Source organism: Martes martes (assembly GCF_963455335.1).
Source record: "Martes martes genome assembly, chromosome: 16".
In the NCBI taxonomy this organism is placed as follows: domain Eukaryota; kingdom Metazoa; phylum Chordata; class Mammalia; order Carnivora; family Mustelidae; genus Martes; species Martes martes.
This window is the reverse complement of record NC_137904.1, coordinates 11357656-11501834: the sequence shown is the minus strand read 5'-3', so window position 1 is coordinate 11501834 and position 144179 is coordinate 11357656. Positions and strand designations below refer to the sequence as shown.

Below are 144179 nucleotides of genomic sequence, written 5' to 3'. Positions count from 1 at the left end.
TAGAAGAAAATATAGAGGTAAATCCTAACGACCTTAGACTTGGTAAGGAATTCTTCCCAAAATCACAACAAAAATAAAGATAAATTGAACTGCACCACAATTAAACATTTCTCTGTTTAAAAGAACACCATCAAGAATGGGAAAAACCACCTGCAAATCATGTACTGATAAGGATTTAATATCCAGAACATATAAACAACTTCAACAACAACCGCAAGAACAACTCAATTTTAAAATGAGCTAAAGACTTGAATATATCTTTCTCTGAGAAGATACACAAATGGCCAATAAAGACATGAAAAGATACTCAACATCGCTAGTCATCAGAGAAATATAACCCAAAGCCACAATGAGATTCACCCCTCCTGGGCTAGAATTAAAAAGTCAGATAATAACAAATGTTGACAAGGATATGGGAACATCAGAACCTTCATTCATTGCTGCAGAGAATTTAAAATGGTGCAGCCACTTTGTAAAAAAGTCTGGCAGCTACTCAAACGATTAAACATGGAATTACCAAGATGACCCAGCAATTTCACTCCTAGGTACGTATATACCCCCCAAATGAAAACATATGAAACCATAAGAACTTGTGAAAAAGTAAGTAGGCACTAAGCAGCATCATTTATAACAGCAAAGGTGGTAACAATTCAAATGCCTGTCAAATGATGAATGGATGAACGAGCGGTACATCCATACACTAGAATTCTGTTTGCCCAGAGGAGGAATGACACACCGCTACTCGCTACCACGCGAATCTTGAAGACATTACGGCAAGTGAGAGAAGTAAGTCACAAAAGACCACATGTTGTATGATTCCATTCAAGGGGAAACTAAAGTACCATGAAGGAGACTTTGTTTACCAGAGGGTGGGAACTGGAGAGAATGGGAGACCATCCACCTAGGCTCTGACAGAAACCTGGGTTTGGCCTCCCCCAGGACATGCAGAACACTGTGGTGGTTGGTCTCCAGAAAGGGAATGTTGCTTCTCTTGTCAAAGCATGAAGAAGCCAGAAAACTGAATGTGGGAAGCTCACCAAGGGGAAACCACCCATGTCACAAATCGGTCTGTAGTCAATCCCGACAGTGGCTAACTATGCATCCTCCTTCAGAGGGAAATAAAACAAAATAACCTCTGATTACCATCCTTGCTCCTGGGCCTCTACTCTGGGAGAAACAATAGAGAGCTTCTGGTTCGAGGCCAAGCCTGCTCCTACCTTCCCTGCCTTCCCCTCCACTTGAACTCCTTCCTGTCCTTTCCACTGGTTCCCTTCTATCCCAGCTGACCCAGTCCAGTCCCTCAGAATCCTCTTCTTGTTCTTACTTTTTAGGACTGGAGCTTCCCAGGAGTCTAGCCTCGGTTCTCCTCTCTAGTCTACCTCTTTCAGGCAATCTCACCCACTCTCATGGTTTTAACTTCCAAGAACAGACTTGGCCCCCCAAATCTGTATCTACCTTAAACCAGACACCTAGATTTCCAACTTCATAACACACACATCCGTGTGGCTGCCACACTTAATGGATCATTTTCTGCAGACTCTGTCATAGTTTGGGTCCCCTCAAATCTACCTCCTTAAGGTAAAGATTTGAGAGCAAACTGTTTATTTGGGAGGTGACACGAGAAGCCTCGAGCATAGGAGTAAGAAGGGGAAGCAAGGAATGAAAGCGTGTTTCATCAAGAAAGTTACAACAGAGGGCACCTAAAGCTTAATCCCACTGGGGAACTCTGGGACCCAGCATATAACATACACCCAGCAGTGCTATCCCACTGGAGGGGCAGGGAGCTGCTGTAGTCATACACTGTTATCCTTGGTTGAAGGCTTCTCGGGAGTTGGAGGGTGTGGATTTCCCAGCAGTTTCACTCTGGTGTTGTGGGTTGCAAAGTGGGCATCCAAAAACTCTCTGGCAAAGAAATGCAGGTGCTAACAATGAGAAATCATGTCAGCGTTCACAGAAGTGGTGAGGGGAAGGGGATACAGGCAGCGCATCCATGCCTCGGCTACCCACTCAAACCCGGAATTCCTCTCAGATGCCCTATCATAGTTGGTATCACCCAAGCCAGAGAAAAGTGGTGTCAGAACCAGCTCCTCTCTCTCTCTCTCTCTCTCTCCTTCACCTCCACACCCAGGACTCTGAGGTTTCTATGCCCTGAGTGGTACATCCTTTCCTTTTTTGTCATCCCCACTGCCAAAGCCTTGGTTGCTAGCTGGATTTCCTACACTCAGCCTCTTCCACCTCTCATCCATCCGCTAAAAAAACTGCCAGCATGAACATGCTAAAATGCAAATCCATTTAAGCCCTATATTAAAAATACTGCAGTGGTTTATAATGAGGTATCTGGAATAATCAAAATTCATAGAGACAGTCAGCAGAAAGGTGGCTGCCAGGGGCTGGGGAGAGGGAACGGGGAGTCAGTGTTGAACGGGGACAGTCTCAGTCTGGGAAGATGGAAAAGTTCTGGAGGTGGATGGGGGAGATGGTTGCACAATGGTTTGAATGTATTTAATGCCACTGAACTACATACACTGAAAATAGTTAAGGTGGTAAATGTCAAGCCTATTTTACCACATTAAAAAAAAATTTAATACTTCAATGGTTCCCACTGACTAAGGAATAAAGTCCAAGTATCTTCCCATGATGCATTAAGCCCATCCTCTAGACCTCACCTGTCCCTCCGGCCTCATCTCCTACCACCCCAGCTCTGAGTTTCCCCTCCCAGCATTTCACACTACATGTAGTCTCCAGATACATCTTGCTTTTCCATGTCTGTTTCTCACCGGGCTTTCTGGTTTCTCTTCCTAGAGCACCATTCCCACCCTTGTATGTGAGCAATTTCTCTCCATTCCTCCAAAGTCATTCATTCATTTGTTCAACGATTATTTACTGGGTCTGCGATTCCCAGCTTAGGAAACAGAGAGTGGCGGGAAAGGCAGGGCGGGAACAAGCGATTTGAAGTGAACACGAGTATAAGGTCCTTGAGAGGCATCTAAGGAGGGGGTCTCGCCTCACCTGGGAACGTCAAGGTTGCAGAAGCATAAATACCTCTGCATGTCAGGGACCCTCTGATGGTTATCCTCTCTCCTTGGTGCTACTTCTGAGCTTTGTATGTACTTCTAATTTCTGCACATACCACGTTGTTTATAATCATTTTATAAGCTTCTATATTAGTCATGATTCTCTAGGTTGCCAGTGACATTAAGCCAATCTGAACAAAAAGAGAGGGGAGGAGGAATCATCCGCTTCCATAAATAAGCCGTGGAAAGCGCAGAGGTGGTTGGGGCCTGTGGAACAAAGGAATCTGGGAACATCCACTCTCCATGCCTTTCGGCGTGCTACCTTCATCCTCTCGGTGGGAGTTAGGGGTTCAGGCCGCATGAGATTCATGTAGTGAATTAATGTCACAAACACCACAGTTCACCAATTCTAGGACACACATTTTAATGTTCCTGAAGTCAGCATACTTCTCACAGTTGCCATTGGCTGCCAATGCCAATGTCTGGACGTGTGCGAAATCGGGCAGTTAAAGAATGAGCTCACCAAGGGGCACCGGTTAAGCGTCTGCCTTTGGCTCAGGTCATGATCTTGGGGTCCTGGGATCAAGCCCCGCATTGGGCTCCCTCTGCCTCTGCCTCTATCTCCCACTTGTGTTCTCTCTCTCTCTCTCTCTCTCTCAGATAAATAAATTAAATATTTAAGGAAGAAGAAGAAGAGGACAAAAAAGGAGGGAGGAGGAGAAGGAGAAGCAGCAGCAGAAGCTCACCCCAAAGCATAGTGATTTCATTTTCATCCTAGGTGGCCTCACGGGAAACTACAGTCCTACAATATTTTAACCTACAAACTAAGCAAGGATGTTCAAAGAAGGGATGTGAGTCCTGATTGCTTAATCGACCCCTTCTGGTCGATACCTTCAATTAAGTTCAAGGGAAATGTCAGCATCAAATTTGCAGAACAGATGTCACAAGCTCAGAACGAAATCCTGGGGAGAAGTGAGGAACACTTTCACAACCAACACATTACCGATGCACGTGATGGCAGAGGGGATGTTATCTGTGAAACAAATCACAGACATAAATGACCTGGGTGAAAAAGTGACTCAAAAGAGACACTCTGGGGGTGCCTGGGTGGCTCAGCTGGTTAAGCACCCAACTCTTGGTTTCGGCTCAGGTCGTGATCTCAGGGTCATAGGAATCAAGCCCCAAGTTGGGCTTCATGCTTAACACAGAATCTGCTAAAGTTCCCCCCCCCATGTTCTCACTCTCTCTCTCTCTCTCTCTCTCAAATAAATAAATAAATCTTAAAAAGAGAGAGAGAGAAAGAGAGACACTCTCAATGGGAGGAATTTCTAGAATACCTTAACCAATGTATCACACTTGTATTTTCCTTTGTGCACATGTACAAGAATGGAATATGACAGACACAGATGTCTAAACATTCTAAAATATCTCTCAGGAAGTCTAAAAATTTAAAAATGTACCTAATAAGTATCACATCCTGGTTTAATTGACAGTATTTTTTTTCTTTTTCAGTGGAACACAAAATAATTGTTTTAAAATTGCTACCATCTTGGATTTTGCGAAATTATATTTATTGGGCACTTACTGTGCACTGGAGACATATATTAAGCAAAACAAGGGCCAAGCTCCTGTGGAGTTCATGCATCCTTATAACTCCTGAGAACAAAGGGGGGCCTCTTGCTCACTGGCTCCATTTTGAATTATCCAAAGAAAAGCGATTAGCCTGATATGGATGACACGGTCACCCCTGGAAAAGTCTTTGTGAACAGAGAATATGTATGAAGTTCTATGATTGTTTCAATCTGGGTCATGGCCAAACCTTGCACCCAAAGCTAAGACTACTTCCAGAAGAAGGAAAGAAGAAGCATTGAACAGAAAAAAAATTACAATTGTTTTAATGTCCATTTGTCCCATAAGACTGTGGGCACACAGAAATAGGGTTCTTGTCTACACCAGGCAGGGTCCAATCAAGAAACTAGAATTCAAAAGAGGTAGTTCAATGGCGAGAATTTAATATAGGAAGTAGTTACAAGGTTTGGGGAAGGGCTAGGCAGCCAAATGGGATGGTGGGGTGGTGAGCCACCCCCGAGATCAGAAAGAGTAGGACACCCCAGAGATCAGAAAGAGTAGGACCCCTCCATCACACTTAAGGCTAGAGGGGAAAGGAAGAAGGTGGTATCACCAGAGGCCAGTGTCACTCAGCTGGAAGTGGAACCATCCAGAGATATTGTTCAAAACAGAAACAGGGAGAGAAATCCCCACGCTTTTCCCTTCCTCTTACTTTCCAATCTCCCACAAGTGCCTTTTCCTGGCCACCCTTAGCCATCGGCATTTGACAAAAGAGTCTTCAAAGTGAAGTTGGCAGAGTCAGCTCCTTTCAACAGAGAGAACAGGAGAAGGGTAGAGACTGAGTCTGATGGTAAGGAGGCGGGTATCCGGGCAATGTCTGATCTGTCTCTGTATCTCCAGTGCCTAACCTGGCACCTGGTTCCTACAGAAGGAAATCAACCAAGTACAAAGAGAAACTGAGAATGACCATTGAAATGCAAAGGACAGAGATACGGATAGAGCCTTACTGCACGGGAGAGTAGAGGGTAACTTACGCCACGCAGGGTATACAAGAGAAGATTCACAACAAACGTGATGAATGAAGAATCATACAACTAATGGGCAAGGATTTGCCAAAGAAATAGAAAGGTGAGAAGGTCAGCCAGGCAAGGAAGACTGCACACATTGAAGGCAGGGGACACAAAATCTTTTCAAGGAATGACAAGATTCAAGGTCAAATTCTATTAAGTGTACCTCTTAACAGGATTATATAGCTTTCCCTTTTATTATTTACACAATGTATTAAACAGACATATGTCCTTATATCAAACCATTCCTGAATTCCTCTAATAAAAACAATTTGGCCAAAAGGCACCTGGGTGGCTTGGTCAGCTAAGCATCTGATTCTTGTTCTTGGCTGAGGTCTTGATCTCATGGTCATGAGTTTAAGCCCTGTGCTGGGCTCCGCACTGGACATGGAGCTACTTAGGAAAAACAAACAAACAAACAAACAAACAAACAATTTGGGCAAAATGTATTACTTTTTTAATTCTGCTGAATCCATTTTGCCTTTTTTTTTTTAACATAGGCTCCACACCAGCATGGAGCCCAACACAGGGCTTGAACTTACCGCCCTGATCAAGACCTGAGCTGAGACCAAGAGTCACACCCTTAACCGACTGAGCCCCCCAGGCTCCCCAATTGCTATTTTACCTAGGAAATGTGCATATACACCACACGTGACCTTTGGTCTAAGTTTACTTTTGTGGGCTTCCCTTGTTCTCTGTCAGGGTTACTTTCACTTCATGAAATTATTTGGAGAGCTTTCTACGTTTTCATATTTCCTGACATTTTATTTTAAAGATTTTTATTTATTTATTTGACATACAGAGAGAGATCATAAGTAGGCAGAGAGAAAGGGGGAGCAGGCTCCCCACTGAGCAGAGAGTCTGATGTGGGACTTGATCCCAGGACTCTGAAATCATGACCTGAGCCGAAGGCAGAAGCTTAACCTACTGAGCCACCCAGGCACCCCAAAGATTTTTTTTTTAAGATTGTATTTATTTATTTGACAGGATGAGTGAGATCACAAGGAGGCAGAGAAGCAGGCAGAGAGAGAGGAGGAAATAGGCTTCCTGCTGAGTAGAGAGCCCAATGTGGGACTCGGTCCCAGGACCCTGAGATCATGACCTGAGCCGGAGGCAGAGGCTTAACCCACTGATCCACCCAGGTGCCCCATCCTGACATATTTTAATAGCAGTGGGATTGTCATCACTAACCTTTAATCATTTAAGCATTTGTGATTCTGCCTGTGGGTTTTTATTTAACTCAATCTCTTTCTTGCCATTCCTGCTACCCACTTTTTGGCTGCTTGGGACCCCTGCTACATCTGTCCTGACTCCCTCCTTCCTTGAACCACAAAACCCTGATCTTTATCCTCCGGCTATAGTGAATTAAACCCTCAGGGCCCCTGCCTCTGTCCCACCTAATTTCTCTTCCCCCTTTATCTTAGATCTCTCCTCCTTATGCCTGATACGCCCTGTCCTAAGCCCCAGTGCCGGGTTCTGTGCCCGCCTGGTCCTGGCCTGTTGTCTTCCCGGGTAGCTGGCTGCTCACTCATCTGTCTCCCCACCCAGACATTCTGTTGAAAGACTGATTTGCACCTTATCCTGCACCATAATCTTAGCTCTGGCACACAGTAGGTACTCACTATATAGCAATCGAGTGAGTGTTATAAACTTGTGCCTCAAAAACAAGACAAGAAAGAAAAAATTAAGCTGGCAAACCACAGTCTGTGGGCCCAATGAATGGAGTGCATTACTTACTGTCCATGGTTGCTTTCAGCTGTAAAGGGCAGAGTTGAGTTGTTACGAGAGAGACTGTATGACCCTGGAAATCCTAAAATAGTTACTATCTGGCTCTTTACAGAAAAAGTTTTCAGACCCCTGGTTTAGAGTTTCCCCTCAGACGCAGACTCCACTGAGCTGTGGCCTTTTTGTGCATCAGAATAAGAGACAATCCAGAAAGGGTTGAAAAGAAAGAGTTATTACTGCTCTAAGAGGGTGAGCACATTCCGTCTGTTTTCTGTTACCTTACTGACCCCCACTCAACGCCATGAGATACAGCGACCACTGCCATGCTTGCCACTCGGCGTCCACGTGCCCCCAAAGCCATGCTCATCTAACATCTTCATGAATGTCAGCACCAGCTTGTTTATTTCCAAGGTACCGTACATGCAGGCTGGCCATAAACCCAAACAACGACCGGGACCAGGAGGTCAAGAGAATGAGTGGGGCCAGCTGGGTCGGGGAGAGCTTGTGTTATCGCTAAAGGAGGATCCTACCAGTCCGTGACTTCAGCCAACGATGAAATACTATTTATTCCACAGAGGCTAGAGATAATGGATTTTTTGGTGAAATGTCTTGATTATTAAAGTTCTGTTAATTCACGTATCAAAAGGTAAAACCAAAGTCCTGGGCACTACTGGGGAAAGGGAGGTGGTGTAGACATACTGAAGATGACCACACAGTACTCGGTTCTATTAACCACAGGCATACTATGACCAGGAAATGCTGCTCCTGGGTCTGAATCCCAAAGAGATTCTCACGTGGATCATACAGGGACATGCACAAGAGTTCCATTCAGCATTGCTTGAAGTGTCTGGGGGTAGGAATCAATGTCTGTGATGCAATGGGCAAACACACCAGATAATCACACAGCAACAGGGACAGGACGTAAAAACACAGTGGTGCGGGGCGCCTGGGTTGCTCAGTGGGTTAAAGCCTCTGTGTTCGGCTCAGGTCATGATACCAGGGCCCTGAGATCAAGCCCCGTGTTGGGCTCTCTGCTTAGCAGGGAGCCTGCTTCGCCCTCTCTCTCTGCCTGCCTCTCTGCCTACTTGTGATCTCTTTCTGTCAGATAAATAAATAAAATCTTAATAAAAATAAAAATAAAAACATAGTGGTGAATGACAACACTGGGAAAGAGAGTGACAGCTATGAAAAACACATGCACATAAAACACAGTCCGCATTTTTAAGTACACATACAACAAAAGCACGTATATCCAATGCATCTGAATAGTTTACCATGGCGGGGGTAGGAGAATAAGCATGAGGTACACCACAAGATGAGAGAGGGGCTTTGGTGGACCAATGATGATAAAGGGCCAAGAATGAGATTATGATTAGTCATTCCCCACACCTGAGGTCCAAACACATGGGGAGAAGGAGGGAAAAACCAGATACATTCCATAGGGTCAGGAAGAAAAAAAGTGGTTTGGAGATCTAAGCCCCCACGCAGGTTCAGTGACCTCAGAAAACCTCGCAAACAAAAACCTTTAATTATACAATTATACCATCTGCTGCCTGGGGAGATAGACAGAACTCGACAGACAATCCAAGCAGCTAGCTAATGGCAGCTTGGTGCTCTCCATCACCGTCCTCTTCACAGAACAAAAAACCAGCCACATGTTAAACAGGGGACAGAACGAAGCGGACATGGTTTCCTACTTTCCTGTGGTTTTTCCTTCAACAAGCATTAACAGGCACCAACTGTATGCATTTCACCCTACAAAAAGGCCCAGCTAATGTAACTGAGAGGAGTTGCTGTCTGGTCCTCAGGGAATTCTTGATATTCTGGGAGATTAGACTTAGCCCCAAAGGGTGAAGCAACGAAACCATCTAATTCTGGGGAGAAGGTGTATATTAAGCTGCAGATTACTGTGTTCGATGATAAGCACCTGCCATCTTGAAGTGACCAAAGGCAAATAGGGGAAGAAAAGAATTTAAAATAGTTGAATCCCATCCCCCCCCCACCCCGCCCATGCTCCACCACTGACATCCTTTCAAGGCTGCTTGGCATGCGGTACTCTGGCTTCTTCCAAAGTCAGCAAACAATTCTTTACCCATCATTTGTATCTTAATATTAAAAAATGTTGCTCCCTCCTCAGAGAGGGAGCAAAAAACACTTGATGATCCAGCAGAGAGAAGCCATTTCCAGGTATGGTATCCACCTTTTTCTGTGGAAAGTAGGAAGGAAACTTTAACATAATAGGCTGAGACCGCAATTCTCCAGAAGGCCCTGTTTAGAAGGTTCGCCCTTGGCTGACATCAGGGAACTTGGATGTGGGGGATGGGGGTGTGGGTCCTAACATTTGCAGAACTGATAAGAGAGTCCCACTGTCCTAAACTGTTTGTACAATGGTTTACTGTGGTTTACGCTGAACACCTGCTCTCCTGCTGGGAGTCTCAAGTTTTGGAATGTGCTAGGCAGAGGGCGTGTATATGACCAGCCCCTGGTAAAAACTATGGGCCCTGAGTCTCTAGTGAGCTTCCCTGGCAGAAAGCATTACACACATTGCTGTCCCAACTCATCCCGGGGGGAAATCAAACATGTGACTCCCCTGGGAGAGGTTTCTCGGAAGCTGGTATCCTCTGGATTTGGCACTGTGTCCCTCTTCCCTTGGCTGATTTCGCTTCGTGTCCTTTCAATGTTTACGACATCACAGCCACGAATATGGCAATAGGCTGAGTCCTGTCGGACCTAGCGATTCCCCGACCCTGGGGGTAGTCTTGCAGACCTCAGACATACAGATAAGTTCCAAATAAAAGATAATGGAGGTTGGACTAAGATAATGGACTAAACACATCCTTCTGCTTCCGGGTGCCTAAAATTCTATGGAATAGCAAAAACACTTTTTTAAACAATATTAAACCAGCAAGAGACCTTGGAAAAAAAAAAAAAAAAACAGTGCCACTGGGTAACTAGAACATCTAAGAAATTTCTGAAAGGTGGAGGGTAATCAGAATCAGATTGCCTGAGCAAACCACACCTCCATACACACCTGGGAGGGGGCCATCATGCAGTGGAAACTGATCAGGGGCTTGGGGCTCTGAGGCTGCGGAGAGAAAGAGGGGCAGGGACGGAATGTGACAACCGGATGACTGGGGAACTGTGGCCAGAACAGCCCGGACTACTGGATCCTTCCAGCCCACAACAAATGCCTCCCCCCCACCCCCAAAATATACACCTTACTCAGCAGCTCGGAGCAACTCTTCAACAGTCACCGGGGGCCGCCTATGGGGAACAGCACAGGGAGGAAAACAGGAATCAGCAAACTCAAAGATGTGTCTCAGAGAAAGAGTCACTGAGTTTTTATTCAACATCACAGAATGGGGACATCGAGTCAGTAGAACATATATCCAGGGATTAGTGGTATCCAGGGAAAGAGAGTTAGCAGAGCACATAGAAGCACATAGAAGAAATTACCAGACAGCCTTGGGAAGATCTGAGGGACGCTCTATCGAGGAAAGCAAGCAGCTGAGCAGTAAAGATCTCTAGGTGGTGAAACAAAAAAGTGGGGTGAAAGGTAGTGCACGGAATAATGCTATTATTTGTGGGGAAAAAAAAAGAGGAGGGATTAAGAATTGAATTCCTTGGGGTGCCTGGGTGGCTCAGTGGGTTAAGCCTCTGCCTTTAGCTCAGGTCATGGTCTCAGGGTCCTGGGACTGAGCCCCACATCAGGCTCTCTGCTCAGCGGGGAGCCTGCTTCCTCCTCTCTCTGCCTGCCTCTCTGCTTGTTTGTGATCTCTGTCTGTCTAATAAATAAATAAAGTCTTAAAAAAAAAAGAATTGAATTCCTTTTTTAAAAAATTTTTATTCATTTATTGATATAAATAATATATAAATAATATATAAATAATATAATATATAAATAATATAGAGAGAGACAGCTAGAGAGGGAACACAAGTTGGGGGAGCGGGAGGGGGAGAAGCAGGCTCCCCGCTGAGCAGGGAGCCCAACGTGGGGCTCGATCTCAAGACCCTGGGATCATGACCTGAGCCGAAGGCAGATGCTTAACCAACTGAGCCACCCAGGCTCACCAAGAATCAGATTCTTATTTAATTGTATTTGCACGAAGAGACTATGGCGGGATGTATAAGAAACCAATAACATGGCTACTTGTTTGTGGGGTGAGGGAGAAGTGGGCAGATGGGGGAAGGGATGGTGGGAGACCTTTCACTCATAGCTTTCTAATACAGTATGATTTTTTTTTTTACAGTATGATTTTTGAACACTGAGTATCTTATCTATTCCAAAAGCTAAATTTTACAAGGTGGAAACTTTGAAAATTAAATAGATGATAATCAACATTGACAAACACTCAACAGATGGACCGGGAGAGCACACTGGACAAAGTCAAACACTGGATTAGTTAATAGGAAAATCCAAGGCAAGGAATCTCCCAAAATGTGGCTCATAAAGATAAGAAGGCAGATCATCTGAGAAGAACGTCCAGAAACATGACAGACAAATTGTGAAATTCTGGTACCTATTTAATAGTAATTTCAGAAAAAGAAAATAAAGAAATGGAGGTAAGGAAATACTCAGAGAAATTTCTCCTGTGCCACAGAAGTGCATTAATCTTTGGGAAGAAAGGAACCACCAAGCACTGAGCAAGAAGAACAGAAGAGAATGACCCCTGGACAAATAGTGAAGTTTTTGAACACCAAGGAAAAAGAAAAAAATGGTCAAGCTTCAGAGAGAATAAACAGGTTAACTATAAAGAAACAGAAATCAGACTGCAGAAACTTCTCATCAACCACACTAGATACCAGCAGATAATGAAGAATTATCTTCAAAATGTAAAGGTGTTTTGTTTTTTTTTTTAAGATTTTATTTATCTATTTGAGACCCAGAGAGAGAGCACGTGAGCATGAGTTGGAGGCAGACTGAGAAGGAGAAGCAGGCTCCCCACTGAGCAGGGAGCCTGACTAGATGCTGGGCTCAATGCCAGGACCCTGGGATCATGACCTGAGCTAAAGGCAGATGCTTACCCGACTAAGCCACCCAGGTGCCCCAAAATACAGAGAATAGAATCCTACCCGCAGTCAAGTGTACTCAGATAGAAAAGCAAAATTAAAAATATTTTCAACATGCAAGGGCTCAGAAAGTTTACCACCCACAAAGTCTCAGAGGAAAAAAATTCCTCAAGGATTCATTTAAGTAATAATGTAAAGTAAAGTAGAAAAACAAGAAATAAAAGAACCAATGGTGAGCAAATATTTGGCAAAATTGATAACTGATGAGCAAATAATCAGTAAAATATAACTGCTTATGCATAATATACAAAAGCCCCAAATCCCATATGATTTTTTTTTTAAGATTTTATTTATTTATTTGACAGACAGAGATCACAAGCAGGCAGAGAGGCAGGCAGAGAGAGAAGAGGAAGCAGGCTCCCCGCCGAGCAGAGAGCCCAACGTGGGGCTCGATCCCAGGACCCTGGGATCATGACCTGAGACGAAGGCAGAGGCTTTAACCCACTGAGCCACCCAGGTGCCCCCATATGATCTTAATATGAGACAAAATTAAAGTCATGTTAAGGTTCATTCTTGCTTTACTCATTTGTATATACAGATTATCTTTAAACATCAAGAGAAAAAAAAATGTTTAGACCCATGTGAAAATTTAAGGGTAACAAAAGAGTTCAATTTTATTTATCATCAGGAAAATACAAATCTGAACCACAATGTGATACCCACCAGGCTGACTAAAATGGAAAAGAGAGAAGTTTTCAGGAGATGACAAGGATGTGAAACAACCACATATACTTCTCAGGTACATAGTTGGTACAATCACTTTTGGAAACTGTCAATATTTACTTAAAGCCTATGCTCATGCCATGACCAAGCAATTCCCCTCCTAGATATACACTCAACGAGAAATGCAGACATCCATTCCACAAAAGACATGTACTAGAATGTTCACAGCAGCACTATTTGTGATATCCTCAAACTGCAAACAACCCAAATGTCAATCATGTAAAATGGGTATCCACATTGTGGATATACACACGATGGAACAGATACGGCAACAAGAGTGGACAAACCACAGCTACACTCGGGAATATAGACAAACCACACAACTGTAATGTTGATGGAAAGAAGTTGGATATAAAAGAGTACATACTATATGATTCTATTGATAGAAAGTACAAAAACAGGTAAAACGAATCTACTGTGTTAGAAATCAAGATAGTGGTTATCCTTGGTGGTGGGCCACATGAGGGCAGATTCTGGAGTGTTGGAAAGGTGGTTTCCTGTTTGGAGTGCTGAGTATATGTGTGTTCAGCCTGTCAAAATTCATGGAGTTATAAAGTTAACATGGGTGTACCTTTACACATTAATGTTGTACCTCCATAAAAAAACTGCCTCCAAATTTAAAGGTACCTGCCACAGACTAGAAATAATATCTGTAATTTCCGTGTCTTGAGAGGAAAAACATAGAGTAAGAAAAACTCGGTCAGTCCAAAAAAAGTAGGAAAGGGAGAGTGGCTGGCAGGAATAAACAGAAGAAATAGAAAGCATAAAATAAGATGGCAGGAAGCAGTTTCCAAGTAGAAATAAGAAGTAATTGAAATAATGAAATCTTTTGTAGTAATTGAAATAAATATAAATGGGTTAAAGCTGCTTACTGAAAGGCAAAGATTTCACACCCATTATGACAGATGCTGTCAAAAAAACCCAGAAAATAACAAGTGTTGGAGAGAATGTGGAGACATTGGAACGCTTATGCCCTGTTGGTTGGGAATACAAAATGGTGCAATTGTTATGAGAAATAGTTTGGCACTTTCTTGAAAAGTTGAATATAGAATTACAATATGACTCACAACTCCACTTCTGGGTATATGCCCAAAAGCATTGAGAGTGGGGTCTTGAAGACATATCTGTACACCCATATTCATAGCAGCGTTATTCACAACAGCTAAAATATGGAAGCAACCGAGAAATGAAATCATAAGCAAAATGTGGTATATATATATGCAATGGAGGATTATTCAGCCTGAAAAAGGAAGGAAATGCAGACACATGCTATGACACCAAGTGACCTGAGGACATTACACTAAGTGGAATAACCAAGTCACAAAAAGACAAAAACTACATGAGGTACTTATGAGTTTCCTAGAACAGGAAAATTCATAAAGACAGAAAGTAGAGGGCTGGTTACCAGGAGCTGGGGGGAGGAGGGAATGGGTAGTTGTTGTTTAATGGGTATAGAGTTTCAATTCTGCAAGATGAAAAAGTTCTGGAGATTTGTTGCACAGTAATGTGAATACACTTAATACTAGTGAACTATACACTTATAAATTTTAAGACAGTAAATTTTATATTATGTGTATTTCACCGTAATTGTTTAAAAACACAAAATGGGGGGAGGGGGACCGGGAGAGGGGGGTGGGGTTATGGAATTGGGGAGGGTATGTGCTATGGTGAGTGCTGTGAAGTGTGTAAACATGGCAATTCACAGACATGTACCCCTGGGGATAAAAATACAGTATATGTTTATAAAAAATTTTTAAAAATTAATTAAAAAAACATTAAAAAATAAAAAAAAAAACACAAACGTAAAAAAATTGAAAATAAATAAATAAAAACACAAACATTAAGTAATAAAACAAAATGTAGCTATAAGCTAATTGTAAGAGTAAGAGCTAAAACACAGAAAATTGAAAATAAATGAATATAAAAAGATAAGCCGGATAAAAAATAAAGCAGATGTACCAATATTAATATCCAACAAAACAGAATCAAAAGCAAAAACAATGAAATAAAATAGATGACTATTTATTCTCCAAAAGTACAAGAAAATATAAGAATCATAAAGCTCTAACGTATCTAAAAATATAGCCTCAAAAATACATATAAATATATAAACAACGTTTATGGGTGACCTGTAAACATATCTATTACAAAACTAATAGAAATGGGACAAAAGAAACCCACTGGGAATTATAGTGGAAATCTTTAATGCAAGTCTCAGAATCAACAAGTCTGAGAAAAAATAAGCTACGGAGACAGAGAACATAATTTGTAATTAATAAATTTGAGATAAATCTATAACTTTGCACAGGGAAATGTCACAAAACTGGCAGGTCACAAGATTACAAATTAATTTCTGTTTTTTAAAAAAAGTCTCCACCTTTCTTTCAACAATGTGGTAGAACAGAGATCCCAAAGCCTTCCAACACAAAACATCTTTAAAAACTGCTCGAAAAACAACGACAACAACACCTTTGAAATCAATGGCCTAGAGAAACCTGGTGAAGCCAAAATTCAAGCGTGTAGGCAAAATAAAGGTATTTTCAGATATTAAGAAAACAGAGGATGCATCATCAATGCAGGAATTTCTAAAGAGTGTACTTCAGGGAAAAGGAAAATGAGGGGCGCCTGGGTGGCTTGGTGTGTTAAAGCCTCTACCTTCAGCTCAGATCATGATCCCAGGGTCCTGGGACCGAGCCCCGCATCGGGCTCTCTGCTCAGTGGGGAGCCTGCTTCCTCCTCTCTCTCTGCCTGTCTCTCTGCCTCCTTGTGGTCTCTGCCTGTCAAATAAATAAATAAATAATCTTTAAAAAAAAAAAAAAGAAAAGGAAAATGATCCAAAGAGGAATATCATGATCTAAAAAGGAATGAAGACTGAAGAAAGTAGGTAAACAGTAGGTAAGTAGGTAAAGTAGGTAAAAAGTAGGTAAGTCTAATAAATATTGACCTGGAAAATTAGTATAATAGTAACATCAGCAATAATGTCTGATTGAAAGGGTTAAACCAAAAACAGATCTTAGAATTAAATGGCATGAAAATACTCATGTCCTTGCCTTGTTCAGGAGGACTGATTACACCAATGATGGAAGCCATCAAATTCAAAAGGCTAGAACTTGCAGACATAAACTGAAATTAAGTAGCAAGAAAGATCAAGAACATAAGTGGATGACACAGAAAAATAAAATGAACAGAATTTTTTTTTTTAAGATTTTATGTATTTATTTGAGAGGGAGTGAGAGAGCGAGCCCAAACAGAAAGAGGGGCAGAGGGAGAAGGAGAGGTAGATTCCTGGCTGAGCTGGGAGTATGATGTGGAGCTCGATAACCAGGACTTTGAGATCATGACCTGAGCCGAAGGCAGACAGACGCTTAACCGACTGAGCCACCCAGGCGCCCCTAAAATTAACAGGATTAATCAGTTAAGCCAGAAACTGGTGCTTTGAAAAGATAATAAAATAAGCAAGCCTCAATCAAGCCTGACCAATTAAAAAAAAGGAGAAAAGGCACGCACACAAAACTGTGAACAAGACAGACAACATACCATAGATGTAGAAGAGCTATTTTCTTACAACAGAAGACTATAAACAACATTATGCTAACACATATTAAATTTCAATAGCATTAATGATTTCCTGGGAAGATGTAAAGTATTAGACTGACTTTGAAGAAACAGAAAATCTGAGAAGAATCAATGATCATGGAAAAAATAGAAAAGATAGTGAAGTATTGATACCAACTTCTTAAAAAATATCACCAGCAGCCCAGGTAGCCTGCAGTCAGATTCTGCCAAACTTCAACAGATAATTATTCTGCTCCAGAGCACAGAACGTGGTGGAAAGTTTCCCACCGGAATCAGTGAGGACAGCTTAACGCTAATTATGAGCTCAGATACAAAAAAGGGGGCAGGTGAGGGGTGGATATACCAATTTCACTTATAAATATAAATACATGGGGGCACCTGGGTGGCTCAGTGGATTAAGCCTCTGCCTTCGGCTCAGATCATGGTCTCAGGATCCTGGGATCGAGTCCTGCATCAGGCTCTAGATTCAGTGGGGAGCCTGCTTCTCCCCTCTCTCTGCCTGGCTCTCTGCCTACTTGTGATCTCTCTCTCCGTGTCAAATAAATAAATAAAATCTTTAAAATCGTTAAAAATAAATAAATAAATATAATTATCCCAGTATTTTAGACACAGAAAATCTAGCAGCAGCATCACCTATGTTATCAATTTTAAGAAGAAATCTACATGGGCATATCAATATACACTACACAAAAGCACTTGGGGGAAAAAAATCAATATTCACCCCTAACTTTTTAAACTCTTAGTAATCAGACATAAATGAAAACTTACTTAATAAGATAAAAATATATTTAGTGAAGCTCCCAGGGGAGCATTCCCCTAAAATCAAGCCCAAAATAGTCAACACTGTAGAGAGGATGGTCAATGGAAAAAAAAGAAAGAAAAAGTTCAAACATTCGTAAGAGACAGCTGCTGCTTCTTAACAGATGATGAAATTATTTACCTAGAACAGCCAAACAAATCAACTGGAAAACTCTTAAAACTGATAGGGTTTGGTCTGGAGGCTCAGCTTCGGATCTAGTCTCAGCTACCAAAATTAAATGTGCTTGCTTTGAGAATTACTCATGCAAAGCTATTTTCTGTAGCGTAAGAAATTAGGGTTGACAAACTTCTGCTCCTTCTCTCCTCTCCTATCTCAAACGGTGGAATACCATCGAGTCTGGAACTGGATAGCAAAAATCTTCTCAAACCAAAACTGGTCCTGAAGGGTTGGGTTGTGACTCGACTCAAAAACACTCTATCTCCTGGCCCCAGCTACCGCAGTTACTAATGGATAAGCATGTCAACCAGTCCAGCATAATTCTTCCGATAGAGGGCAAGGAAGAGCACCTTCAGAGGAATTTTTTTTTTCTCCAAACCTTACACTGCTTATTATATAAACTTGCGTGCTGGCAAAGGCAGCAGCGCCCACAAAATAAACATAAGATATTCAGGGTCAAGCTTGCGTTAAAAAAAAAAAAATGACATAAAATTAATTTTCTTTCTAAGATATTCGGTAAAGAGGTTGTTCCTGTTGCACTCCTGGTAGGCTCCGCATCACCGGCCACCCCTGAGCATCCAAACGGTCCCCCAGGGCTCCCCAGGTACACTACGCGGTGGCACCGCCAGCTGACCCGGGAGACTCGGGACCAGAGCCTTCCCGGGTCACCCCAGGCCAAAAGGGGCCGGAGCTCTGTGGACGCGGAGGACGGCCAAGGGTTACTCGGTCCCCGATACACAGAGCATCCTCAGGACAGCATCAGGGAGGGTGCGGGAGGCTCCGGGGTCCCCGGGGGCCCCAGTCGGGCGTGCCCACGCACCTGTCCCACCCCGGCGAGGGTTAGGGGCGCCTCTCAGGGCCGCAGTCCCCGGGAATCACCTGGCCCTCCGTCCGGGGCTCCTGCGCCAAGCCCCCGGGGCCCGGAGGGGAAGGGGGCGGCCCCGTGCCGCTGCCACCTGCGGCGCCGGTCCCGCAGCTCCCGGGCTGGGTGGGCAGGACGGGGTAGGACGTCCGTCCCGGGCTGGGGGCGGCAACCGCCGGGCGGAGGGGGACCGGGGCCACCGCGGCGACAGCGGCAGCACTTCCCTCTCAGACGGACCGTCCTGCGTCCCCGCTCTCGGACCCTCGGACCCCAGCGCTTGCCCGCTGGACCCGGGAAGACGACGCAGCTGAGGCGCAAAGGAGCCGGCGACCAGCGCCGCTCCTACTCACCCGCCCGGCTCGCTCCAGCCGCGCCGCCGCCGCAGCCCGCAGACGCCGCGGCTCCCAGAGCTCACGGATGCTCGGCGAAAGGTCCCTGGGATCCTACCCGCGCCTCCGGGAGCCGCCTCCAGGGGGCGGGCGCGAGCCTGCGCGGGGCATCCTGGGAGTTGTAGTCCTGGGGCCTCTTTGCCCTGTACCAACCTCCATCCAAAAACTGGTGGTGGTCCCTTCTTCCCCGGTCCTTCTTGTTGTCTCTCTTGGGCTCATCTCCGCTTCTGACTGATAAATGCTGGAGCGCCCGGTCGAGCCCTGGGCCTCCTCTGCTCACTCTAAATCAGTAATTTGCAAAGTATGGTACCTGGACCAAGAGCTTCAGCATCAATCATTTGGGAACCTGATAGAAACGCAAATTCTCCATCACAGGGAAGCTATTCCATTTTAATTGTATTTAAAACTGGGGGTGGGTCCCAGGAATCTGCATTTTGCAAACGCTTCAAGTGATTCTCATTGCTCTACACACCACCGCCCCTTGTCAAGATACTTAACATTACACCTAAGGCACTAGTTACCCCACTCATACACACATACCCTTAAGTCCCTAGGTACACTGCACGACACCCAGGCAGTTTATGTCCCAGCCTCGACCTCTCCCCTGGCTCCAGCCCTCACTGTCTCAGTGTCCAGCCAAGGTCTCTTCTTGAGACACCGGAAATCCAACAGGGTCAAGACCAAATTCATGATCTTTACTTCCTTCAGTCTGGTTCTCCTTCATTGTGCCTATGACCACAGGCTGAAAACTGTCCGTTGCGTTTATATACACGGAAGTCACTTAAAACTGTAGTGAAAGCTCCAGGGGTGAAATGCCAGGAACCTGAATCATATTTGAAGGAGAGAGGATCAAATGGGGGAATAATGGAGGCAGGAAAAGTAGCCAACTCTTGCAAGATGTGGTGGGGAGGGGAGGGAGAGTACTCGTGATTGGAGATGGAAATGTGGCTGACGATTTTTTTTTTTTAAGATGTTTAAGTATTTCTGAAAAGAATCCTGTTGAGAGGGGCGCCTGAGTGGCTCAGTCGGTTAAGCGGCTGCCTTCCGCTGGGGTCATGATCGAGTCCCGCATGGGGCTCCCCCCTCCGCGGGGAGCCTGCTTTTCCCTCTCCCATTCCCCCTGCTTGTGTTTCCTCTCTCGTTGTGTCTCTCTGTGTCAAATAAATAAATAAAATCTTTTTTAAAAAAAGAATCCTGTTGAAAGAGCTTCCGACTCTATAGGAGTGGGAAAAGTATTTCCTACTGTAGGATTCCTGAAAAGATTGTATATATGTGAGGAGGGAGGTAGAGTCCCAGGCATAAGTTAGAGAGATGAGTCTAGACTAGGGGTTCTCAGTCTGGGGTGATTCATGCCCCTCACCCCGACCCAGGAAACTATGGTGATGTCTGCAGACATTTTTGGCTGTCATGACTACGGGTGGTACGGGCATCTAATACGTAGAGGCTGGGGAGTCTGATAAATATTTTGCAATGCACAGGACAGTCTCCCACGGCAAAGAATGTTCCAGCCTCAAATGTCCATAGTGCTGAAGTTGAGAAACTCTAGCTTGGACAGTAGCGCCTTCTGCTGGAAGAGATGGGAAGAAAGGAAGAAGAGAAAAACCAGAGTTTTCTCCGGAAAGGAAGAGAGGAAGCTGTCTATGAGGACAGATAGGTGTGTGGGTGGGTGGCTGGGTATGTGTGTGTGTGTGTGTGTGTGTGTGTGTGTGTGTGTGTGTGTGTGTGAAATGCTGAATCATGGGATCCAAGCGGAGTAATAAGAGAAGTAGAGGAAGGAGATCACTGAATACTGGGGAAGAAGTAGTGGTTTCAACAGACTGGGAGTTTTTGATGGGGGTCAGAGATTTATTTGTCTTATTGGAGTAATGTGAGGCTGGATTGCTAAGGTGGCGTGGAGGCAGGACCACGGAGCATCCGTGTGTACTTCGTGCAGTGAGCAAGGCAGCCCCCCCCCCCCGGAAGCAGTGGGGTGAACAGAGGAGCTAAGGTCATGCACGCGGATGTGGAAATATCCATACGAATGGCGGGACACCTTTTTGCATCGCGAGTGACCTCTTCAGTGAATAAGTGGAAAGATATCAGCAAGGGGAGAGGGTGGTAATGTCACATGATTGAAATCCTAAAGAAACGGGACTTTGGACAAGCCTGCAGGGAGCAGGGTCTTAGAGAGCAACAGGCTGGAGGGTTCTCAGGAGTTGTGTTTCAGTGAGGACAGAGCTGGGGACACAGTGTTTGAGGACACAGCAGAATGTACAGGATGTGGGGCAGAAGTTCCAGACGACTCTAGGTCAGTATGGGAAGGGCTTCGATTGTGGGTTCCCAAGAGGAGGAGGCAGCAGTGAGGGGGAGCCGGGCATGGTGGGGCAGAGAGGTGGGATAGCCTCTATATTTTGGAGGTTGACTGATGAAAACAGGAATGAAACACAAAGACTGAGCCTCAAGGCCAGACAGTTTGCCTCATTGCACAGGGTGGGGGCTGAGAAGACATCCATCCCCCCACTGCATTCTTTGAGAGACCCGGGACCACAGTTTCCTAATATGGAAATAGTAAGTCTTAGTTATGACAAGTTTCTAATACAAAATTTTTTTTAATTTTTAATTTATTTATTTGACTGACAGAGATCACAAGCAGGCAGAGAGGCAGGCAGAGAGAGAGGAGGAGGCAGGCTCCCCGCTGAGCAGAGAGCCCGGTGTGGGGCTCTATCCCAGGGGTATGGGGCTCTATCCCAGGGCTCTGGGAACATGACCTGAGCCAAAGGCAGAGCCTTTAACCCACTGAGCCACCCAGGCGCCCCTCAAATACAAATTTTTAAAAGATGTATTTATTTATTTATTTGAGAGAGAGAGAGAGAGAGATGAGCTGGGGGAGGGGCAGAGGGAGAGGGAGAGAGAGACTCTCAAGCAGACTCTGCATTGAGCATAGAGACCCAAGCAGGGCTCCATCTCACAACCCTGAGATCATGACTTGAGCTGAGACGAAGAGTCAGACGTTTGACCAACTGAGCCACCCAGGCACCCTCCCACCCCCCCAATAATAAAATTTTTTAATTTATTTAGGGAATAAGCTTACATGCCCTCCTTTTTTTTTTTTCTTTAGCACGTGTCTGATTCTGTTTGCTTAGACTTTACTAAGGATTTCTACACTGATATTCAAAAGTGAGCATGAGCCATCATTTCCTTCTGAATGTCTAATGAAGTTGTTTTTCAGAACCAATGTTATGCTCACATCATTAAAAAAAAAAATGTTCAAAGTTTTTGTTCTTTGTTTTTATCCTGGAACAGTTCAAGTAGCTTTAAAACGTTCCGTTCTTTGAGGTTTGATCATTGTCTGGTTGAACATTTCTGGGCCTGATGCTTTCGTTGGGAAGAGTGAGCCTCTGATAATCTTCTTTATTTCCTCTGCGGTAATGTCACAATTTAGATTTTTAACTCTCTTTTAGAGTCAATTTTGAAAAATTGTATTTTCCTGACAATCAATTATCCAATTCATCCAGGTTTTCAAGTGTCTTTGCATTAAATGGAGCGAAGCAGTCTTTTGCTGAACCTGTTCATTTCCCCATAATTTCTTGTTTTGCATATGTTTACTTTCTTGATTATGTTACCATTTCAAATTATATTTTTCATTTCAGCTTGTAGATACATTTTTTTCATTCTACCCTTTTTGCTCTTGTTTCCTAATTCATTCATCTCTCCTTTATCTTTATTACTTTCTTTTTTTCTGCTTTCTTTGGTAAAGATTTTATTTATTTATTTATTTGACAGAGAGAGAGAGAGAGAGATCACAAGTAGGCAGAGAGACAGGCAGAGAGAGAGGAGGAAGCAGGCTCCCCGCTGAGTGGAGAGCCTGATGCGGGGCTCGATCCCAGGACCCTGAGATCATGATCTGAGCTGAAGGCAGAAGCTTAACCCACCGAGCCACCCTATTTATTTATTTGACAGAGAGAGACACAGCGAGAGGGGGAACACAAGCAGGAGGAGTGGGAGAGGGAGAAGCAGTCTCCAAACCCAGGATGCTGGGATCATGACCTCAGCCATGACAATTAACAACTGAGCCACCCAGGCTCCCCTTTTCTTGCTTTCTTTGACAGGTATTTTTGTCACTCTCTCGCTTCTTGAGTTGGGTACTTAGTTTTTCAATTTTTACCTGTAAATATAAGTATTAAGGGTGAGAGCAGGGCTTCAGATATAAATAGGTATTACTTTCAATATATCCCCAAACTTCTGATGTATCGTATCTGTTGCTATTTTGTGGAGATTCTAAAATTTTGGTGTTTGACTTGCCTTGATACAGAGTTTTTGGATTTCAAGAGAGAGTGGCAGAGTTTTAAAGCTTCCAGCCTTTAGTTTTTGATTGGGTCACTAATGTTCAGTTTTAACTCCTTGTGATTGGAAATCGGAGATCAATGTTACCTGTACTACTTTGTATCTTTGAAATACCTGAGTTTTCTTTGTGGTCTAAAAGAGGGTAGATTTTTGTGACTGCTTTAAGCGCCCTGGAGAAGAATGCATATTCCCTGTTTTTCGCATACAGATTTTGACGCGTAACAATGAGATATAACTTCTTACGTCGTGTAAGCCTTCCATATCCTTACATGTAGTTTGGCCTGATATTGACGTGGTTTGGGGGTATCGGTGAGATTAGGTCCAGAGCCAACGACCAAGAAGGAATTCTTGCGACGTCTTTGGTGCAAAAAGTTGATTTTATTAAAGCATGGGGACAGGACCTTGGGCAGAAAGAGCTGCTGTAGTGGGATTGAGAAGGGTAGCTGATTATATACTGTGGGATTGGCGGAGGTAAGGAAAAAAGGACATTTCAAAAGAACTTTCATATGCTAATGAGGACCTACCGGATACTGGAGGCCTTGCCACTCTCACGTAAAGCTTGTCTCCACCCCCCCCCATGAGGCATTAACATTCAGACAGTTGATCGAGCCCCCCATTGGGCTCCCTACTAGACGGGAAGCCTGCTTTCCCTCTCCTAGTCCCCCTGCTTGTGTTCCCTCTCTCACTGTCTCTCTCTCTCAAATAAATAAATAAAATCTTCAAAAATAAATAAATAAATAAATAAAAGACAGCCGGGAGAGTTCTGGAAGAACGTCACACTTGTCCCACCCAGGAGTGGGGCCCGGTGGAAGGTTGCATGTGTCAACTTCTGCTTTGTCTGCAGCCAGCCTTCTGCTCCCTCATCAATATAATCAGAGAGAAGTAAATAAACACCTTTCTACTATTGTATTTTTATTTCTCCTTATTTCTCTGGAGTCCTGCTTTATAAATGATGATGCTATGTTATCTGTGCACAAATATCTTTATATTCATGTGAATTGTTCCTTTTAATTATAAAATAACCTTTGTCTCCCTTGATGTTTTTGACCTTTGCCCTTGAATGCAACCTTGTCTGATATTGTGACAGGCCTGATAAATTTTGTTTACATTAGCCCAATACAGCTTCGCCTTTCGTTTTTAGCTTTTCTGAAGCCTTTGTTTTAGGCAAATTCCTTGAATTTAACACCAAGGACAACCCTCTTGGGTACCCTCCTTCTTCGGGAGCTTTGTACTATCACTCAATAAACATTGCTTTGCTGGGGCGCCTGGGTGGCTCAGTGGGTTAAAGCCTCTCCCTTCGGCTCAGGTCATGATCTCAGGGTCCTGGGATCGAGAACCGCATCAGGCTCTCTGCTTGGCATGGAGCCTACTTCCTCCCCCCTCTCTGCCTACTTGTGATCTCTCTGTCAAATAAATAAACAAAATCTTTAAAAAGTATATATAAAATAAACATTGCTTTGCTGACCACCAAAAAAAGAAAGAAAGAGAGAGAGAGAGGGGAAGGAAGGAAGGAAGAAAGAAAAGAACACCAGGTTTTGTTTTGTGATTTAATCTGAAAGTCTTTTTTCTTGGAATCGTTGGAATCGTAACCATGTGATGGTTACGTTATTTTATGCTGTGTTTTCTTAGCCTTTCAAGTTCATCTTCACTCTTTTATTATGTGCTTTGTGTTTGCTTTTGCTGTTTTAGGTGTGTTTCTCCTAATCATGCGGAAGGTTAGAGTTGTATTCGAGTGGTTGCCTTTATTACCGTGACTGTAAATAATACCCTCGGTCCTCTACGCCCTCAGACTGTTTCTGCTATTCCCTCCCCAACAACGACAACACAGTACATCTCCTTCTTCATTATTCTGCCTCCTCCACACCCAGTATCAAACCATTTTATCTTTCTTTAGTGCTCACTTTTTTCTTAAAATTAAATATGTTTACGCATACTTCTATTACTTGTTTTAAAATGAGCTTTAAATAAGATATTTTGGGGTGCTCGGGTGGCTCAGTCGGTTAAGCTTCTGCCTTTGGCTCAGATCATGCCCGCAGCTTCGGGCTCGCTGCTCAGCCGGGGAGTCTGCTTCTCCCTCTCCCTCTTCCTGCTGATGAGGGAGCAGGAGGCCGGCTGAGGACAAAGCAAAAGCTGGCACCTTGCACCCCCTCTCCACCTGCTCCCCTCCCCTCTGTAATATGTGTGACATTCTTCAGGCACCCCTGACTGCCATAAAAGAGAAACAAATAGTTAACTTGCAGAGATCACAATCCTGCAAGACAGGAATCTCCCAACTCTCTTGATGTTAATGGCTTGCCAAAAGACAACATTGATCAAGCCCCAAGGCCTCTGGTATCCCTGCACCTTGTAGGCCCTCTTTAGCATATGAAAGCTCCGTTGAAACCTCCCTTTCCCTCACCATCCCCCAACCGCAGGGTACACAACCTGCCATCCCTCACAACCCTGGGCAGCAGCTCTTCCTGCCCACAGGTCCTGTCCCCGTGCTTCAATAAACCACCATTTTGCACCAAAGATGTCTCAAGAATTCTTTCTTGGTCATCGGCTCCGGACCTCAGCCCACCGAACCTCACCTATGTTCTAGAACTTCATCACTGCTGCGCCCCCTGCTCATGCACGCTCTCTCTCTCTCTGTCAAATAAATAAATAAAATCCTTAAAAATAAATAAACAAATAAATAAATAAATAAATGAGATATTTCTATTCCTGGCTATAAAAAATGGGAGGAAATCAGTGTGCTTTAAACACCCCGTCCTTTACTTTCCCTTCTTGCCCCAATTTTTGTTAGACCACTTCTACATTCTGGGGTCTATAATATGATCCATTCTGCTGTGTAAATATCAGTCCTGTTATCTGTTTCCATCCTGGTCCTCCTGGGAAACAGATTCAGAATTCCCACCAGTTATTTCACTGGCTATATTTCTGGGCCATTTGTTCATTCATTCCCCCCCCCCGAGATTTTATTTATTTATTTGACAGAGAAAGACACAGCAAGAGAAGGAACACAGACAGGGGGAGTGGGAGAGGGAGAAGCAAACTTCCCGCTGAACAGGGGGCCCGATGCAGGATTCGATCCCAGGACCCTGGGATCATGACCTGAGCCAAAGGCAGACACTCAACCGACTGAGCCACCCAGGCACCCCCCCCCATTCCCCCATTCTGTGGTAATCTCATCTCATGATCCCATTTTATGAAAATCTTGCTTCCGCAGTTTCTTCAAGAACAATGTATGGAAATGATATTCTCTGAATTTTTCGTAATCAATGTTTACTGCCTTTATCCTGAAAAGAGTTGGGGGATGAGTGCAAAATTCCTGGGCAGTACTTTATTTCTTGAGAAATGGGTAGGTCTTGCTTCCTTGCAAACCAGCCTGATTTCCTTGTTTTTTAGAAGTGATGTAATTGCCTCGTCGCCCCAAGAATTATTTCTTTGTTTATGAAATCCATAAACCTCACTGTTACACATTTTCGAATTATCATTCTGGGCTCACAGTTCCTAGAACACAGTGGCTTCGCCGTACTGACTCCACGTGCCTTTTTGATTTGGTCAATTTTCTTAAATCCTTTTTTTTTTTTAAAGCAGTGTCAAAACCCAACGTGGGGCTCGAACTCAGCACCCCAAGATCAAGAGTCACATGCTCCACCAACTGAGCCAGCCAGGCGCCTCATTTTTCTTAAATCTTTAAATATTTGTTCCAATATATTATTTTCATGTATCCTAATTCTAGGGTAAACTCTGCAGGTGAATAAGCACCCTGTTCTCATCGTTCTTAGGACGATGAATATGCTCTGCATATTCAACTCCCCCATCTGTTAGGATGATCACGGATCAACCAAACCAGGACACTGGGAGTGAGAGACGGTGACATCACCGTGACGCTGTGACTCCCTCGTAAACGGAGGTTATCTCTGGGAAAGCGGGAGGTGTGGTCACCCTGCCTGTGGGGTGCTTACCATTTGATGGTGGACTTTGGAGTTTCTATTTGCAGATTTATTTCAGCAGGACCGCCTCGTTCCCTCCCTGTCCCGCAGTGTTAAGAGTTCCCTCCACGGACTTTCAGGAAACCCCCATCCACCCATCCTCATTCCGGACCCATGTTAGGTGGGGGCAGCTCAGGGGCCCCACCCTGCAGCATCTCGAAGATACTGCAGGTCCAGTCACTAAACCAGAGGCTGGCTTCCATGGGTTCCTGTGTCCTGTCACCTCCCCGCCAGGGCTGCTGCGTATAAATTGTAACCCTGGGAGGAGACTGGCAGCTCTTCCTACTCTTTCCAGAGCCAGGAATCCCACCTCAGGTTCTCCAGCCCCAGCTCTGATGAGGCAGCTTTAGTTCCTGGTACCTGCAGAATTGAGCTCCTCCCGGCCTTTTATGCCGTCCTCCAGACCCGGGTCCAGCAAGCCAGCTTCAGACCAGGGCCCTACTTGGGACTTCTGCCCCTCCTCCCATCCATGGAAATACCTACGTTCAGTGTCTTTGAGTCTGATCTTATATTTAATTTTTGTTCGTTCTTTCTTTGCTATAGTTAGGGGATGAGTTTACAGTGCCCCATTAAACAGAGAAATCTGTGTGATTTCTACCTTGGAGAATGTTCCATTCGTAAATGTTAGGTCAAGAAGAAAAAAAATCTCAAAAACTTCCCCAAATCAACCATCGCACTGACCCAATGCAATAAAATTATATAGTCATCACAATGTGATGTTATGAATTCCTCACGTCGGGGAAGAAAGAGGAAATAAAGACCAAAATCACAAACTCTCTAGAAATAAAATTTCAACGTGAGAGTTATCTATCGAATGACATTAGTTGACAGCATCTATCAGGCTCTGACATACTTAACATTTTACATTTTTACATTTTACATTTTACAGTCCCTGCAGCTAGAATGTATGCTCCGTGCAGGAAGGTACTCTGTTTCTCTTTTATTCTTTGCTGTTCTGTTCATTCTGTTCGTCCCCAGCACTGGGAACACAGCTTGTTATAGTCAGCACTCAATAAATATTCGTCAAATAAATGAAGTGTTGAACAAATTAATCTCACAAGTGCAAGACTGATTTGACATTAGAAAATGTGTTAGTGCCCTTCTCTGTAGCAACATGTTAAAGGAAGAAAACTTTGTATCCATGAATCACTTGATAAAATTCAACACTGATATCTGTTTTCTTTTCTTTTTTTTTTAAAGATTTTATTTATTTATTTGACACAGAGAGAGAGAGACTGCAAGAGAGGGAACACAGCAGAGGAAGTGAGAGAGGGACACGCAGGCTTCCTGCAGAGCAGGGAGCCCAGTTCGGGGCTCGATCCCAGGACCTGATCATGACCTGAGCCTAAGGCAGATGCTTAAGGACTGAGCCACACAGGTTCCCCTGATATCTGTTTTCAAAAAACTCTTAGTAAGCTGAGAATACAAGGAAAATTCCTAACCCAGAGAGAAGATCTAACTACCAGAAGCTTCCGGTAAACCTAACACTCCATCGTGAAATGTTAAAAGTGTTCCCATCAAAAGACAGGACCATTGATGGACACTTGGTCTACTTCCATATCTTGGCTATTGTAGATAATACTGCTATAAACATAGGGGTGCATCCCTTTGAATATGTGTTCTCGTATTCTTTGCGTAAATGCCCAGCAGTGTGATTGCTAGATGGTAGGGTAGTTCTATTTTTAACTTTTTGAGGAACCTCCACACTGTTTTCCACAATGGCCACAGTAGTTTGCCTTCCCAATGACAGTACAAGAAGGTTCCTTTTTCTCCACATCCTCGCCAACACTTGCTTCTTGTGTTGGAGATTTTAGCCATTCGGACAGGTGGGAGATGTTATCTCATTGCAGTTTTGGTTTGCATGTTTCTGATGATGAGTGATGTTGCACATCTTTTTATATGTCTGTTGGCCATCTGGATGTCTTTGCAGAAATGTCTGTTCATGCCCTCTGCCCCTTTTTTAATGGGATTATTTGGTTTTTTGGGTGTTGAGCTGTATAAGTTCTTTATATATTTTGGATACTAACCCTTTATCAGATAGGCTATTTGCAAATATCTTCTATTCTGTAGATTGCCTTTTAGTTTTATTGATTATTTCCTTTGCTCTGCAGAAGCCCGATTTATGGAGGCAGCCCAAGTGTCCATTGACAGATGAATAGATAAAGGAGATGTGGTATACACACACACACACACATGCGCGCGTGTGCACATGCGCGCAATGAGATATTACTCAGCCATAAAAAAGAACAGTCTCTTGCTGTTTGCAAAGACATGGATGGAGCTAGAGAGTATAATGCTAAGCAAAATAAGCCAATCAGAGAGAGACAAATACCATGTGATTTCACTCATATATGGAACTTTAGAAATAAAACAAATGAGCAAAGGGGGGAAACAGAGAGAGAGAGAAAGAGAAATCAAGACACAGACTCTTAATTAGAAGGAACAACCTGATGGTTAGCAGAGGGGAAGGAAGTGGAGTGGGGGAATGGGTGAAATAGATGATGGGGTGAGAGGAGGGCACTTGTCATGATGAGCAGAGGGCGAGGTATGGAATTGTTGAGTCCCTCTGCTGTATGCCTGGAACTAATACAACATAATGTTAACTGCCTGAAACTAAAATGAAAACTTAAATATACGTTTCATATAAATATGTATAAATTTTATATAAAATTATACAAATAAAAAAATAGAAATATGTTTATACATGCAATGTGTATGCATCTATAAAACATATACCCTTGTTTAAAAATATACCTTGTATAAAAATAAAGTCAAGACGAGAATGTCTGCAGTCTTCACAACAATCCCAAAAAGTCAAGAAGATGAGATGAATGGTAACAAAAACCCAGTGATGAGACTGAGGCTAGAGAAGACCCCTGACATGTTCCAGTAAAGCCCGCCCAGAGGGCTGGGGGACACGGGTGTTGTGCGGTATGGAGGACGTAGACATTACCTCACCCTCAGGGAAGTGGCATCCAGGCCATCCTCCTTCTCTCTTCAGTCTTGGGGGCCCTGGAGTATGAATGACTTGGGCTCTGTCAAAGGCTCCACCCACGAGCCTGGAACACAAGATGCACAGTAAGGGAACAACCCAATGTTTGAACCCTTCCTCATGATTCTAGAATCTACTCCCGTATTGTCCCCCAAATTCCTTTTTCGTTTAAGACAGCTAGAGTGGATTTCAGTTGCTTGCAATCAAGAACATTGGATGGGGGGGAATGCCTGGGTGGCTCAGTCAGTTAAGCGTCTGCCTTTAGCTCAGGTCATGATCCCAGGGCTCTGGGTTTGAGCCCTGCATTGGACTCCCTGCCCAACAGGGAGTCTGCTTCTCCCACTCATGCTCGCACACATGTGTGAGCTCTCACGTGCCCTCTCTCTTTTTCTCAAATAAATAAAAAAAAATTAAAAAAAAAAAGACTGTTGGCTGGTACACTGGGGTTTCGTCATATATGACCATTTGAATTGAAGCCTCAAACTAATGAGTTAACTGACTAACCCAAGTGATGCCTAATGTTGTGCATTCCTCGTGGTAATCCACTCGTTCATTTGTTCAACCAACTCTGCTCCAGGGACTGAGAATTCAACAATTCACATGAAAATATCTCCCGCGTTCTTCTAGTTTATTGGGGGGGAAAGTCTGTACTACCTGGGCCCTGACTGAAACTGGTCCAGCAGTTAAACCGTGGAACTGACCATCACAGCAGTAAGCATCCTACCATATTAAGTCATGCTGAGGCAAATCATTGAAAGATCTGGAAGGACCTCTGGGTCTGGGTTCAAGGCTCTGTATAAAAAAATGTGGCAAGAAAATGCAGATGGAAGGGAATTATGTTTCTATTAATGGTTTTGCTGCCATCTAGAGGATTTGGTACTGAACAGTGTGTTTGCGGAAATTTGGAGCCCCCAGCTGGAGACTGCTTTCAACTGAATAAAGTTAAAGACATCAAAGAATTTTTCTCGAAGAACTATTTGGAATTTTGAACAAGAACTTTAATTTGGGGCGGGGGGGTCCCTGGGTGGCTCAGTCGTTAAGTATGTGCCTTTGGCTCAGGCCCTGATCCCAGGGTCCTGAGATCCGACCCAGCATCAGGCTTCCTGCTCCATTGGGAAGCCTGCTTCTCCCTCTCCTGCTCCCCCTGCTTGTGTTCCCTCTCTCGCTGTGTCTCTCTCTGTCAAATAAATAAACAAAATCTTTAAAAACAAGAACTTTAATGTTTTAAATGATTTATTTATTTATTTAGGAGAGAGAGCACTTGTGTTCAGGGTGTGGGGAAGCAGAGAGAGAGGGAGGAGAGAGGCAGACCCCGGGCTGAACACAGAGCCCATGGTTGGGGGAGTGGTGGTCCCACAACCCCGTGATCATGACCTGAGCCAAAACCAAAAGTCGGACACCCAACCGACTGGACCACCCAGGTACCTCACACATGAACTTTTAGATGTTTTAGATGATTAAGAACACTTTGGGTCATGGACCCATTTGAAGATGTGACGGTGGACACTCTCTTGGAGAAATGCACCAATCCAACACATTTCCAGGGATCCTGGGACCGCTGGAGTTCATATACAAGTTTAGTCCCCTGTTAAGAACCTCTTTTTTATATGGAATTAACTAAAACCTCAAAATTCAAATTCAATTCAATTTCAAATCCAATTCAAAGACAGATTCAAAATGCGTCTATTTCCAAACTATCCCTAAACTGCTTGTTTCACTTCCCAGTGAGACATTGGCCCACAGAGAGACACTCATAATGTGAGAAAGTAAGGGGGAATTCAGAGCAGAGCATCAGGCCAAGTCAAATCTTCCTTGATCTCTAGTACAACTCTGAAAGACCCCTCCATTTGTTTCGGGGCAGTGGATAGCGGCGGGCTGTGGGCAGATCCCGTTAGAACACAGCTGTATCATTTACTAGGAGTGTGACTTTGGATCTCAGTTTCCCCAGATACAAAATGGGTATGATGGCCTTGAACTCAAAGGGCCGGGGTGAGGTTTAAATGAGATCATGAATATAAAGGGTACTTCCAGTGGGTGATATAGAATAAACGTTTCGTGAATGTTAACAGTTCACACCTATAGATATATTTCCTGGTCAGGTCTTGGTAGGACATTACACAAGCCTATTGTCCTTGCAGTGCACCTTTAATGGTCGTGTAAGAGAAGATTCCAGCTAAACTGAAGCAGGGCTCCAGAACCTTCCCTATCTGAAATATAATAAAAGTTACAAAATATAGGAAGAAAACAATCAAAAACTCACAGGGGCAACCAAACAAAGGGGACATAATCTTATGCAATAAATTTCAAAGAGTGGCAGCCAGGAAGGAAACCAGAGATCCTGGTTCTGCATCAGGCAAAATTCCAAACTCCAACCTGACCCCCAGTGACGCTGTAGGATGAGCCGCCTAAGGAAGTATGTGGGCAGAGGTGGCGGTCATTACAGCTGTTCACAAACATACCGTTTCTTCTTTCTCCAGGATCATGGTAGGATAACAGTTCCCTGCTTATTTAAAATGTGCCTTTGGAGTTTCCTTTGAAGTTAGGCATAGCCATATGATTCGCTTTGGCAAATGTAATGTGAGCAGAGGCTCTGAGACATAGCACACACGTTAGCACGCTCCCTTTGCAATGATGCTATAACAGTGGAAGAATGCATGATGATGAAGCCACTGTCATTTTGTGTCCCTGAGTACCACAGTAAAGCAGAGCCCCCCTGTACACCTGTGTGAGACATGTAAGATAAGTGGAGAATAAACTTTGTTGTTTCAGCCCCTGGATATTAGAGTCGTTTCTTACTGCAGCATAACCTAGCCTATACTGACTGATACAGCAGGCCTAGAGAAAGTACGAAATCCGCTCTTATGAGTAAGAAAGGACTTGAATAGGGCTTCTGGGTGGCTCAGTCGGCTAAGTGTCTGCCTTCAGCTCAGATCATGTTCCCAGGGTCCTGGGATCGAGCCTCACATCAGGCTCTCTGCTCAGAAGGGAGTCTCTTTCTCTCTCTCCCTCTGCCTGCCATTCCCCCTGCTTATTCTCTCTTTGTCTCTATCTGTCAAATAAATTAATAAAATCTTAAAAAAGAAAAAAAAAGAAACCACTTCTAATAGCTATTAGGATGGCTACTGTTTAAAAAATAATAATAAAATAAGACCAAAGCCAGAAAATGACAAGTGTTGATAAGAAATTGAAACCCTTGTGCATTGCTGGCAGGGATGTAAACTGCTGGAGCCCTGTGGGAAATAGGTTGGCATTTCCTTAAAAAATTTAACATAGAATTACCATACAGTTCAGCAACTCCACTCATGGATATATACTCCAAAAAACTGAAAGTAAAAACTCAACCACTGTTATATACCAATGTTCATAGCAGTATTATTACCCACAGCCAAAAGAGAGAAATAATCCAGATGTCCGTCAACAGATGAATGGATGAACAAAATGTGGATTTTATTATTATTATTCAGCCCTAAAAAGGAATAAAATTCTGGCTTCTACAACATGAATGAATCACCAAGTGAAATAAGCCAGTCACAAAAGGACGAATATTATGTAATTCCATTTATATGAAATACCTAAAAGAGTCAAAATCAGAGAGGCAGAAAGTGGAATGGTGGTTGTCAAGGGTGAGAGGGTGGGGGGATGGGAAGTTAGAGTTTAATGGATACAGAGTGTCAGTTTGGGAAGATGAGAAAGTTCTAGAGATGGATGGCGGTATTGGTTGCACACCACCGTGAATGTACTAAATGCCGCTGAATCGTACACTGAAAAATGGTTAAGATGGTAAATTCTATGATATGTATGTTTTACCACACACAAAAAAGAGTAACAGACTCAGCCTCCACATACTGTTCTATTCCCACAGATGGAGAAGAAACCACTAGAGTTCTTCAACACTGGGACTCTGTGTTGAGTTGGGAGAAGTAACCCACTCCCACAAAAGTGGGGTCCTCTTCGTCGTGATGAACTACATTGTGTATTCTGGTCTTGAACCACCAGAGACAGAAATTTCTGAGGAGGTATGACTGTGGTAGAAGCCACTCTCAGACTTGAGATTTCAAAGGAAACCCAAGGAACAGAAGGACCCTCGGAAGTCAGGTGACTCGGGCTTCTCGTGTTGCAAACGTGAGATACAGTGAGAGGAAAGGAATCTGCTTAGTCACAGGGCTTCCGGACCACCCGAAATACAAATATATCTGTATTTCTTGACTACTGAACACTGACTATAAACAATAAAAGAAAGGCGAAGCTTTCCTATTTACAACTTTCCTTCCAAATCTCCCCTTATATTTAACTGTTAGCTGGTGATGAAATTGAGGAACAAGTAGGAGGAACACGTGAATAGAAAACCTGACGAGCAAACCCCAGGTCTAAGTGGACAGCTGTGGGTGTGGGCTTTTTCACGTGGAGGAACATTCATGGGCGTGACTTTAGATGTGTATATAGAATAGAGCCATTGCAAGAGTAAGAACCTTTCTAGATCTACAGATGGAATCAAATGAACAATGTAACGAGCCCACGATGAAGGGACACACACGGCGTTGTGTCTTTCCACAATGTTAGTTTTGTTCAGCGTTAGAGCGCGGTGAACATAGTGATCAAGCAGGTTCAGGAGTCCAAAGTCAATGACATTTCACCACGTGATTCACTTGGCTTCTCAGCCGGCACAGAGAGCAGAACCTAAGGCAAGTCACGCAATGAACAGGATAACAGAGGGGTTTAACAGACCGAACGTGAAGTCAGTCTACGGTCGTGCAGTTGAGATAAGGTTTCAGTCCAGTCCCGGTCGGGTCTTGGCACTTACTGATTATTTTGTTCAAACAGTGAAGGATCTCGGTTCTGTTTGGAGATCAATGGTGCAGAGCCTTCAGCAGTGGCTACCTTTTTTTTTCTTTTTAAGATTTTATTTTACTTATTTGAGAGAGAGAGAGCTTGAGCAGGGGGGAGAGGCAGAGAAAGAGGGAGAAGCAGACTCCCCACTGGGCAGGACCCCAGGATCATGACCTGAAGAGTCTGACAGTTTGCTGCAAAATTCCTCCCTTTTTAGGGGGATTTCATCCGTCTTGGGCCCCTGCAGAGCTCCTCTGGGGTGTCAGCTGAGGCTCATGTCCGCGATATCTTGTGGCTGCGGTACCCTTGCTTGACACGAGTGACTCTATCTTGCGCTCTACAAATGGGCGCAGTTGAGAGTCCTGGTTTGGGGGTCAGACAGATGCATTTTAAATCTGAGCTCTGCCACTGAGGCAGAAACTGTTAGTTGCCCCTGAAGATCCATCCTTACCTTCTGACGCGGAACTAGAACCCCTAATTCTAGTACATTTACTTTTTTCCAGGAAGCAAGACTCCGGGTCATGTCACAGTTCAACACAGAACCCTGCGTCGTCCTGAGCCCACCAAAACACGGCTTCGTCTAAATGTCGGCGCAGCTTTACCCTTCCCTCAAATCCCAGGAAAACTCTATTCTACCCTTCGTTCGCATCGTCACCCCCATGGGTGTGCAGGTGTGCGGTCGTGGGAGACGACTGCCTGATTTGGTTGAACTGCAGGTTCATCCTCGGTGGCTTGGGATGTCTGCACCACAATGGTATGTTCTGACACTTCCCTGCCCAGGGGCGTTGTCCCCTGCCAACCTTGCAATGCTTATGTTTCCCGCTTTCGAGAGGGTGTGGGTTTGCACTCCGTTCTCGCAGCCGTCCCCTGAAACTCTCGCCCGGCTTTCCTCCTCTCTTTCCCCAAGTTCTCCCGCTCTGCAGGGACTGAAAGCTGCAGGGTGCCCAGCTTCCTCCCTCCCACCACCAGACCCTGGGCTCCACTCTCCGAAGGCTTAGAACAGAGTCTCTTAGCACAGACCCCAAGAGCTGCCGTGTCTCTCTCTCCCACCCCTCCAGACTCCTACCTAGGTGATCACGGCACACAGGGGGCACATAGGGAAATGAACTCCCTAGAGCAGGAGGATGGCTCCCTCTGGAGTTGGGCAATTGGCTCTCTACCGGCACCTGCAGAGAACAGGGGGATGTTCTGTGAGTCAGAGCAGGAGCCTCCCGGAGGTGGGATGGTGCTCAAGCAAGCCACCGGAGGTCGGGGGTTGGTAGAGCGAAGCCACCAGACCTTCCTCCAAACCATGTGCCCCTGTATTAACGGTCCCTGAGCTGATGGGCCTAGGCGCCTTGGGGTCTGCCCTCAGTTGCCCTGAATTCCTGTAGGGGTGCTGCTGAGGTCCTTTTCTTGCAAAGCACTGCATCCTTCGACCGGCTGGGAGCCGGTGCGGGCAGCTGTAGATGCCGTAACAGCAACGGTAGAGGGAGAAGCGAGATGGAGGCGTAAAAAAACGGGCCTCTGGGCAGGGGTTGGCGAACTTTTTCTGCAGACGGCCCGGCAGCAAATATCTTGGGCTTTGAGGGCCATCTGGGCGCTTTTGCAACTACTCAGCTTTGCTCTTACCAAGTGAAAGCAGCCTTAGCGAAATGCAAATAATGAGCTTGGCTCATTATTTACTTACTTACTTACTAAAACATTATTTACCGAAATAAGCAATGGATGGACTGGATTTGGCCCAGGCTCCCGAGTTGGCCAAATCCACCTTGGAATCATCCAGATCTGAGTTTGAATTCTGGTTCTGCTGCGGATTGTCTATAGAGCCCAGGCGAGGCTTTCCTGAGCCCTAACTGCCCCATCTGTAAAATTAGGATGATGATGCGTGAAACGGTTGTGAGATAGCGCCTAAAGGATGTCTTGCCCATAATAGGTATTCAATAACAGGTATATGTATTACTGCGAGTATGACAATTTAGAAGCAATTAAGTCTGCAAGGGCTGGATCAGTCAGGGAGGACTTCCTGGAGGAGGAGAATCTGGAGCTGAGTCCTGAAGCAAAAGTTGGAGATGGATAGAAGAGCTGGAAAGGCACTCTAGGATGCTTATTTTGTGCAAGTGGGGTCCCAGTCACACTTAACTCCCCTCTCCCTCTGACTCTGCGAACACAGAATCTCAGATCCCTGACTCCTCAGCTACAGCGTCCTTCTCAAGGGCAACAACAGGATCTAATCTTCCATGCACCTGCCCCAGGGCCTAGAACAGGGGCTAGACCTTCAATATAAATAAACGACAAAAGCTTTGGAATGACGGCGGCAACACGGAATGATTTCTACAGGCCTGACTCTGTTCTACGCACCTCAAATATATTATTTATTTAATTTTTTTTATTTTTAAAGATTTTTATTTATTTATTTATTTGAGAGAGAGAAAGAATGAGAGAGAGAGAGCATGAGAGGAAAGAGGTCAGCAGGAGAAGCAGACTCCCTGCCAAACAGGCAGCCCAATGCGGGACTCGATCCTGGGACTCCAGGATCATGACCTGAGCCAAAGGCAGTTGCTTGACCAACTGAGCCACCCGGGCACCCCTCAAATATATTATTTTTTAAACGTACAACCATCCTTTGAGATGGGTGACATTTTCATTTTACAGATGCCCCTCATTGAGGGCAAATATTTTACCCAAGGACAAAGACTGGGTTGGGGTAGGAATCCAGATTACTAATGTTCTCAAACCTACATTCTTCCCGGTATGACGTGTCATCTTTTGTTAAGATTTTATTTATTTGTTAGGGAGATGGAGAAAGAACGCAAGTAGGCAGAGCAGCAGGCAGAGGGAGAGGGAGAAGCAGGCTTCCTGCTGAGCAGGGAGCCTGACGTGGGGCTTGATCCCAGGACGCTGGGATCATGACCTGAGCCGAAGGCAGCTGCTTACCCAACTGAGCCACCCAGGCACCCCGAGGTGCTATTTTTTATCTTTCATTTTTAGATTTTTAAAAAAGATTTTATTTATTTATTTGACACAGATAGAGAGAGAGACAGTGAGAGAGGGGATACAAACAGAGGTAGTGGGAGAGGGAGGAGCAGGCTCCCTGCTGAGCAGGGAGCCCGATGCAGGGATCGATCCCTGTGCCCCGGGATCATGACCTGAGCTGAAGGCAGCCGCTTAATGACTGAGCCCCCCGGTACCCCAAGGTGCCATCTTTTAAGAACAGACATGTAGGGGCGCCTGGGTGGCTCAGCAAGTTAAGCCTCTGCCTTCGACTCAGGTCATGATCTCAGGTTCCTGGGATTGAGCCCCGCATCAGGCTCTCTGCTCAGCGGGGAGCCTGCTTCTCCCTCTCCCTCTGCCTGCCTCCCTGCCTGCTTGTGATCTCTCTCTCTCTCTCTCAAATAAATAAATAAAATATTAAAAAAAAAAAAAGAACAGACATATAATGGACACTCAGAAAATGTTCAAGAAACAGTGACTGGATTCTGTCTTCCGTGCCAATGCAAAGGCTGTCACTATAAAGAGATGAACTCACCTGGGGACCCTGGGTGGCACAGTGTCTGACTCTTGGTTTCTGCTCAGGCCATGATCTTGAGGTTGTGATCTAGAGGTCGTGAGATTGAGCCCCACCTCGGGCTCCACACTCAGGGCAGAGTGTGCTTGGGATTCTCTCCCCGTCCGTCTGCCCCTTCCCCCAGAATAAATAAATACATCCAAAAAGGAGAGAGACAGACTCTCTTTGCTCTGCAGTTGCCAGTGAGGAAAGACCAGACAAGAAATCCCTTTTGATCCCTTTATACACTGACCCCACCCCTTGTCCCAAACAAGACCCCCTTCTTTCTAGAACGTGGGCTTCACCATCCCTCTTCTCACCTTGCCTCAGGAGTGGTGCAGCTGTGGTCTTTCCAGCCCCCTGGTGGTCTGGTTCCAGCAGCCTGTGCAAAGTGGGGTTGCACAAGTCGGGGGTGCTAATTACTGTTATATCTGCCTGTCTCCATAGTTGAGTGCTGCCTGATTCAGTGAAGGCAAGGTTTCCCTTCTCTGAACAGTCAGCTGTTACCCACACCCCCAAAAAGGTCTTACAAACATTTGTACCAAAAAGCAATCATAGGCTTGGATAGACTCCTGGATAGAAAGTTCATCCTTGAACATCTCGGTTTGATGAACCGCACTTCAGGTGGGGCCTGTCCTCTGCCTTCTGTCTCTTTTGTGGCTTTGCCTGACTCAAAAACTAAAGCTTTCTGGAGATGCCCACACTTGTGTGTGCAGACCCATGTCTCATACTTGGTCTGTGACTCTCCTAAGTCAGGACTGGGAGTTGAAACCTCTCAGTCACTTCCATGTGAAATGTGGTTATCATTTTCAAATGAAATGAACCATTAAATTAACCACACCAAACTATTATGCATCGTGGTATAAAGAAAAGGGGCTTTGGATGCCCACAGAACCATGTTCCAATCCTCATCTCTGCTTTTTATTAGCTGAAAGATCTTAGGCGATTCATTTAATCTCTCCAGTGGCTCGTTTCCTCATTTGCAAAATGAGGCAAATAATAACACGCAACATCCCAGGCTGTCGTGAGGCTGAAACGCTATGTTACTTAAGCAAATGTGAAGTCCCTTGCACAGTATCCAGAATACAGCATACACTCAACAGATGTGAGTCTTTTATCGCTATCTTTTTATCTAGATACTGAGCATGAAGGAATAGATGCTCATAATAACAGAATATGGGGAAGACATCATCCAAATTTATTTCATGATTGTGGGCAGATAGGCGATCCAAGATGGGGGGATAAGAGGACTGATTATAAATGCTGAGGCTCACTAGTCTCCTTTTGAGTGGGGAGGGGGAGACCAAACAATGTTCTTTTTTTTTTTTTTTTAAGGATTTTATTTATTTATTTGTCAGAGAAATCAATTGGGAGAGAGAACAAACAGGGGGAGCAGCAAGGAGAGGGAGAAGCAGGCTCCCCGCTGAGCAAGGAGCCTGATGCGGGACTTGATCCCAGGACCCTGAGATCATGACCTGAGCCGAAGACAGACGCATAACAGACTGAGCCACCCAGGCGTCCCAAGACCAAACAATTTTAAGTTAAACATCAGTCTCTACATTCTCTTCATTAGAATCATGCAGGCTGGTGTTATTTCAGAGCCTATGTGAGGTTTTTTCATCTGCAAAATGAGAGCCTCTATGGGGATTAAGTTTTCCAGAAAGTATATCTAGTAGGTGCTCAAAAATGCTAGCTGAAATTATCACCACGGTGGTCATGATCATTGCTCTTTTCACACAGTGAGAGACTTCAGTTTTCTGATCCACAGAGCATGGGGACTTGTAGGAGGCCATTGCCAGGATCCCGTCTAGCTTTGACCATTGCTGATAGTAGGGTGCTTTGTGAAATACACTTGAGACATCCTGGATAAAGGACCACACCAGGACTTGTGGTGGCATAACTGATATGGCTTATCAGCCACTCCTGATGCTTTGGACACAACTCAACTGTCCTTGTGCTCAGGAAACAAGGGCAACCCAAACCCAAGCCAAAACAGGTTATTCTAGTATTCCGTTTATCTGGTTTCTTTACAGTCCTTACTCCCAGCAGCACATTAGGAACATGGGCAGTTAAGCCTTGGGCCCTCCAGATATCTAGAATCTGTGCACTTTTGTGACTCGTACAAACACATTCCCTTGGCTTCCCTCCAGGCTACTCAGGACTTTCAGGTTTGGAGTTGGGGTGGAGCATGTGTGGTCACCCACTGTTTCCCACCCCTGTCTTGGGTCACTCCAGACCCTCTTGGTCTCCCGTGGCTCTGGTTCCAGCTCTGCATGGGCTCTGGACATAATCACACAAAGGGAATCTGATAGTACCTCATTTCCTGCCCCAACTCTGCCTCTCTCCCCTGCTCTGAGGCTTCCATACTGACAATGCCCTGGAATTTGTATGCACAGCCCTGAGGTGCAAGTGAATGCCCTGTGGGGTGAGTGTTGATCAACGGGAGATAAGAGCTGGTGGGTGCATGCACACAGGTTACTGGGGGCACAACCCTACAGACCGGCAATCCTTCCCACTCGGTGGCAGCCCACTCAATAACACTGCCTCACACTGGCTCCTGGCTGTCCTGCTTCATTCCCCTTATTCTTCACTTCTGCTCCCCGGAAATGTGCTCCTGGACATAGCCCTGCAGTGAGCCCTCTGCCACCGGCTCTGCTTTCTCGGGTACCCAGGCTAAGCCTAACCGAGTGATCGAGATTTGGGAGTTAGATTATTCACCAGTATGATAGCCATAAAAATATGTTGCAGGGTGGTGGGTGGAGAAGCAGAGAACCCCATGCAAACATGTCTCAATTACTCAGGCTTTCAGCTATGACTCATTGAAATGGAGTTTGGTGAGAAGTCCAGCTTCTGGCTGAACACAAAACAGCAGGCTCGGAGTAGCCAATTGCCAATTCCAGCCACTCTGTGAAAAGCCACCAGACCCTTCTGGCAGCTTTCAAGAAGCAACTGTAGAACGGACTTTGCTGAAGAGCGGGTCCAGGATCTAACTGTGAAAATGGCAGAGTTGTTGGAAACAAACTGAGGGTTGCTGGAGGGGAGTGGGGTGGAGGGATGGGGTGGCTGCGTGTTGGGCATTGGGGAGGGTATGTGTTGTGGTGAGTGCTGGGTGTTGTGTGACACTGATGAACCACAGACCTGTACCCCTGAGACAAATAATATAGCACATGCTAATTAAAAACAAACAAACAAACAAAAAGTGGCTGAGTTGAAAAAGAAAATGTACCGTCTTGACAGGTGTCCCAGTCAAAGTCAGCACAAAGCAGAAGACTGCAATCTGGGCTGTGAAATGGGGACCTTTGAGTCGATAAGCCTGAGCAGCTTGACCCAGGAGACTTCTCGAGCCCCGTTCTCACCAGAGGAGAATGTACCATGACTTATGCTAAAGCAGAAACTTTGCAAAATGTTCTTTTTCTCCTGAAGATCCACCCCTCCACTCTTGACTATTTTAAAGCAAGTAATCAAAGTCAGGTGCCTGCATCTCCTGGACAAGTAAGTCAGTCACTACTCTGGGAGAGAATAACACACGTGTCATAGTACTTGCGGGCCATGCTACTGTGATGGGAAGAACGGGGTGGTGGGGGGTGGGGGAGGGGACGTGTGGGAGAGTGGGTTCTGAAACTATTGGATTGGGGGAGGGATGAAAGATGAGCCCGCGTAAGGGGATTTTCCTCGCTTGGGGGCTTTCATTCACAAGTCAACACCCAGCACTATGCCGGTCCTAATTGCCTATTGGGATGGAACTCGGTCTAGAGAAATGAGGAGGATATTGGCAGAACTTCCTGGACACAGTATCAAGGAAAGATCAGAAGGATTAAAGTATGGGGACGCCTGGGTGGCTCAGTTGGTTGAGCGGCTGCCTTCGGCTCAGGTCGTGATCGCAGGGTCCTGGGATCGAGTCCCGCATCGGGCTCCTTGCTCAGCAGGGAGCCCGCTTCTCCCTCTGCCTCTGCCTGCCTCTCTGTCTGCCTGTGCTCACTCTCTCTGACAAATTAATAAATAAAAAATCTTTAAAAAAAAAAAAAGAAGGATTAAAGTATGGACATTGGAACTGATTTACTGCATAAGACCCAAGAACCCATCAGAGGAGACTCTATCTTTATGAAGGCCACCAGCATCTCCGAGACGCTCAGGGATGATACACCTCTGTTGGCCTGGTGTGGACGGTGAGAAAGGTGCTATTATCAATGGGAATGACAAGATTCCAGAATGCCAGAGGCCAGGCAACTGCATTTAATTATCAAAGGAAGGTGAGTGTAATTAATGGGTTGCAAGCGAGGCTGAACCATCCATCAAGGTTCCTTGACCCACAGGAATCTGTCTGGAGAAATGGCCACTGGATCATAGTGTTACCAGTGGGGAAAAGATGAGGATAACTGAGTAGGGCACACTTATTTATATAATTAAAAGAGAATTCACGATCTCATGAGCAGAAGTCTAATGCCAGCTGTCATCATGGAAACCACATTCCTTCTCAAGTTCCCAGGGGAATGTCGGCTCTCAGGCCCAGAGCTCATTGTTTGAAAGGGAAGACGGGTCCCCTTAAGGAAGGACTTTGCAATACACCCTAATTCTATATAGTAAATTTTTCCCCAGTCATTCCCCCAGGTAGACTTGAGATCATATTCCAGAGTAACTATGCATCAAGATAGAAGAAAGACCCAGAATTTCCAAGGACTGTGTGACATGGGATCTCAGATAAGGCTGATTGAAACCAGAGGACATCACACCCTCCTCTGCCTAGAATGAAGGCTTATGGCAGCCAAATGATAATCAAGTCCAGGCTCAAATCTAGCGGATGATGGGCCCTGTGAGTTTTCAGACTGACTCTGTGGCCATGAAGGGGGGGACTGTGATAATGCAACAGATACTGTAGACACCTGGGCACACCCTTTACTACCTGTGCACTCTAACCAGATAGCTTCCTACTGCAAACATCAGTGAGTTTGTGTCTATGTTCTTTCTTTAGCAGCTGGCCTATGCATGGACAAGTTTGGATTTGCTAAAGAGATAATTCCGGGTCAGAGGAATGGGAATATCAGAATGTATTATGTCATGTCAGAGGCTCCATCAGCAGAACTATGTTTCCTAAGAGGTCCCAGAAGTCACCCCCTCTGTAAAACATGGAATGGAATGAATTAGTGAGAAGGCCACTGGATTATTGAGAATTTGAATGGTGGCCCAGGATTTGTGATAGGAGATGCTGTTATGGAATTGGGCTCCCTAGTGTTAATGGTGATAACAGGATTCTAGAAGAGCAGAGCCCTTGGGACAGCCCTAAATTGTCAGAGACATGATAGATAATAATTAACGCATTGGTGGGAAAGGTACCAAGAGTGCTTTGACCCATAGGTATATGTAGGAATGGCTAATGATGATTATGTTCTTAGAGTGAGATAGGTGGACAATGTTGTGGACTGAATGTTTATGTCTGCCCAAAATTCATATACTGGAATCCTACCCCCCAGTGTGACGACGTTATTAGGAAGTAGGGCCTTTGGGAGGTGATTAGGTCATCACAGAGCCCTCATGAGTGGGACTAATGCCCTTATAAAAGAGACCCCATAGAGCTCTCTTGCCTCTTCTGCCTTGTGTGGACACAGAGATAATGTAGCCATCTATGAACAGGAATTAGGCCCTCAGCAGACACAGACTCTGCCGGTACCCCTGATCTTGCACTTTCCTGTCTCCAGAACTGTGAGAAATAAGGTTTTTTTGGGGGGGGCGTGTTCAAGTCATCAATTCTATGGTGTTTTTGTTATAGCAGCCTAAAGAGACTAAGACAGGCAGAAAACAAGGTATTATTTGACTCACATAATCAAAAGATCAAGATCAGATATCAGAAGGCTGATGTCACTACCATAATAGAAAAGTCATGACCTTTCATCCGTTTCCAAACCTGAGAGAGTTCTAAGATCTGAGCCTAGCAATTGAAAAGGAGGCCAAATCTTGAGAAACCTTGAAATGCCACAACAAATACATATAGCGGCTGTTCTCCCAATCCTTTCTCCAAATAGGCCTTTAGTCATTGATGAGGCATCATCAATATGGATTTCCCTAGAATATGGCAGAACCTTCACATTGGCTCCCTGACCTGTTGAGTAAGAGTCATTAATTTTAAAAGGGGGGGGGGGCGCGGAGAAAGAAAGGCCAACTGGAAGTTTCTGAAACTACTCCCAACCCTTGGCTGAGAAAATAAATCAAGCCATAGTACATCCTGGGTGGAATGACAGATTACTACCTCCCTTAGAGATTTAAAGAATGGGTCGTGGTTCCCATTCTACTTTCCATTTCGCTCATGGGCATATGACCCTGCAGAACCCAGATGGATCATGTTGAATGATGGTGGACTACTATGTATTTAACTAAGATGTAGTCCTAATTTTAGTTGCCCTTCCAGATTAACACAATCTCTGACAATTGGTATGTGGCTATAGATTTAGCAAATGCATTGTTTCTGAATTCCATTAGAATGAGGCTCAAGGCCTGTGGCTCAGTGGGTTAAAGCCTCTGCCTTCGGCTCAGGTCATGATCTCGGGGTCCTGGGATCGAGCCCCACATTGGGCTCTCTGCTTGGCACGGAGCCTGCTTCACCCCCTCTCTCTCTGCCTGCCTCTCTGCCTACTTGTGATTTCTCTCTTTGTCAAATAAATAAATAAAAATCTTTTTAAAAAAATAAAGCATGAGGCTCAAAAGCAGTCTGCATTCATCTGGGATGGAGAACAGCACAAACTCAGTCTTGTCCAGTCCTTGTTAATTCTATTGCTGTCGGTCCCTTGGCCACAGTTCCCCAGTAAAACAGAACTGAGAGAGAGAGAGAGAGATTTTTTATAAAGGACTGGCTCATGTGATGTAGGAGGCCGTTGGCAAGCTGGAGACCCAGGAAAGCCAGGGTGTCATTCAGTCCAAAGGCTTGAGATCCAGAACTGATCGTACAAATCCCAGTCTGAGAGCAGGAGACCATTAGATGAGAGGTCCAAGCTTGAGCGGTGAGGCAGAAAAAAGGGGGTAAAAATTCCTCCTTCCCCCACCTTTTGTTGTCTTCACACCCTCAACAATTGTATGGTCCCCACTCACACTGGAACAGGCAATCTACTTTGCTGAGTCCACCAATTCAAGTACGAATCTCATCCAGAAACACTCTCACAGACACACCCGGAAAGAATGCCTACTATGGGCACCTCATGGCCAGTCAAGTTGACCCAGAAAACTAACCATCACACTCAGTATCAAAATAGTCCAAGCAATGCTGTCCAACAGAAATATAAAAATGCGTGATTTTAGTAACCACACTGAAAAAAAGTAAAAGAGCAAGGGAAATTAATAATATATGTATTGTGGGCGCCTGGGTGGCTCAGTGGGTTAAAGCCTCTGCCTTCGGCTCAGGTCAGGATCCCAGCATCCTGGGATCGAGTCCCACATAGGGCTCTCTGCTCAGCAGGGAGCCTGCTTCTCCCCTCCCCCCGCCTGCCTGCCTCTCTGCCTACTTGTGATCTCTGTCTGTCAAATAAATAAATAAAATCTTTAAAAAAATAATATATGTATTGCATTATTAAACATATCTAAAATATTATCAATTACCATATATAATCGATATAATGATATTAATGAGATATTTTTACGTTATTTTTTCATAACAAATCTTCAAAATCTGGTGTATATTTTGTGGGTATAGGACATCTTAATTAGCCACATTTCAAGGGCTGAATAGCTATGTGGAGCTAGTGGCTACCATGGACACTGCAGATCTAAAGAACCCTTCATTGTGGGGACATTCTGCAGAACATCGCGCTCAGACACTATATTGATGACATCATATAACCAGACCCAGTGAACAAGAAATGGCAGGTATTCTGGGGCGCCTGGGTGGCTCAGTGGGTTGGGGCCTCTGCCTTTAGCTCAGGTCATGATCCCGGGGTCCTGGGATTGAGCCCCACATCGGGCTCTCTGCTCAGCAGCGAGCCTGCTTCCCTTCCTCTCTCTCTGCCTGCCTCTCTGCCTGCCTGTGATCTCTGTCTGTCAAATTAAATAAAATCTTAAAAAAAAAAAAAAAGAAAAAAGAAATGGCAGGTATTCTAGATGCCCTGGTAAGACACATACCATGCCAGAAGGGGGGATATAAGCTCTACAAAGATTCAGGGGCCTGCCACATCAGTGAAATTTTTAAACCTGTTAGATATTTATTAGAAAATAATTTAACTCACCAAAAGAGAGGTCTGGCCTCAGCTCTTGACTGGTAGGCAGTCGTCTCTAGGCTGTTGGAAAGTCATACCAGATAGACATGTTGTATTATAACTAGGGCCAGCCATATTGTAACAGTGTGATTTGGGGTGGGACCTTTGGGTCACGTGATGTCAGTATGACTTGTCAAGGGGCTGCAGACAGAGGTCAGTTGCAAAGGCAATCAAACATGCTTATGGGGTGGAGTCCCAATCCTTCGAACACTAGCCTAGGGTCAACTTTCCTGGTTGGCAATACTCCATGCATGTTGTCATGTATCAATGTCAGGAGAGTAGACAACTGGAGGCTCTGTGTTTTGTACTTGCCTGGATTCTGCCTTATGCATTTCTTCCCTTGGCTGACCCTAACCTGTATCTTTTAGCATTTAGAAAGTATAGCTGTGAATGTAACAGCTATCTGTGAGTTTTGCAAGTCTTTCTAGCAAATTATTGAAACTAAAGGTGATCTTGGAGACCCCCAAACTGGTATCATAAGTGAGGGTGATCTTGTGCAGACACTGGGGGTGACTTTCATGTTATCATTAAATGTTGATTTATCTTTGTCTACATATTTACCACTTTCTTTGTTCCATATGTCTTATAGCTCAGACTTTCCACCTGATATGACTTTCCGTAAATTCTTTGGCAAATTCAGGTCTGCTAGTGACATTTTTTTCTTCTGTTTTCATCTGAAAATGTCTTATTTTGTGTCATCTTTGAAATATATGGGTACAGGTTTTCAGGTTGCTAGTTATTTTTACCAGCACACTGAGGATTTAATTCCATAGTCATGTGGCTTCCACTGTAGCTGTCGAAAATATCGGATCCCTAAGTGTCACTCCTTGGAAGGTGATCTGTTTCCCCAACCCCCAAGTTTGTTTTTTTTTTAAGATTTATTTATTTGAGAGAGAACTCACACAAGGGGGAGCGGGGGGACAGACAGAGGGAGAAGGAGAAGCAAGCTCCCCACTGAGCAGAGAGCCCAATGTGGGGCTCGATCCCAGGACCCTGGGATCATGATCTGAACTGAAGGCAGATGCCCAGCTGACTGAACCACCCAGGCACCCCGAACTCCAGCTATTTTTAATAATTTTTTGTTGGGCTCCTGGGTGGCTCAGTAGGTTAAGCATCTGCCTTTGGCTCAGGTCATGATCCCAGGATCCTGAAATCGAGTGCTGCATCAGGCTCCCTGCTCAGTGTGGAATCTTCGTCTCCCTTTCCCTCTGCCCCTCTCCTCCCACTCATGTACACACACTCTCTCTCAAATAAAATCTTTTTTTAAAAAAATAATTTTTTGTTTATTTTATTTCCTGGAGTTTCATTGTAATAGTCTTTTTAAAAAAGATTTTATCTATTTATTTGACAGACAGAGATCACAAGTAGGCAGAGAGAGAGGGGGAAGCAGGCTCCTTGCTGAGCAGAGAGCCCGATGTGGGACTCGATCCCAAGACCCTGAGATCATGACCTGAGCGGAAGGCAGAGGCTTAACCCACTGAGTCACCCAGGTGCCCTCATTGTAATAGTCTTGGTGTGTATTTCCTTTTGTTTGGAGTTCATAGTGATTTTTTTTTAAGAGAAAGTGTGTGAGCAGGGGTGGGAGAGGAGAAGCAGAGGGAGAGGGAGAGAGAAAATCTTAAGCAGGCTCCATATCCAGTGTGGAGCCCAATGAGGGTCTTGGTCTCACAACCCTGAGATCACGATCTGAGCTGAAATCAAGAGTAGGACACTTAACCGACCAAGCCACCCAGGAACCCCTCATAGTGATGCTTGAATTCGTAGGCTGTTTTCTGTCTTCACTTCAGGAAAATTGTCAGCCACTAATGTTTCAAATATTTCCTCTGCTACATTCTCTCCTCTCCCCTTCTGGGACTCTGACCAACATACGGTAGACCTTCTCACTGTTTTCTTCTCTATGATTCTCACCTTCACCGCATGCTTCCTTCTGGATATTTTCTTCCGACCTGTCTTCCATTTTACAAATTCTCTCTGTTATAAGTCTGCCTACAGATCCAACGATTTAGTTCTTAGTTTCAGTTATTTTGCTTTTTCAGTTCTAGAATTTCTAGTTGCTTCTTTTTCATATACATTCTGTCAGTTTTTATAATTTTCAGTTCTCTTCCCAAATTTCCAGTGTTCTTTTTTATAACCTTGATTGTAATAGGCATAATTATGTTCAAATCTATGATCAATAAGTCCACGATCTAGAGCTCCCGTGTCACTCTTTCTATTGTTTATCATTTTTCTTGGCTTTTGTTCCCAGCGTCTTATCTCCTCACGCACCTGATATCTGTGATCCTGTGCCAGACATTATGTTTGAACAATCGTTTGTGGAAATAATTTGAGACGTTGGGTGGTATTAGCTCGTTCCATGTGTATTTTCATTTGCTTCCACCAGGCACCCAGGGCACCAGGAATCAGGATTTGCTTGATGTATTGCTGGGGTTAGGATTTCCTGAGTCATACAGAGGACTGGAAGCTGGATTGCAATCCCTGTAAAGAGTTGGTTTACTGAAGAAGCTACTTCTGGATGTAGCTTCTCCAGAATCCTGATCCAAAGCAAGCCTGGGGCTCCAACTTTTGTCCTAATGTCTGTGACCTTATCAGAAGCCTCACTCAGCTAGCTTCTCCGTCTCTTTTCCCTGAACAGGGACGCTCCCAGAAAAGAGGCCCTAATCGGGGACTTAATTCACTGGATTTTGTTTCCCTTCTCTCTCTCCATCTGATAATTCTTCCTTAGCTTCTTATTGCCTCAATGGCTTGCAGTTTGGTTTTAGCTTTTCTTTTTCCGTTTTCCACAGCAGGTGGCTAGTCCAAATGACCTGCTTTACTGTTATTAGAAGTTGGTTCATGAGAGGGAGGTATATGCAAGGGGACCACCAAAGGCCATAAGACTGAAGGAAAAGACCGACTAGTCTAGCTTGACAGAAATGGTTTATTAAGGGGACTTAGGGAGAGAAGGTGTGTCTTGGGCAGCTATAAGACAAGTGGATTTCCACAACCCCATCTCCAGTGAAAACCGCTTTTATAGTTTTAGAGGCTGGGAAGTACATGCTTGTAGACCACCTGGGAAGAAATATTTGAGAATAGTTGTGTCATAGTCTTACCTCCAGAGCAGATCAAAGATGTTACGCCCCAGGGGTGTATGTAAGGAAGTCTCTGTTATGCATTTTTAAGAGATTATTGTCATATCTCCTACTCGTTTGGGGTTCCTTTGATGGGAAAAATGTGCACTAAGCTCCCATTTATCTGGCCTGATTAGAGACTATAGAAGAAATAAATTACATTAAGCCCAAATTGCTTTTAGCTTTAATTAAAACTAAACTCAGAGCCCACAATTTTTCTTAGAGATAAATTTTACGAAGCTATGGATGCAAATGCTTTTGAGAATGTGAAACAGTGGTTTAAAAATTAACCTTTGAGCGTTGATGAGAATTCGAAGTTACAGCAATACACATTCTGAGACTTGTCATAAATCTGAGTTTGTTTTTGGCTGCTTACTAATAAGATACAGGGAGCTTTTTTTCCCTATAGTGTCAAAAGATTTATTTGAATAATTTCCTTGAGGTTATGAATGTTTGATATAGACAACCACATTTGTTAGAATGTTTGTTACAGAATTCTTTGTTCAATTTGTAAAAAGTGTTTGTTACAGGAAGTTGCTTTTATTCACTGGCTTTGTGATAATTACCTGGCTGATTTTATCTCACTGATTTGTTGTAATTGATACAACTGGTATGAAAAGACCATGAGGGGGGCCCCTGGGTGGCATAGCCAGTTAAGTGTCTAACTCCTGGTTTCGCTCAGGTGGGGATCTCCTGGTGCGTGAGATCAAGCCCCATGTCTGGCTTGGCGCTTTATGTGGAGTCTGCTTGAGACTCTCCCTCTCTCCCTTTGCTCCGTCCGCCCTAAAATAAATAAATCTTAAAAAAAAAAAAAAAGACTGTGAGGATTCCCTTAAAATTAGGAATATAATGGGTACATGGGTGGATCAGTCAGTTAAGCATCTGCCTTTGGCTCAGGTCACCATCCCAGGGCGGTGGGACTGAGTCCTGCATTGGGCTCCCTGCTCTGCGGGGAGTCCGCTTCTCCCTCTGCCCCTCCCCCACCCCAGTTTGTGCACGTGTTCCATCTCTTTCAAAAACAAACGAACAAATAAAAATAAATAAACTAACTTAAAAAAATTGAGATTATCATTAAAGGCATTCCTTCTGGTGAAATTCATTTTGTTCTATGCGTATATTAAAGTGGCTTTAACAAATTAATTTAGAAATGCAATGCAGAATAACCGGTTTGCCACAACTGCGTATTCAGGCGAATGGAATACTCTCGCTTATTTTTATATTCTTGTTTTATTTTAATTTTATTCATCTGTGGATCATCAAATTCCTACAGATTAAATGGCAGTGTAGTAGTACACTTAAGGCTTCCCTAAGCATATAAACACTTTAATGGGTGATGATTCAGAAGGCGTCTGCACTGCTAGATATCATGCATCACCTTCTATTCTCCCAATAAATAGACACCCCACGCTGGAATCAGCTGACTAGGTATTAGCTGCAGGTGGAGAGAAAGACAGGAGCAAGTAGTATAAGCAAATAGCTTGGAGTCAGACTGACTGTGGTTGAAATCTTGTCTCTATCCCTTATTAGCCTTGTGCTCCCGGGGTAACTTACTCTGAGCCTCAATGTCATCACCTGTAAACTGGGGGTAATGACATTAGCCATCTCATGGGGTCTTTTGGTGGGGGGAGAGAACGTCAGGGATGAAGTGAGAGTGTGATAGTAGGGGCGCCTGGGTGGCTCAGTCAGTTAAGCATCTGCCTTCGGCTCAGGTCATGATCCCAGGGTCCTGAGATCGAGCCCTGCATCGGGTCCCCTGCTTGGTGGGAGGCGTACTCCTTCTCCCACTCCCCCTGCTTATATTCCCTCTCTCGCTGCCTCTGTCAAATAAATAAATAAAACCTTTAGGAAAAAAGAAAAGACAAAAGACTTAGTATACGGAGAGCACAGGAGTACCTAAGAAATAATGACAGGTATTACCACCTGAGAATACATATTCTGCTGCCTGCAGGAGTAAAGGCAGCTCCAGAATTTCTGCTACGAGGCACTCAAGAGCAGTAATCACAGTGGAAGGCAGGGCTGGTCCTGCTTTTACATGGATTCTACGCTGAGTTAGAGAAAATGAGAAAGGGTTTAAGATTTACAGGGACTAGAGCACTACCCCTGGCTCCTGTTCAGTGATGATATTCAGGGGATTTCTTGCATTTCCCCCTCAGTCCCAGGCCACTAGCCAGTCAACAAATACAAGAAGGCGCTGCCAAGGGACTGGACTCCAGGGGGGAAAAGAGAGAGAAGGGCCCCGTGCTTACCCTTCTGCTAGATTCCCACTTAATTCCATTTTATCAACTGCACATCAGCTACACTCTTCCTGGACTTCAGCCAATCTCATTGAAGGGCAAGACCTTTGGTTTTATTGGTCACAGACAGCAGAGTGGTCCTCCTGAGTGCAGGCTGGTTTACAACAGCCCCTCATCGCGGGAGGACACTGCCCAAATTCCCCTGCGGCCTCTGCAGAGGCCCCCAGGAGATGAACAGACATCCATTCTCAACACCAACTCCGGTCCAGGATACACTCAGGCATCCAGAGCCTCGGCCAGTCTCTCTTGCTTCTACCTGGCCACACTCCCTTTACCCAGGCAGCAAGAGGTTTGATCTTAGGCTCTGGAGGTGACTAAGTTTGAAATCCAGGGTTCACCCCTAGTTAGCTTGTGACCTTGGACAAGATACTTTTTTTTAAAAAATATTTTATTTATTTGACAGACAGAGATCACAAGCAGGCAGAGAGAGAGGAGGAAGCAGGCTCCCTACTGAACAGAGAGCCCAATGCGTGGCTCTATCCCAGGACCCTGAGATCATGACCTGAGCCTTTGGCAGAGGCCTTAACCCACTGAGCCACCCAGGCGCTTTAAGATACTTTAACGTGCCTAGTTTTCCCCACACCAAGACCCAAGGACTATTCTTTTTTTTTTTTAAGATTATTTATTTATTTATTTGACAGAGAGAGAGAGAGATCACAAGTAGGCAGAGAGGCAGGCGGGGGGGGGGGGGGGGGTGGAGGCAGGCTCCCCTCTGAACAGACAGCCCGATGCGGTGCTCCATCCCAGGACACTGAGATCATGACCCGAGCCCAAGGCAGAGGCTTAACCCACTGAGCCACCCAGGTGCCCCCCAAGGACTATTCTTTTTTTTTTTTTTTTAAGATTTTATTTATTTATTTGACAGACAGAGGTCACAAGTAGGCAGAGAGGCAGGCAGAGAGAGGAAGGAAAGCAGGCTCCCTGCTGAGCAGAAAGCCCGATGTGGGGCTCGATCCTAGGACCCTGGGATCATGACCTGAGCTGAAGGCAGCGGCTTAACCCACTGAGCCACCCAGGTGCCCCCCAAGGACTATTCTTAATCTGGAGTCTTTGGCACAGTAACTGCGTAGAAAACTTTCACTAAGTATCAGCTGTGATTACTTTACAGGCCCAGGACCAAAACAAATCTATTAAGTTGCTCTAATTATATGGTGAAAAGACCCCGGGTTTTAGTTACAGTCTCAAACACTGCCACTCCATAATCTTGGACAAGTTGAACTTCTTTTTGGTCCCGTTTCCCCAACCGTCACATGATTTCACTGATTTAAAAAACACTCAGTGGACATTTATTGAGTGCTATCTTCTATATTCCTTCCCCAAAGGAGCACACACAAGGCTACAATTTTTTTCCCAATCAGCGCACTCACCCAGTGGCGAGGAACACTAAGAGGGCAGGGGAGACTTATTTTCCCTCTGCTTTAGGGATGGATGGAGGGCCAGATTTACTGGGGAAAAGCCACTTGAACGGAGCTTGAAGGATAATTCACGAGTCTGCCTTGTAATTACTGGCGATGCTTTTATGCTACTGCCCCTTTCAAACTTGAGCATTCGTAGGGATTTGGTTCTGAAAACAAGTCCACTTCTCCTTTTTTATTGCCGAGGTCACTGTGATTGTGGAAGCCAGTGGAGCCGCATAAAACAGGTTATGCCTCCTCTTCCCTCTTCGAGGAACGCGCGACTGGGGGCGTGTGTTTGGTCTGCTCGCCTGGGCGAGCACGGGCTGCAGGTGCAGGGTGAAGCCGCTGTAGTCGGCCCGTGCCTTTCAGCCTCACTGGAACGGAGAAACGGGAGGGCTAAGCGGGAGCGCGGCAGTGCGGGCCTCGCCTTGTGTACAAGGGCACGCTCTGAGTGCCCACGGCCGGACGCCCCAAACCTGAGGCACCGCGCCATCCACTCCAGGGTCCGGCGGTGGCGGGCCGTGGAGGGGACTCCGGCTCCGGGAGGGTCAGTTTTGCGGGGACCGGATCTGCATCTCTCCAACCCTGGCAGCGACGCCGGACCTGGGAAAGGGCACAAGCCGCACACGCGCAAGGTCACGTGGGCGGGCTGGGCGCGTGCCCCCGCACCCACGAGAGGAGGCGGGGATGGGGGGCGGGGCCGGCGGCTCGGCCTCCCGTGAAGCCTCGCGCGGGGAAGGACCGGAACTCCGGGCGGGCGGCTTGTTGATAATATGGCGGCAGGAGCTGCCTGGGCTTCTCAAGGAGGCGGTGGGGCCCACACCCGGAAGAAGGGTCTCTTTTCAGGCTAGTGCGGCGGCCGCTGCGGACCCGGAAGTCCGGGCCGGTTGCTGAATGAGGGGAGCCGGGCCCTCCCCGCGACAGTCCCCCCGCGCCCTCCGCCCCGACCCGGGCCCCGCCATGTCCTTCTTCCGGCGGAAAGGTAGCAGAGGGGGCTCCGGCTGGGAGCCAGGCCGGGCTTCAGGGGCGGCGGTGGGGTAGGTGGGCCTGCACGGGCTTTCCTCCCGGGTGGCGGCGAGGCCCTCGGCCTCCGCGCAAACGCCCCCTGCGTGCCTTGCTTTGCTCCCGGACTCTGCAGGGAGGGAGAAGGTGGCCTCCTCGCGCGAGGTCAGAGGGGAATTACCTCGCTGGTCCAAAAGTATTTGCCGGAGCCCATACAAGTTAATGCCTGTTTGCGCAAACCCAGTTTTCGCGTTTGTGTGCTTGTGTGTCTAAACGGTGGATCCAGAAAAAGGAAATTCCTTTAGTACCCTGTTACGGAAGTCTCTGACTTTTCAGAATATTGAGGGGTTTATATCTAAAAGCAACATGTGAAAAAGCTCTTTTCTTCAACTGGTGCTATTTTCTAGTTTCCCCTTTTGGGGGTGGGTGGGGAGGGGGATCCTGCAGTTCCTAAATAACATTACTTACTGCTGAAAGTTCCCTAATGAAGACTATTTCTTTTGATGACTTAGCAAGTCAACTTAACTATTGAACGCTCACTTTGCAAACTAAATTTCTGATTTTCAATTGTAATAGCCGCCCAGTTTTAAAGTAGAGGCAGTTTACTTTTGATCCTGGATAAAGTTGTTGTGTTGCATTCAAAGTATATATCCAGAATGAACAAGTGTAAGTCTTTTTGGGTGATAATGGTTCTTTAAGTTCTTGTTATTTAAGAGAAAAGGTATCAGAGGGGGAAAAAAACACCACCACCAAACCTTATCAGAGGCTTGGGTTCGCATGACTGCTCTGCTACTGACTGTCACCTGGGATAGAAAAGTGTTAACCCACTTTTTTCTCCTCTTTTAACCGAGAATTATGTGGTTCCTAAAGGCCCCATTCAGATATGAATTCAAAAATTCTTTTTAAGTACATGCAGAGTTTTAGTAACTGATGTCGTGGGGTGAGTGAATGATACTGAGGAATGAATGAAAGCACTGCTGAATGAAGGAAACCTGTAAAATGGTACAAGGAAGCTTTGTTGATAATGTACCTTGGTGTAGTTTATAGCTCTAATTTGTTTTACAGTGTTGAAGTGGGTTTTTTTTTTAAAGGGGGAAAGAAAGCATTCTGTGTATAATGAGGCAGATTGGATGTTGCATAATAGACTGTTGTCTCTGTCCCACAAATACTTTTGAATGTCTGCTGCTTGGCAGGCACTGTGTTAGGCCCTCATTATTAAGCACTGAACAAGAAAAAGTCCCTGCACCTACAGACCTTATTGTCTGCTGGGGCAGACAGACAATAAATTTCTCTTTTAATACCTGTGTGTATTTACAAATTGATAACATGACAGAGATGAGGCGAGAGGAGAAGCATATTTTGGTTTGATGTTAGAGAGGGGCCTCAGCAGGTGACCTTGGAACTTAGAGCCAAGGGGTCAATAGGAGGTACCAGAGGCTAGGAAAGAGCATGTCCAGAGGTGGTGAGTCAAGAAGGAGTTTGGTGTCCTTCAAGAAAGGAAGGAAGGCCACTGTGATTTGGACTTGGAGAGGTAGACAAGATTCAGAGCTTTGTAGGCCATAGTTAGGTTTTATTTCAAATGCAGAGACATTATTTAAATTTATTATTATTATTATTTTTGAAAGAGAGCGCGGGAGGGGTAGGGGAGAGGGCGAGAATCTTAAGCAGGCTACATGCTCAGTGTGGCGCTACTTTGGGGCTGGATCTCATGACCCTGAGATGATGACCTGAGCTGAAATCCAGAGTGAGGCACTTCACCCACTGAGCTATCCAGGCGCCCCTTAGAATTTTTAAAGAGGAGTGATTTGATCTTATGTTATAAAAAGATCATTGTAGTTGCTTTTTTGCAGGCTGAATGTGGCAAGAGTAGAAGCTGGAGATGCTTCTGTTTAGGGATCCCATCCAGTCTTTAAATACCATTTTTAAATACCACCTATATGCAGACGACTCCTGAATTTACATCTCCAGCTTGAATTCTCTCCCCTGAGTTAGGAATGGTGTATCCAACTGTTGGTCCACTTTATACCTCTACCTAATAGATACAGTATATCTGTTAATAGAAATAATAGGCTGACAGATGGATCTTTCAGTTACTGTATCCACAATTTAACTCCAGATTTTTTGTCACCTCAGTAAATTGCATTTCTGTTCTTTTACTTGCTCAGTCTAAAACTTTAGTACCTTCTTGAACCTTTCTTTCCTACTCTGTATCTACATAAGCAAATCTGCTAAGTCTACTCCAGAACGTAACCAAATTCAACATTTTCTCACCATCCCTGACTATTAACTCCCCGGTCTAGGTGGTCATCCCTGTAGATTGGACAGTTAAGGAAGTCCTCTGAGAGGATGTCACTCAAATCTCAGCTTAAATGTTAAGAGGAAGCTGGTTTTATGAAAGTAGAGAAAAGGGGTGCCTGGGTGGCTCAGTCGGTTAAGCGTCTGACTCTTGATTTTGGCTCACCTCATGATCTCAGGGTCATGAGATGGAGCCCTGTGTTGAGTCCCGAGCTGAGCACAGAGCCTACTTGGGGCTCTCTATCCCTTTCCTTCTGCTTCCCCCCCACCCCCTCCCCCATCCCTGCCAGCACTTGCTTGCTCACTCACTTGCTCTCTCAAATAAATAAAATCTTTAAAGGTAAAAAGGAAATAGAGAAAGCAGAGTTATTTTGCTGTAGGCTTCAGTTTGGTTTCCCTTCTTCCAACCTTGACCCCTGTCTCTTCAAATTTCTCCAGTAGCTTCCTATACACGCCCCCCCCCCTTAATCTTGTTCCCATTTCTTCTCTGTGTTCATCTCCTGCTCTCCTTTTCCTGTTTCCTGTTTCCTTTTCACTGTTCTTTTTATATTGGCCTCTTTGTTGTCAAATACATTCCTGCCTCAGGGCCTTTGCACTTATTTCCTCCCCCCCCTGCCTGGAAACCTCTTCCCACAGACACCCACTATTTTGTTCTCTCATCTCCTTCAGGTTTTTGATCATTTGACATCTTGGTGAGGCTTTGTCTGTCCATCCTACTTTTAACATTGCAGTCTCCAGCCCTTGCACTCCTATCTTAGCTACTTTCTCCACAGCATTTATCACCCTCTACTTTTCTATGTATTTTATTAAGATGGAAGCTGATTTTGTTCACAGCTGTATCCCCCCCCATATGTAGGTCAGGGCCTGGGCATAGTTAGGAATTCAGTATATATTTGTTGAATAAATGAATAAAAACAAAAAATATCTGCTAGTAAAAAGTGCTGAGCAGGGAATTTAAACTGATGTGGGAGTAGATCACAGGACAACAGTATTTGTTCAGATAATAAAGGAAGGCTTGTCTGAGAAGATGGTATTTAGTTTGAGATCTGAGTGAAGGGAGAGAGCCAGCCTCACAAAAGATCAAAGGAACTGCATTCTAACCAGAGAGAACTAGAAGTAAAAATGTCCTGAGGCAGCAATAGCTGGATGCATTTAAGGAACCTAAAGAAGGCTGGAACTTACTGGGTATAGGATATGCTTTGGAGACAGAAATAGCATAACTTGAACAAGTGATTGGAGTGAAGAAAAACTGGAAAAGTTTTGGGCTTAGAGCTTGGGACAGGAAGAATTAAGAACTGTTTTTGTCAATTATGACTTTGTGTAACAGACATCCATGTGGATATGTCAAGGAGGCAGTGGGATGTATGAATCTACAGTTCTGGGAAGAGGTCAGAACTTGAGATATGGTTCTGGCTTTAGAAATATTTTACAGGGGTACCTGGGTGGCTCAGTCAGTTAAGCCACTGCCTTCAGCTTGGGTCATGATCACAGGATCCTGAGATCGAGCCCCCGCATTAGGCTCCTTCCTCAGCAGGGAGCCTGGTTCTCCCTCTCCCTCTGCTTGTGTGCTCTCTGTGTCAAATACATAAATAAAATCTTAAAAAAAAAAATTTTTGCATAACTTGTGATTAATGACATGGGACTAGATGAGCTCACCTAGAGAATATTTAAAATGTGAGAATTAGTTATGTTGAAAGGCTAAGCCTATTATAACAAAGATACACTGAAGTGTAATGCCTCAAAAAAGATAGATTTTTTTTTTTTTATTACTCTCTTGAATGTAACAGTCCAAGTTCATTGGGTGGCTTTGCTTCACAATCATTCAGGGATCTTTCCTCCCATATTGTTACACCTCTTTCCCTTAGGGTATGGTCTGTTGTCAAAGCTGGGTCATAGTCCCTTCTGTCTGTCCTCAGTCCCCTGACCCATGGTAAGGAGGAAAGAGAAACTTTGGCCAGGAAAGTGGCACAAAATTATTTCTATTCATATTCTGTTGGTGAGAAGTTAGTCATATGGTCATAGATAACTGCAAAAGCTTCTGGGAAATGTAGAGTAACTAGCCAGCTAGTAGCTAGCTAGTAGGCTACAGTACTCTTGCTAGAAAGAGGAAAATGAGTTCTGTGGCCAGGTAGCATTTCCTGCCATACTATACACAAGAACAGAGCCTTGGCAAAAGTTCTGGAGTTAAGCCAGCTTTTAGAAGTTAAATTGAGGGGCACCTGGATGGCTCAGATGGTTGGGTGTCTGCCTTTAGCCCAGATCATGATCTCCAGGTCCAGGGATCGAGCCCCATGTCACTTCTGGCTTGACAGAGGCCTGCTTCTCCCTCTTCCTCTGCCTCTTCCGCTTGTGCTTTGTCTGTCTGTTTCTCTCTCTATCTCTCTCAAAAGAATAAATCTTTTTAAAGAAATTTTTTAAAAGTTAAATCGAGGAACATGAGCCATTGGCAAAGGGGAATCAAAAATAAAATACCAAGGGTGCCTGGGTGGCTCAGTGGGTTAAAGCCTCTGCCTTTGGCTTAGGTCATGATCCCAGGGTCCTGGGATCGAGCCCTGCATCAGGCTCTCTGCTCAGCGGGGAGCATGCTTCCCCCTCTCTCTCTGCCTCTCTGCCTACTTGTGATCTCTGTCAAATAAATAAATAAAATCTTTTAAAAAAAGGTAAATGCATGGAAAAAGATATACCTTAAAAAAAAATACCAGTTATATAGGAGTGTGATATCATGGAAGCTAAGAGAAGATAGTGTTTAAAAAAGAAAGGTCTGTTGTGTTGAATGTCACTTGCAGGATCAAGATGAAATAACTACTTAGTTTGATAATGTGGAAGTAATTGATGACTTTTGAGAGAGGTATCAGTATCAGTGGAATGGGTTGGAGGGAGAAGGTGAAGTGTGGAAAGTAGCAAGAATAAAAACACCCTTTTCAAGAAACTGCAGTGAAAAGGAACTAAAAGGGGCTCTTGGGTTAAGGGATTTTTTTTTTTTTTAAGATTAAAAGGTGCTAGAACATGTTTGTATGACAATAGAAATGATCTGGTAAAGAGGGAGAAAATGATACAGAAGAGATAGGTGTTACTTGAGGAAGTAAAGTTCTTGAGTTGAGGAAGTACAGTTCTTGAGAACTCCTGAAGGATGGGATTAAAATCTGACTATACCAAGATTTGGTTAGGGTATGCTGCCATTGGGAATGGCAGTTTGTAGGACTGCTTATATAAAGTTTAAAAACCTTCGATCAATGCTATATGTTGTTTATAGATACAGAAATACGTTAAAGAGTAAAACTGTAGGTGGAGACAATAATCTATTTTATGAAATTATTTCACTAGGGAGAAGGGGGAATCCAATCAGGGAGAGACTTAATTTTCACATGCATGTCTTCTTTTGAAAAAATTTTAGAAGCAAATGTAGCAAAATGTTAAGATTTGATAAACCTGAGTGTTACTCAGATTAAATTCTAGTATTGTCTTTGTTTTAGATGTTTTATAATACAAGGAAATACAGAAATAAGAAAAAAGTATAGTTAGCAGTATAGAATGAGGTAGTTGAAATAAACCTAAATCAGTAGTCACAATAAGTGTAAATAGGCTTAATTCTTCCAAAAGACTGTATGGCTAAAAGACAAAAAGTCAGGCTGGATAATAAACCAAGATCCAGCAATAAACTACTGGGAACACAACTAAACCATAAGGACATAGAGAAATTGAAAATAACTGGATGGAAGGAAATAGCAGACAAATGTCAACCAGAAGGAAGCTGTGTGGCAGATGACATACTTGAAACAACAAAACATTATCAGGTCTAAAAAGGTGACTACATTTTGATAAAATGAACAGGGTAGGAGGAAGATAAAACTCTGAACTGCTTTGTACCTAATATCAGTCTCAGAATACATAAAGCAAAATATACAGAATTACCAGGAGAAATCAACAAATTTATAAAGTTTTAAGAATGATCTTCTTTAGACATCAAGAGCAGTAACCACAATAAACAGAAATGGGCTGTCCCAGTGAAAAGACTAGATTCCTCCTGTATACTGTTTAGTATAAAAAGGATCATAAGAAGGTTAAAAGCAAAAGCATAGGAAAATATATCAGGGATATTAGACAAAAAGAAAGCTAATGTAGTCTTCACTATAGCACATACACAAAATGAAAAAGAAGGGAAATTTAAGTTTTGGGATGGAAAGGTGACAAAGGAATCATTAGTCCCAGATAACATAATTGCATCTATAAAAAAGAACTGAAGAAGATCTACACACATACCATTAGAACTCATAAAAGAGTTCAGCTGGGTTTTAAAAATATATGTGTTTGTATGGAAGTATTTAAAACTCAGTCGTACCAGTGTAGGCCAGTAAAAACAAAACTAAAATCATTATAGAGTTTACAAAACCTAATTTGTCATGAAAGGAGACCCAAATAAATGGAGAGGTATACTATGTTCATGGATAGAAAGACTCAATACCAGAAACATGTGAACTCTCCCCCACATTAATCATTCAGTCAGTGCACTTTAAAAATTCCTATGGAGGTTTTAGGATCAGGACAAGTTGACCCTATAATTAATAGAGCAGATAGTTTTGTAAGAGAATAAGGTAGAGGACTTGGCCCTGTTAAAGACTGATTATATGGTTAGGTAATTAAGACTGGAATTAAATGCCCAGAAACAGACCCATGTATGTATGGGAACTTGGTATATAGAGAGTTCCTGTACAGTTGAGAAAGGTTGGACTGATCATTAAGTGATGTTTGCTATCCCTCTGGCAGAAAAACAATTAGGATTTTTCTGTGTCCTATCATATACGTCAGGGGTCAGCTAACTTTCTGTAAAAGACAAGAAGGTGTCCTTGTAGCCATAGATTATATGTTAACAAATGGACATGGCTGTGTTAAACTAAAACTTTATTTATAGAAAACTAAAGGTGGGCTTGATTTGGCCCGTGGGCTGTAGTTTCCCAATATCTGACAAACAGAAATAAATACAGGTAGATAAGAGCCCAGAATTTTAAAAAGCAAAATTTGAAATCATATGGAAGAAAATAAAGAGGGAAAAAAATCTGATCCAGGGCTAGGAAAGGATATCTTTAAGACATAGGAAAATACAATCCACATAATGTAAATTTGGCTACATTAAAATTTAAAGCTTCCATACAATAAAATACACATATTTTAAAATACACATATCCTTGCAACACCAAGGATTAACATCCAGAATATGTATGGAATTTCTACAAATAAGTAAAGGACAAAGGAATTGAATAGCCAGCCCATAAAAGAAGATACCTAAATACCCAATAAATACAAAAGGATATTCCCTTAAAGGAACTCAAGGAAATGAATTAAAAATACCATCAAATGCCTTTTGAAAAATATTCATTAAATGGCCACTTTCATTAAAAATGCCCATCATTGGTTACCTATTAATTTCATTTATAGTGTTTTATCCTAGAGAAGTCCTTTTTTTTTTTTTTTAAGATTTTATTTATTTATTGGAGAGACAGAGAGAGCACAATTAGGGAGAGGGGCAGAGGGAGAAGGAGAGGCAGACTCCTGGCTGAGCTGGGAGTCTGATGTGGGGCTCAATCCCAGGACCTGGAGATCATGATCTGAGCTGAAGGCAGATGCTCAACCATCTGAGCTACCCAGGCACCCCGCCTAGAGAAATTCTTACATATAGACTACATAGGAAGACATGTACTAAAATGAATAAATAAAGGTGTATTTTAGGAATTAAGCAGCTAAAATGAATGAACTAGAGCTACATGAATGCACCAGTATAGACAAGTCAAATTATGGGATGAATACCAGTTTCAGATGTGTAGAAGAATACTTTTCATGTCATTTTTAAAGATCTAAAGAATAACCGCGTGTTTTACACTCATGTAGTGATAGTCTAAAAACATAAATGGTAGAAAACACATCCAATTTAGGGCAGTATTTATCTCTGGGAAGGGAAGAAGTGCAGTGGGATCAGGTATGTGAGTCATAGTGATATTTAGGGGCAAAAGGAAAGTAAGGCAAAACACTAATAATGTGGTTATTGGATTGTGTGTGTACTTGTCTGTTTCAAATGTTGACTAGAGCTGATTGATGAGAATGTATTAAAGGTGACAAAAGTGGAACTGTGGAGGTATGTTTTAGTGGTAAAATCAGTTGGTCTTAGAAGTGTTTTGGGTGTGGGAAGTAAAGGAGAGACATGTTAAGAGTGACTCCGAGATTTTTGGCCTGAGAAACTGGGGTGGGAGTGTCATTCATGAGAGAAAATGAAAAGTGAAGTAAACCAGGTTTGGGAAGAGATGGTATGTTCCTTTTTGGACCAGTGTAATTATAGAAGAGGATGGGTAGATGGTTAACAAAATGAATCTTAAGGTCAAGAAGGTTTTAGACCTGAATTTATATTCAAGATTCAGGATTCATAGCTTGTCTGTGGTATTGAAAGCCTTCAGAATGGGTAAGTTCAGCCAGGAAATACACATGTGTACATAGTGAAAAGAAAAGGTGCCCAACTGTCTCTGAGAAACTCTCGGGAGGTAGAGAAGTTGATCAGGCGATAAACTGAGAAGGAGAAGCTAGAAACCAGGGAGTCGAGTGCCTTGGAAGTTCAGACAAGTTCATATTTCAAGTGGGAGAAGCAATCAGTTGGCAGATGCAACCCAGTTGCTTCTACTACATTACCGTATTTTTTTTTCTTCCCAACAGCAATGATCAGTACCTGAAATGATCTCATTTTTGTTCATGTTTGTCTCTACATTCTTGTATGTAGACTTCTTGAAGACAGGACTATTCCTTCCTGAGCCGGGACAATGTCTAGCACGTACGAGGCACTCACATACTTGTTGATGGATTAATTTATCTGATACTTTGAGAGCTCGTTATTTCCTGCTACTAGCCTTTCAGTGTTGACTGTTTAAGAGCACATGTTGGGATTTCTTATTTTGATAGGCTTTTCATGGTGGGGTTAAAGAAAATTTAATGTTGGGGAAAAAATACAAGAAAAGTAAGGAAGGTTAAAAATAGTCTTATGTCAGATCCTGTAAGAGTTCACGCTTTGCTTAAGCTGCCATGTACCTTCCTTTCTTGGATATTACATTGTTAGCATATTTGCAGTAGAATTTCTACTGTTTTGTATAATGGAGAAGAGACTGTGTAGCATTTTAAGAGAAGTTGTTAAGCCTTGAGTATTAGATATTTAGATTATAAGTTTAGAATGTTTTTATTTGCTGTTTTGAGAGGAATACACAAAAAGTAAGATACAATACACAAAGAACTCTTTCTTGAAGATGCATCTAGTGGTATATTTTAATAATATTAGTTAACATCCTAAATTAACCTTGTACCTTTTACTCTTCTAAGCTCTTTTTAATTCTTTTTTCACTCATAACCCTCTAAGGTAGATGTTGTTATTACTGTTCTAAAGTTATAAATCAAGGAAATTGAGACCCAGAGAAGTAAACTGGTCCATGGTCACAGGCTGTATAATAAGTTGCAAGCTAGATTTGAACCTAGGTATTCTGACATTGTCTCTCCATTAGCACGCTCAGTGCTCTTGACTGAACGTTGTTCAAGGGTCACTTCCTTAGAGAAACTTCCCCTGACAACTGTCTTGCCCTGTCCCCCTCCAAGGTGTTATTCCATTGTTGTACAGCTGTGAATATTCATCTGTTAGAACAAACCTTGTCTAATTTTTACATCGTACATATGGGATCTTTTTGACTATAGAAGTTGGTCATGATGCTCTTTTATCTTCCAGTGAAAGGCAAAGAACAAGAGAAAACCTCAGATGTCAAGTCAATTAAAGGTGAGTTCAGTGGCTTTCCATTGTATTAAAAAGTGATGTGCTTTGCATGTACAGGCTATTTAATCCTGTTATCTTGCCCCCTTCTTTTGCCATTAATCATCTCTGCCTTCTTTTATAATTATTTGTGATTGTGACTTATTTCCTTGTTCGACCTGTATATTCTTCAGCACCTTGCGTATATGATAGTCTTTTGCTAAGCACTTGTTGGCTGTCCTAGTGATACAGTAAACCAGTGCCCTCCATTAATCACATGTTTGATTGTTCCCTAAAATCATTGAGTTGCCTTTATTATTTTTTAACTTAAAATCAGTGAATTAACATAGAGTGTATTGTTAGTGTCAGAGGTAGAGTTTAGTGGTTCATCAGTTGCATATAACGCCCAGTGCTCATTAGATCGGTGTCCTCCTTAATCTCTATCACCCAGTTATCCCATGCCCCCATACCTCCCTTCCAGCAACCCTCAGTTTCTTTCCTATAGTTGAGCATCTCTTATGGTTTGTAGTTGACTTTATTTTTTTTTATTTTTTTTTTAAGATTTTATTTATTTATTTGACAGATGGAGATCACAAGTAGGCAGAGAGGCAGGCAGAGGGAGAGGAGGAAGCAGGCTCCCTGCTGAGCAGAGAGCCCGATGCGGGGCTCTATCCCAGGACCCTGAGATCATGACCTGAGCTGAAGGCAGAGGCTTTAACCCACTGAGCCACCCAGGCGCCCCGACTTTATTTTTTAAGAAGGCAAAAAAAAGCGAGGGGTACTTGCATGGGTTGAGTGTCTGGCTCTTGGTTTTGGCTCAGGGTCCTGAGATCAAGCTCTGTGTTGGGTTCCCCGCTCAGTGTGGAGTCTGCTGCAGACTCTCTCTCCATCTGCCACTCCCCACTGTGTGCACTCTCTCTCTCTCTCAAATAAATAAATCTTTTTTATTTTTTTAAATTTATTTTATTTGAGGGAGAGAGAGAGCACAAATGGGAGGAGGGCAAGAGCGGGGGAAGCAGACTCCTTGCCAAGGAAGGAGCCCGATGCGGGGCTCGATCTTCGGACCCTGGGATCATGACCTGAGCCGAAGGCAGAGGCTTAACTGACTGAGTCACCCAGGTGCCCCATAAATAAATCTTTAAAAACAAAACAAAAAATGCCACCTGGGTGGCTCAGTGGGTTAAAGCCTCTGCCTTTGGCTCAGGTCATGATCCCAGGGTCCTGGGATCGACCCCCACATCAGGTGCTCTGCTTGGCAGGGAGCCTGCTTCCCCCTCTCTCTCTCTGCCTACTTGTGATCTCTGTCTGTCAAATAAATAAAATCTTTAAAAAAAAGTGAAAAATACTCTGAACTGAGCTGACAGTTCTGGAGTAAAGAACTGCCACTTACAAGGCTTGGCTTTCTGTTATTTACCCGGAAGTATGGATCATTAGAGTTTTAACTTCTCTGTTACTTTGGATGAATGGTCTTAACTTAAAATTTATCCAGAGTACTTTATTGTAATCAGTATATTGTCTATGTTTATAGGTTAGAGCATGCTTCTTTAGGTTGTAATCTCTACTGTAGTTTTGACTGATTTTATTATATTAATTACAAAGATCGGAATGGAAAATTATAATGGAAATTATTTATATAGCCATTACATGTAAATTTCATAAATAAAATCTATTTACATGAGATATATAGATTGCTACTTAGACTTTTTTTTTTTTAAAGATTTTATTTATTTATTTGACAGACAGAGATCACAAGTAGGCAGAGAGGCAGGCAGAGAGAGAGGAGAAAGCAGGCTCTCCACGGAGCAGAGAGCCCGATGCGGGGCTCGATCCCAGGACCCAGGCGCCCGACTTTTTTTTTTTAAAGATTTTATTTATTTATTTGACAGAGATCACAAGTAGGCAGAGAGGCAGGCAGAGAGAGAGGAAGGGAAGCAGGCTCCCTGCTGAGCAGAGAGCCCGATGTGGGGCTCGATCCCAGGACTCTGAGATCATGACCTGAGCTGAAGGCAGAGGCTTAACCCACTGAGCCACCCAGGTGCCCGCTACTTAGACTTTTCCTTCAAATGTTTGTATCTTATGTGGCTGGCATTGAGTATTAACCATTTATGCTCAGTTTGCTGGAGAGTGACTAATTATAACTTAAGAGATTTGTAATATTAGGGAAGAGCTAGGGTACTTTACAGTCTTATTTTCTGCTTACTTCTGTTAATTTTAAGCCAGGTGAATTCCGTGTTGGTTCATGCCACCTTCCTTAAGCAGAATTTGATTGACTTTCATAAAGACTTCAAGCCCTTAGCACGCAGCATGTGTAAAGACAAGATCTGAATGTAGAAGGAAGGGGTTTGATGTCTCAGGCACTTTAGATTTCTCAGGTCTTCCACTCTAAACTGCTACTAACAGGGTGCCCTTGGGAAGTCCTGTAACCTTCCTCGGATTCTTCACTTGTGGAGTGAGAGGGTTGGCCTGCCTAACTTCTGAAACTGTACTCGGCTAAAGAATTCCATGTTCCTACCCTGTGACAGTACATAATCTGTGCTTAGCATTCACTGGCTTACCTTAGAATCTTACAGAACAGCGTAGGAAACAGGCCCTCAAGAAGTTTGCAGTATGATTAGAGCTTAGATGTGGAATAGTAGCAAATACACCAACATACTAATAACAACCATTTCTTGAACACCTGTTCTGTTATAGGCATTAGCCAAAAACTGAGGCTAGACAAAAAAAGACTTGGCTCCTGCACTCCCTGAACTTACAGATTGGTAGGGGAGAGGAACATTCATCAAGTGAGTCCACAGATGGCATGGGCTGGATCTACAGTGATGAAAATGAAGAGATCTGGAGTGATCAGTTTAGAGCAGAAATGGATAGAACTTTGTTATTGATTAAATAGGAGGTGTAAGGGACAGGAAGGTTTCAAATTAACACCTACTTTTCTGGCTTGCCTAACTGTGTGACTGGTGGAGAACCAAGTTGGGAAATTCTGTGTTCAATTTTGGCATGGTGGGTGGGAGGTACTTGGAGACATTTACATATATTATTTTATCCACACAATAATTCTAGAGTCTGAGTTTCCAACCCAAGGTAAAAGAGTGATTTTTCTAGATTCTGGCAGACCAAAGCTGAAGTTCTGCCTGTTGAAACAACTACTATCTCATTAACATGTATCAAGTATTTAACTTTTGTCTTTCTGCATCTCAAAAATGAGAAAAATAGGGGCTCCTGGGTTAAAGCCTCTGCCTTCGGCTCAAGTCATGATCCCAGAGTCCTGGGATCGAGCCCTGCATCGGGCTCTCTGCTCAGCAGGGAGCCTGCTTCCCTCTCTTTCTCTCTGCCTGCCTCTCTGCCTACTTGTGATCTCTGTCAAATAAACAAATAAAATCTTTTTTAAAAATTGAGGGAAAAGTACTGGTCTTGCAAAATTGGTGTGAGAGATAATGAAGTAATATACCCTCCAAAAAATGTGTATCAAGCCCCCAGTACAAGGTCTGGTACGTAGGAGGTACTACTCTGGTAGCTCTTGTTGTAGCAGAAGACCCTTGAACATGATGGCTTAGTTAGATGAAGTATTGTGAGGAGTTCATAGGAATTTGAGATCAGCAAATGGTTTTTGAAGTGTGGGGAAGATTTTGTAGAAATGGGACTTAATCTATATAAAAGTTGAATAATAAGGATTTGAATGAAAGAGGCAGTTCTTTCTCTTTTCCCTCACAGCCCAACCTCTTCTTTGAGTATATATTGGGCAAAGGGACCTTCAGACAAGTAAGGGGATATTTTCACAGAAGATTGATACCCAGTTGTAAGGGCCTTAAAGACCAGAACAGAGAGTTGAGGCAGAGAAAATAGGGAGCCTGTAGGCTTTTGAGTAGGATGCTGATGCTTTACATATGGTATTTATGAAAGGTGAGTGTGGAAGAGTTCCATAGGATGGAGACCAAAGAAGTTCTTTTGCTGTAATACAGAAAAGCCTGTATTAAGGGTGTGGTGTTGATAATAAACATGTAAGTAGATGTTTAAATATCTTTAAGAAAAAAATCAACCAATCTTAGGTAAACATGTAGAGTGAAAAAGAATGGGCCCATGATTTTGAGCTTTGGAGACTGGCAGGTTGAGCAGAGATAGGGAAATTGAGTAGGAGCATTAGTTTGGAAGAAGATGCGGTGAGTTTGGTATTTGGACAAATTGGTCTTGATATGATAAAGTCAAAGTGAGAATAGCTAGCGGTAAGGAATTAATAGGCCCCAAGCCCGAATCAAAGGCCAGGTGTCAGATGCAGGTCAGGGCTTCCCCACTGGGGCTCCAGTTCCATAGAGATGTACCCTACGAGCTGCTGCAGAGAGCTCCAGAGTGTGAGTGAGACGTTCCCCTTGAATCAGCCAGAGTTACTAATAACTCTTTTTTTTTTTAAATGTATTTATTTATTTATTTGACAGAGAGAGACATAGCGAGAGAGGGAACACAAGCAGGGACGGGATGGCAGTGTGAGAGGGAGAAGGAGTCTCCCCGCCGGTCGGGGAGCCCGAAGTGGTGCTGGATCCCAGGATGCTGGAATCATGGCCTGAGCCAAAGGCAGATGCTTAATGACTGAGCCACCCGGGCGTCCCCTAATAACTCTTTTTAAAAATCTCCTTTAGATATCTGTTTAGACCTTAGGTACCTATTTTATCTGGTTTTATCTATTTTAACATATGTCAGGGTCTCAAGTTTATTTGTGGGAAAAAGAGGAGTGCTTACAGGTTTAAATAATCTTTTCAGAAAAGTTGGCTCTAGTAATAATTAAAAGGTTTGAGAGTAAATGTTGTTTCTAGCAGAAAGAATAAAAGAGCAGAGAGCCTCAGGAAGAGGAGTCAGGGAAGGAGACCATTTCTGACATGGTGGGCATTTTTTTTTTTAATTTCTTTTTTAAGATTTTATTTATTTGTCAGAGAGAGCACAGGCAGGGAGAGTAGCAGGCAGAGGGAGAAGCAGACTTCCCACTGAGTAGGGAGCCCAACGTGGGACTCCATCCCAGGACCCTGGGATCATAACCTGAGCAGAAGGCGACGCTTAGCCGACTGAACCACCCAGGTGTCCCTTCTATCCTTCTTGCTATAGCAGTGTGCTAGGCCAACACTTTTTAAAAACCTTTAATAAGAGTCATTTATACTTGTATGGAGTAAATAGGAGATGTAGAATGCTGATCCAGCTGTAGCAATAAGGTCACAGGACTACTTTGACAGTATTGTAATACTGAGTTGCTTATTTTCTGTTACCAAATGGGTAACCTCTTTATTCTGATGTCAATAGGCTATTTCTTCAGACTACTAAGGAAAATGTATTTTGTGAATTTTTCAAGTGTGTTTTATCTCTAAGCAGCTTGAACTTTGATCATAAATTTTTTTTTTAAGATTTTATTTATTTATTTGACAGAGACACAGCGAGAGAGGGAACACAAGCAGGGGGAGTGTGAGAGGGAGAAGCAGGCTTCCTGCTGAGCAGGGATGTGGGACTCGATCCCAGGACCCTAAGATCATGACCTGAGCTGAAGGCAGACACTTAATGACTGAGCCACCCAGGTACCCCATAAATGTTTTTCATTAGAGAAATTTTGTTACCCAATTAAAAAGTAAAATAAGGGAAAGCCTGGGTGGCTTAAGCATCTGCCTTCAGTTCAGGTCGTGATCCCAGGGTCCTGGGATGGAGCCCCACATTGGGCTTCCTGCTCAGCAGGGAGCCTGCTTCTCCCTCAGCCTGCAGTTTCCCCCTGCTTGTGCACTCCCTCTCTCTCTTCCTCTGACAAAAAAATAAAATAAAATAAAATAAGTAAAATAAGTATTCTGAAGAATATTTTTCTCATTTTTACCCCATTTCACAAGTTTTAGTTTTGTTCCTTGGACAAAAAGGATTAAGGAATTGAAAAGGTCCATATATCAGAATGTTTTCTGGCTTTGGTACTTTCTGTCATCAGTAGAAGTTCTCAAAGAAACATCTCTTATTTTAAGTTCTGTTTTTGGCACAGTATTTTGAGAGTTATAAATAATAATAGGACATTGCTTTCCAGTTTTCTGCTGCTTGATTACCTTTCTCATAAGTATTTTTTGTTGAGTGTGCATGCTTAAGGGAGGTGTTACAAAATTTAATTTTTAAAGTTCTCTTAAAGCCCTTTATGAGACATTTTTAGGCTATCAAATTGTGTTTAATTTTTAACCTTTTTTTCCCCCCAAAATTACAGCTTCAATATCTGTACATTCCCCACAAAAAAGCACTAAAAATCATGCCTTGCTGGAGGCAGCAGGACCAAGTCATGTTGCAATCAATGCCATTTCTGCCAACATGGACTCCTTTTCAAGTAGCAGGACCGCAACACTTAAGAAGCAGCCAAGCCACATGGAGGCTGCTCATTTTGGCGACCTGGGTAAGTGACTCACTTTTTGTTAACTTCTAGTAGGAAGGATTGAGTGTATTGTGGGAAACTCTTGCTGGAGGATACTAGAACTGTATAATGGGAATGTGCTTTGGAAAAATGTATTTAAGACAAGAGCATGTGATTCTTGATCTGTGGGTTGTGAGTTCGATCCCCACATTGGGCATGAAGCCTTCTTAAAATAAAATTTGGGGCACCTGGGGGCTCAGTCGTTAGGTGTCTGCCTTTGGCTCGGGTCCTGATCCCGGGGTCCTGGGATCGAGCCCTGCATCAGGCTCCCTGCTCGGCGGGAAGCCAGCTTCTTCCTCTCCTACTTCCCCTACTTATGTTTCCTTTCTCGCTATCTCTTTCGCTGTCAAATGAATAAATAAAATGTTTAAAAAAATAAAAATAAATAAATTAAATTTTAAAAATAAATAAAAATAACAGCAACAAGTATAACAAATGATACTCTATTATGTTCCCATAAGCATAAAATATAAAGCATTCTCAGTTAAAAAAAAAAAAAGGGCCATTTCCAGAAGAAGAAATACATTTAACCACTAATTATATGAACAAGATGCCTCATTTCACTCATACTCAGGAAATTGCAAATTTAAGTAATGAGTTAATGTTCTCCTTAACACATCAGCGAATCTTTAAAGTTTGACGATTTGAATGGTAACGGAGATGAAGAGAAATAGCCAGTCGTATTTAGTGGAAGTGTAGATTGATGACGATTTTTTTGGAAGGCAGTGTGGAAGTAGTTATCAGAATGTAAAATAGAAGATCTCGCCCTCAGAGGTAGTCACATATATGCAAAAAGAAGTAGATGCAAGTATGTATAAAGCTGTTTATTGCAGTGTTGTTTGTGAAAGCAAAAAATGAGGAACAACAAACATGTACATATCTGGCGATGGACAAGTAGATACATTGTGGTGTACCCGCATCTGGAATACTAGGGAGCCATTTAAAAGTCTGAAGATGACCTAGAGAAATATCTAAGGTTAAAGTGCAAAAAGCAGGTCACATAACAATGAGTGTAGTAGGATCCCTACTATGTTAAAATAACTTCTTCCCCCCTACCCCCAAAAAAGGTATGCAGGAGATCGAGGTTTTCTGAATTTTCATTACCCACAGTTCTGCACTTTGTAAAAATTGTGTGTCATGGTATCATAAATTGAAAGAAAAGTGAATAAATTGATGTCTAGTAAAATTAGCTGGTCTTTTGACATCTTTGCTTAACAGTTGTATATCTTCAAAGATGTCAGAGTGTCTGTGGGCCACATTCAGCAGTACACTGCAAACAGCATTTGTATTGATCACAAAGTGAAATTTGAAGTTTTACTGGATTACACCTGCGTTGCTGGTGGGGGTGTGAAATGGTACAGCCACTCTGGAAAGTAGTTTGGCATTTCTTGTAGAGCAAAACGTGCAGATGTCGTACGACCCTGCGGTTGCACTCTTCAGCCTTTATCCCAGGGAAGTGGAAACTTATATTCCCACAAAAGCCTATATCCCGATGTCCATAGCAGCTTAAAAGCCAAAAAACGGCAGTCTTTCAGCAGGCGAGTGAGTGGTTAGACACACTGGCACGTGCACATCGCAGAATACTACTCAGCAACGAAGAAGAGCACACTACTGATTTACCTAACAACTCACATGAGTCCCAAGGGAATTACGCTGAGCGTCAAAAGCCAGTCCCAGAAGGTTATGCACGGTATGATTCCATTTGTATAATATTCTTGGAATGACAAAATTAGAGAAATGAAGGACAGAGTAGTGTTTGCCAGAGGTGAGGAACAGAGGAGGTGGTTACAGAAGGCCACATGAGGCATCCATGTGGCATTGGAACTATTCGGTAACTTGGTAGTTACACAGGATAAAGTTGCATGGATTCCCTTGTACAGAATGAAGTCCACAGGTGCGTACAGGTGAAATGCCTGAAATCTGGGCAAGGTTCGTGGTCGTAGCAATGTCAGTACCTTGATGTGATACTGTAATGTAATATGGTACTGTAAGATGTTACCTTGGGGAACCCAGGTAAAGGGTACATGGGATCTCCCTGTATTGTGTCTTACATACTGTATTTGAACTTACCATTATCTCAGAATTAAAATTTTAATTTAAAAATTAGTAAATCTTGCAAAGGACCAGAATTTTGTGAAGTTCAAGAAAGTGATGTTGACAGAGATGTACTGGTTAACCTTGAACATGAGACAACCAGGAGGCGCCTGGGTGGCACAGTCAGTTAAGCGCCCCACTCTTGATTTCAGCTCAGGTAGGGTCATGAGATAGAGCCCCGTGTTGGGGTGGGCTGTGCTTGCTCACTGGCGCCCTCTCTCGAAAAAAAAAAGAAAAGAAAAATGAGACCACCGGCAAGGATGACACATGAAGTGCTTCAAAAGAAAATGATTTGAATATCAAAGGATTAAGAAAAGCCCTTTTGAAAAAGTGATGAAACCTTGTTAATTTTATGAAGCTGAATCTCAAAATGTCAATGCTGTAAATGTTAAAAAAATTTGTTTATTCTAATAAATAGTTTGTGGTTATAATCGTAACCTAAATTTAGTTACATATATAATGAACTTATTTTTATTAAATTTTGGTAAGTTTAGTTTTATTTCTCAAGATAAAAATCCCAGAGCTACTCTCTATTCTGTTGTAACAAACACTGAGTGTTGGTAACGTTTTTCTGACTGTATGCACACATGGACAATTTTTCCTCAGGAAAAGTTCCTAGAGATGGCGTTACTGGATTGCGAAGTCATGCAGATTATTAAAGCTTTGCCCTCTGTTACTGAATGCTCTTCCAAGGGTTTTGTTATTTTTTATTTTCATCATCTGTGGGTGACAGTGTTGCCTGTTCTGCTGTGCCTTTGTTGGTTTTTATTGTTATTTTTTGAAAAAACATCTTCCAGTTTGAAAGACAAAAATGTATTAATTTGCTTTTCTGGCGTTTTTAATTAGATTGAATATATTTTCATATTTTTATTGGCCGCTTTTCTTTGGTACTAGTATCATAAGATTTTTTTTTTCCCCAAGAATTTCCATGCTCTGAACTGCCATTAAAAGTCAGATAAGAATAATTGAGTTAAAGAGCTTTTTACTAGATTAAGTTTGGACACTTGTTTCTTTGCCTGTTTAGCAGTCACAGTGATAGTATTTCTAGTTATTTATGCATTAAATTGCTAAGGAAGTAAACTTTTATTCAAGAATTCTGGTACCACTAATGCTGACTGTGGCTGACTAATCCATTAATCTTAAATTATTTGTTACTGAACTGCTAATCTTTTGCTTCTTTCAGGCAGATCTTGTCTGGACTACCAGACTCAAGAGACCAAATCAAGTCTTTCAAAGACTCTTGAACAAGTCCTGCATGACACTGTTGTCCTCCCTTACTTCATTCAATTCATGGAACTTCGGAGAATGGAGCATTTGGTTAAATTTTGGTTAGAAGCTGAAAGTTTTCACTCTACAACTTGGTCCCGAATAAGAGCACACAGTCTCAACACCGTGAAGCAGAGCGCATTGGCTGAGCCTGTCTCTCCATCTAAAAAGCATGAAACTGCAACATCTTTTGTAACTGAGTCTCTTGACAAGAGATTGGAGGATTCTAGCTCAGCTCAATTGCTTATGACTCAATCCGAAGGAATTGACCTGAACAATAGAACTAGCAACATTCAGAATCACTTGCTGCTTTCCCGGGAATGTGACAGTGCCCATTCTCTCCACCTTGAAATGGCCAGAACAGGAACGCATCCAGTTTCCATGGAAACCCAAGAATCCTCCTCTAGACTTCTAGTAGCCAGTAGAAATAGTCCCTCTTCACCACTAAAGGAATTATCAGGAAAATTAATGAAAAGTAAGTATGTGGTTTTCTTGTCTCTCTTTATCCTGTTTAATCAGTTTACAAAGTAGAATTTGAGGTGAGGAATAAAAGGATTAGAGTAGTTTTCTCTCACACCCACTTGCAAATTTGGAAGGATTTGGAGAATGTCCTGGAGAAGGATTGGTGTACGAAAAAGGAACAGCAGGGGTACAGACAGAGATTGGATCCTCTCCGAAGGCTCTTTAGCAGAATTAACAAATGAAGAAGGGTTGAATGTCATCCTGCCTCTGCCTTCCAGAGAGTTTGAAATCAAACCATTATCCGGGGATGCTTATTTCATCCTCATCTCATTCTTAATTTGCTACTAATTTACTGTCTGCTTCGCAGGTAAAATTATTTTTTAATTGCCAACAGGTGACATTTATTGGGTTCTGTGCCAAGTGCTATACTCGGATTTCACCTAATGGCCATACCACCTCTGAGGTCGGCATTATTGCCCCATTTTACAAATGAGAAAACCATGGTTAAGTAACTTACCTCGGATTATAGAGTGAGCAGGGAGCTAGAGTTAAAATCAGCATTTCAACAATAGCATCTCTTTATTTCTTCTCTGTTCATTTGGAAGTTACACTCTCTTAATTTTTCAGTTACCACCTTCTGGAATTCTGACAGCCTCCATGTTTTTCCTGTCCTCATCTTATCTGTTCTTTGCTTCTCCTAGGGCTGGGTGATTCTTTTTTGGTTTTTCTTTGTTTGGTTTTTCTTTTCTCCCCCCACACCCCCCATAACACTTTATTTTTTCAGGGCAGTTTTCCTTTTTTTTTTTTTTTTTTTAAGATTTTACTTATTTGAGAAAGACAGCGACAGAGATAGCAAGAGAGACCACAAGCAAAGAGGAGAAGGAGAAGCAGACTCCCCAGTAAGCATGGAGCTCTTCACCCGCTGGGAGCTCAATCCTAGGACCCTGAGATCATGACCTGAGTCCAAGGCAGATGCTTAACTGACTCAGCCACCCAGGCGCCCCTTTTCAGAGCAATTTAGTGTTCACAGCAAAATTGAGAGGAGGGTACAGCGATTTCCTGTATACTCTTGGCCCCTGCACATATATAGGCCTGCCACCCCCATCATCCACGTACCCCACCAGAGAGGGACATTAGTTGCCATTGTTGAACCTACCCAGACACGTTATAGTCACCACAGTCCACAATTTATATCAGGTTCACTTTTGGTGCTGTGCATTCAATGGCTTTGGACAAATACACAATGGCATAAGTCCATCATTATGGTATTAAAAGTATTTTTACTGCCCTAAAAACTGTCCATACTCTGCCTTTTCATCTCTTCCTACCTGCTAATCCCTGAGAACCATTAATCTCACTGTCTCCATAGTTTTGCCTTTTCCAGAATGTCATATGCCTAAAACTATATCGTATGTAGCTTTTTTACATCAATGGTCGTTTCTTCAGATCTGTGTTTAAGTTCATTTATTGTCTTTTTTTTTCATTTATTTTCTCTTAAGATGGGTCTAATCTGCTTTTGAATCAATTTACAATTTTTTTTATTTAAATGTTACTGAATTTTGTATTTCTAGATATTTAATTCAAATTTGCCTGGTCAGTTTTTAGTTTCTTGTTCCTTTACCCCTTCATCACACTTCTCAGCCTATTTTGTATTTATTTAAGTTTATTAAACATATATTCGTTATCTGATGATTCTAGTATCTGTAGGTTTTATGAATCGGATTCACTATTTGTTTCTTCAGATTCACACTCTTGGTAGCTTGTGATTTTAGTGGTTTTTGGCTGTCCGAACATGGATTTTGGATTTTTTCTGTGGGAATTCTTTGAGAATGCTGTTTAAATTGGGTTATTCCAGGAAAAAAATAAATAAATTGAGTTATTCCAGAGTATATTGGCATTTGCTTGCCTTGCATCTGGGGCCAACTTCACTACCTTCCTGGTACCACTTAAAATACATTTTTGTCTTGGGATTTTTCAGGCAAACTCTTAGGGCCTTTGGCACGATTTTGGTCTAACCTTCTACCCTGTTTGAGCCCTGAGCAATTGCCCTTGAAAGTGCACGCTTCAAGTCTCTTGGCATTGCTGGTTTTCCCAGGTGACTGCACTACCTGTCTGGCACTTTGCCCATCTTGATTTGCACTGACTCCCGCAGGTCCACGATTTCCTTATCTGCAATTTAGAAATCCAGAAAGCTTTGACAAAAACATGTTTTTTTTAAAAAATATTTTATTTACTTATTTCACAGAGATCACAAGTAGTCAGAGAGGCAGTTAGGGAGAGAGAAGAGGAAGCAGTCTCTCCGCGGAGCAGAGAGCCTGACTTGGGGCTCCGATCCTAGGACCCTGGGATCACGACCCGAGCAGAAGGCAGAGGCTTTAACCCACTGAGCCACCCAGGCGCCCCTCACACGTTATTTTTTAAATGGAAAAAAACGACCTGTACTGGTGTGAACTAACTGCAGAAATGTGAATGTTTGATTATGTGATGTTGTCCCTCATATTGCTAAAAATATTAACGTGTGTGTGTGTGTGTGTGTGTATATATATATGCCTAGTGCATTCCCTCTGTAAAAACAAACAAAACCCAGATTCTGAGTTCTGAACTATTATTGTTTCCCTTACTTTACCACAAACTCTGATACGCTTTTTAAGTGTATCAAAAAGCATCTTGGGAGAATTCAGTATTGAGAAGAATTTCTTTGAACATTTAGTCTGGCCTGTTTCTGGAAATGGAAGTCTGTTTCTGTCATTGTAATACAGTTTTATTGTTTTTGGAAGCTTTTTGTTTTGGTGATAGTTTCTTTCAATAAAAAATAGAAATAGTGGAATCATTAAAGGAGTACTAGTTGTTTTACTTTTAAAATTTTTATGCAGTAGATTTGACCTTTTTTGACGTATACTTGCATGAATTTTAACACTTGCATAGATTCCTGTAACTGTCATCACAGTCAGCATAAGAACAATTCTGTGACCTTTACAGTTAAACACTCCTCAATCCCAGGACTTGGCAACCACTGATCTATTCTCTGACTCTGTAGTTTTGCCTTTTCTGGAATGCCATACAAGTGAATTTATCTATGTAGCCATTGAGACTGGCTTCTTTCAGTCAGTGTGATGGTTTGAAATTTATCCATATTCTGTCAGTAGTTCGTTGCATTTAATTGCTAAGTAATATTCCATTGTATAGAGTACCATCCGTTCACCTGCCGAGTGACATTTGGATTGTTTCCACCTGTTGATGATTATGAATAAAGCTGCTCTAGAGGCACCTGGGTGGCTCAGTCATTAAGCGTATGCTTGGGCTCGGGTCATGATCCCAGGGTCTTGGAATTGAGACCCGAATCTGGTTCCCTGCTTGGCTGGAAGCCTGCTTCTCCCTCTCCCACTCCTTCTGCTTATGTGTCCCTCTCTCTCTGTCAAATAAATAAATATAATCTTAAAAAAGCTGCTATGAACATTTGTACAGGTTTTTGTGTGGCCAGATTTTTTTATTTCTCTATGGTAAATACCTACTAATAGGTTTGCTGGTATAGGTGGTATGTGTTGAAAATGTTAAGAAACTGTCAGACTGTTTTGTAGATTGGATGTACCATTTTACGTTTTCACCAGCAACATAGGCCCATACTTTATTAGATTATCTGTTTTATTATTGAATTTTGAGAGTTCTTTTTGTGTTCTGGGTATAAAACCTTTATTGGTTATATGATTTGCAAATATTTTCTCCTAATTTATAGCTTGGCTTTTCATTCTCTTAATAGTGTCTTTCACAAAACAAAGGACTTTTTTGATTAAGTCTAATTTACCAGCTTTTTTCTTTTCTTTTTTCTTTTGGAATCATATCCTAAGAACTTTTTCCCTAATCTAAGTTCATGAAGATTTTCTCCTTTGTGTTCTTCTAAAAGTATTATGGTTTTGTACTTTGTATTTAGATATATGGTCTATTTTGAGTTAATATTGTATAAGATGTAAGGGTTAGGTCAAGTTTTTTTGTATTGGGGGGTGTGTGTGTAAATATATATGAGTTAATATTGTATAAGATGTAAGGGTTAGGTCAAGTTTTTTTTGTATTGGGTGTGTGTGTGTGTGTGTGTGTGTGTGTATATATATATATATATATATATATATATATATTTTTTTTTTTTTTTTTTTTTTGGCGTATGGATACCCAGTTGTTGCAACACCACTAATTGAAAAGACTACTCTTACTCCATTGAGTTCCCATTGTACCTGAACCATATTCTCTTTATGGACTTGTTCTTTTCCATTGATACATGTGTTTATTCCTTAATTAATACCCACTGTCTTGATTCCTATAGCTTTACAGTAAATCTTTAAATCAGTTAGTATGAGTCCTCCAAGTTTGTTCTTTTTCTAAATTGTTTTGTCTGTTCTAGTTTTTTTTCTTCATATTTTTATTTCGTGTAATCTTATTTATATCTACAAAGAAATCCTGCTGGAATTTTTATTGAATTGCATTCAATCCATAGGTCAGTTTGGGAAGAATTTATACCTTAACTGTATCAGGTCTTAAAATCCATGTACATGGTATGTCTTTATTTTCTTAAGTCTTTGATTTCTTCATCAGCATTGTGTAGGTTTCAGCATACAGATCCTTCATATGTTTCATTAAATTTATATCCAAATATTTCTTTCTGGTGCTTTTGTGAGTGATATTTTTAAAAAAAAAGTTTTTTTTTTTAAAGATTTTATTTATTCATTTGACGGACAGAGATCACAAGCAGGCAGAGAGGCAGGCAGAGAGAGAGGAAGGGAAGCAGGCTCCCCGCTGAGCAGAGAGCCCGATGCGGGGCTCCATCCCAGGACCCTGAGATCATGACCCGAGCTGAAGGCAGAGGCTTTAACGGCCACCCAGGCGCCCCTGATATTTTAAAAATTTTTTGTTACTAATTTTGTTACTAATTTTATATCACCAGTATTTACAAATATGTTTGATTTTTATATATTAACTTCTGTGACCTTCTGAACTCACTTATTTTAGCAGCTTTTCTATAGAATGCTTGAAATTTTCTACATAGACATTGATGTTGTTTGTGGATAGAATAGTGTTATTTCTTCATTTCTGATCTTTTTTTTTTCACCTTGACATAATGCACTAACTAGGACTTCTTGTGAGTGGTGAGAATGAATATTCTTGTCTTCTTGATCTTGAAGGGAAAGCATTCAGTCTGTCACTTTCTGTAAGTATGAGGTTAGCCATGTGGTTTTTTTGGTCAATGCCCTTGATCAGGTTGATGAAGTTTGCTCCTCTTAATGGCTCCCTGAGAGTTGTTTGAATCATGAATGATGTTGAAGTTTGTTATATTTATGTGTGTTTGATATGACCTTATGGTTTTCCTTGTGGTTTTTTTTGTTTGTTTGTTTTGTTTTTTTTGTTTTTTGGTCTGTTAATATGGTGGATCATATTGATTGACTTTTAAAAGTTTGAATAAGCTTGTATTTCAAGGGTAAGCTCCATTTGGTTGTGGTGTATTATTCTTTTTACATGTTGCTAGATTTGATTTTCAAAATTTTGTTGAGCATTTTTGCATTTATGTTTATGATGGATTTGGTCTGTGGCTTTTTTTGTACTGCTTTTGTCTGGTTTTAGTATCAGTGTGTGTTGGTCCCCAGAAATGAGTTGGGAAGTTTTCCCACCTCTTCTATTTTCTGGAAGAGATCATGTAGAATTGTTATTATTTCTTCTTTAAATGTTTGGTAGAATTTGCAAGGTGCCCCCTTTTTCTCATTTCTTAAGGTAGAAACTTAGATTGTTTATTTGAGATCATTCTTTAAGAGAAGCATGTAATGTAGGGGCGCCTGGGTGGCTGAGTGGGTTAAGCCTCTGCCTTCGGCTCAGGTCATGATCTCAGGGTCCTGGGATCGATCCCCACGTTGGGCTCTCTGCTCAGCAGGGAGCCTGCTTCCCCCTCTCTCTCTGCCTGCATCTCTGCCTCCTTGTGATCTCTCTCTCTCTCTCTCTGTGTCAAATAAATAAATAAAATCTTTAAAAAAAAAAAAGAGCGTGTAATGCTACAAATTTCCTTCTAATCACTGTTTTATCTATACCCTGCAAATTCTGATACTTGAGCAAAAATTAAATGTCTCATTTTCCTTATATCTTACTCTTTTGCCCATGATCATTTAGAAATGTTTAATTTTCACGTGTTTGGAGAATTTTTGCCCTGTTATCTTTCCGTTATTGGTTTCTTATTTAATTATATTATGGTCAGAAAACATACTCTAAAAAAATACTATTTCAGTTATTTTAAATTTGTTAAAATTTTTAGGGACGCCTGGGTGGCTCAGTTGGTTAAGCCGCTGCCTTTGGCTCAGGTCATGATCCCAGAGTCCTGGGATCGAGTCCCGCATTGGGCTCCTTGCTCGGCGGGGAGCCTGCTTCTCTCGCTGCCTCTGCCTGCCTCTCTGCCTGCTTGTGTGTACTCTCTCTCTCTCTCTCTGGCAAATAAGTAAAATCTTAAAAAAAAAAAAATTTTTTTTTTAAATTAAATTTGTTAAAATTTTTAAATGGTCTAGGATGTGGTTTGTCTTGGTGAGTATCTCACATACAGTAAGAAGAATGTATATTCTGCTGTTCTTTAGTTTTCTATAAATGTCAATTAGATTGAGTTGGTTGATGATTATGTTCAGTTTTTCTGTATCCTTGCTGATACTTTTTATGCTTTCTATATCCATTACTGAGAGAAGAGTGTTGAAGTCTCCAACCATAATTGTGGATTTTTCCAATTATATTTTCACTTCTATCCATTTTTGCATGTATTTTGAGGCTCTGTTCTTAGGTGTGTACATTATATCTTCTTGGTGAAACAAATCTTTTATCATTATGTAATGTTCTTTCTGGTAACTTCACTTGTTCTAAGTTCAGAAATAATCTGCTGTCTGATTTATATAGCTACTTCAGTTTAATCTGATTGGTGTTTACATGGTATATCTTTTTCTATCCCTTTACTTTTGACTTGCCTTTATTATTTTTAAAGTGAGTTTCTTTTGATAGCATGTAGTTGGGTAAGTTTTTTTAATCCATTCTGACAGTCTGATTTTTTGTTGATAAATTTATTTCAATGTAAGTTTTAGTGTAGTTATTTGTATTAAGTGTAGTTAATTGTAACATGATTACTTACATTATAATATATAAGTATAATTACTCCTACTTGTTAATATAACATATGTAATGATATTAAGTATAATTATTTTTTTTTAATTTTTTTATTTTAATAAACATATAATGTATTTTTATCCCCAGGGGTACAGGTCTGTGAATCGTCTGGTTTACACATTTCACAGCACTCATCATAGCACATACCCTCCCCAATGTCCATTTCCCCACCACCCTCTCCCGTCCCCCTTCCCCCCCGCAACCCTCAGTCTGTTTCTTGAGATTGAGTCTTTTATGGTTTGTCTCCCTCCCAATCCCATCTTTTCATTTTTTCTTTTCCTACCTCCCCCCAAACCCCCCCACCTTGCATCTCCACTTCCTCATATCAAAGAGATCATATGATAGTTATATTTCTCCGATTGACTTATTTCGCTAAGCATGATACCCTCTAGTTCCATCCACGTCGTCGCAAATGGCAAGATTTCATGTCTTTTGATGGCTGCATAGTATTCCATTGTGTATATATACCACATCTTCTTTATCCATTCATCTGTTGATGGACATCTAGGCGCTTTCCACAGTTTGGCTCTTGTGGACATTGCTGCTATAAACATTCGGGTGCACGTGCCCCTTCGGAGCACCACGTTTGTATCTTTAGGATATATACCCAGGAGTGCAATTGCTGGGTCGTAGGGTAGCTCTATTTTCAGTTTTTTGAGGAACCTCCACACTGTTTTCCAGAGTGGTTGCACCAGCTTGCATTCCCACCAACAGTGTAGGAGGGTTCCCCTCTCTCCGCATCCTCGCCAGCATCTGTCATTTCTTGACTTGTTAATTTTAGCCATTCTGACTGGTGTGAGGTGGTATCTCATTGTGGTTTTGATTTGTATTTCCCTGATGCCGAGTGATGTGGAGCATTTTTTCATGTGTCTGTTGGCCATCTGGATGTCTTCCTTGCAGAAATGTCTGTTCATGTCCTCTGCCCATTTCTTGACTGGATTATTTGTTCTTTGGGTATTGAGTTTGATAAGCTCTTTATAGATTTTGGATACGAGCCCTTTATCTGATATGTCGTTTGCAAATATCTTCTCCCATTCTGTCAGTTGTCTTTTGGTTTTGTTAACTGTTTCCTTAAGTATAATTATTAATGTATTTGGATTTAGGTCTCCCATTTTATTTTTTTTCTTTATTCCTTTTATTTCCTATCCTTTGATTTTTCTATTCTTTCTTTTGGATTGATTTTTTTCCTTTTTCTAACAATTTATGAATTTTTTTTTAAGATTACTTATTTGAGAGGAGAGAGAGCACACAGAAGCTGTGGGGAAGAAGCAGGCTCTCTGCTGAGCGGGGAGCCTGACATGGGGCCTGATCCCAGGACCCTGAGATCGTGACCCAAGCCAAAAGCAGATACCCAACTGACTGAGCCACCTGGGCCCCTATGAGTTCTTGATTATATCTCTCTGTATAGGTTTTTAGTGGTTTCTCTAGGGATTACAATATACATGCCTATACGGTCTATTTAAAATTAGCATTTTATCACGTTAAGTGGGATGTAGAGCATGCCACCTAGGTCCCTTTTCCTTCCCTTTTCACGTAGTATAGTTTGTCATCTATTTTGCTTGAAAACCCCATCATACTATGTTAGGACTTTGGCTTTCAACTCTTGTACACAATTTAAAGAACTTAGAAGAAAAATTGTTGATTACATTTAAACCAGATATTTGCTGTAGCTGTTGCTGTTCCTTCGTTCCTGAAGTTTGGTTATTATTTCTGGTACCATCTTACCAGTGTCTCAAGAATTCCTTTAGCATTTCCTTTAGAGCGAGTCTGCTGTCAGAGAATCTCAGTTATTTTCCATCCGAGAATCTCCTTATTTTGAATTTTTGCTTGATAGAGAATTCTAGGTTGGTAGTTCTTTTCTTTTACCACTTTGAAAGTGGTGTTTCACTGCCTGTAGCCTCTGTGGTTTCTGGTAGAAATCTGCAATCTTGGAATCATTATTCCTCTGTATTTAACATCTTTTTTATAGCTGCTTTTGAGATATTTTCCCTGTCTTTAATGTTCAGCAATTTGGTTATAGTGTTCAGGTATGGATTTCTTAGAGTTTCTTCCTATTTGAGGTTTACTGAGCTTCTTGATTTTAGAAGTCTGGCTTTTGCTGTTTTGGGGTTAATTTTCAGCCATTGTTTTTCACATTCTTGGGGACACTGTATTTTTTCCTTTTTTTCTGGGACTTTAATGACCCAAATGTTGTATCTTTGTCATTGTCCTGCAGGTCCTTGAGGTTCTGTACTTTCTCTAATTTTTTTTCCTGTTGTTTTGCTTGGAAAATTTCTATTCATATTATCTCTGGATTCACTGATTCTTTCCTCTGTCATTTCATCATGCTTTGAGCCTTTCCAGTGAATTTTAAGTTTGGGTTATAATTATTATTATTATTATTGTTTGGTTTCAAAGTTTCCATTTGTTTGCTTTTTTAAAATCTGTTTCTCGGGGCACCTGGGTGGCCCAGTGGGTTAAAGCCTCTGCCTTCGGCTCAGGTCATGATCCCGGGTTCCTGGGATCGAGCCCCACATCGGGCTCTCTGCTCAGCAGGGAGCCTGTTTCCCCCTCTTTCTTTCTTTCTTTCTTTTTTTTCTCCCCCTCTTTCTCTCTGCCTGCCTCTCTACCTACTTGTGATCTCTGTCAAATAAATAAATAAAATATTTTTTTAAAAAAGTCTTGTTTCTCTGTGGAAGCAGTCTTTCCATTTGTTTCAAGAGTATTTGACCTTCTTGGGACATGATTATAATACTTTTTTTTTTTTTTTTTTTTTTAAATTTAAAAGCGCATGTGCGTGAGCATGCAGTTGGGGGCAGGGGAGGGGCGGAGGGCACGGGAGAGAGAGAATCTCAGGCAGACTCCATGCTCAGCACAGAACCCAATGCAAGGTCAATCCCACCTCCCTGAGAGCATGATCTGAGCTGAGATTAAGAGCTAGACACCTAACTGACTGAGCCACCCAGGCACCCCTATGGTAACTTTTTTTTTTTTTTTTTTTTTTTTTTTTAGAGAGAGATCACAAGTAGGCAGAGAGGCAGGCAGAGAGAGAGGAGGGGAAGCAGGCTCCTCGCTGAGCAGAAAGCCCGATGTGGGGCTCGATCCTAGGACCCTGGGATCATGACCTGAGCCGAAGGCAGAGGCTTAACCCACTCAGCCACCCAGGCACCCCCCTATGGTAGCTTCTTAAAAAACAACAGCAACAACAACAACTTTGTTTTATAATTCCAGCATCTGTATCATCTTGCTTATCTTTTCCTTTGTGAGATAATGGGATTTTCTGAGGGTTTTGAATGGCAGTTAATTTTGGGTTGTACTATGGCCAGTTTGACTTCAGTGATTCTGGGTCATGTTTAAATCCTGTAGAAAATGGTGAATGTTTGCTTTAGCAAGAAATTTGCCTGGTTAGGTTCAGGCTACAAGTTCCAACTAGCATTCTGTAAGCTGTGGTTCAAGAGTTCATTCATTTTTTGGATTTTACTTGTATGATATGTCTGCAGCATCCTGTCTGGAAAGGTCATAGTTTAGTTCTCAGACCCTTTGGTATGCTCTCACAGTCAAGTCCGTGCATGCCCAGCTCCCGTATGAGCCCAGGAGCACACATACAACTTGGTAAGCTTTTCACAAACCTCCCGTTCTGCGGTCTCCCTAACGGCTTCTGGCGCCTGGGGGAGCCCACCTTCCTGGTTGTTTGGCTAAAAAGTTGGGGCTTTACTTTCCATGACTATGTCCGCCTCTGGCCAAGCAGTGAGAGGGCAGAGGATCACAGAACTAGGGATTCTCCTCTTCCTACTGGGACCATAGTTTCTCTGTAGAGCTTTAGGAGCCTGCCTGACTGCTGCCGCCATTGCCCCCATTCTAGCCTGGTGTTCCCTGGGGACCCGGGCTAGCGTGAAAGGGATGAAACAAGAGTCTAGGAAATTCGCTCACTCTCCCTTAGATAGGAGTCCCCTTCCTGTTCCTTAGACCAGAAATAGAAGGCTTCTCTGGAGCTTTTCTTTGCACATCTGGTGTGCAGTGTCAGCTGTTGAGTCCAGGCTAGGAGATCCTGGAGGAACAGAAAGTGGGGAACTTGCCCCTGGTGTAGTGGTGCTTTGAGTTCTGGTTTCCTTTCTCTATCTGCCTGCTACACCATTTACTTTTCCAGGTCCTCAAATAAATTTGTCCAGTGTTTTTAGTTGCGTTCTGTGGGAGATGGGGTGGCGCATGCTTATTTCATCTTGACCTTCTCCTTAGGATTTCAAATCAAGTCACAGCGTGTGGATTTTCTGTTTTCCCCTTACAAGCAAATACATTGAGAAGATAGTGGTTTAACATCTGCCTCTGTGGTTCCTATTATAATTATTTTCATTGTATTAAAGCCTCTTGATGGGCACCTGGGTGGCTCAGTGGGTTAAGCTTCTGCCTTCGGCTCAGGTCATGATCTCAGGGTCCTGGGATCGATCCCCACATTGGGCTCTCTGCTCGGGTGGGGAGCCTGCTTCCTACTCTCTCTCTCTGCTTGCTTCTCTGCCTGCTTGTGATCTCTGTCAAATAAATAAATAAAATCTTTAAAAAACAAAAACAAAACAAAACAAAAAACCTCTTGAGCTACAGAAGGTGGCCATCTGTCAGCACCTCTTATAATTGTATTTAGAACTTTTCTGGAGCATAGAAATGCCTACTCTCCTCGTTCTGGTTCCAGTTCTCATTTTTCATAGAGTGGAAACACTTCTTTTAAAACCTTTTTGTATTTGCCTATATCACTCTCAGGTAGCCTAGGGTTTTCTTAATAGGTCCTTATAACTCTTTTTAACCAAAAAGAATTTGTAATGGCCTATTGCTTTTGTAACTAAAGATTGAGATTAAGAGCTCAGAGTTGATGTGTAGTTTCTTCTGAGTAACTTCTTTAGGATATACTGGTGTTTTGTACTTCCATTTAAATAGATACTGAGTTGGTGTTAGGATCTTTATGCAAAGAGGTGGAGGTTAACAAGATATGTTCTTCTGTTAATTTTTCATTTTACTAATACACATTCTCCTTAATAGCCACTCGGAGTGACTAATGCAGAGTCTTTAAGAATGGGCTTGCACGTTTCTTATGCTGAAGCCCACTTCCCTTGACTTTCTTCTCTGCTTTAAGGCATTTTATCACAAGGCCTCTTCCCTCTGACTAAAAAGGATTTCTGACTTCAAATTTTTTCATAGAGATGGCTGCTAATTTAAAATAATAGAAAAAAAAATAGGGGTGCCTGGGTGGCTCAGTGGGTGAAAGCCTCTGCTTTCAGCTCAGGTCATGATCCCAGGGTGCTGGGATCGAGCCCCGCATCGGGCTCTCTGCTCAGCAGGGAGCCTGCTTCCCTCTCTCTCTCTGCCTGCCTCTCTGCCTACTTGTGATCTCTGTCAAATAAATAAAATCTTAAAAAAAATAAAATAATAGAAAAAAATGTGTTTCTATATAAAGTAAATTAATTCTTTCAGCCAGTATTTGTGGTAAGTTTATTCTTTCAATGGGTATATGCTACGCACCTAGTGTGTAATGCCACGTACTGTACTGGTCACCAAGGAGGCAGAAATAAATGAAATAGTCACAGACTGGGCATTCAGGAAAATTTTTGTCCATCATATGAAGTTTATAGTGTGAAGAATTAATTTCTTTTTTTAATTAAGATTTATTTTATTATTTTGGAGAGCAAGAGAGTGCATGGGAGGGGGCAAAGGGAGAGGGAGAGGGAGAATCTCAAACACACTTCCACTGAGCGCAGAGCTTGAAGCCGGGCTTGATCTCGTGATCCTGAGATCATGACCTGTGCTAAAAATAAAGAGTCAGTTGCTTAACTGATCGAGACACATAGAGGCCCCAAGAATTTCTCTATTGTTCATGTTTAAATCTGTTAATCACAGCTTTTTCTTTAAAGTCGGTGATTAAGGGCGCCTCGGTGGCTCAGTTGGTTAAGCAACTGTCTTCAGCTCAGGTCAAGACCCCGGAGGCCGGGATCGAGTCGCACATCGGGCTCCCTGCTCCACAGGGAGTCTGCTTCTCCCTCTGACCTTCTCCTCATTCATGCTCTCTCTCATTGTCTCTCTCTCAAATAAATAAATAAAATCTTCCAAAAAAAAAAGTCGGTGATTAAAATATATCCATTTTGGGGACCTGGGTGGCTCAGTGGGTTAAAGTCTCTGCTTTCAGCTCAGGTCATGATCCCAGGGCCCTGGGATCGAGTCCCGCATTGGGCTCTCTGCTCAACAGGGAGCCTGCTTCCTCCTCTCTCTCTGCCTGCCTCTCTGCCTACTTGTGATCTCTGTCTGTCAAATAAATAAATAAAATCTTTTAAAAAAATAAAATAAAATATATCCATTTTAATGAAATACTGTTGTACCAGAGTCTCGATAAAGTCCTGGATATATTTGTATCTAATGCATGGAGTCTGTTAAAGTTTTGTGTTTTGGGGTTTGTTGTGGTTAAGGATTAGTTTCAGTTAAAAGAAAAGTCCTAGCCATTTAAAAATTTTAAAACTTCTTAGTGAAATACTAAAGTGAGTAAAGAGAGTTTTGAACATCACTCAAATAATTGAAAGAAAGTTCTTCGTTTCCAGTAATCTGGCCTCATGGGTTCCTAAAAGGTATGTCTTTAAAAAACAAAGCAGATGTTTTAAGCATTTCTGTGTTCCTTTGTTTTTTGGTTTTTGGTTTTTTTAATTTGACAAAGTCACAGTGAGAGAGGGAACACTAGCAGGGGGAGTGGGAGAGGGAGAAGCAGGCTTCCTGCTAAGCAGGGAGCCCTATATGGGGCTCCATCCCAGGACTCTGGGATCATGACCTGAGTCAAAGGCAGATGCTTGATGACTGAACCACCCAGGTGCCCGTCCTTTGTTCTTTTATTTAAAGAGTATTTCAGAAATTGGACCAAAGCATTTATCTTAGCTTAACCCAGTATTTCTTTTTTCTTTCTTTCTTTCTTTCTTCTTTTTTAGATTTTATTTATTTATTTATTTATTTGACAGTGAGAGAGAGAGAGCACAAGTAGGGGGAACAGGCAGAGGGAGCCTGATGGGATGCGGAACTCGGTCCCTGGACCCGGGGATCAAGACTGAGCCAAAGGCAGATGCTTAACAACTGAACCACCCAGGTGCCCCTAACCCAGTATTTCTTGAGTTAAAACTGTTTCATTTATTAATTTATTAAAATGTTTAAAATATATTAATGTCCTTTTGTTTATTTATTTATTTATTTTTTAATATTTTGGGGCACCCGTATGGCTCAGTTGGTTGAGCAGCTCAGGTCATGAGCATGGAGTCTGGGGATCAAGTCCCACATCTGGCTCCTTGCTCAACAGGGGGTCTACTTCTCCTTCTGACTCTCTCCTCTCTCATGCTCGCTCGCTCTCATTCACTCTCTCTCTCTCAAATAAATAAAAAGTATATTTTACTTATTTGAGAGAGAGTGAATGAGAAAAAATGTATATTTTACTTATTTGAGAGAGAGAGAGATGGAAAGAGCCTGAGAGGGGAGAGAGTCAGAGGTAGAAGCAGACTCCCCACTAAGCAGGGAGGCCAACTTGGGGCTCTGTCCCAGGACTCTGGGATCATGACCTGATCTGAAGGCAGACACTTACCTGACTAAGCCACCTTCGTGCCCCAGTGTCCTTTTTTCTTAAATGAAAACTGAATTCTCCTGATCCAAAAGAAGGATGTAACCTCATTCAGTGTTTCTGAAATGAAATATAGTTAGTATTTTATTTAAAGGTGTCAAAACTTCTTTCAGTGAGTTTAATTGCCCAGAAAATAAAGGCATTAGTGTCTGTACAACTTCTTGCAGCATTTGTCTCGGATTGGCAGCTGTTTTTAGTGGTGGAAAAGCAAGAACTGAGAAACAACCCAAGGTCTGATTTTTAGGCTTTTTGACAGACATTTTCAGCAAAACTAGTGTCTTTGTTCTGATTAACAATTTGCTCATAGTGGCTATACAATAAATGTTTGTTGAGAGAGTGAAATTAGATTGGATTATGTTATATCTGGTTAAAGGCAGAATAGTCCCCCCAGATCTTCACAATGGATACCTTTCATCGAGGCCCTGATTGTAGAGAGCATTAATTTACACACAAGCACAACTTCCCTTCCCCAAAACATATCTTTTTATAGCTCTGGATATTAGAGGCAGTACCGGTGTGCTGATGTCAGACCTGAGCTTTTGTCCTAACTCTTGCACTTTCCCTTTTTTTCTTTAATTCTTTTGTCTTCTTCTTCTTCTTCTTCTTCTTCTTTTTTTTTTTTTTTTGATGTGGTAAAAAAGGATACATGAACTCTACCTTAACAAATTTTTAAGTATATGGTATGATATTGTTAACTGTACATACAGTGTTATATAACAGATGTCTAGAACTTACTCATTTTGGGTAGCTGAAACTTTATACCTGTTAACAGTCGCTCTCTGTATCTTCTTCCATCCCCTACAGTTACTGTTTTATTTTCTGCTTCTATGAGGTTGACTGTGTTAGATACCGCATGTAAGTGGAATCCTGTGGTATTTGTTGTTCTGGGACTGGCTTATTTTATTTAGCATAATGTCCTCAAGGTTCATTCATGTGGTCACATATGGCAGTAGTTCCTTCTTTTTATGGCTGAACAATGTTCTGTTGTATGTCTGTACCACATTTTGTTTATACGTGTATCTGTCCATGGACATTTGGTTGTTTCTATATCTTGGCAGTTGTGAATAATGCTGCAATAAAATGAGAGTACAACTATCTCTTGAAGATTCTGATTTCAGGTTTTGTTTGTTTGTTTGTTTGTTTGTTGATGAGTAACCCAGAAGTGGCATTGCTGGATGATATAAGTATTACTTTTTTTGAAGAGTCTCCATACTGTTTTCCACAGTAGTCACACCATTTTACATTCCCACCAACAGTGCATGAAGGCTCCAATTTCTCTACATCTCGCTAACTCTTGTTAACTTTTTTTTTTTTTTTTTTTTGTAACGATCACCCTAACAGGTATGAGATGATTGATACCTCATTGTGGTTCTGTTGTTTTGGTCTGTATGTCTGTCTTTATGCTAGTACTTTATGCTAGTACCATACTGTTTTCATTATTGTAGCTTTATAATGTTTTTGAAATCAGGAGGCGTGATGCCTCTGGCTTTGTTCTTCTTTCTCAAGGTTCTTTTGACTATTCAGGTCCTTTGTGGTGCCTTATGAATTTTAGGATTTTTTTTCTATTTGTGTTAAAAAAAAATACCACTGACATTTTGATAGGGGTTGTGTTGAGTCTGTAGATTGTTTTGGGAAGTGACACATCTTAACAATATTGTCTTCCATTTCACAAACACAGAATGTTTTTCCATTTATTTGTGCCCTCTAATTTCTTTAAGCAATGTGTTACAGTTTTAAGTGTACAAATCGTTCACTTCCTTGGTTAAGTCTATTCTTATTTTGTTCTTTGTGATACTATTGTAAGTGGGATTGCTTGCTTAATTTCCTTTTTGATTAGTATAGTTCATTGTTAGTATATAGAAATGCAGCTAATTTTTGTGTGTTGATTTCGTATCCCTAATTCTAAATTCAGCTATCAGTTTTTTGTGGAGTTGTCAGGGTTTTCTACATATAAGATAAAGTCATCTGCAAACAGAGATAATGTAAATTCTTCCTTTCCAATTTGGATACTGCCCCCTGCCCAATCCTAATAGCCTTGGCTAGACTTCTAGTACTGTGTTAAATAGAGAGGTTAAAAGTGGGCATCCTTGCCTTATTCCTAATATTAGAGGAAAAGCTTTCAGTTTTTCATGATGGAGTAAGATGTTAGCTGTGAGTTCCATATATGGCTTTTATTATGTTGAAGTAATTTCCTTTTGTTCCTAGTGTGTTGAGAGTTTTAAATAACGAAAGAGTGTTGAATTTTCTGAAATGCTTTTTCTGCATCTGTCAAGTTGATATGGTATATCACTATAATTGATTTTCATATGTTGGACTGTCCACTTGGTCATGGTATGTGATGCTTTTAATGTACTGTTGAATTCTGTTTGCTTATATTTTGTTGAGGATTTATATTTTTATATGCATATAACATGAACATATGTATATATGTTCATCAGGGATATTGTTCCGTAGTTCTTTTTTTTTTTAATTTTTTATTAACATATAATGTATTATTAGCCCCAGGGGTACAGGTCAGGTCTGTGAATCGCCAGGTTTACACACTTCATAGCACATACCTTCCCCAATGTCCATAACCCTACCACCCTCTCCCTATCCCCCTCCCCCGGCAACCCTCAGTTTGTTTGTTCTATAGTTTTCTTATAGTGTCTTTGTGTGGCTTTGGTATTAGGGTATTGCTGGCCTCATTAAATGAGTTTGAAAGTGTTCATTTTTAATTTTTTTGGAAAGAGTTTGAGGATTATTGTTAATTCTTCTTTAAATGTGGTAGAATTCATCAGTGAAGCCATCTGTTCCTGGACTTTTCTTTGTTGGAAGGGTTTTTGATTACTGAACTAGTCTCCTTACAAATTGTAGATATGTTCAGTTTCTCTCTTTCTTGGTGATTCAGTCTTAGTAGGTTGTATGTTTCTAGGAATTTATTTCTTCTAAGTTGTTGGCATATATCTAATTTGTTGGCATATTATTGTTCGTAAGTGTCTTGTGATACTTTTAGTTCTGTGGCATCATTTGTAATATCTCCGTTTATTTTTTATTTTATTTGAGGTGTCTCTCTTTTTATTTTAGTCTAGCTAAAAGTTGGTCAGTTTTGTTGATCTTCTTAAAAAAGCCAACCTTTTCATTGATTTTTCCATTGTTTTTCTATTCTGTATTTTATTTATTTCTTCTCTAATTTTTATTCCTTCCTTCTAACTTTGTGCTTAATTTCTTATTTCTAGTTTCTTACATAAAGTTAGGTTCTTTGAAATCTTTCTACTTTCTTAATGTAAGCATTTATAGATATAAATGTCCCCTTGATACTGGTTTTACTGCATCCAATAAAATTTTGGTATTTTGTGTTTTCATTTGTCTCAAGATATTTTTTAAATTTCCATTTCGATTTCTTTTTCAACTCATTGGTTGTTCAAGAGTATAATTGTTTAATTTCCACATATTTCTGAATTTTCCAGTTTTGCTTTTGCTTTTGATTTCTGGGTTTATTCCATTGTGGTTGGGAAAGATACTTGGTAGGATTTCTGTCTTCTTAAATTTAAGACCTGTTTTGTGACCAAATGTGTGATTTGTTTTAGAGAGTGATCTGAATGTGTATTCTATTCTGCTGCTCTAGGTGGAACGTTCTCTATCTTACCTGTCTGTTAGGTCCATATGGTCTGTGGTGTTTGAGTCCTCTTCCCTTCCAAATTTTCTGTCTGGATGTTCTATATTGATTATTGAAAATGGGGTATTGAAGTCATTGTATCGCTATTTGTTTCTTCCTTCGCTTCTGTCAGTGGTTTCTTTATATATTTAGATGCTCTGATGTTGGGTACATATATATTTATAATTGTTATAGCGTCTTGGTGGATTGACCCTTTTATCATTTGTCTCTTGTGACAGTTTTTGACTTAAAGTTTGTTTTGTCTAATACAAGGTTAGTCCCCTTGCCCTTGCTCTCTTTTGGTTACTGTTTACATGGCCTATCTTTTTCCATTCCTTCACTTTCTGAAGTGAAGATTTAGACCCAATCTAAATTGGGTCTCTTGTAGACAGCATATAGTGGGATCTTGATTACTTTAAAAAAAAAAAAATCAGCTTCTCTATGTCTTTTGGGGAATTTAATCCATTTACATTTAAAGTAATTATTGATAGGATAGAATTTACTGTTGCCATCTTATTCAGTTTTTCTGAGTGGCTTTTAGGTCTTTTTCATTACTTTCTTGCTTCCTTCCTTTGTGTTCCCTTGTTTTTATGCAGTGATATGCTTTCATTTCTTTCTCATTCTTTTGCATATCTTCCATAGGTATTTTCATTATGGTCACCATGGACTTATATAAAAGATCTTACAGCAATCTGAATTAAGGTGATAACAACTTCAGTCACATACAAAAGCTATGTTTTTGCTTCTCCCTTGCCCCTCCCTCACCCCAGCACTTTCTTAACTAAAATAGATCATAAGGGCTTTTTTTTTCTGTAAAAATAGTGATAATCTATTCTTTAAAAAAAAAAAAATCTGTTCTGTTAACTCAGGGGTTCTCAAAGTATGGTTTGCACACCCTTAGAGGGTCCCTAGAAAATTTTTTCAACAGGGTCCATTTAGTCAAAACTGTTTCCATGATAATTCAGAGGTGGTATTTGTCTGTTTCACGGTGTTGACATTTGTAATGATGGGGCAAGGACAGCTGTGGGAAAACCTGCTGGCACTGGGCCAAATTGTAGTAATAGTCATTTTGTGCTGCTACATACTTCCAGTAAAACTAAGTGCCAGTTTTACTTAAAGATGTCTTTGGGGAAGTAGATAATTAATTTTGTTAAATCAAAACCCTTGGGTATATGGGGTTTTTTTAAGACATAAATTTTATTTTTAATTTTTTAATTTAAAGTCCAATTAGTGGGGCACCTGGGTGGCTCAGTCGATTAAGCGTCTGTCTTCGGCTGGGGTCATGATCTCAGGGTCCTGGGATCGAGACCCATGCTGGGCCCTCTGCTCAGCAGGGAGCCTGCTTCTCCCTCTCCCTACCATTCTTCCTGCTTGTAATCTCTGTCTCTCTGTCAAATAAATGAATAAAATCTTTAAAAAATAATAATAAAAATAAAGTCCAGTTAGTTAACATACAATGTAGTATTATTTTCAGACGTACATATAGTGATCAACACTTCCGTACAACACCCAGTGCCCATCATTAGCATGGGTATGTAGTTTTTTTTTTTTTTTTAAAGATTTTATTTATTTACTTGACAGAAATTGCAAGTAGGCAGAGAGGCAGGCAGAGAGAGAGAGAGAGAGAGAGAGAGACAGGGGGAAGCAGGCTCCCTGCCAAGCAGAGAGCCTGATGCGGGGCCTGATCCCAGTACTCTGGAATCATGACCTGAGCCGAAGGCAGAGGCTTTAACCCACTGAGCCACCCGGGCGCCCCAGGGTATGTAGTTTTTTAATGCGTGATGACATGAGAAGTGTGCAGAACACTTCTGCATACTCGGGTATGCTGCTTGTTTTAAGGAAAAGTACATGTATATTTGACTGCTTTTATGAGCTCAAGTGGCTGCTTTTTTTTTTTTTTAAGATTTTATTTATTAGAGAGAGGGTGAACAGAAGGGGGGAGAGGGAATCTAAAGCAGATTCCATGCTGAGTGCAGAGTCCCACACGGGGTTTGATCTCACGACTCTGAGGTCACGATATGAGCTGAAACGAAGAGTCAAACCCTCAGCTGGCTGAGCCACCCAGGCCCTCCTCAGTTAGCTGCTTTTTTGATGGAATACCATTTTTACTCCAAAGAAAGACTGTGGTTACACAGACTTAGGTATTTTTCCAGACGTTTTCTTGGAAATGAATGAAATGAGCTTGTCATTTCAAGTATTTGGTGATAGTATTTTTTGCTGACAATATTTGTTGCCCTTCATAAAATGTAAGCCTTTCCAAGTGAAAATTGGAATTTTGGGAAACCTGTATTCACCACCCTCTGCTTTGGCAGCTTTAAAGAGTGTTCGATAAGGTGATATTAATGATGTGATTTCTTCTTTTCCATTGTATGATGCAGTGTATCAACATTTGGAAGGTCTGCATAAGTCAGTGAACCAATATTTTCGAAAATATTCAAAAATATGTGATGTCATAAACTCAAGAATAAAAAGATCCACTTACCATGGGAAATAGACCATTGGGTTTTAATGTAACAGACAGGTTTACTGATCTGGTTTACACTTCCACATTCTAACAAACCTTTAAGAAACTACCACTTGTCAAGTTCTGATGTAGTATCAAAGAAGAATAGCTTCACAGTGATTTCAGAAAGCTGTTAAAATACTCCTTTTCCCAGGGCGCCTGGGTGGCTCAGTGGGTTAAAGCCTCTGCCTTCAGCTCAGGTCATGATTCCAGGGTCCTGGGATCAAGCCCCACATCTGGCACTCTGCTCAGCGGGGAGCCTGCTTCTTCCTGTCTCTCTGCCTACTTGTGATCTCTGTCTGTCAAATAAATAAATAAATAAATCTTCAAAAAAAAATACTCCTTTTCCCATCTCTGCATGTCTGAGGCAAGATTTTCTTAATATAGATTAAAGAGGGGCGCCTGGGTGGCTCAGTCATTGAGCATCTGCTTTTTTGGTTCAAGTCATGATACCAGCATCCGGGGATCGAGTCCCACATCAGTTTCCCTGCCCCTCGGGAAGCCTGCTTCTCCCTTTCCCACTCCCCCTGCTTGTGTTCCTTCTCTCTGTCAGATAAATCTTTAGAAATATATACAGATAAAAGAAAACCGTCTCTCCATTCACAAAGCTTCTGGTATGTGTGGGTTTTCACACCAAGCATTCTCCTCTCTGTGGGGTCCTACCGTTTAATTCATTCTGGCACTAACTACCCAGAGGTAGCACCGACATCCCAGGTTAAGGGCTCAGTCTCACAAGATTGCCCCCCCATTTCAGGTGCCAGCTGCAAGTCTCGAGTTTTTACTTATACTTCTGGCCAACCAGCTATATAAATCCGGGGTTTCCACAACCTCTCTTCGTGTTCAATAATATTTTTATAATAACTCACAGAACTTAGGGAAACACTTTACTGGCTTATTATAAAGTATGTTATAAAGTATACAAGTGAACCACCAAGTGAAGAGGTGCAGAGGGCAAGGTCAAGAAGGATCCCAAGTGCAGGAGGCCCTGTCTTTGTGGGGTTGGGCTGTGCCACCCTTCCAGCAAATGGATGCATTCACCATCCCAGAATCTCTCTGAACCACTTCATTCAGGGGTTTGTGGTTCTATAATGTGGGTACGATTGGTTGAATTACTGGCCATTGGTGATTAACTTGATGATCCCCCAGCTCTTTCACTCTCCCTGGAAGGTGAGGAGTGGGGCTGAAAGTTCTAATTCTGTAATCACATGGTTGGTTTCTCTGGCAACCAGCCCCATTTCTGCAAGTCACCTCATTACCATAAACTTTTCTATGGTTGAAAGGGGCATATTATGAATAACAAAATATGCTTCTCTCACCCCTACCACTCAGGAAATTCCAGGGGTTTTAGAAGCTCTCTGCCAGGAACAGGGATGAAGACTCTGTGTGTGTGTGTGTGTGTTTTATTATATCACTGTATCAAAATACACTTCAGCCAACACAAAATAGCACCGCAGATTGAATGCCAAAGCAGATACGAAAACATAGCAGTTTCCTATCAATATAAACAGAGTGTTGCAAAAATGTTCAGTAATGCCCTCTTCCCACTAATTGTTTTGGAAAATAGTTTTTTTTCCATAAAAAATACATTTTTGGAAATGTGTTTTGGAAATGTATTGTTTGGAAAATAGTTTCTTCTCCATAAAAAATGTATTTGTTAATTTAAAAAAGATTTACTAATGTTAATTTTAACTGAGTCAGAAATTTTTCTTGTTTTTTTTTTTTTTAATTTCTTTTTTTTTTCCAAAGATTTTATTTATTTATTTGACAGAGGAGAGAGAGCACAAGCAGGGGGAGCAGCAGAGGGAGAGGGAGAAGCAGGCTCCCTGCTAAGCAGGGAGCCCGATGCGGGGCCCGATCCCAGGACCCTGGGACCATGACCTGAGCCAAAGGCAGCGGCTTAACCATCTGAGCCACCCAGGCACCCCAGTTTTTTAAAATTTCTAATACCTTCATATCTATAGCCAAAACTCCCACTAACAAAAGATCTTTAGGTTCCTCAGTAATTTAGAGTTGCAAAGAAGTCCTGAGACTCAAAAGTTTGAGACTCATTGTTTTAACCTTCTAAGGTCATTGAAAGTTAAACAGATGTGTTTATGAATGTGAAATCATTTTGTAAAATATTTTATTTTAACAGCTCTTGCTGTTACATTTGCTTTGCAAGTCCTTCAAGTTGAGACTTGGAGAAGAGACCTGGAAAAAGAACAGTTGCAGAAGTAATTGCTGTTGCGGAGCTCATTAGTTTAGATGGGAATTGGAGGGGGGATTCACATAGAACTCTGTTCCACAAACCAGACAGTGAAAACATAACATGCTGGAGGCTTGTTTTGTCCTAACTACTTTGCGATATGTATTTATATTTGTAATATACGTATATGGATTTGTGTGTGTGTTTGCTTGGTCATAGAGCAAATAGGTCTGCTGCTCATGATTCTAGTCCATTACTCGTCCACATTGCTCTTTGAATTTTGAAGTTATCGCCTTCTTTCCTTGCAGGTATAGAACAAGATGCAGTGAATACTTTTACCAAATATATATCTCCAGATGCTGCTAAACCAATACCAATTACAGAAGCAATGAGAAATGACATCATAGGTAAGCAGTGCCTGAAGCTATGGCAAAAATAAATAAATAAATAATGCATGTTTTTGGTTATTAACTAAGAGATTTTTTATGAACATGGAATTCAACATATCCCTTCCTAGTCTGTTTTCAGAGCACTATCCACTGTATCTCACTTTAGATTTTCCTCTCTCATATATTGGACCCAAATTCTTAGACTTTGATTCAAATAACAACAGCAGCAAGGAAGTAACAGTAGCACACATTTATTGAGTACTCAGTGTGTCCCAGACAGCATTGTAGGCACTTTTCATGGATAAACTCTAATCTTCTAAAGAACGTTGTAACGTAAATACAGTTGTTATTTTATAAACGAGGAATCAGAAGCACAAAGAGAGTAAATAATTTGCCCAGAGTAACACAACTCAGACACGGTAGAGTCAGGATTTGAAAATAGACACCTACACATTAAGTAGTATGCTATTTGGCAGTGTTTTTCAAACTGTAAATTCAGACCAGTCTCCTCTTAGACCTAGCTTTCTGCCAAAAAAAGGACTAGAATAGAAGAATTGAAGTGCTCAGTAATAAGGGCAAACAAACATCATTCCAGGACATTGTTTTCATATACACGTATGTATACTGTGTCATGTAAATCTATTTCTCTGTAGGTCCTAGTAAGGAAAAAATTGGGGACACCTGGGTGGCTTAGTGGGTTAAAGCCTCTGCCTTCAGCTCAGGTCATGATCCCAAGGTCCTAGGGTGGAGCCCCCGCATTGGGCTCTCTGCTCAGCAGGGAGCCTGCTTCCTCCTCTCTCTCTCTGCCTGCTTCTCTGCCTTCTTGCCTACTTGTGATCTCTGTCAAATAAGTAAATAAAACCTTAAAAAAAATTGTCAGTTTTTGCTGCGTTGTATCAGAAGGACCTTAGGTGCACCTGTAATCACAGATGACGGTGGTTTGTTTGTTCATTAAATAAATATTATATTCCCATCAAGCCCTAGTACTGAGTTTTAATTTTTATTACAGGGACTTTGTATTTTCGATTTATGAAATGAATCATGCTGTTAACAGATTCTTCCCAGCATGGGGCTCCTGAAGTCTTCACCAGAGATACTTTGCACTCAATCATCATTGGAGACAGTAAAACCCTTTCCTGTCTGAGCTGTAGTTCTTAAATTGGCCCACCATACTTCCCAGTGAACAACTGTTGGCTATTTGGGGCCCGTCAGATGCTGGGCCCATTGTTTTCCTTTTCTTTCTTCCACACAGATGCTTCTAGCATGTAGGTCTTGTGGGTAGTGGTGGTTTGTCCCCGTTTGCTTGTATTTTGGGTTTTCACCCAGTTTTGTTGCAAATGTTGTCATTGGATTTTGGCTTTTCTCTGTAATTCCTCTATTTTTATGTAGGAATTTGTGGCTACCATCTTCCAGACTTCTCTAGACCAACATTTCCTGTATAATAATACAACTAGGGTGTCCTAACTGATGAGAATTTGACTGTTTGGGGAATTGGTTGGCTAGTGATTCCTTTGGGGACTCATTTGTACCAGCGAATAACCAAACTGTCTGGGGTAGGGGAGAAAAGGGGGGATTTTTGAGCCAAATAAATTACATTTAAAAATGAACTATCAGGGACACCTGGGTGGCTCATTCGGTTAAGCGTCCACCTTCAGCTCAGGTCATGATCCCAACGTCCTGGGATCGAGTCCCACATCAGGCGCCCTGCTCAGCGGAGAGCCTGCTTCTCCCTCTGTCTCTGCTGCTTCCCGTGCTTGTGCTCCCTTTTTCTCTCTGTATCTTTTTCTCTGGCAAATAAATAAGTAAAATCTTAAAAAAACAAAGCAAAACAAAAAAAACAAACCATGGAGAAATACCACTTCAGTTCTTTTTTTCCTTTTCTTAAACTGTATCACATTAATGATATAATACCATGAGGGGGAAAAATAATCTTTGGAAGTATAAGTTGATAATATTTAGTGATTAAGGGATCAGAGAAAGTTAAAATGTGAATTACCTGTATGTTTTCAGACCAGTCGTTTTTTCCTCTTTGAGCCCCATTCTTCTTAATCCTTCCCCATGTTCTCCTCTTTTGGTTGGAATATTCTAATACAGCTGTACTTCAAATATGTTACAGTTGGAAGAAGTCTGCACTTAACGCTGTTACTGTGTACCCCATCTGCCTAGTTTTGCTGTAAATGTTATCCATGGGTTTCTGGTGTTGCTGTCTGATTACTTCCTTTTTATATGGGGATTCAGAATAACCCAGAAACTATGCTTCCACTGCCTCCTTCATCTTCTGCAAATCCTTGAAGTAGAATTTTAAAAATATTTTGAAGGTACAGCTGATAGAATTTGCTGATGGTTTGAAAATGAGCGGTGTGAGAAGGAAAAAGGAATCAAGCATGACTTCATTTCTTTGAAAAACCTGAATAACTGGGAGAGTGAAGTTGCCATTTATAAGATGAAGAAGACTGTAGGGGTAATAGCTTAAGGGAAAAATCAGGAGTTTTAGGCGCCCAAATGGTGAAAGTCAAGTACGCAGTTGGGTATCTGTGCAAGGAGTTGATGAGAGAGGCAGGCCTGGGTTGGCGATGTGTTTGGAAGTCATCAGCATATAGATGGGTTTAAAACTGTGGGTGACATTATCCTCAGAGTATGGTGAGCAGACAAGAGGGCCAAGGACAGTGTCTTGGGGAAGGCCTGACATTCACAAGTCTGGTGGGTGAGGGAAAACCAGCAAAGGAGACGCAGAAGTAGCAGCCCGTAAAGTCGGCTCTGCTGTATCCGCTACGCCTCAGAAGAGTAGTTCTTAATGGAAGCCAAGTGAAAAGTGTTTCTGGGAGTCAGGGAGTGATCACAGGTGTGTTAAATCCTACTGAGGTTTTAAGTAAGATGAAAAGTAAGATGAACACTAGGAATGAAATGGACTTGCCAGCCTTGTGGACAGCTGGTCCATCAGTTACCTTAATTCCAGTGGACCACTGGAGACAGAAACTTCGCCAGAGGAGGCGGAGTGAGGACAGCAGGTATGAGCAACTCCTCAGAGGCATTTTGCTATAAAGATGAGCTGGAAGAGGATGTTAAGGGACAGTGGTTTTTGTTTTGGTTTTTTTTTTGTGGCAATGCGTTATAAGCATATGAGGTATCGCATACAAACATGTATGTATGTATAGCACACAGACTCTAGCTGGTGAGTATGAGGCAGCAACAAAGGAAAAATTGATGCAGGAGGCAGAGGACAACTGCTTAAGAAAGAAGAAGTCTTGAGGAGGCAAAAGAGGATGGGGTCCGGTGCTCAAATGCAGAGTGCATGGGTAGAGGTGCAGGTGGGTTGGTAGATGTGGGAATAATTTTCTGATTGCTTCTATTTTCTTAATGAAGCAGGAAGCAAAGTCATCAGCAGAGAGAGTAAAAGAGCCGTTAAGGTGTTCCAAGAGAGAGGAGAAACTGGGTTGTGTGTTGTCTGACAGAGTATGAGAGTAAATGGACCTGGAAACTGTAGTATGATCCCTTGGGTTTCATTCAGGTCTCACTAAGGTCGCGAACTTTAGGTGAAACCAGCCATTGTGGGTGAATGGTTTTTTCCAACCATATTTAGTAGCTGGCTAACCAGCTTACTGATGTGCTGCGGTTTACTTCGGTAATTCCTAATTTTAGTGCATTTCATGTTTCTACCAAACAACATTCTGATAAACTTTTTTACAGATAAACCTTTTTTTTACAAATCCGTAACTCTTTTAAGTTGCCGTCTTAGAACTGCTGATTGAAAGGGCATGTTTATTTTTAAAGCTTATGCTATAAACTCCCACAATGTTCTCCAGAAAAGGATATACCAGTATATTCTCACTAACACTAGTGTCCGTTTTCCCATGTCTTTGCCCCAGCAAGGCAGTGCAGTGTTAAACAATTAAACTTGTGCATCATTACAATTTTGTGCCAATTTATTAGACAAAAAGTAGGGTGCCTCCTTATTCTAACTTGTGGTTATATTTATTTAACTACTAGTGAGCATGTATATTTTTTCATATTGGCCATTTCATATTTGTTCTTTTTTTTTTAAGTTTATTTAAATTTTTTTTTAGTAATCTCTACACCCAGCCAGCATGGAGCTTAAACTCACAACCCCAAGTGAGCATCCCCTCCAGACTGAGCCAGCCAGGCACCCCTTTTGCAAACTATCTCCTCATGTCCTTTCCTCATTTTTCTTTGGGGACATTTCTTACTAGTTTGTGGGAGCTCTTGATATATGAATGATAATAATCTATCATATACAGGGTAAACTGTCATTGGTGCTGCACATCCCCGCCCCCCACCCCAGTTTGCCTTTAAAAAAAAAAAAGGTCTTATTTATTTGACAGAGATCACAAGTAGGCAGAGAGGCAGGTAGAGAGAGAGAGGGAAGCAGGCTCCCTGCTGAGCAGAGAGCCCGACACGGGGCTCGATCCCAGGACCCTGAGATCATGACCCGAGCCGAAGACAGAGGCTTAACCCACTGAGTCACCCAGGCACCCCCCAGTTTGCATTTTTTAATTTTGTGGGTGTGTTAATGCATAGAAATTAATTTTATGCTATTGAATCTTTTGATTTCTGCTTTTATATCTATGGTTAGAAAGACTTTTCCTACCTCAAGATTATATGTCCACCTATATTTTTCTTAGCTCCATTTAAAACTTTCTGATTTGTATGCCTCTCCAGTTATTTCTTACTCTGATCCACAAAGGTGTATGGTTTGGATTTTGTAGAAATGTATTTACCGTTTCTTTTACAGCAAAGATTTGTGGAGAAGATGGACAGGTGGATCCCAACTGTTTCGTTTTGGCACAGTCCATAGTCTTTAGTGCAATGGAGCAAGAGTAAGTTAATTTCATACTTTCACATTTCGGGTTTTGGGATTTGGGGTCACTCAACTGCAAAGAATCAATTTTTGAGGACTTAAGTATTTTGAATGTTTACAGGATCTTATAGGCATATCTAAGACTACCTTGGTTCGTGGTGTCTTCTAAATATAAATTATGTGAACTCTTAAAAATAAAACACATGTTCGTTTTTAATGTTAGTATTTCCTAAGTTAAAAGAAATTTTTAAAATTCTGAAGTCATTTGGGGGTGATTATTAGAATAGCGTGACTATTAGAATTTATTAAAGCTATGCATGTGTTCAGTTAGATACCCTAATTTGTTAGCGCACGCTTTAAGCTTAATTGTTGCTGTATTACTAAATCCACATAGATTTGTTGAAACTGCCTCCAAAGTTTTTTTTTTTAAGATGAATTATTGCTGCATGCCCAAAAGGAAAAAAAAATGTGCATATTGATTCATTTAGTATTTATGAAAAGGGTGCTCTTTGCAAGGCATAGTTAGAGTACCTGCTTTGAAGGAAGTTACAGCCTATTAAGAGAAGTAGGGTATGTTCTTTGGTTACATGTAATATGAGGTAGCTTGTGTCACATACCAGAGGAAAGCTACAAAGTTTCTAAGAGATGGGAGAGATTACTTCCAGGTCTAGGAACCAGGAATGACACCATGGGAAAAGAGGTAGTGTTGACCTAGGCTTTTAAGATATACTAGGTACAGAATGGAAAGAGTATATTTTTCCCAGTTAAGCTCTTTCCTTGGTCGTTCCCTCAAATCTTCCCTTTTTGTCCACGTGCAGGCACTTTAGTGAGTTTCTGCGAAGTCACCATTTCTGTAAATACCAGATTGAAGTGCTGACCAGTGGGACTGTTTACCTGGCTGACATTCTCTTCTGTGAGTCAGCCCTCTTTTATTTCTCTGAGGTAAAGTCTGCATTTCCTTTCACACTCTGTTAGAGCATTCCAGCCTCTAAACTAGAAATGCTGGGGCCCCCCTCTATAGAAAATAACATGGAAGAGCCAAATCATTTCCAAAAAGATCACTGGAATGAAATAATTTTATTATGTTAAGGTGTACACCTAATGGTAAGAGTACTTTAATGGCATATCAGTCAGATTAAAGAGAACATGAAAACTCAGTGTAAAGTAACTCTAATTTTGAAAACTTAATTAAACTTCTTATAAGATAATGCCTATTTTTAATTATCTGGAGCCATTTTAAAATCATAGACTTGATACTTGATTCCAGTGCACACATATTTGTGGACCAGACTTCAGAAGAGAGAAAGAAAAGGAGTAAATTTTTTCCTACTATCATCACTTTTATTTTAGCCACCTGATAGAATTTCTCAAGCAATGAGTAGATTAATCTCTTTGAGGCGTATTTGTTAGGTTTCAGCAAATGAAATTCTTTCATTGCAAAAGCAAATGATTATTAAGTAGAGAGGAGAGGATTTTCCAGGCTCACGAAACATTAACATAGATATACACTTGCACTCAGCCTCTCCCAAGAACAGAGCTTTTGGTTGATTTGCTTTCTCACTCCCTCTATTTCCCCTAAGTTTAAGGCCCCATTTGTTCAGGCTGCGGTGGCTGCATGGAGGGATAGAAGAGATTGGGTTTAAAAGACTTGGTCTGCTTAGTTTACTTTTTGTATGTTAGCCACTGAGGGACCACGGATCATCTTTACTGTGATTCTGACTCCAGTTCCCTTAAGTTTGTACCCAGCAGTGTGGTGGGGTTTTTGTTAGTTGTTTGGTTTTTCCCCACCCCCCCCAAGAATGATCTTCAGCTTTTCAGTGTCAAGAGCGACTATGAGTTGCTGACTGGCATGAACTGAAGGAGTACATCTGTTTTTGGTTTTGTTTTTTGTATGTCTTACATTTTTAATGGTTGGTGTTATGGATTAGAGATGGTTAGAGAAATCTGTTGATAGTCTTGTTTTCTTCTTTTGTATTTTTCCTTCCTAGTACATGGAAAAAGAGGATGCAGTGAATATCTTACAGTTCTGGTTGGCAGCAGATAACTTCCAGTCGCAACTTGCTGCCAAAAAGGGCCAGTATGATGGACAGGAGGCACAGAACGATGCCATGATTTTATATGACAAGTGAGTTTTATTGATGTATTCAGCATCTGGCAAATATTGAGCATTTGATATGTATATCAGAAGTAAAGACGAACAAATCCAGTTTTTGCTGTCAAGAAGCTCACAGGGAATACCATAAAAGCTGCTTTTCCTATGGAATGTTTTAGTTTTCTTAGAAAAACATGTTTCTGCTAGGGGGATGGGAGGTTCATGTGTGGCAAGAAGGATGACGGTGGTGGAGTTAGGGAGGTTTCACAGAAGAAAGATTTGAATTGGAACCTGAATGATGAATTGAATTTTGCTAGCCAGAGAAGGCAGGAAAGAACATTCTAGACAGAGGCATTGGCACAAGCAAAGCCAGAGAAATAGGGTGTGGCACTTTCAGGAAACTTGAGTTTGGGTAAGTAAAACTTGGGTAGGCAATCTAAGAGGAAGATGAAACTAAAGGGAATGTATTGTAAAGGGTGTTAGATATCTATGTACAGGTGTATCATATTTCTGGTGCAGATCTGCGCAGCCAAGTTATTACTCATTGAATAAGAGTTTTTCATTGGTCTTCATTGAAAATGAGATGATGGCAAAATCTTACAGTGGACAGAATTGAAAACATCTGGTCAGTCGAATGATAAGTGTGTGGTCCGCTGTGTCACCCTTTTTTTTTTTTAAGATTTTATTTATTTATTTGGCAGAGACACAGCGAGAAAGGGAACACAAGCAGGGGGAGTGGGAAAAGGAGAAGCAGGCTTCCCACTGAGCAGGGAGCCTGATGCGGGGCTCGATCCCAGGTCCCTGGGATCAGGGCCTGAGCCAAAGGGAGACGCTTAACGAGTGAGCCACCCAGGCGTCCCCAGCTGTGTCACTCTTTTAATTTTCATTTAATTTTTCTTAATTCTGTAAAGAAAAGTAATGTGCTATTTGTATCCACAAGCAACCGCTGAGAGAATAACTTGACAGTAGAGGAAAACCACGGGATGTCAGGGTTGCAAGAGAGCTGAGCGCATCTAGGTCAGCGGTTCCTGAGAACTGCTCTGCAGGTCCGTGCTGGGCTGTCTGCATAAGAACCAGCTGGAAGCTTGTTAAAAATAGGTTTCCAGCCCTCTGCTCTAAGAGATTCTGATTCAGCACGTTTGAGACATGACCCAGGAATCTTTATTTTTAGAAGATACCCCAGATGATGCTGATGGGTAGCCAGATTTGGGATCTAGTCTCGTTTTCCCATTTTGCAGACAAGAAAATGAAGACTCTTTTTTCCAAAGTCACAGGGCAAGTTAGTGGCAGAACTTGAGCTGGATTGCAATTCTTCATGTTTTCCCAGTGTTTGTTTTAGTGTAATACATTTGTGGGAAATACTACATAAGAAACATTGCTAATATGGATTTGGAAATAGCAAGTGTTTTCTTTTAGAAATTTGGTCTGGGGTGCCCCAAAATTCAAATCATGGAGGAATATTTGCCATCTTATTTTTACAGGTTGGGAGACTATTTGTTAAGAAAAGGCTAATAACAAAAACAAATTTTTTTTAAATTTCATTTTAATGCTAAAACAGAAGAGTGGCACTAGTACTAAGGTCCTGGCTGGAGTTCAGTAGCCACCCAGAGCGGAGACCCTGTTTACCCACTGGATCCCATTTTCACATTGGGAGCCATTTTTAAATGAAGATCGCTTTATGGCATGCCACTGGCACTGTCACTTTGTCAAGTTCATTGTGCCAAATTTGACTTCACCAATCCCAGTTCTTGAGGTTTTTAATAGATTTATTTATTTATTTTTATTTGAGAGGGAGAGTGTGAGCAAGCATATGAGGTGGGGAAGGGGCAGACAGTGAGGGAAAGAATTGAGAATCTCAAGCAGATTCCCTGCTGAGCGTGGAGCCCGACAGTGGGCTCCATGCCATGACCCTGAGATCATGACCTCAACCGAAATCAAGGGTTGGACAGTCAAATGACTGAACCACCCAGGCCACCATGCCTGTTTGGTTTTGTATCTTATGTATGTATCATCACAATCATATCTGATCAGTCTTTGTGTATCTGTATCATAGATAAGATTTAGAAGTCCCTAGAATGCTTAGAAGAGAACATGCATATATTTTTTGTTTTTAATCCTTTTTTTGGTGTCTACTTTATAATCCACCTACCAGAACACTAGTTTTGCATTATATGTTGTGAAGTTAGAAATCTTTGAGGTATCATTGATTACTCCTTTTCCCTTCTACACCCACTCCTCATCAAGTTCTGTCATTCTATCCAAATACATGAAATCCGTCTACTTGACCCTCAGCGCTATCATAGTTTGAATTCCTGCATGTTTGACTTGTGCCTTGTAGCTACAGTGGGTGTTTTCTCATTGTGTCCGATGCAGAGATCTTTTCTGCTCCCTTTCCAGAGGGAAGAACTGTGTCTTACCCTCTTTTAAGTCCATTTCTGTCTCCTGGGTGTTGAACAGAGAATAGGTGCCCATTAAATATGTGTGATTGGTTTCTTTGTCTCATTGTAGCCTGACCCTCAGCCATCTTAAAACAAGAACTAAGGAAGATGGAAGGACAGAGGAAGGTAGCAGGTTGACCCAGATACCTTTGGGGCTGTGGGAATAAAGGTTGCAGCACGGCTTCTAGAAGCCAGCTCTCAAGTCCTAGGTCCGCAGGCTGAATCAAGTAGCCTCATAGAAGAGTAGGTGCCAAAAGTTGCTTATCCTGGCTAGGCAGTTTGGTTTGACTTTGGCTGTCTTTATACCATAGGTACTTCTCCCTCCAAGCCACACATCCTCTTGGATTTGATGACGTTGTACGATTAGAAATTGAATCCAATATCTGCAGGGAAGGTGGGCCACTCCCTAACTGTTTCACAACTCCATTACGTCAGGCCTGGACAACCATGGAGAAGGTAACCAAGAACTTCAAAAATATTAAACTGCAGGAAGTTTTTACTGGTGAAACCCAGAAAACATAACACGGGAAAAAAAACAAATGTAACAAAACTGGAAAATTGAAGCAGTGGAGCATAGTGGTAAAGAGCAGAGGCCTTGAGTCTGACTTTGTATGTATTACTTTAGCCTTGATAGGCTGAGTGACCTCAGGCTGTTACTGAAATTCTTTAATTCCGGTTTCCGTTATCCTCTAAAATGGAGATAATGTGGATACTCACCTAAAAGTTATTTTAAGGAGGAAAATGAAGTAAGACATATAAAGTTTTTCTTACTAGCATTGCGTCCAACGCATATAAGCATTAAAAAATGTTAGCAGCTATTATTACTGCTGTTACTAGTAAATTTTCAAAAATAATTAGATAGCAGTATTGGGCAAAGTTAACTTAAAATGATCCAAACATTTCATCAATATCTATCAACGGGGTTTGAACACTAGTTTTGTATATTGTAACTTGCGGGGTATCACTAATAGCTTAATAATAAGGTGTTAGAATTTGTGAGTGATTTTTTTTTCTAATGAACTAGAGCAAATTTTACCAGGAATTGCACAGAGCCCAGGATAAGCCCATGAAGTTATGTTGCTTACATATGTCGTGTGTATCTAGGTGGAAAAGGATTAAGTAAGCACTCTTCAGTAATACCACATGTAAAAACTGAATTTCAGAAACATGGAAGAGTGACATATAAAAATCAAATCATTAAAAAGCTTATGGGTAAACTGAACAGAATATCAGCTATTGCCCAGGATAAAAATTTGTCCATGATTAAAATTAAAATCTTTCTGATCGTAAAGGATAAGTTCCAAATCTGTATCATATAAAGAATGTAAACTTTCTTAATAAAATTAAAATACAGAGAAAAACAATGTGAAAATATTTCTTATAAAATGTGTATATGTAAAGAATTTATACTAATTTTAAGAATACTGTCAAGTAGATAAATGAGAAAAACACGTGGATGATTTATTCATCAGTACTTTGAGAATTTTTGTGTTAGGTATCGGTGTTTTGGTGGCAAACAGAAGAAACGTGGCTTTTGCCCTCATGGACCTCTGTCTATAATGAAGGCACACATTAAACACAGACTACTTACAGTCATGTGCTAACTGCTCTGAAGGAAAAGTTGGTAGTAGGAAATGCCAGTAATAAACATGGGAACTTATTCAGCATCATTAATAATTTTTATTTTTTTTATTGTGTTATATTAGTCACCATAAATTACATCATTAGTTTTTGATGCAGTGTTCCAAGATTCATTGTTTATGCACCACACCCAGTGCTCCATGTGATACATGCCCTCCATAATACCCACCACCAGGCTCACCCATAATTTTTTTTTTTTTTTTAAGATTTTATTTATTTATTTGAGAGAGCGAGAGATCACAAGTAGGCAAAGAGGCAGGCAGAGAGAGAGGAGGAAGCAGGCTCTCCGCTGAGCAGAGAGCCCGATGTGGGGCTCGATCCCAGGACCCTGGGACCATGACCTGAGCCGAAGGCAGAGGCTTTAACCGCTGAGCCACCCAGGCGCCCCTCACCCATAATTTTTAAATGTAAATAAAAACATCCATATTATCATTAGGGACTTGTTAACAGTGATTTGGAAAAACATATCTGGTGTTGGAAAGCCTGTGTCAAAACAGATACCTTGATATATTGCCAGTGATACAAATTGACAACATCCTTCTAAAGAGTAAATTGGCCATATATATCAAAGCTGAAACAGGGCGCCTGGGTGGCTCAGTTGGTTAAGTGACTACCTTCGGCCCAGGTCATGATCCTAGAGTCCCAGGATCAAGTCCCGCATCCGGCTCCCTGCTCAGCAAGGAGTCTGCTTCTGCTGCTGACCACTCTACTCTCACACTCTCTCTCTCAAAAAAAATAAATAAAATCTTAAAAACAAAAAAAGCTTAAACATTCACACCGTTTAACTCAATAATCACACACTTGGTAATTTATCTTAAGGAAATCAGTTCAGAAGTAAAAAAGTAATAATAATATATACATAAAGACTTCATAATCCAGAAAATCTCACTTCAGATTAGATTTACTCCCTGCATGTTTTCTTGTCACTAAAAAGTCTAAATATCAAGTCTATGTAATAGTTTTATGGCAAGCTTTGGTGGGGGGGACACCTATAAATTGTACTCATAATTTTAGTCACAATGTAGACTGTACACGAAGGGGTAATACTTGGAGCACAACAAGGAGAAGCAAAGCCCTGTGTGCTAGCTGGTGGAATTGTGCGTAAAACTTTGTTTTCAAATAAAGTTTTAATTGTATTTGAATTCACCTTTAAAATGATGCTTGTCCTCTCTTCCAGGTCTTTTTGCCTGGCTTTTTGTCCAGCAATCTTTATTATAAGTATTTGAATGATCTCATCCATTCGGTCCGAGGAGATGAATTTCCGGGAGGAAATGTTTCCCTGACTGCCCACGGCTCTGTGGGCCCTCCTGATGACTCTCACGCCGGGGGTCCGGACAGCTCGGCTTCTCAGGTACTCATCAGTTAGCCTCTGGCGATCGGAAGAGAGGTGTACGGATCCTTTCCTTCGAATACCAGTAGCAGATACGGTTTGGAAGTTTTTGTTGTAGAAGAAACAAAGTAGAAAATAAAATTAGCCTACTTACTATATGTCTTAATAAACATGTCTGTAGTGATTAACAGTGTGTTATATTGGAAGGTACTGTGTTGTTTCATTCAGGCCGTTACTCTGCCTGACACTCCAGCTGTGGCTTTCAGTAATCAGATAACACGACATGCATTTATGGCCTCTGAAGAGCTCTTTGTGGAATTATTTGGGAAATTTTAGTGACTACATTTGAGATGCTTTTTCTATTAAGATTTATTTATTTATTTGAGAGAGACAGTGCGTGTGAGCATGAGCAGAAGGGAGAGGGAGAGGAGGAGAGAGAACCCCAAGCAGACTCCACACTGAGCAGAGCAGACTTGATCTTCCTGAGATCAGACCTGAGCTGAAACCAAGAGTCGGACGTAACCGACTGTGCTACCCGGGAACCCCTAGAATAATTCTTAACAATTCTTAATATTGTATTTCACTGAAGAGTTTCTGGTTTCATTTTGAACAGTAGTGCCGTTGTACATTTCCTTAATCTTTTTTGGTTTTTTGGAGTGCTTTCCTGTATCAAACCTTATCTGATTCTCCCCCAAATTGGATGAAATGGGTTGTCACCAAGAGAAGAGATCTAGGAAGATATTACAAAGTTAACTAATTATATTAAAATCACACAGTAAGTGTAAAGCCAGAACATATTCCCTGTCTTGTGTTCTTCAGCATAATGTAGCATAATTATTTTCTCATCACACTGTTGACACATACATAACACTTCAGATTTTTTGACACAGGGCCTTGGATAAATTTTCTTAATTTCTGTGACAGTACTATTTATCACCATCAACAAGGCTCTCCTTAGTACGTTTTCTTCCTATTTATGTAGCTGGTGACCTGCCGAATGTGGTTGCCATTTTGCTTTTTGAAATAGGCTAGAATGTTTAGTTGTTATTTCAGCACTTAAAAGGTCTAGCTGCTGACCTTAAAATGTATTTTTACATTTTTGGTTGAAGTATAATATATATACAGAAAACTGAGTATATCATAACTATATGTAGCTTGAAGAATTTTCATAAACAGCCTTGATCCATGTATCTAGCATCCAGATCAGGAAACATGACATCAGTATGTCATAAACCCTCTTGTGCCCTCTTCTAGTCACCGTCCTCCCTGCTAGGATAGCTACTATCCTGATTTTTGATGGCATAGGTTAGTTTTACCTGTTCAGTTACATAATTGAAATCAGTTTGCATATACTCTTTTTTCGGTACAGCTTTATTGAGATATAATTCATATACCATACAGTTCACCCATTTATATTGTATCATGTTGTATCGTTTAGTGATTTTAGTATATTCATAGAGTTGCTCAACTGTCACCAAAGCCAGTTTAAAGTTTTTCATCTAAGAAACCCTGTGTCCTTTAACTAATACCATCCATATCCTCCAATTCTTCCAGCCCTAGGCTACTGCTAATCTACTTTCTGTCTCTCTAGATTTGCCTATTCTGGACATTTCATATAATTGGAACCATATGATGTATGGTCTTTTGCAACAGCCTTCTCTCATTAGCGTGCTGTTTTCAAGGTTCAGCCATGTTTAGCATGTATCAGCACTTTATTCCTTTTTTTGTTTGTTTTGTTGTTGGTGGTGGTGGTTTTAAAAAAAAAGTCATTTACTAGAGAGAGAGAGACAGTGTGAGCTAAGGGGAGGGGCAGAGGGAGAAGCAGACACCCCGCTGAGCAGGGAGCCTGATACTGGGCCCAGACCCAAGACCCTGACATCATTACCTGAGCTAAAATCAAGAGTCCAGCGCTCAATTGATTGAACCACCCAGGCACCCCAGAACTTTATTCCTTTTATGGCCAAATAATACTCTGTTGTACACACATACCACATTTTGTTTATATATCAATTGATGGACATTTGGGTTGTTTCTATCTTTTGGTTATTACGAATAATGCTGCTGTACAAGTTTTTGTGTGGATATAGGTTTTCATTTCTCATATATATATATATACCTAGAAGTAGAATTCTTAGCTGAAATGACAAGTCTTTAACTCTGTCTTAATTACCTTTGCTTGGGTAACAAGTTTTGAAATGAGGAAGGAAGTGAGTCTTCCCACTTAGTTCTTCTTTTTCAAGATTGTTTTGACTAATTTGAGGTCCCTTGAGTTTTCAGATGCATTTAAGGATCAGTTTGTCAACTTCTATAAAGACTCCAGCCAGGATTCTGATGGGGAAGTGCATCAGTTCCATAGATCAATTTGGGACAAATTGCCATCTTAACAATATTAAATATTCTGACCCATGAACATAGGATACCTTTCATTTATTTCAAATCTTCTTTAATTTCTTCCAATAACATTTTGTAGTTTTCAAGTATAGTTTTGTGTTTCTTTTAAATATTTTATTCTTTTTGATACTATTATAAAGGGAATTTTTTCTTATATTCATATTTTCATTGTGCGTATAGAAATACAATTTTTTTTAAATTGAGATAAAATTCACCTAACAAAGTTAACTATCATAAAGTGTCTAATTCAGTGACATGTAGTATATTCACAGTGCTGTGCAACCATTACCACTATCTGGTTCCAGACATTTTCATCGCCCCAAACGGAAACCTCGCAAATGGAACATTAAGCAGCCACTCCCCATACCCACCTGTATTTTCTTCTAAGAGTTTTAGGCCTTTGATCCCTTTTGAGTTAGTTTGCATGTTGTGTGAGGTAGGGCCAACTTTTTTTTTTTTTGCATGTGGATGTCTAGTTGTCCCAGAACCATCTGTTGATAGAACTATTCTTTTGTCTTGGCATCTTTGTCAAAAAAATCATTTGACCTTAGATATACCAGTTTATTTCTGGAACTCTCAGTTCTACTGCATTGATCTACATGTATCTTATGCCAGTACTACATTGTTTTGATTACTACAGCTTTGCAAGTTTTGAAATCAGGACTGTGTGTCCTCCAACTTTGTTTTTATTCAATTGTCAGATTATTTTGGCTATTCTGAGTCCCTTGCAATTTCATATGAATTTTAAGATTGGGTTTTCATTGAATCTGTAAATTCTTTTGGGCTGTATTGCCATTTTAACAGTATTAAGTTTTTTTCCAGTCCATGAATGTGGGATGTCATCCATTTATTTAAGCTGTCTTTAATTTCTTTCATCATTGTTTTGTGGGTCTCAGTGTACAAGTTTTGTATTCCCATGGGTCTTTTTTTTCCCCTGAATATTTTATTCTTTTTGATACCATTATGAATAGAATTATTTTCTTAATTTCATTTTCTTATTCTTCAATGGTAATGCATAGGAATAAACGTTCTGTGCTGATCTTGTACCTTTTAACTTTACTAAATTCATTTAACTCTAAAAGTTTTCTTTGGATACTTTTTTTTTTTTTTTTAATTTATTTGAGAGAAAGAGAGTGAGCGAGAGGGAGAGCACAAGCCAGTGGGGAGAAGCAGAGGGAGAAGCAGACTACCCCGCTGAGCAGGGAGCCCAGTGCAGGACCCGAACTGACCAGAAGGGGGAGCTTAGCCAACTGAGCCACCCAGGTGCCCCAGTGCCTCTTTTTAATTATTTACCCTTCTTGGTACATAAAGAGAACCCCCTCCCCCACACTGTAGGGTGTGTTCTGTGTCTGTTCAATTTTTATTTTAATTTAACCTATACCTTAGTCATGTATATTAAGCACATTCCCATCTTTTGTTATTATAAACAATGCTGCAGTGAATAATATTCTTGTATATTAGTCATTCTGTGGAGCTAAGTCTGTAATTGAATTTTTAGAGGTGGAATACCTAGGAAAACCCGTGGCTCCGATATTTCCTAGAAATATCAATTCTGACTTGCTTTTTTTGTGGGATGAGGAGTGGGAGATGACATGCTGGTGGGGAACTTACTATACTCCTCTAGCTGGTCATTTTAGAAAGTTTTCTTTAGCTTCTCCTTTGTCACATAGCCTCACTGAAAGTCAGAAGTATTCACGTTTATTTGTAAAAGTTAGCTAAACTATGTCTGGGTGGATGGGAGTCCTGCACACTTGGGAATGTAATACCCGTGAAGATAGCACATTTGTTGACTTAGATCATTAAGAAAACAAACAGATTTGGCAATAAATGCATATGTTGTACATTGTAATACTGTACTTTCCTCCCATAGTTGTATTTTGAGGTGTAATTTCATAATCATTGCTGTTTGGTATCTCCATAATAATGAAGTTGAGTGAGAATTACATGTATTTCAAATACCGAAGATTTTGTACAACTCTGTCATAATCCAAACTTAGGACTGTTTGATTCCCGAATAACTATTAAGTTTATAATTTCTGTTGTAGTCCAGTATGAAAAAAGCCAGTGTTAAAATTCTGAAAAATTTTGATGAAGCGATAATTGTGGATGCTGCAAGTCTGGACCCAGAATCTCTGTATCAGCGGACATACGCAGGGTAAGTTTAACTGGTGTCAAGAATTTTTACAAGTCTACTGAATTTTGCATCTTTTTATTTTTTTATTTAAAATTCAAAAATTGTTTATAATCTACTGTTACATTTTTACATAGAGTATACAGTAGACCACAGTTAAGAGTGGAGGCTCAGGAGTGACTTCCTCGGTTTTAATCTTGGCTCCGCCACTTATTGGCAAATGGTGGACAGTAAGCCTATTGGATTAATTAGCAAAAGTTGTATTTATTAGGGAATGGTTGTTTCATTTACTTACAGCCTTAATTAAGACAGTCTGTTGGGGTGCCTGGGTGGCTCAGTCAGTTGAGCGGCTGCCTTGGCTCAGGTCCTGATCCCAGGGTTCTGGGATCAAGCCCTGTGTCCAGCTCCCTACTCAGTAGGGAGCTTGCTTCTCCCTCTCCCTCTGCCTGTCACTCTCCCTGCTTGTGCTCTCTCTCTCATTCTCAGTCTCTCTCTCTGTCAAATAAAATCTAAAAAAAAAAAAATTAGTCTGTCAATTGCAAGATGGTTTACTTCTGTAAGTATTTTGGTGTGTAAAATAAATACATTTTAACAGATAATGTATAAAATGGGTCAGAAATAGAGAAGTAATGACTTTTCCACATCTTTAAAGGTAGTTTTCAGTGTTTGTTTTAGCGTTATGGTTTGGCATCTTCCTGAAATTTTTCTCAAAGGAGACAAATTTGTATCCGTTGGTGTATTGCCATCACATTTGAAATGATGACTTACTGGGAACAGTAGCTCTAAAGCAAGACCCACTGTGCCCAAAGTGAAATAATACCTTGGCATCACAGAGTTTCTTTTTCTTTTTTTACCTTTTAATTACAAATACATTAATCCCTTACAAAAATTAAATTGATAAAGCTAATGTCCCCTGTGGTCACACTCCACTACTCATTCTCTCCCCTTCCTACTCAGGATAATCACTGTTAACATTGTAGTATGCATTTTTGTTTGCTTATTTCTATGTAATTGACATCACACTCTATTTGGTATCTCATGCTTTCATTCACAGTGAGTTTTGGAGATTTTTCTTTGTTAGTTTATACAGATTTACCTCATTTTAACTATGTTGTAGTATTCTACATATAATATTAATTACGGCTCATAACCGTGGCCGCTCTTCGGCCCTTTTGGTATTGATGAGTATTTAAGTTGTTTGCAATTTTTCACTGTTATACACAGAATAGCAGAAGACTTCGTTTTATTGACTTCCTTATACCATGAAGCAGATTTTAAATTTTAATAGATCTTACTGACTTACCTTTAAAAATATGTATATTTTGGGGCGCCTGGGTGGCTCAGTGGGTTAAGCCGCTGCCTTCAGCTCGGGTCATGATCCCAGGGTCCTGGGATCGAGCCCCGCATCGGGCTTTCTGCTCTGCAGGGAGCCTGCTTTCCTTCCTCTCTCTGCCTGCCTCTCTGCCTACTTATGATCTCTGTCTGTCAAATAAATAAATAAAATCTTTAAATAAATAAATAAATAAATAAAAATAAAAAAAATAAAAATATGTATATTTTGCATTCTTACCACCCATTAATAAAAATACTAATTTTCCTGACATCTTTATTGACATTAAATAACATCAGATGTTTGACTTTTTACCAGTCTGGACTACTGCTCCTGAGATTAAGCTTCTTTTGGCATTTTGTTGGTTGTTCAGGTTTTTCTCCTGTGAACTGACCATTTGTCTCCTTTTTATGTTTTTCTCCTGGATGATTTCTTAGTGACTTGTTGGAATTCTGTATGTTTTTTAACTTTCATTATTGATTAGTAATATCTGTTACATAAGATCTTTCACTGTGTTCTTTGCCTTTCAACTTTGTTTTATATTGTTATAGATTTATAGGGTGTATAATTATGCTATATAATTACTTTAGCTTTATAATACACATTTTGATCTAGGGCAGCTTCCTACCTTTTTATCTCTTTTACAGAATTATCTTGGCTTTTCTTACGCCTTTTCTCTTATATATAGATTTTAGAATTGTGAGCTGTCTCTTCACGCATCATGTTTCATAAACCTTTCTGGGATTTTGAATAGAATTACATTGAATTAAAGATTAATTTTGCTTTCTTTGGGGAACGGTTCTATTTGAAATAAGCCTTGCTCTGAATAACATGAGCTATCTATAATTTTTTTAAATTTTTCTTTCCTTAATTTAAAATTGATTGTTAGAAATCATGTTCTTCTTTTTGTACTTATATAGGAAGATGACATTTGGAAGAGTAAGTGACTTGGGGCAGTTCATCCGAGAATCTGAGCCTGAACCTGATGTAAAGAAATCAAAAGGTTTGTGGTGTTTTATACTCTGTTAAGCCTTCACTCACATTAGTCATTGACTATAAGTGAAGGATCATTTAAGATACAAACAGTTTATCTTATGAAATAACTGCCTTATCTCTCACTTGTGTTTATATCACAGCTGAGTCCAAGGGCTGTGTGTAGTTGCATCTCCCTGAATGAAAGTTCATGAACTGGGGCGCCTGGGTGGCTCATTGGGTTAAAGCCTCTGCCTTCGGTTCAGGTCATGATCTCAGGGTTCTGGGATCGAGCCCCGCATCAGGCTCTCTGCTCAGTGGAGAGCCTGCTTCCCCCTCTCTCTCTGCCTGCCTCTGTGTCTACTTGTGATCTCTGTCAAATAAATAAATAAAATCTTTAAAAAATTTATATAAAAAGAAAGTTCATGAACTTGCTTCACCATGACAGAAGGCACATCTTAATGAAGGAATATTTGTCACCTTTCTATTTAAGGATGGTGAATACCCAGTCGAGGTTGGACTTAATGTTTATTTTGACACCCTTTAGTTCATTAAATTTCCTCTTATTTGCTGAAAGTTATTATGAAATATTTGTGGAAAATATTAATAGGTTGAAATTCAAATCCTTTGTTTAATCAGCAGGAGAGTGCTCAGTCAATTGTTAAACCTGGAAGTCTTTTTTTTTTTAATTTTAATAAACATATAATGTATTTTTATCCCCAGGGGTACAGGTCTGTGAGTCGCCAGGTTTACACATTTCACAGCACTCATCACAGCACATACCCTCCCCAATGTCCATTTCCCCACCACCCTTTCCTGTTCCCCCTCCCCCCAGCAACCCTCAGTCTGTTTCTTGAGATTGAGTCTTTTATGGTTTGTCTCCCTCCCAGTCCCATCTTTTCATTTTTTCTTTTCCTACTTCCCCCCAACGCCCCCCACCTTGCATCTCCACTTCCTCATATCAAAGAGATCATATGATAGTTGTCTTTCTCCGATTGACTTATTTCGCTAAGCATGATACCCTCTAGTTCCATAACCTGGAAGTCTTTTTTGACAAGAACATTATTTGTGACTGATCTCAACTTCCAAACAATTTGTCTTACACAGGAAGATTTTGGAAACCAATGTGGATCCATTCACTTGGGATCTAGAAATTTTTCAGTGTGATTGGATTGACAGTATTGTCTTAAGTAAAAGATACTAACTTTTGTAAGAAGAAAATGTTCCAGGGGCGCCTGGGTAGCTCAGTTGGTTAAGCGTCTGCCTTTGGCTCAGGTCATGATCTCAGGGTCCTGGCATCAAGCCTCACATTAGGTTCCCTGCTCAGTGGGGAGTCTGCTTCTCCCTCCCTCACACTTGTGTGCACACACACTCGCTCCCTGTCTCTTTCTCTCAAATAAATAAATAAAATCTTTAAAAATTTTTTTAAAAAGAAAAAATATTCTGTTTTGATAGTGCGTTTAAAATTTAAGAGCTATTGTTAATCTTCCTATTAAATTTAATAGGACTATATTCCTATTATGTGTATTTTTTTTAAAGATTTTTATTTATTTATTTGACAGAGATCAGAAGCAGGCAGAGAGGCAGGCAGAGAGAGAGAAGGGGAAGCAGGCTCCCTGCTGAGCAGAGAGCCCGATGCGGGGATCGATCCCAAGACCCTGGGATCATGACCTGAGCCGAAGGCAGAGGCTTTAACCCACTGAGCCACCCAGGTGCCCCAATATTATGTGTATTTTTAAATTTTTTTTTTAAGTAAACTTTACGTGGGCTCAAACTTACTACCCCAAGATCAAGAGTCACGTGCTCCTCTACTGACTGAGGCAGCCAGGCGCCCCATATTATGTTTATTTTTTAATGCGACTGTTATTTGAATGAATCACACCACTTTATGTTGAGGAGCAGTCTACTTTTGGGTCAGATCTACATTGACAGAGTAAGCAAAAAATGCAACAATTGTTGAAATAATTTAGACCAAAAAAAGGGCCTGTTACCTGTTTCACCTTTTAGTGTATTTAAATAATTGATTTTATTTCCTATTTTGCCAAAGAAGTCTGAAGCACATGGTCAGGAAAAGTATAAAGACTGAAAGAAGTCTTCACAGCTCAGTCAGTAAATAATTTTTGAGTGACTCTGTGCACTCATATTCAGGGGGCGGGTTAGAAGAAAGCGATCCTGCCGTTAAACTCAGAGTCTAGCCATGTCTTTGGTTGGGTAAAACTTGAACTGGAGGAAGAGGTTACTGGTCACCTTGAAGCAGAGGGAGTGCTGGACAAGCTCTGCGGGGGACTGGCCGGGAGGGGCTCTGCGTTGTCTTCAGATAGCTTCTATCAGTGAGGATAATGGCATCTCCAGGATTAAGAGAATGTCTCAGCTCATTAATTTCTTGAAAAGCTGGTCTTACTCCTCTGACACCTCAGGAAGAAGTGCTCCTGCTCTAGAGTATGGGTGTTGGGTGCTTCCAGGGATAGATATATATACACGCACATACATAAAAATCAAGAGATGTACTTAGCAGCTAAAGATATACAAGAAACTTTTTCCCCCACACTCTGTCTCTGCTCATTCTGTTTATTGAGTCTCTTCATATTACGCATTTACTTACTCGTTCTAAAATATGAGTGCCTGCTCTATGCATCTGTCGTTCTAGATTCTGAGAAGCAAAGGAAATCTCCAGTCCTTGTGAAACTCACATTATAGTGGAAGAGACGGTAAACAGATAAATACTGTGTGTGTGTGTGTGTGTGTACACACACGTATAAACGTAAGAATAATGGGGAGTTCTGTTTTAAAAGTGGTTGTCAAGGGCGCCTGGGTGGCTCATTGGACTGAGCGCCCGACTCTTGATTTTGACTCAGGACATGATCTCAGGGTTGGGAGATTCTCTCTCCCTTCCCTTCCTCCTGCTCACATTCTCTCTCCCTAAAATAAATAAACACATTAAATTAGAATCTTTAAAAGAAAAAAAAAAAAGTGGTTGTCTGGAGAAGCGCTTGGGTGGCTCAGTCATTTAAGCATCTGACTCTTGATCTCAGCTCAGGTCTCCATCTCAGGGTTGTGAGCCCAAGCCCGCATTGGGCTTCACGCTGGGCCTGAAGCCTACTTAAAAAAAAAAAAAAAAAGGAAGGAAGGAAGAAAATGGTTGTCAGGAAAGATCTGAACTGAGGAGGTTGCGTTTCGAGTAGAGACTTGAGCAAAATGGGGGAGTAAGCCCTGGCAAGACCTGCAGGAAGGGGTTCTTGGCAGAAGGACCAAGACAAGCCCTGAAGTGTAAGAGCCCGGCACGGTCAGGCAGCAGCAAGACCAGCGCGGAGGAAGAGGGATGAGTGGAGGAGGCTTCGGACGGTTCTCACAGACCATGGTTGGAAGTTGGAAGTGTTGGAAGTTGGAGCAGGGGGGTCCCGGGATGTGATTCATGCTTTAAAGGTGTGGCTTTGGCAGCTGTTTGGAAAGTAGAATGGAGGTGTTGAGAGGAGAGGCAGGGAAACAAGGTTCGTGGTCTAAGGAGAGGAGGAGGATGGTGGTCGTGATTTAGGTCGGGGGAGAACCATCAGATTTGGGTTGTGCTTGAAGGTAGAGGCGGCAGGGTTCTGTATCCACCAGCAAGCTGGTCCGTCAGGTGACTTGCATTATTAATGTAATTGAGACGTTCCCACATAAAGTAATTAATAGTAATTTCTGCAGTTTGAGTAAATGCATCCACAGATCCCAGTGCTTCCTTCAGCTGTCCAGACATGTCTTTAAATGTGTTTTTGTGGTAAGTAAATGACCTAATGTAGGAGCCAGCAGGTTCCATTCATTTACTCAGAAGACCAGAGACAATGCTGTGTGCTAAGCATACAAATAAGAACGTAAACTCTGGAGTTTATTTTAATCTAGCTTAGTCCCTCTTTTATGACCCTGACTCGGCACAAGCCTGTCATGCTAGTTATTCTGTCAGATGCCCAGCCTTCTAGATTTTTCTGGTTGTGCTGTTCAGCTTACTCCTTTCTCACCTGTGTTTCTTGTGAGCTGGGATTTGTACCTAAAGTCTTGATTTGAATATGATATTTTAGAAGAATATATATATATATATTTCCTGGAAGGATACACAAAGCATGTAACATAGTTAAGGATGAGACGAGGGAGATGCCTTCTGCTTTCCGTTATACCCTTTTCCTCTGCTATTTGAATTTTCTTACCCCATCTGCTTTACTGCTTAATTACCCACCTACCTCTTCTCCCGTAGCTTTGGCTCGCCTCTTTGCTGTGACCTTTGAATGTTCCCTGCCTGCCTCTACAACTTGGCCTTGAGCCACTCTCAGCCTTATGGACTAGCATCTAACTAGAATCTCCTTTATTCTTTTTTGAGGTCCCTTCTCTGTTAGGGCCTCTCCATTTGCCGTTCTCCCTGCCATGGCTTTCGTGAGCTCTTTCTCATGGCAAGTATTCACTCTTCAGAAAGGACCTGAGTGGCTCAGTTGTTCAGCGTCTGCCTTCGGCTCAGGTCATGATCTCAGGGTCCTGGGACTGAGCCCCACATCGGGCTCCCTGCTCAGCTGGAAGCCTGCTTCTCCCTCTCCCACTCCCCCTGCTTGTGTTTCCTCTCTCGATGTTGTCTCTGTCTGTCAAATACATAAATAAAATCTTAAAAAACAAACTTCAAACAGAGAGGACTTCCCAGCCCACATGATCTCAGCTTATCTGTACCACTAACATACCACTTCTGTATTTTCTTATCACTGTCTGATATTATCTTACTCATTTATTTGCATACTTGTTATACTCTATTTCTCTTCCATGATTATAATATCACCTCTCTGAGAGCAGGGATTTTGTCTGTCTTATTTGGCACTGTATTCCCTTATTCTAAAATTATACCTACCGCACATAGGCGTTAATTAAATATTTGTTGGTTTAATTAATTAATCTAAAGGAATTTCTTCAGAGATTATCTAGGTGGTAAGATTATGGGTCATATTTATTTAATTTAAGAAAAGTATTGTTTTTTAAACCAACACACTCAGTTTTCTTATCCAGATTACTTTATTATTCTGAGGATACTCATAGAACCCTACTCCCAAGCATTCTCAGACCCCAAGTAATGGAGATTCCGTAGCGGTGGATACTACCTCCTTATTCTACAAATGAAGCATTTGAGGATCCAGGAAATTATAACCTGTAGGAATCACAGAGCAGATTAATAGCAATCTAGGGGCTTTGGCTCAGAATACTGTTGTGACAATTCAGCTCCGCTTCCTCTCCTTCCTTGCTGAGGATAGCGGCAAGAATGGTCATCATTTACTAGGCTGTAGTTTCAATTTGGTTTTTTATATACTGATAGAGCACAGAGGAAAGGGTTGAGCTTTGAGAAGGGTGTATCTCAGAGGCTTCTGAAAGTATGGGAACTTTGCTTTCAGGGCAAAGTAATTTTAGAAGTACATTCAGGGGTGCCCGGGTGACTCAGTTGGTTAAGCGTCCAACTGTTGATTTTGGCTCAGGTCATGATCTCAGGGTCATGAGATCAAGCCCTGGGTCCGGCTCCGCGCTCAGTGGGGAATCTTCTAGAGATTCTCTCTCTCCCTCTTCACACCCCCCCACCCCACCCCCCGCCAACCCCGTACTCTTGTGCATGGTGCACACATGCTCTCCCTCTCTAAAATAAATCTTTTAAAAAAAGTTGCTTTCAAATCCTCTAGGAGAAAGTATAACAAGGAGTTGTAAAAGATGTTGTGAACACGTATAGTGGCTAGTCCTAGTGCCTGGATGCAGTGGTGGGCGATGAAACAGTACTTACGTTGTGAAAGCCCTGGCATTTCAGAGTAAGAAGCCTGGGTTCCTGTCGTGTAAGCATCAGGGAGTCTTTTTTTTTTTTTTTTTTTAAGATTATTTATTTATTTCAGACAGAGAATGTGCAAGTGAGAGCATGGGGAGAGGGAGAAGCAGGCTACTGCAGAGCAGGGAGCCCACACTGGGCTTAGTCCCAGGACCCTGGGATCATGACCTGAGCCAAAGAAAGGTGCTTAACCTGACTGAGCCACCCAGGTGCCCCTAGATTTTATTTTTAAGTAATCGCTGCACCCAGCATGGGCTCCTGGAGATCAAGAGTCACACACTCCACCAACTGAGCCAGCCAGGTGCCCCCCACCCCTCCTCACATTAGCAGAGTACCAACTAGATGCATTTTTCTGGCAGTGGTAGAGGAATGAATTGGTATCAGAGAGACCAGTCAGGTAGTAGGATTAGCTAGTAATGTGATAAAAGAGGATTTGAAGGTAGGTAGCGGTAGCAGGAATTAGAAAGGTCAGATTTCTAAGACTTCCAAAGGGAAATTCAAGAGACTGCATTCAGGGTGGAATTTGGGGGACAGATTCATATAGAGAGTAAATGAGCAAGGTGGATTGAGTTTTTTAATATGGGTTCTTTGGGTGAAAATTTATGGTGTGAATTTTTTAAAATATTTATTTATTTGACAGAGAGAGAGATCACAAGCAGGCAGAGAGGCAGGCAGAGGGGGTGGGGGGAAGCAGGCTCCCTGCTGAGCAGAGAGCCCTATTCTGGGCTCGATCCCAGGACCCTGAGATCATGACCTGAGCCGAAGGCAGAGGCTTAACCCACTGAGCCACCCAGGCGCCCCATGGTGTAATTTTTTTTTTTTTAAGATTTTACTTATTTATTTGACAGACAGAGATCACAGGTAGGCAGAGAGGCAGCCAGAGAGAGAGAGAGGAGGAAGCAGGCTCCCTGCTGAGCAGAGAGCCCGATGCGATGCAATGCGAGGCTCGATCCCAGGGTCCTGGGATCATGACCCGAGCCGAAGGCAGAGGCTTTAACCCACTGAGCCACCCAGGCGCCCCTGAATTTTTTTTTTTTTTAAAGATTTTATTTATTTATTTGACAGAGAGAGATCACAAGTAGGCAGAGATGCAGGCAGAGAGAGGGTAGGAGGAAGCAGGCTCCCTGCTGAGCAGAGAGCCCGATGTGGGGCTCGATCCCAGGACCCTGAGATCATGACCTGAGCCGAAGGCAGAGGCTTTAACCAACTGAGCCACCCAGGCGCCCTGCCCCTGAATTTTTAATAAAGGATTAAATTAATGTCTGAGAGAAGATATAAGAAAAAGAGTAGGTAGGAAACAGACACTCTCAGTTTGGAGAACATAAGTTTGAGACACCTTAGGACAAAATGTAAGTATGGATTTAACACCCAAGAACAGATTTTTTGATTATTTGTGTTTTGAAGGAAGTCAAAGTCAAAAGAGGTGATGAGATATCCCAGAGAAAATATGGTCAAGGAGAAAAGAAGGCTGGGGATGGGGTCCTGGAGAAGTTCTATATTAAAGGAGGACAGAACGCACAGAAAGGAGTCAAATATGTGGGTATTTGGTGGGGGGGGAAGGAGAGCGAACATTAAGCAAGTAGGAGACTATCAATAGTGTGACTCTTTGGGTGAGTCCTTGGAGGGAGCAGCAACTGAGCAGCTCAACAGCCATTTGCAGCTGTAGGCGGAACGTGTAATATTGTGGCCCCTGTTGACTGCTTGGCCATAAAGTTTAACCAGACTTTTAGCTAATACTGAAAATTATTAAGGGAAGGGATCCAGGTTTTATACTTTTCGTGAATGCTATTTTTTGTTCTAATCCAGTCATTGAATTAATCAGGACCTTGCCTAAGAAATAATCCACCAGCATTTGATTTAAAGCAGAGTTAGGACACAAATAGAGCCTATTTGTGTTCACGATAGGATAAGCTATGTATTTAATTCATGGAAAAATTGGCTAACCTATGTCCTTGTAATTCCTCAGACCTGAGTACAGTTGTGGGTAGGCTTTTGTGTATCTCCTAGGACACTGAGGTGTGCCGTGGCTCAGACACAGCATGGCTAGTTAAAGCTCTGTTCTTACCCAGCTAATTTATACAGACCAGAGATTAAGCATGTATAATAACGTAATCTCTACTAGAAGCCCTTTTGTATAGGAGCTGGTCTGAACAGTTTGGATATATAGCAAGTGGATTGATATCTCCTGATGTATCGCTCGATTCTTATCTAAGACCAAATCCTGACCACAGTGTTCTGCTTGCTTAACGTTTGCTGAAAATCTAACACTAGATGATAGAGGAGAATAGAAGAAAGTAAAGTCCGGAACTCTGAAATAGCCGTTCAGAAGTCTTTTGAACCATGGTTTTTGCAAGTTAAATACTTATTAATGGAGATAATCAGTTTTGATTAATGGTAATATTCCTTAATGTTTTAGACGAGATTGTGCAAAAAAAAGAATATACATTTCTGGAAGTAGCTTTTGAATAAGAGCACTTTTTAAATATAAAATTATGCATGAAATCTACACTCAGTTTTGGTTTCGTTTACTAGGATCCATGTTCTCACAAGCTATGAAGAAATGGGTGCAAGGAAATACTGATGAGGTAAATTCTACTTTTCATGTAAAGAAATTCCTGCACATTGTCTAAGTAAGGTTTCAAGTTTTCTCTTTCTTTAGTTCCCATGTTTAAGTGTCATGGCACATTGCTCCAGGACCGACCAAGAAGGGGCGGCCCTTGTTAGCATCTAACAGTAGCCTCATGGGGGCAGTGCAGGATCTTTAGTTCAGAGATTCTGGCCACTGAAAAATATCCACGCCTTCAAGTTTTCATCAACCAGTAGGCATCAGTAGAATCAAAAAGCTCGACTTTTTCCTTCTTCACTGTCAGTTTTCAGGAAAGGATTGCTCTTTGACTAGTTAGTACATTGAGATATGTGAGTGGAAAAAGAAAAATTTTTCTTCTGGTCATCTAATGTGAAAATAGTCGGGATGTTGGGTACCCAGTAGTTGGCCCTAGAAGACAGTGCGTGAACAGCATGTTAATGTAGCATGGCCAGAGGGTGGTGCAGGTCCATTCATACATGGAATGTGCTGCTGATCCACGAAGTAGACATGATATGCGTAGATAGTTGTGTTAGAGCACTAATAATGTAAGTCTTGATTTTTCTAATGAATAACCATTATCAACAATTTGAGTCATTTGGTTTTTGTTTTGTTTCATTTTTAGGCCCAAGAAGAGCTAGCTTGGAAGATTGCTAAAATGATAGTCAGTGATGTTATGCAACAGGCACAGTATGATCAACCTTTAGAGAAGTCTACAAAGGTAAGGATGACTTGTGTTCTGATCCAGCCTGTATAAAACTGAAAAGAATTAGATTCCAGATACATAAAAAAACGTAAGGGAGATTCTTTTGCCTTTGAAAGATGAGGTGCTTTAGAAACTGTCCTCTCATCATGAACAACTAGGAAACTAACAAACTAAATGAAACAACTGTTTCCAGATCCTGGACAATAGGCAGGAGAGGTCTGTAATCCTTGAAAGAAGGGTAACATTGACACGATCCCTAGCTCACTGCCCAGAAGCGGTTTCCAAAGTGCAGGGAGGAGGAGTCTACCAAAGTTCATAATGTTGCTGAATTGAGGAGTCAGAAATCAAAGTTTGGATAGCCCAAGGTGGCTAGAAGTCATAGAGCACGTTACTAGAAAAGGAGCTTCACAGAAAGAAAACTCCAGTTTACCTCTTTATGAGAGGTCCCTTGAAGTCCTTGGCCAAATACTGATCTATACATGTATTGGGTGAAAATGCCCATGGGGAGGGAAAAAAACTACCAGAAATTAGTAGGCTGAGTGATTCCTGAAACATGGGGTTAGGAATAAGTCACATCCTTACTGACCGGTGTGGATAGATCTCATAATGTACAAGACATTGAGTAGTGTCCTCAGAAACATGCCTTAATACTGGAGCTAAATTAGCCCTAGAGTAAAGCATTTAACCAAGCCTAAAAGCAACTTTTGAAAGGATCAGAACAAAGGCCAACCCTTTAAAGGAACACAATAAAGTTCAGCACTCAACAGTGTAAAAATAACAGTGTCTGCCACCCACTGCATTACTGGGTATGCAAGGAAGCAGAAAAACTTGACCCACAATCAGGAGAAAACACAATCTATAGAAACCATACCCTAAAAAAAAAAAATACTGAATACAAAAGAACTCAAGAAAAGGGGGAAAAGAGAAGAAAGACTCTAGTGGGACAAATGAAAGACAAATAGCAAGATAGTAGGTTTAAATGAAATCATATAAATTGCCATGTTAAATGCAAATGATCTAAATAGTCTAGTTAAAACAGATGATCTGATTAGATAATGGCAGAACCTACTTAGATGCTATCTGTAAGAAGCCCACTTTAAATATAAAGACATAGGCTAAAAGTGAAAGAATGGGGAAGATTTACCATGCAGACATTATCAAAAGTAATTTGGACTAGGGCGCCTGGGTGTCTCAGTGGGTTAAGCCTCTGCCTTCAGCTCAGGTCATGATCTCAGGGTCCATCCCAGGATGGGATCTCTGCTCAGTGGGGAGTCTGCTTCCCCCTCTCTCTCTGCCTGCCTTTCTGCCTACTTGTGATCTCTCTGTCAAATAAATAAATAAACTCTTTTAAAAAAAGTGTTTTGGACTGTATGTATTACTACAAGTCAGAGTAAACTTCAAAACAAGGAATATTATCAGGCAAAAAGAAAGACATTTTATATGATAAAAAGATCAGTTCATTAAGAAGACATCAAGAATCCTAAATGTTACGCATCTAATAACAGATTGAAAACACACGAAGCAAAAACTGCTAGAACTACAAGGAAAATACACAAATCCGTAATGGATAATGTCTCAGTAATGAATAGAACAACACTGTCAACCAGCTTGACCTAAGGGACATTTATAGACTGTGCATTCAGCAGATATTCTTTTGGCCTGCAAATACAACATTTATCAAGATATACCATATTCTGGGCCATAAAACAATTTTCAGTAAATTATAAGGATTGAAATCATACAGTCTGTTTTCTTACCACAAAGGAATTACACAAGAAGTCAGTTACAGGAAGATATGTGGGAAATCCCCCAAGTATTTGGAAATTAAATAGCATACTTCTTAGTCTTCCATTGGTCAAAGAAGAAATCAAAATAGAAGTTAGAAAATATTTTGGACTGAATTAAAATGAAAACACAACAGTATTTGTAGATTACTGCTAAAGCAGTCCTTAGAAGGAAATTTATAGCATTAAATGTTTATATTAGACCAAAAAAAAGTTTTCAATCTTCTGTCTTAAACTAGGGAATGAGTAAATTAAACCCAAAGAAGGAAATACTAAAGATAAAAGTGAATATGGGGTGTACTTGGGTGACTTAGTTAAGCATCCGAATCTTTTTTTTTTTTTTTTAAGATTTTTTATTTCTTTGACAGAGAGACACAGCGAGAGAGGGAACACAAGCATGGGGGGTGGGAGAAGGAGCAGGGAGCCTGATGCGGGGCTCAAACCCAGGACTCTGGGATATGACCTGAGCTGAAGGCAGGTGCTTAACTACTGAGCCATCCAGGCACCCCAAGCATCCGACTCTTGCTCTCAGTTCAGGATCCTCAGGGTCATGAGTTCAAGCCCCATGTTGGGCTTTAAAAAAAAAAACACATGAATATCGGTTACATAGATAATAGAGAAAAATCAAAAGCTGGCTCTTTAAAAAGACCAATTACATTCATAAACCTCTACCAAGACGGGTGGCGGGGGAGAAGAGATTAGATAGGAATTACCAATACCAGGATTGAAAAAGGGGACATCACTACAGATCCTAAATTACTGGAATGGTAATAGTAGAATCTTATGAATGATGTTATGCTAATAAATTCAGCAGCCTGAATGAGATGGAGAAATTCCTTGAAATACATAAATTACCAAAGCTCAATCAAGAAGAAATAGGTAGCCTGAATAATACTGTGTCTGCTAAATTGAATTTGAGGAATTAATATCCAAAATATATACAGACTTAAGAGAAAAAAAGATTTTGAATTTAAAAATGGGCAAAAGACCTGGAAAGAACTTTTTCCGAAGACATACAAATGGCCAAAAGGAACATGAAAAGGTGCTTGATATCACAAGTCATTAGTGAAGCGCAAATTATAACCACAGTAAACTATCACGTCATACCTTTTAGGATAACTGTTATCAAAAAGACAAGCAATAACAAGTGTCGACAAGGATGTAAGAAAAAGGAACCCTTGTTCAGTGTTGGTGGGAATGTAAATTGGTACAGGCAGCTTGGAAAATAGTATGGGGAGTCCTCAAAGAATTAAAAATAGAACTACCATATAGATCCAGCAATCCCACTCTGGGTATATATTTGAAGAAAGTGAAATTATTACCTCAAAAAGATACCTGTACCCCCTGTTTATGTTCACTGCATAATTTATAATAGCCAGGTGTTACATAGAAATAACCCAAGTGGCACTGACAGTTGAATGCATCAGGAAAATTTACCCATTAAAAAAAAAAATGAAATCCTGACATTTGTGACAATATAGATGGACCTTGAGGACATTATGCCAAGTGAGATAAGTCAGACGTATGATTTCACTTACATGTGGAATCTAAAAAAGTTGAACTTGTAGAAACAGAGTGAAATAGTAGTTAACAGGGACTGGGGGTTAGGAGAAATGAAGAGTTGTTGGTCAGAGGATACAAACTTCCAGTTACAAGATGGATTAGTTCTGGGAGATCTAATGCATAGCGTGGGGACTCTAGTTAGTATTGTATTATATACTTGGAAGTTGCCAGTGCAATCGATCTTAAGTATTTTTACTCTTTTTAAAAAAGGTATTTATGTGAGGTGATAGATGTATTAATCTTACTGTGATAATCATTTCACAATATATATGTTTATCTAATTACCACACCTTAAACTTACACGGTATTATGTCAGTCATAACAATGAAATTGGGGGGTGGGAGAAAGAACATCAGGTTCCTTCCCACAAAGAAAGCTCCAGGCCTAGATGGAATTTAAAGAAGAAATAATACTGATTCTAGACAAAGTTCTAGAAAATTGAAGAAGAGGTAATATTTCCCAACACATTGTATGAAGCTAACATTACCTTAACACCAAAGACGTAACAAGAAAAGAAAACTACAGGCTAGTATCTCTCTTGAACATACATGCAAAATCCTTAACAAAAATACGAGAAGGGATGCCTGGGTGGCTCAGCTGGCTGTATCTGACTCTTGGTTTCGGCCCAGGGTCATGAGATTGAGCCCTGCATCAGGCTGCACACTCAGCAGGGAGGCTGCTTGAGATCTCTCCCACTAGTGCTCTCAAACTCGTAAGTAAATAAATAAATACAAGGAAACCAATCATCAGTATATAAAAAGGATAATATGTCATGACAAGTGGGGGTTATCCCAGGAAAGCAGGTTTGCTTTGATAGTTGAAAATCAGTTGCTGGGTTGCCTGGGTGGCTCAGTTGGCTAAGCATCTTGACTTCAGCTCAGGTCGTGATCTCAGGGTCCTAGAATAAAGCCCCACATTGAGCTCTGCGCTCAGCATGGAGTCTGCTTGTCGCTATCCCTCTGTTCTTCAGCCCACTTATGCTCGCTCACTCTCTCTTTCTCTCTCCGGAATAAATAAATAAAATTTTTTTTTTTTTTAAGAAAAAGAATTTGACAGAATTCAACCACTGGCCATAAAACTCTCAGGAAACTAGGAACAGAACAGAACCCTGTTAACCTGATAAAACTCACAGCTAAAATCATGTGTAATGGGGAAAGACTGCATAATTCTAGGAAGAAGGCAAGGACACTTGGACTAGAAGTCCTAGCCAGTGCAAAAAGGCAAAAAAGAAAAGGCCTATAAATTGTAACAGAAGGAGTAAAACTGGTTTTCTTTACAGAAGACCTTATCATTTATGTAGACATTCCTAAGGCTGCTTTATCCAGTGTGGTAGTGACTAGCCATGTATGCACAATACAGAACATTTCCATTGTCACAGAATGGTCTTTTGGACGGTAGTATTTTAAGGAGTCTATTAAAAAAGGGTTAGAACTAAGTTTAGCAATGCTAAATGTTAGAAGGTAAATATATAGAAATGAAGTACATTTCTATATACCAGCAATTAACAGTCAGAAATTGAAATTTAAAAAAGGATACAATCTACAGTAGCATCCTAAAACATAAAATTCTAAGAATATATTTACCAAAATCTGTGTAAGGTTTGTACGATATAAACTGTAACTGAGCAGAATTAAAGATTTAAATAAATCAAGAGACACAAATGTTGTTAAGGTGCTGGTTTTCCCCAGGATGATGGTGGTGGTGGTGATGATTGAGGCGTAGCTGACTTATAACATTATGTTAGTTTCGGGTCTACAACATAGGGATTTGATATTTATTATACATTGCAAAATGATCACAGATTTTTTTTCTTGTGATGAGAACTTTTAAGATTACTCTCCTAGCAGCTTTCAGATATGTTATACAGTATTGACTATACTCTCCATGCCATACAAGATATCCAAGATTTAGTACAATCACAATAAAAAGTCCAGCAGGGTGTTTTGTAGAAGTTGACCCATTGACAAGATGATTATAAAACGTAACTGGAAGATTGAAAGAAACTAGAATGAGAGACATACAGGGTTGAGGGGGCAGAGAAAATCTAGAAGACTAACAGCACGTGGACACATTTACTATCAAGCTGCTCAGTCAGGGCAGAGTGCTATCAGCGTAAGGGTAGACACAAAGAGAATACAGAAGTAGACCCAAATATATGAAGTCAGTTGATTTTTGACATATATGCCAAGGTAGTTCAGTGGTAAAAAGATAGTCTTTCTGGTTTACGGTACTGGAACATTAAGATAAATGTATGGGAGGAAAATGAACCTTCTTCCTCATAGCACATACAGAATCAGCTCAAAATGGATCATAGACCTAAATGTCAGAGCTAAAACTAAAATTTGGGATTTGAGATTAGGCAAAGATTTCTTGGACCATACGAAACATGAGCTATAAAGGAGAAAAATCGATAAATTGATCTTTATCAAAAGTAGAGACTTGTGCTTGTCAAAAGACCCTGTCAAGAAAATGAAAAGGCAAGTTACAGACTGGGAGATGATACTTGCAGAACAACTTTTCTGAGAAAGGGGTTGTGTTCAGAATATCCACAAGCTAATAATTCTGTTTCTCTTCTCTGCTTCGCCAGCTGGTTCTAGTTAGGTGTGTGAGAGCCATGCAAGTGACCTTCAGAAAGTTGAGGGCTGCCATGTAGCACACCCTGCCCCCCTCCCCACCCCTCCAACTCCCAGTCCTCTCTTCAAGCCAGACATTCCCCGTTTCTTCAGCAACTTTTCTTTCTCTAACTGGAGTTGATTCACAGATACTTAAGGCAATAGGAGAATTTCTGCTCATGTTCCTTATGAAGGCAGGAAGCTACTCCTCTGTTACTTACATTAGCAAAAATTGGGAACCAGAATTAAGTATTATTGTTAGGTCCTCCCCAAAATGGGTCAGTGATTAAAGGAGTGAGACTGATACAAAGCGGAGGTCAAGCAAAGCTTTATTCCGCGCCGAGCATCAAGAATCAGAACCAACGTTCGGGGCCGCACCTCTTACAAGAGAGGGCGACCTTTCTCTGTTTCACAGACTAGCTTTTAAGGGCAAAGGCCATGTGGTTGGGCCTGGCCACGCACAGGTGGCCAATGAGATTGTAACACACACAGGAAACTCCACAGTGGTGCTAGGTGACCAATTGAATTACAATTTACCCTATAGCAGACATTTGAACTAGTCTATCACCTTGGTTAGAATTGGCACCCAAAAGGCTCCCAAAGGGCAGGGGCCCCTACTCCTTGGTAGCTAGGGAGACAGTATGCAACCCCCCACTGATCGGATGTCTCCACCTGGCCTGACCCACCCTTGTATCTGGGCTTCGTTACCTGGGGCTGGTTTCCGAGATTTGTTTTTAAGTAAGTCCCCTGGGGGAAGGGGAGCAGGGACAGTTTAAATTTTAGACAACAAAGTTATCGGTTAACTGATGGAAGCGCTCTGGCTAAATAGGTCCTTACAGTTTGTTCAGACGATATCCCACGGAACCCACAGTGGTTCTTAGGGCTTGCGTTCAGACTGAGGCCCGGCGGACCCCTTTCTCTGGCGCTGTTTACTTGGAGAACTGTCCTTACCAGAGCTTGGTTGGATTTCGAACTTTGCACTGAGCTGATTCACACCAACTTTCTGTTCACTTTTGCAGATTCTATCCTCGTTTCTGTGTAAGGGTGATAATTTTTATCTATATTTATCTTCACTGGCTCAGACAAACCTAAAATAGCAAAGAGCAAGATCAAGGTGTATGAAGTTGTGATTCCCCATTATCTTTGAGGATGAAATGTTTAACAATACGAAAAATGTCCTTTTAGGCACCATTTTAGAAAGTAGATATTTAAAAGGAAGTCTTTTTATTTGAGTTGTATGTTCAGATTTTATTATCATGTGCTTTTTATTTTTAGGATGTACAGATACATTTTGCTGTATTTTGGTTTTTAAGCTTGCTAGCCTTTCTCTTTGGCTGGCTAAGATACCTATCCTGCCTGTCCTTAGGGATCTGCAGTGTATTGGTATGGAAAAAGTGCCGGGCTAAACAGAACTTGTTCGTTCCACTTTTAATGAACATATGTGACCTTTTGCAAGTTACTTTCCTTTTCCAAGTCTTATTTTCTCATCAGTAGATCAGAGAAATTGGACAAGACAGTCTCATAAGATCTCCTTCTGAGTCTCATTCCATGATTTTATGAAAGTAAGACATCCTACTTCCATGAAAGATTACCCAGCCTCTCTAGCCCATGTTGAAGCCTCTCTTTGAATGTCCTACCTTACGCTGGTCTATAGAATGTACTTAGGCATTTAACATAAACTACCTCACAGCATTTCTGAATTGTTGCATGTGTATATGTCCCAAGGACCTTGTCTTCTGGGATGGTTTTTTCCTCCCCAGTGCTGTGAGTAAACAGGTCTCCGCCTCAGGAACCTGGTGTTAGGTGGGGAGAAATCAGAGGTTTTTCTTTTTCTTTCCAAAGGTATTGGAGTATTTTGTATTATGGCTCTCCTGATTTAATGACTCCCCTGTGGATTGTCATTTAAGTCATTTTGGGTTTTTCCCTGTTACAAACAATACTTCAGTGAATGTATGTGTATATAAATCTTTGCTCTCTCTTATGAGCATGCTGCACGGTTAATTCCTAGAAGCCAAATTACTGTGTCAGAGACTAGATATTTCGTTCTACTATCTATTGCCAAAAGGGAAAGATGAAAGCGGACCTGGGTGCCAGTCCTTGTTATCTTAGGGTGAGCTGCTTGACCTTTTTAAGCTTCCGTTCATTCATATGTAAATGAAAATAATTACAGCATTGTATCTCAAGATTGTAGTCAGATCCTCACTGTCAAAAGCGCTGGTATGTAGTAAACACTAAGTGTTGGTTAACCTTAATCTGTCATGATAATACGTCCCTGGTTATAAAAATGCACCTTAACCTTTTTCTTTTCCCTTTTTTCAGCTATGACTCAAGACCTGAGAGAAAGGAAATCTGCTTTTGAAAAATAAGAGAACTTTTTTGCTCTGGTTGGATTCTTCAACACAGCCAATGAAAACAAAGCACTGTATTTCTTTTCACTGATATATCACTGTTGTTCCCAAGAAAGACTGGCAGACAATCCTAGACTTCCATCCGAAGCAGAGTGACATGTAGACATATTTGCTGCACATGATGTTCACACAGTGAAAGTCATAAAGAGACAAAGTGGTATTGTTTACATTACTAGAAAATTAATAGCTTTCCAATGGCAATAACCCATTTATGAACGAGTTTTAGTCCACTGGAATAGACAGGGACCACATACTGTGGGAGGCAGATAAGCGTAGAGCTGATATGTAATTGACGCACATTCTGTAGCCGTGACCCATCCCTACAAGTATCCTAAAGCAGGTGCCGGAAGTGCTTTGCTTTGGCCTGAGCAGACAGGTGAGTCAGCCCCTCCGAGAGCCAGGCAGCTCAGAGTGGCGGTGCGGTGCTAGCAGATTGTTTTCCTTCAGCAGACCAGGGCGAGGGCTCCCTGGCGGTCTTCCTTCACAGAGGCATTAATTTGGAAGGAGGCTAGCTGACGGGTCGAGTCTCAGTGACATTGTCCTTCCCTTGGGTGACAGTGTGCAGTTTTCACATTTTAATTGCTCCTGAGATGCGGTGTACTGCAAACCAGTCTCCCCTGCTAACAAAAAGATGAGCCCCCTTTACTTTGAGCACGAAGACTTGCTCTTCTAGAATACTCTGCTCCAAGTTGCTTAGCTTTCCCTTCAGAATACGTGAGGACAAGGAGCAGGAGTAACAGTCACTCCAGTTTCCCCCTGTGATACCTTGGACAAGATGTTTATTCCCAGATTGTATGGTTTTTGTTTTGTTTTTTTCTTTTTTCTTTTTTCTTTTTTTTTTTAAGATTGGCAAGTGAGGTTTGGGGGGGTGGGCAGGAAAAGCACTCGACCTTGGCTGCCTCCCCTTTCTTTGCTGTGAGCTGGGAAGTGTGCAGGTGGTGGCCTTTTCTCTTTCTGTCTCTAGGAGAGCAGGAGACTCCCTCACTGCACTTCCCTCGGTCAGCTACTGGGTGCGGGGCTCGCTGCCATCAGCAGGGCCGCCCCACTGGCGAGCACACTCCATGGGCCCGCGGTGCCCACGCCTCCTCACCATGCGTGACTGAGGGGGACGAACGTTCTCTTAAGTGTTACTGCTTTTGCTCAGACTTTGCAAAAAAAAAAAAAAATTATATATACATATAAATATATAATTATTAATCACCTCTGTCCTTGAGAAAGTCTTGAATGAATAGAGAATTTATTCCATTGCAATATTTGATTGTATAGAGGCACACTGTTTCATCAACAGAAGAAGCGAAAAGGCTGTGTATAAGTTTTTGGTACTATGTACCACCTCTGTTATTCTTCTAAAGCAAAGTATTCATGTACTTAAACCATATTCTATTTAATTGTGTTTGATTTGAAAAATATATATATATATATGAATTATATTTAAAATTGTGTCAACTTTCTGCTTTCAGGGCATTTATGGCTCTTCTACTGAAATGTGTTGATTCTTCCAAATATTTCCATTTGCTCTACAAAAACCCAGAAATGAGCCACTCCTGGACTTAGCCTTGTGTTTGGAGTGTACGGCATAGACCCTGAGGTTTTATTAGGTGTATTTGCTGTGATTAACTTATTTTGTTCCTTTAACAAAATATTTCCATCCTTTCACTTTGCTTCAACCTTTAAGTAACAGAAAAGCAATATAAAGGTCATAGAATAAAATGTGGTTTTGGGTGACTCTTGCTGCCTCTGCATGTTTTGGAATAACAATTTCTCTAAGACCCTAGGCTATTGAAACTTGTGCTTTCAGTTACTATATAGTAATTTCTTTGTATACATTTTGTGCTTCTGAGCTAGAGATGGTCCTTTGTGGTAAGGTTCTTAAAAGAGGAGAACAGCAAGTGGGAGACTTCGTTACTTTCTTCTGCCCCACCTGCTGTGGGACACAGAGCAGATTGGGGTCTGAAGTTATTAGCCAGATTTAATATTTGATCGGAAGTAGATCTTTGTACTTACGTTAAAATTGGAATTGGATTCAGTGTGACCTTGAGCACCACTGTGTTCCAGGCTCTGTGCAGTGCACCCACAAATACGAAGCCTCGGCAGGATTTTCATAGGCTCGAGGAATCTGTTAACATCCATCTTTATCGTGTTGCTGACACCAACCAGGTTGTTAGAACAGACGTTCGTGCAGAAGCGGTACCTTTGTAACTTGCCATGTCTTCATCTCTCCTGTAAGGTTTGATGAAAGTAAAAAACAAACATCAACCACGTCCAGCAAAGAGCAATAAAAACAGGGAGCATCTTTTTATAACGTTTCCATCTTGGGTTTCAGTGTTCGGTAGTGCTTTATGAAATGTTAGTAGTGCACGTGTCTGGAGCTGTGACGAGGTCAGCAGGAACCTGGAGGGGAAGGAATCGTAGGCAGTTACAGACTGTGTTGTTTTAAGTACCAGCAGCTAAGCCCCTGCCGAAGCAGCAGACCTCTCTCTCTGTTGACACTGTTTGGGGGCGCCTGCCTGACTCAGGCTGCCGCTGCCCTCATTCCCTACAGGAAAGGGGACCAGGTCTGTACCCAGGGACATTTCCCCTCCCTCTCCCTCTCCTCTCCCCACCCCACCCCCCACCAGTTGATGAGACCAGCGTCGAACTTTTCATCCAGACAGGCCCAAGAAACTTCTTTATCTTAAGAATTTTGCAAGGGGAAGGAGAGAGACCCTCTGGGATTGCAGCTTGTGTGGCGGGGCCCTTAAGAAAGTCAGGACCCGTGGGACGCCTGGGTGGCTCAGTTGGTTGGGCGGCTGCCTTCGGCTCGGGTCATGATCCCAGCGTCCTGGGATCGAGTCCCGCGTCGGGCTCCTTGCTCTGCAGGGAGCCTGCTTCTCCCTCTGCCACTCTGTCTGCCTGTGCTCACACTCTCTCTCTCTCTCTCTCTCTCTCTCTCTCTGACAAATAAATAAATAAAATCTTAAAAAAAAAAAAAAAAAGAAAGTCAGGACCCGTGATCCGCCCTGCACAGGCAAGCAGAGAGGTTTAGAAGTAGAAAGAGAGAAACATGAGTGCAAGCAAATCAGATCGGCTACTTCAGTAGTCTCGAGGCCTTCACGGGTTTCTGGATCTGTTTTCCCTCCTTCCTGTGGACCCTGTTCTTCCCTCAGGTATCCTTAGAATGCCTCTTGGGTTTTCAAAAATCAGTCCGAAGTGACTTTTTATGACATGCAACCGAAAGGACCTTGACTAAAGTACTACCAGACTGCTCTAATTAACTCATGATCATGTGTCCTCAGCCTGTTTGCAAAATACCCCTACGTTCGGGAGAATTTTTCTTTACTAAATCTTTGGTGGTTTTGTGAATTCTCTCGAAATGGGATCCTCAACTAATGGAGCTAAGAGACACTCCCTCATTTTTGTAGGAAGGAGTTACTCGGCACTGGGACCCCTTCATGCTTTCCAGCATCCTTCCAAAGGATAAACACCATCCCTGCTTTTAGCAACTGTAATAAACCCAGAAATAGAGGGTATTTTTTTTCCTTTTTATTAACATAACATATTATTTGCTTCAGGGGTACAGGTCTGTGAATCATCAGGCTTACACAATTCACAGCACTCACCATAGCACATACCCTTCCCAGTGTCCATCATCCAGCCACCCCATCCCCCCCACCCCCCCAACAGCCCTCAGTTTGTTTCCTGAGATTAAGAGTCTTACGGTTTGTCTCCCTCCCCAGTCCCATCTTGTTTAATTTTTTTCCCTCCCTACTACCCACGACCCCCACCCTGCCTCTCAGATTCCTTGTGTCAGAGAGATCATCTGATAATTGTCTTTCTCTGATTGACTTATTTCGCTCAGCATAATAGCCTCTAGTTCCATCCATGTTGCAAACGGCAAGATTTCGTTTTTTGATGGCTGCATAGTATTCCATTGTGTATATATACCACATCTTTTTTATCCATTCATCTGTTGATGGACATTTAGGTTCTTTCCATGGTTTGGCTGTTCTGGACACGGCTGCTGTCAGCATTCAGGTGCACGTGCCTAGAGGGCATTTCTGTCAATGAGTAACTGATAATAAGCTTCAAATGATGGAGGGCCACTGCCTATTTATTACAAAGTAGGTACATGCTGACCACTTCCGTGGGCTAGGTAAGATGTCTGGCCTTTGGCTGGAACCATAAGTGGGAGCAAATCCCAGCGAAACCCTCAAGGTTCCAACTTAGGAGACCGGCACTAACAGTTACCATAGGAGGCCTCTTGTGGATAAGCACTGTGGGCACTTATGAGGCCTCTCTGCTTGGGCGAGGTTGGGAATGGCTGGGAGTAAGAAATGTGGTACTGTATGGGTTTGGGACAGGCGGAAATGGCCATGGCGTGGCGAGTGTTGGAGGGATCCATGTGAGCAAAAGCCTAGAGGACATTCATGCTCAGGGAGGAAGTTCATCTGCTTGTCCGTCACATGGGGTAGTGACTATTTCTGCCTCAATAGCTTTATGCAACCAAGCATTTCTTCAGTCTGTTCCCCTCAGCCCGCCTGCTCTGGCGCAATGAGAGTGTCTAAACTCACCTGGAATAATTAAGCCCCTTGCCCAAGGGTGGTAGTGCCCCCCCAGGCCCCCCAGAGGCATCTACACCACTGCTACCTAGTTGTACCCGTATTCGAGAGCACAGGCTGGGGCAGCTGGGCCCTCTGGGCCTGTGGCGGGCAGGCAAGCTGCCTAGGAAACGTGGGCTTCAGTTCAGTTCAGAGGGAGCTGGGAATTGCCAAGGAGCAAATAGGATTGCGGTGACTGGCCTTTCCCCTAACTTCAGGTATCGGGGGGCCCCCATCTTGAATGTGCCTTCAGGCTCACCCCTAGATGATCCCCAGCTGGCCTCTGCCTACGTCGCAGTAAGAGTCCACCACGCACCTCGTGGAAAAGCCCTGGCTAAACAGCGCCCTGGGCCTCCACACTGTGCGTAGCTCCCAGCGCCGGGCCGGCCTGGCGTGCTCACCAGCACCCAGTGGGCTCCACCCAGACCTTCAGTTTCCTCCTCTTGACGGAGAGCAACCTTTGTTCCTTCTAATAGCAGAGCCACTGGTGTAGCAAATGTTTGCCAATTCCGAAGTATATTAATGTCTACTAAGTGCCGGGCTCTGTTTACAGTGCAGGGACTCGGGAAATAAGACAAGCTTCCGGGGCACCTGGAGCTTCTATTCTACTGAGAAGGAGATAGAAGTTGGAAGCTCCATCTATAATCGCTGGTGTTTTTGGACTCAAGCCAGCCTTTTGAGCCTATGATTTAACACCCTTTCCTTACAGAGCCCCGCAGGGGGTCACTAGGCTTTCCTGACCCAGAAGGGAGACCCACAGGGTAGAGGGGCCTGAGGAGTGGTCGCTCCTCTGAAAGCGCCCGCCCCTCGAGGACTGGCTGCCTCACCATCCCATTTACTCCCTGCGAGACTAGAAACTCAGGTGTTGCGCACCTGCCTGATACAAGGGGCGGCGCTTTGATGTCTGAGGCCATCAAGCAAAGCTCTGTGAGTGGGGTAGGCTGAGAAGAGGCCACAGGATCAGTCTCAGCCCCCTGGGGCTCCCCGCAGAGCTTTGGGAAGTATGAATTCTTAGAAACCAGAAACAAGAAGGCTAGTAGTGTAAAGTTATTACACGCGTGTGGGGCAAAATCCTGGCCTTGGAAGAACCTAGCTAGCCATTGAACTGATGCCGCGAGGCGATCGGCTCTTCCTGAGTTCTGCTTTAGTGATAATGGCAGCAAGCAGCAGGACTGAGTACTTAACACTGCGCCAGGCCCTGGAAAGGTAAGTACCTACTCCCCCCTCCTATGAGGGCGACTGAGGCTTCAGAGACCAGGGAAGCCAGTCGAGGCAGTGAACCAGCCCTCTTCCCTGCCACTCTGCTCTGTCGTGAGTCGCCCTCGCCTCGTCTCTCCTCCTGCTGCCTGTTGGTACTCACTAAAGACTAGTGTACCAGACGCTGCAGGTTTCTGGAGAAGGGGACTGGAGCTGGAAAACGTTCCATCCATTGCTGTAAAGCAGTAGTTCTTAAACTTTCTCATGCATCAGGATCCCCTGGAGAAACGTATTAAACCTTGGATTTCTGGGCCTCACCCCGTTTCTGATTTAGTCGATCTGGGGTAAAGGCTGAGAATTCACATTTTTAACACATTTCCAGGTGATGCTACTGCTGCTCAGGAGACCAGACTTTTGAGAGTCACTGCCTTCAGATCGTTCCTATAAATTGGGAACTGTTTTGATTCCCTTTTATTAGAGATGCCCACGCTAAGCGGAAAGGGAATTTGAGGCTTATGCCTCGTGAATCACCAAAACAAGCACATACATCCTTTATTAGGATTCAGATGTTAACGCCAAGAACACCCAAACACCACCCCACTGTCTGTCACTGAGCAGGTCTGGACATCGAGGCAAGTGTCTCCCCATGGGGTAAGGCTTAGAAGAAGCCACAGTCTAGTCTCAGCCCCACGGTCTCCCTCCTCCCCTACCGCCCCCCCACCCCACCCCATGCCATGTGCCTTTGCCGGGGACAGTGCACCTGACATGTTCTCCAGGGCTGAGACTTTGGGCTCCTGGGATCACACCAAGGCCCCAGTGGAATCTTTGGTGCAATCCCTGTCTGGTCCATTTCCTTCCAGTGTGTCCCCCAGCTCCTTGATGCCAACTGCCCTCTGAGGTCTTGACCATGCCTTTCCTGACCTTTGTTGCTGTCCTCCTTTTTAAGTCCCTCCCACTGGACACTAGTACCTTGTTCTTCCTTTCTGCCCCCTTCATCTCCCTCCTCCCCGTTTCTTCCTTCAGCATGTAATTCCTGGGGACTTGTTATATGCCTCTTCTCGTTACTGGGGGTACAGCAGTCCCCAGAACACACGTACTGCCCATCTTCCTTGCAGTCTAGAAAACTAGGACGATTGATGCGATGAGTATTAATGGGAAAGCACGAGGAACCTGTTGCGGGCAGTCTAGGTGGACCCCTCTTTGTGAGTCACAGACTTCCGATCATCTCAGTCTTTCTGCAGGATGTGTCCATTCTGCATGTACCTCTTTCCTCAAGATACCCTTTCTTCCCAGTCCCAACACCCCCTTCCCCGCGCAACTGGACAGGACGCCATATTGGCATATTGGCATGACTGCCCGCTGCTGACCAGTGCTGTTTCCATATCCTTGATCCACAGCCTCCATTGTTAAGTGGGGAGGCTGTGCTCTCACCTCTGCCCCCTGCCTGGTTCCAGGACATTCCCAGCTATCTCCAAGGCCTTGATGCATCACTGCTTCATTCCCACCCCCAAGACATTTCTTTGTCCATGAGGATGATCCTACCCAGGAACCCAGCTTAGAGCTCTTTGGCCTTCTTCGTTCTCAAGAATATGTTTCACTCTCAGTCACACCATAACGAGGTCTTGTCATCTCCTGCAACTGCTCTACTACCTCTGGTCTCTCCTCACATTTTAGCCCACCATAATGATAAACGATGCCAGACTCCTCCTACTGAGATGAGTGAAAAGGGGGGTGGGGAAGGAACTTCGTAATTATTCCAGGGGTATGCCATCACTATTACAAAAGTTAGGTTTTGTAAACCAGCCTTTCGAGGAGCAACTTCAAAAAGCAATAAGTGAATACTTTTGCTCTAAGGATTGTAAACCTGCACCTACATGAAAAGTTGGGGATGGGGGCAGAATTGTCAACGTGACTTGGATCAAACTTTCCAATGACAGTGCCAGACAAGTATTTTAAAATGCTGCATCTCAGACAACTTCGATGCAATTGAAGGATATACACTTGAAGAAAGTGGCTCTGAATATGATGAAGACATTGACGTCCAAGATGCATGTAGAGACTTTGAATAAAATTGTTACTTGACATGTAAGAATGGGGGGAAAAAAGCAATATTTTGTATTAATGTATTAGTGTATATAATGTTATTTTAAATATGCATGTGTAACTAAATAAATTAGATATTATAATTCAACATCTGACTATTTCATCGACATTCCTAAAAGTTTAAATTTACACGGATTGATCCCTTAATTTTTAAAAAAAAAATTTTTTAGAAAAAATTTTTAGGCAGAGCAGCAGGCAGAGGGAGAGGAGGAAGCAGGCTGTCTGCTGAGCAGGGAGCCCAATGCGGGCCTCAGTCCCGCATTGGGATTAAGGTGCTTAACCGACTAAGCCATCCAGGCATCCCGATCCCTTAATTTTTAAAGATGTTTTCATTAGGAAAATAGGGATTTGCCTTAAATATAAGATCACTTGTACCATTAATGAACGCTGTTGCTGCTGAATAAATTCCGAGTTCCTTATATAGCATTTAATGCCCTGATTGTCTAGCCACCTTGATCTTAGAGCACTAGACTTTAAACCAGACCTCTCTGCACTCTTTCTTCAATGGGCTTTCACACCTCATGCCTTCCTTTGCTCAAGCAAAGCCTATAGTTTAAAATGTCCTCCCCCACACTCTGCCTAAAGAAGTCCTTCTCGCCTCTAAAGGCTGGCTCACTTCCTCCTCTGCCTCTTACTCCGAAAACCTTCCCTGGGGCCCATTGTGCCTGAGTTGTCCTGAGCACATCGTCACACAGCATCCAATATGGAGTCATGGAGGGTTGGTTCCGGACTGGTCTGCCTCACCAGATGTGAAGCAGGGAAGGGCTGGGGTTGATCCAAGCAGTATGGCCCAGGAGATGCTGGAGGAAAGACAACAAAAACAAAAAACACTTGCTTTAAATGAGGCCAAGCTAATGGTCTTCCGGGCCATCTTCCCAGAATCAGGACTAAGTCTTCCTACGCCTTAGGCAAGTAAAATATATTCCTTGCTCCTGGCAAGAGGCTGACGTTGAGATATTCCTTTCTTGTACTAGCCCAGCAATCCCTAAGTTCTGATTCACAAGTGCCCGACTGCCCTGAGACCCTATCAGGAGGTCTGCACGGTCAAAATTACGTATTCTAATACTACTAAGACATTAACTGCCTTTTCCACCACGTGAATATTTGCACCGACAAGGCAAAAACAGTGGTAGGCGAAACTTCCGGCACCTTAGCAGGAGTCTGGACAGCGGCACCAAGCTGGACCAGCAGTCATCGTATCCTCTACCATCGTGCACCTGTCCTAAAAGAAAAAGTTTCCCATAAGAACGTC

The 144179-nt window shown here is 41.9% G+C and overlaps 1 protein-coding gene across 1 annotated transcript; it reads left to right on the top strand.

Moving 5' to 3' along the window:
* The first annotated feature begins 54344 nt into the window (after positions 1-54344).
* On the top strand, positions 54345-136201 carry AKAP10 (A-kinase anchoring protein 10). Its single transcript, XM_080827519.1, has 15 exons — positions 54345-54630; positions 64693-64740; positions 70922-71104; positions 74400-74957; positions 98360-98458; positions 103191-103275; positions 104075-104198; positions 105245-105381; positions 108098-108242; positions 110605-110778; positions 115194-115303; positions 117530-117612; positions 125926-125978; positions 126603-126698; positions 134962-136201. Exons 1-15 carry the CDS (start codon positions 54543-54545, stop codon positions 134965-134967), a joined length of 1989 nt encoding a protein of 662 aa, XP_080683645.1. The 5' UTR covers positions 54345-54542; the 3' UTR covers positions 134968-136201.
* The last annotated feature ends 7978 nt before the right edge of the window (positions 136202-144179 follow it).

What these genes read in the sequence shown, in the direction of transcription:
- AKAP10 (XM_080827519.1), top strand. Translation starts at nt 54,543, where the DNA reads ATGAGGGGAGCCGGGCCCTCCCCGCGACAGTCCCCCCGCGCCCTCCGC. An exon ending in CCTGGACAACCATGGAGAAG is followed by an intron (nt 108,243 to 110,604) that starts GTAACCAAGAAC and finishes CCTCTCTTCCAG; the next exon opens with GTCTTTTTGCCTGGCTTTTT. An exon ending in TATCAGCGGACATACGCAGG is followed by an intron (nt 115,304 to 117,529) that starts GTAAGTTTAACT and finishes GTACTTATATAG; the next exon opens with GAAGATGACATTTGGAAGAG.